The sequence below is a fragment of the Hyaena hyaena genome, unplaced genomic scaffold (genome assembly GCF_003009895.1).
Source record: "Hyaena hyaena isolate Hyena2069 unplaced genomic scaffold, ASM300989v1 scaffold_507, whole genome shotgun sequence".
NCBI lineage: Eukaryota > Metazoa > Chordata > Mammalia > Carnivora > Hyaenidae > Hyaena > Hyaena hyaena.
The window spans coordinates 120,276-264,454 of record NW_024081140.1 but is presented as its reverse complement, the minus strand read 5'-3'; the positions used below and the strand labels follow the sequence as shown (position 1 = coordinate 264,454).

Below are 144,179 nucleotides of genomic sequence, written 5' to 3'. Positions count from 1 at the left end.
AACTGCCTTGAGAAAGTAACCTATGCTAATCATAAGGGTGACTCATTTGTTTCCTTTCTCTCGGGGATCATAGTCCTGTTCTGGCTATTGTCTAGTGTCTGAAACCTGTAGATAGATAGATGATAGATAGATAGATAGATAGATAGATAGATAGATAGATAGATAGAAGCAAGGTCATTCTCATAGCATTGCATTATTGACAGAAGTGAAAATGCCCTTGAAGCTACGAAAAAAAAAATCCTATTTTTTTTGTCACTGAAAGAGTCCAGAAATAATGAGATATCACAGACATAAGGATACCTAGTACCTAGATCTTTCTTTTAAAATATTATTAATCACCCAAATTAGCCAGAACTCCTCAGAGTAATGGCTGATTTTAAATATGAAAGAGGGAAAGTAAAAAAGATAAGCCTGGAAATTCTTGTTAAATGAGAAAGTAAAAAATGCTAAAAAGTTGATGGCAGTATGTCCAATTTTTATGAAGTGGATTAGTTCTGGGTGGTGGGGCAGGCCCTAGGGGTGAGGGAAGGGTGGCCTGAACAGGTCATATGGACATTTGGCAAACACTTTAGGAATTCAAATGAAACACAGATGAGCCAATGTTTTAGGAGTAAGGGTCTTTCTAGAAATAAAGAGCTACATTATTGAAATAATAAAATAAATATAGATTCATTGTAACAAAAAACAAAACAAAGTCTTTATCGGTTAAAAAGGATCCATGAACAATTTAACTGTCATGTAGAAACATTGAACACTCAGTGAAGATAACAAAATCAAGATTTCCTACAACTTTTCAACTATAATGTTTTGCATATACTTAAATATTTATTTTAATGTTTATTTATTTTTGAGAGAGAGAGCACGCATGCAAGTGAGGGAGGTGCAGAGAGAGAGGGAGACAGAGGGTCCAAAGTGGGACCTGTGCTGACAGTAGAGAGCCAAATGCAGGATTTGAACCTACGAACCCTGAGACCATGACCTGAGTGGAAGTTGGATGTTTAACTGACTGAGCCACCCAGGGGCCCCAATAATTAAATCTTAGAGAAAATAAGTGAATAGAAAAAAATACTCAGATGGTGGATTTGCTGGAATTAGCAGACAAGGACTTCAAGATAAGTACTAGAAATATGTTAAATAACTTAAAGTAAATAATGATTAGAATGGTGAATAGATAGGGAATTTCAGGAGAGATATGAAGGGCACCTGGGTAGCTTAGTTGGTTAAGCCTCCAACCTCATTCAGGTCATGATCTCACAGTCTGTGGGTTTGAGCCCTGTGTCGGGTTCTGTGCTGACAGCTCAGGGCGTGGAGCCTGCTTCAGATTCTGTGTGTGTGTCTCTCTCTGCCCTCCCCCGCCCCTTGCTGGTGCTCTGTCTCTGTTTCCCTCTTTCTCTCTCTCTCCAAAAATAAATAAACATTACAAAAAAAAAATTTTAATGCATCCAGAAAAATCTCAGAACTAAAAAGATTCATTATTTAAAGTAAGATTAGTTTTGTATTATATTGTTTAATTTTTAATTAATTAATTAAGTTATTTATTTATTTTAGAGAGAGAGAGAAGGAGAGAAAACACATGCACACAGTTAGGAGCAGATGGAGAGAGACTCTTAAGCAGCCTCCATGCTCAGGGCTGGAGCCCTGACACCAGGGCTCGATCCCACAACATTGGGATCATGACCTGAACTGAAATCAAGAGTCAGATACTCAGGTGCCCCAGAATATAATTATTGAATGGGACTGATGGCAGATAGAACACTTTAGAGAAAAGAATTAGTATACTTGGAGACCAGTAACTAGAAACTAAACGGAAGCACAAATTATCTTATCTAATCTGAAGCACAGAGAAAAGACTGAAAGAAATAAACAGAACTACCATGACCTAAAGGACAATACAAGCAGTGTATAATACGCGTAATTGGTGTCCTAGAAGGCAGAGGAAAAGGGGTAAAAAAAAAAATATGAGCACTGCCCTCCAGAAAAACTCTTTAAAGCATCAACCCACACAGCCAAGAAGAAAGGAAACCCCAAGGTAGATAAACACAGTGTAAACCACCCAAGGTCACAAATAGCCAAACGACTTAGTCTAAGATATAAGAAAACATCTTGAAAGCAACCAGTTAAAAAAAAAAAAGGAAAGAAAGAAAGAAAAAGAGAGAGAGTGATGTATACCGTGGAGAAACTAAGGGCAGGACAACTAGTTTCTCAGCAGAAGTAAGAGAAGACAGAAAGCAATAAAATGACATCTTAAAAGGCTTTAAAAAAATCTACCTAGAATTTTATGGATAATGAATGTATCCTTCACAAAGGAAAGCAAAATAAAGACACTTTCAGATGAACAGAACGCAAGGGAATAGGTTTCTAACTGGGCATCACTGCAAGAGCCCCTATAGGAAGTGAATCAGGCTGAAGAAAATCGAGTGGGAATAATTCTCACATTGTATGTGAACATCTATGATATTAATTCAAGGTAAATGAAGAGTTAAGGAAGCATATTGTACTCCCTAAAATAACCACCATGAAACTAATTGAAAGCGTTAATAATAACATTCCATATAGGGGATAAAATGGAATACTGAAAACAGTGATTTAAAAAGAAAGCTGCAGGGGAATGGAAATGTGGTGGTTCCCAGCTTGGGGCTTTGGTTTTTCTTAAAGGTGAACTGGGCCCTGCTGACCTTGCAGCAGAAAATTACTAAAGAAATAGATGGCTTTTTACAAAAACTGAGGGCGAAGATTAAAATCGAAATGCTAGGCAGGTAGGACTTTGAGAAAGTGAAGGAGCAACTGGGAAATGATGTGTTGAGGAATATGATTATGCTTTTCCAGAAAATGGCTTGGTGGCATACAAAGATGGGAAACTCTGTGTACACAGAATGCTCAAGGTCATCTGGGTGAGGCATTCAACCGCTGTCTGAGCTACATTGCAGAAATTAAACTCCCGAAGAGGTGGTACTTTCACTGCAATTCTAAATGGGATGTTAAATGTGTCTTTTCTGGAAACACTAACTTGGGATGTTGATTTTCACTGAAAGATCCTTCTTCGAATTGGACGTGGTAGGGCTTCCCAAAGGCATTATTCATGTCTAGGTTCTCAGGTAACAGCGTGGATAATTAATAAGAAATGGAGCCGCACATTATTTCTCTGAAGATCGTTTAACAAAAGTGCCCACCCAGGCCCCCACCCAGACTTTAACTTAAGGGCTGTACACAGCTGTTGCGGGGACCCTCACTTCTCCTCTTTCACATTTGGCAAGTTCTTTGTGAAACTGGAAAGAACCTCAAGGTCCTAATCTAGAACATCATAAAAGAGAGCTTTCCAAAAAAAGGGCTCAGGGATCACTTTTCAGCAGATGGAAATATGGGCACCCACAACCCTTCCACAGATTGGTGCTGGGGCTGAGTTCAGTCCACGGGCAGCCTCTGCTAGACGCCCACCTACCTGAATCCCTGGCCTACAGAACCCTGTGCTCTACGTCCCAGTGAACAACTAGGTGCTTTCAATACAGATAAACATAGTTTCTCCCAAACCTTCAGGCCACTCAGGCTTGTCTCATGCAGGATTGGGCTGAGAGAAAGCAAGAAGAAATGCAAGCTTGTGGAATCTTCCCCCCTCACACACTTCCATTTACCTCTCACAGGATGGATGTATCTCAGTGATTTCCCAGGACACAGCATCCAGTGACCCTTTTCCTCACTGAATTTTGCAAATGACACTGAACTGACCTTTCAAAATGAAAAGTAACAAAGTGATTTCATTGTTTCCTAAAAAATTAAATAAATAAATAAAAGTCATTAGGAACAAGGGAACAAAGAACAGATATTGAAACATAAAAGACAAATAGCGAGAACACAAATATATCAACAATTATGTTAAATAAATGTGGACTAAATGCTCCAATTAAGATGAATTTCAGCGGGCCTGGGTAGTTCAGTCAGGTTGTGTGTCACACTCTGGATTTTGGCTGTGGTCATAAACCTAGGGCCAGGGGATCGAGCCCCATGTCAGGCTCAGCATTGAGCATGGGCCCTGCTTAGAATTTTCTCTCTCTCTCTCTCTCTCTGCCTCTCTCTCTGTCTCTGTCCCTCTCCCCCTCTCCCCTACTCATGTGTGCTCTCTTTCTTTGAGAGAGAGAGAGAGAGAGAGATGATTTTTAAACACAGAAAAGTTGAAATTAAAAACAAAAATGGAAAAGCACACTATGTTAACACAGAGTATAGTGAAGATGATATGACTATACTAATATCAGATAAAGATATAGATATGGGGTATTACCAGGTATAAGAAATATTCATAATGGTAAAAGGATCAATTTAAGAAGAGGGTCTGAAATATTAAACCTGTATGTACCTACTAACAGATCTCAACAAAACACAAAGTAATAACTGTCAGAACAAAAGGGAAAGCTAGACAAATCCATTATTATTGTTCAACATGCTGTATGTTCTTATTTACATATATTTCTAGAACATAAAATGCTGATCTCATCTGAGGAAAATGTCAATAATGGTTGCTTTTGGTGAGGGTTTGTTTGTAAAGAGCAAGAAGTATTTTCTCAGTGTGATAAAAAATACTTTTTTTTGTTTGGGATGGGAGTTTTACAAAAGTACACATTTGTTAAACTCCTTCAGCTATCAACTTAAATCTTTGTACTTTATTGCTTTTAAGTTCTATCTCAACAAAACCTCTAAGTACTGTTTAGTATTCTACATAATGCCCTATTGTCACTTACCACATTTAATATCGGATATTTATATGTATTATTTCCCTGTTAGAATTAGAGTCCTGGTTACAATACTTGGCCCAATTTAGATAATCAATCAATATCAATTGAACAAATAAAAATGAACTGTAAATATTGAATCCGACATTTTAAATGAGATTAACCTTATTGTTTATTGTACAATAGGTATTGGTAAACATGCCCCATAGACTAAATTTGGCCCATTTCTTGTTTTGTATGATCCATAAGCTAAGATTGGTTTTCGCATTGTAAGTGGTTAGGGAAAAAATCAAAAGAAGAAAATATTGTGTGACGAGTGAAAAATTCCACTACATAAAATTCCACTTCAGAAAACAAAGTTTTATTATAAAACAGGAAACTAACAGGATGAGAAAAGATCTGTGGTGCCAGGGTAGCTCATTTGGTTAAGTGCTCGACTCCAGGTTTCAGTTCAGGTCATGATCTCATGGTTCATGAGTTCGAGCTCCATGGTGCCAGTGCAGAGCCTGATTGGGATTCTTTCTCTCTTCTTCTCTCTCCCTGCCTTTCTTCCTCTCTGTCTCTATGTCAAAATAATTGAATACACTAAAAAAAAAAAAAAAGGATGAGAAAAGATCTATCATGCAAAACATAACATGATATAGCTGATAGGATTTTCCTGGTATCAGATAAAGGAAGCCTCGGGTTGAGGGCTTTTGTCAGATACAAATAAGGAGAATTCAAAAAGGTAAAAGTTTTTTTAAAAAAATTTTTTTTTAATGTTTTATTTATTTCTAGGAGAGAGATAGAGACAGCATGAGCAGGGGAGGGTCAGAGAGAGAGGGAGACACAGACTCTGAAATAGGCTCCAGGCTCTGAGCTGGCAGTCAGCACAGAGCCCGACGCGGGGCTCGAACCCACGAACCGCGAGATCATGACCCAAGCGAAAGTCGGACGCTTAACCGACTAAGCCACCCAGGCGCCCCCAAAAAGGTAAAAGTTTTAAGAGTTGCAGGCACTGCTGAGATAGAGCCCGGGAATCTGAACTGCAATAAGCCTCCAGGCCCTCTGTAACAAACCTGCTGTAGAGTAATTGCAATAACAAAATATTTCTTAATCATGAGCCATGCAAATAATCAGCCGTTTCACAAGATACAAAGCGGCAGATGGGGTCATGCAGCAGATTTAGTAAGAGGAGTAGAAGTGATTATGTAGGCTACAGGAGTGGATACAATTTGGAAGGCTGGGAGATAAGGAGATGCTGGTTTCTGCCTACACAGTTTCAGCAGCTTTGCAAAGATGAGATTTATAAATACTTTATAAATTAAAGAAATTAACTACAGCATCACTAAACTGAAAGTACCACCTACACCACTTGCACAGTGTTCTATTAATAGCGAGTGAAGCATTAGCTGCCAAGGCCTTGGAATAAATTATTATGGAATTAGACCTCGCAGAGATGAGTTATTGCCTCTCATATGCACATTACTTGTAGCAAGAAAATACCATATTTGGAGTCAATCTCTTGTAGAGTCCAAAAGCTACACACAGTTACAATGACATAAGAGCTTAGACTTACAGCCTTATTAATGTTTTATAGAAATGAGGTGGAGAAGATAAAATGGATAATAATTTAAATGAAGATGAGATGGCTCTTCAGTACTTTTTTGGTCCTTTTTTGGTCTCTCAGCTACTTCTAAGAGTACAAGCAGGCATTCCTTATTTTAAGAAAAACTCATTATTCTATGGCACTACTTATTAAGGAAAGAATAAATTCAGTATTAATTACATGAAAGATTATAGGCAGAAACTGCTGAGGCCCACATTTAATTAACTGTGGTCGATCTCTGCAATGTGAGTGAAAGGAGGTGTCAGATCAGGATCATCTGCCTGTAATTAATACAATGCTTATCACTCTTAGTACAAATAACAAACTTGTACAGAAGTTCTTAGTCAAAAAGGGAAATGTATTACTAGGATGAATATAGGGGTAACTCGCAGGTCAAGGGTCTCACGTGGCCTGGCCCGAGGAGAGAAAGTGGAACCACCACATGATTGCTGTTAGGGATTTCTCTCAATTATCATTCTGGGGCTGTTTTCTCGTTCAGTCTTGCTACTGACCAACCTCTTATAGCTGAAAATGGCTGCCTTTACCTCTCATGTGGAATCTTCCCTTGAAGAAGGGTGCCGTAATAGAGATTAAATGTTTACGTTCCTGGGGTGACTAGACAGCTCAGTAAGTTAAGTGGCCGACGACTCTTGATTTCATCTCAGATCATGATCTCATAATTCGTGGGATCGAGCTCAGTGTTTGGTTGTGTCCTGATAGCACGGAACCTGCTTGGGATTCCCTTCCTCTCACTCTGCCCCTCCCCCAGTCATGTGCTCTCTCTTTCTCCCTCAAAACAAATAAACATTTTTTAAAAAATGTCTAGATTCCTAGCTAAGGAACTCTTGGGCCCAGTTGGTGTCAATAAAGTAACACTCCTAGTAGGTCCTGTGGTCCTACTACTGTGTTCAGAGAAAGAGGTCTCACTGGTCTCATTTATTTGTTTGTTTGTTTGTTTGTTTTTGAGAGAGACAGAGACACTGTAAGGGGGGAGAGGCAGAAAAAGAGGGAGATGCCCAAGTAGGCTTCATGCTGTCAGCACAGAGCACAAGGGGCTCAAACTCATGAACTGTGGGATCATACCTCAAATCAAGAGTCAGGCTCTCTTTTTTTTTTAATGTTGTTTATTTGTTTGTTTGTTTGTTTTGAGGGGGAGAGAGAAAGAGAGAGAGAGAGAGGCAGGCAAAAGCCAAGGATGGTAAGAGAAAGAGATGGGAGAAATTCCAAGCAGGCTCCGTGCTTGCAGCACAGAACCCAAGGTGGGGCTCAAACTCAGACTGTGAGATCATGACCTGAGCCGAAACCACGAGTCAGATACTTAACTGACTGAGCCACCCTGGTGCCCCATTTGGTTTCGTTTTTCTTCCTTTTTTTTTTTTTTTTTTTTACCTTTTTTGTTTTTTGAGTTCTTAGTTTTCTAATCTAGCCAGTACTCACTAGTCAAACTAGAGACTACACTAATAAGGCTGAACTAATAACATATCAGTTGTCTCAAAAATGGTCTGTCATACAACAAGAATGCTTTGCTTGCCATGGTTATGACTTTATAGAATTGATGAGCAGAAAAATGAAATTATGTATGTTAATTATATTTGCAATATTTTGGCACCAATCATATAAATTTCTTCACTATATTTAAATAAATTCCTTCCTTGTGGTTCTTGTTGGAAAGCTAAGCTCCCTGCACACACTATAGAAGCTAAAAATGCTAGATTCTCACAATCCAAGTCTCCCTAACACCTCAAGCCTGAACATTTGACCTATGGGGGCTACTCAGGAGCATTCATAAGGGACTGCATGTGGTATGACATAGAGTTGCCATGAGCAGGATTTTGTATTGGGCCACGGCAACAATACTGTCCAGGTCTGATGACCCTACTTATTACCTTGATCCATGTTTCCTTTAGTTTCAAAGCCTGGCTCTGGCAGCCTGCTAGTGTTTTTTCTATGCTCTTAAATAATATAAATAAACTCAATAGTTTTTCAATAAATAGTTTTTCAATAAACTTTCTTTTCTACTTAGGCATAGAAGATCTAGATCTCCTTGAGTTGGTTTCTGTTGCTTGCAACTTACAACTCTAATAAATAGTGAAAGTACTCATAAAATACAATTCACTAATACTCTATATCTGATTTCCATTTGTAGCCCTCGATCCACCAACCTGGAAAGTTGTTGAGAAAATAACAAGAAGATAAACTTACCATGAGTCAATGCCCTTTAAAAATGACATTTAAATGCATTTTTCAGATTTTATTGAAAGGGCATTAAGGACCTATGCATTTAATCATCAATAAATTTCACCTCAAAAATAACAGAAAACACTAGAAACAAATATTGAGCTTTGGTTAGTAATACACACATTGAAGTTTTTTTGGGAATATACTAATTCTATAACTTTAAAATGCATCAAGAAATAAGATAGATGAATCAATGGTCAGAGGGATGTGTAGATGAATATGAATGAATAGATATGAGATAAAGCAAATATAATAAAATGTTGATTTGAACCCTGACATACCGTATAAGTGAATTTTTACTCTGAAATTCCTTCTGCTTTTCTGTGTATTTAAAATTATCATATGAAACGTTGGAAAAAATAAACATCTAGTGATTTGACAACACATAATATAAAAACTTCATTCTCAATTATTACTTGTATGCATTTGAGAATCTAGAAAAATCTCTATTCCTACTACTTCTACGATACTCTTTTACAGTGCTTTAAACCCACTTACCTTTGAAGTTTCTAAGTTCAGTGTGTACCATACTTGCTGTTTACAATGGATCATCTTAATTATTCCTTTCAAGTCTATAATTTCACAATGAATAATTATGTCTTTCAGAAATCCAGAAGAGCAAAATCTGAAAATATAAATTATCTGTTTCCTCACTACTCAGAGATATTTGGTGTGCATTCTTCTAGAATTTGCTTTAATAAATGCCTTTTAAACAGTTGCAGAGACTAAAGCAAATATATGGGAAGTATGTATTATCTTTGTCATTTAATAGATTGGGCCAGAAACCCAACCTCCTAAAATCCAAATTTATCATTTCCCACCTGCACCTTATCATGACAAATATTTGTTTTTATCCTTCAGATTTCTCATTGACCTATTCCATGAGTATTTTATGTTCTATTGATTTTCTCAGCCACTGTAATATTGTACATGTATTTCATAATACAATATTATTGGATTGTACTGTCTGAATAGTTTAGGGACTGAGATGTTTATCAAGTACTGCCTAATAGGCACCACCATGGATAGTGCCACAAAAATAACATAAAGGAAATAAAACTCATCTTAAGAAATATTAAGCAGGTCATTTTGTTGAATGGTTAAGATAGGCAACTTCTCTGAGCCTTAGTTCTTAAGCCTTAACAGCTTTAAAAGAAGTAATATAACAAATTCATAGCACCTTATCCAGTGTATGCTGTATGCCCAGTCAGCGTAAGAGATAATTTCTATTAATATACTACTTTTTTATTTGCACACTGTCGGCATATTGATGGAGCAAAATGTGCAAAATTCATTTATACTCAAAAGAAGTTTCACCATTTTCCCACAAATATTTTTCACATTATTGATATTTTTATTATGCCCTTTTTCATTGATAATGCATTCCTATCTTTACTTAGACAAGTTCTAACACCACAAAGTTTGGATTTTTTGAGCCTCAGTAAATGAGATTTTGTTATTTAGAATCTAAGATAATGAATCTCACCTGGTGCTTTACAGTCTTTGATAAGACATCATTCTTTTACCTCTATTCTGGACTGGTGCTCTTCTACTCCATTGTGTGCACCGAGTCATTAAAGAAAGTAAAAGATTTGCTCCTCAAATTATATATTTTTTTTCCTTTTGAATTAAAGATTTCCCATTTGTCATATAATAGCCATTACTAATCTGTTCAAATCATTTATAAAATTCTCACTTTCCATCATACTTGCTATATTTTTTCAGTCATAAAGAAGAACAAATGATATATTACTTTTGCTGTCTTCTTTATCTAATGGCATTTCTCTTCCAACCCACCTTGTGTGAGTCAACCGACGTGTGGCAAGTACCAGCCTCACAGATGATCAGTAATGACAATCACACAGCTGCTACATTTTGCAACATGGGTGCTTGGATTGGCTTTGCCTGGTGGCCAGCAGTTTACAGATTTTTGGCAGACCCCCATGGTTGTAAAAAGAAGCAAAGAGAGAGCACATACTTATTCAACTGCTACTCATCCTTCTCTGCAATGGGTCTTACGGTGAGCCAGACTCACCGCTATCATTGCTTTTTACTCCCTGAATCACTGTCAGGTTCTTGACCCCTATCTGCAACTTGTAAGGAAATCATTTTGGTTTAATTACAAATGTGCATATTTAGTATGGGAATAATGTGTTCCTTCATGCAATATTTACTACCAAAAAAAAAAAAAAAAGTAAAAACTGAGACACTTGAAGACTGTTTTTTCTTCTGAATCCAAAACGAATTGTTTTTACAGCAAATATAAAAATACTCTTGAAAGAGATTGTTTTTAATAAAAGGTCATATATTTTCTACTAATTTTAAAGTTTAACCTTTGATTTTCCAAGTTACCTTTGTCCTTCAAACTTGAAGATGTATCTAGAGAGAGTGATTGCTATTTATATGTATGTGGGTGAGTATGAAAATACTGCTTATGAGCCATTTTTCAGCATGAGTGCATATGAAAATTTGTCTTTAGTGAGAATTTACGCACTGGGCTGGTTTCCAGGAATCTTAATATGAATTGGAGATAGACTCACACTTGAGGAACTCATGGTAGAGCTGATGAGAATGTCAGTGTGACACCTTCCACTAAAAAGTATGAATAAAGTAGTACCGCTGGGGGGGAGAGGCAATTGTGCTTGAAAAGGGTCAAGGAAAGCAATAGAAAGAAACTGACATATATACTTAGGGCTCACAGGATGTGTACTACTTCATTAAGAAAGTATGCAGATATTGTTAGTTTGATCAAAGGGAAATGGTCTGTTCGGGAAAATGGGATTTACTGTGTTTGTTGGGAATAACTAGAGATATGGTTGGAGAGATAGTCTTGGATCAGACATGAAGATCTAGTCAGTTATCCTAAGGAGTATGGGGTTTATTTAAATATAGTGCATGCAAATTGTAAGCTTGTCCAGAACAGAATGTTCCACTAATTAATTTGTTCCACTTCCTGAGTGTCCCATATCCCTGCACCACAGTAACCCGAGTGAATCTCACCAATATCTTAGTCATTCTCAAGTCTTTCTTTTCCTTCACACCACGTATCAAAACATTAAAAAACCTTAATTTCATCTTCAAAGCATATTCCATCGTCTTATCTGGACTGTCACCAATACTATTCACTTTGAAGCCACAGTCATTTCCTGTCTGGACTATTATAATAGCCTTGTTATGGGCCTTCCTGCTTTTGTTTGGACTACTGTTCAATGGAATCATTTGTCACACAACAGAATGATCTTTTAAAATGTAAATAAAATCACATCATTCTGCCTATTTCCCTCCTAAAAAACTCTCCATTGAATATTTTAGAATAAAATGCAAAGAGGGTCTCTCTCTTAGGAGACCCTGCGTGGTTCAACTTCATTTCTCGTGGCTTGTGCTATCTTTTCTAAACTCCAGTCTTTCCCTCAAACACAATTAGCTTATTTTTGCCCTAGGGTCTTTGCACTAGCCTAGAACACTAGAATGTTCTTTCTCAGATATTGCCATGACAGTCCCATTCTTGTTATTTAATCTCAAGTGTAGATATCACTGACTGGGGGGCATTGGTGGGGAATTCTGACCATGTACCTAAGTCATACTCCAGAAGCACATTATCACTGCTCTATTAGGTAAAACTTCTGAGTGGTTGGAAATGGGAATAAGAAAATTGTAACAGAATGTGAAACAATGTACTGATTTCTTTATCAAGAAAGTTTTGTAACAAAAAAAAAAGTTAACTGTAATACCTTATGTGTAAGGTTCAGCAACTACATAAGCCAGTATGATGGAAATTCTAGGAAGAAGTAGCTTTATCTCAATCAGAAAACAGACCTGATGGTCTGACAAAGAACCTGTCCGAGTATGTATTCTGACTGTTTCCCTTTGTTACCTTCCTTTTATTTATCAACAGAAAGGGGAGGAAGGGAATATGTATGTGTAACATGAATATCAAAGGATTTCTGCCTGGTTATTATACCAAAATGTTAGTGCTACTTTTCCTCTATCTTATGGGAGAAGGAAACGGCTTGGGGTAGGCAAGTCCTCACAACTGTTTTATCTATTCCAACAACATAGGATATAGACACATTCTGATATTGATTGAAGCAAACTATAAGTGCCCATTTAAACATTCCATTATGGAAATTAAAAACTATAAATTGTATTCTTATTTAAGGAATTTTTGGGCTTTTTTTCCTCTAAAAGAATCAGTGCCTTGATTGAAATCCCAGAGTTCTGTGCCACAGGGCATGGAAGAGTCATTTTGGCATGGAAATGTTAAAGGCAATTGTTACCAGTTATTCGTAGTTGTTGAGGCACTTTAGTAAATCTTTTGCCCAGTGTAGAATTTTGAATAGCACTGCCTTCATGGGTCCTCCAAGATTAGTCCACAGCAAAATGATGCTCTAGAAGGTATTAACAGGTTGGAAGGAATTATTTAACATCATTCTCTTATATTGCTGAGCAATGTCTGCCCAATGGAACTATATGGGTATTTAATTGTGGTTGCATTTTTCCCCCCTGACAATAATTAAACAACAGACTGGCTACCTTTTTAAAAGTACATGCTATTCTTTGTTTTGAATAGGTAATCTATGCATATGTTGCAAGGTATAAAAAGTACTCAAAGAACATACAAAATAATTCTCAGTCCCACATTTTAAAATTTTTATTTATTTGGGGGGGGGGGTGGGCATAAGGGACAGAGAGAGAGAGAAGAGAATCCCAAGAAGACTCTGTCCTGTCAGCACAGAGCCAGACGTGGGACTCGAACTCACCAACCGTGAGGTCATGAGTCAGATGCTTAACCATCTGAGCCACCCAGGTGCCCCTCTCAGTCCCATATTTTTATCACAGCCATCTAGTTCCTTTGAGCCATTCACTGTTAGACTTCCTAGATGTGCTTCCAGAGATAATCTATGTACATTCAAGCAGATATCCCATGCATATTGTCTTTAAATAGAAATAATAATCCATCTATAATATTATGCACATTGACTTCTTCCAATTAAAAAAATCTTGGAGGTTTTTCCATATTTGCACATAAAAAAATTACCTAACTACTACATGGTATTCCATTTTATGGATAAACCAAATTACTTTCAATACTTTCCTGTTATTGGACATTTACATTGCACTCTTAACTCTCTAATAAGAAAGAACTTTTTTAAAGTCTTGCAGAATTCCTAGGATATGTGTAGTACTCTTTATCCCACCTGAGAAACAGTGTCCTTTCTCAGTTTACAGACAAAAAGTTGTACTTTAAAAACTTTTTGGATTGTATGAATTCTCTTTTTCCTCCTATTTCAGTTCTCAAGCTTAGCAAGCTGATTGTATTAGATCTCCTTTGTTATTTTTTTCTATTAACCTTTGTCTCTTTTTTTCTCCTTCATTACTTTTTTTTCCCACTTACTTTTCAATCCTATCATATTTTCTTTGTGTTTTCAGCGGGGATGTTTCTTTTCTTTTTTGTGTTGCTCCTAACGTGGGCTTTATACCTTAGATTTTATTTTTGCCTCTTACTTCTTTCCTGTGCTCTGCTAACTCGTGTGCTGACTTTATCTGTTTTCTACCACATCTTCATTATGATTTTTTAAATCTAATGGCATTATATTTGATCACGATTGTTATCTAGTGCATGAAATCCTTTTTTTCCTGATTTTTTTTTTTGTCCTTCTTCCCATTTTCTTCCCTTTTATTCTAGCATTTTCTTGTAGATGCTGTTCTTGTTCCTTTAACTTCAGTGAGTTCAGTTCTGGTTCCAATAATTTGCAGAAATTTGATGTGACTCAAGAATTTTTCTGAGGACATTATTATGTTATTTATTTATTTATTTAACATTTACTTATTTTTGAAAGGCAGAGAGAGACAGAATGTGAGCAGGGGCAGGAGGCAGAGAGAGAGGGAGACACAGAATCTGAAGCAGGCTCCAGGCTCAGAGCCATCAGCATAGAGCCCGACTTGGAGCTTGAACCCACAAACCGTGAGATCATAGCCTGAGTTGAAGTCAGACTCAACCAACTGAGCCTTCCAGGCACCCCAGGACATTACTAAATTAAAGTGATATTTCCTTAGTTTATCAATGAAATAAAATATTATATTCAAAACAAATTTTGCTATTTAATGTTGGCATTTAATCTTTTGGCTTAACGGTTCCCACATGTTCATCTTGGCTTTTATCAACAAAGGCTATCTCAAAATATTGAAAAGAAGAACTGGGTGTATTTAATATGTTTGGGCAATAAAAGTTGATTTATTCCAACTCAAGGTTAGCAGCATCAGGCCACCTGACTCTTACTTGAAAATGGCACCTCAATGAAAAATAATGAAGTCCTCAAATGCTACCGAACATAAAAGCATATTATATAATATATTCTGAGAGATATGGAGCCTATTGCAAAGAAATAAAATCGTTAGTAGAAGTGCTACTGAAAATGGCAATGCTGTGTTTTGGTAAAAATAATTTTATATTCCTGTCTGATGGTGTTGACATACATTTTTGTTTTGTTTTGTTTTTTACAGAACAATTAATATCAATATTGTGATCACCAGCTGATATCACGTTACCTAAGTTACCTACTTTTCTTGGGCTGTGTACCTTGAGATTCTGATGAATGATTTTGACACACTAATCTACCTACAGTTTTTGAGGATGTAGTTTGTTTTCTTTTTCCAGCATAGGAATTTCTGCACTGGTGTCATATAATTTCAACCTATTGCTTTACATTTTCAGGATTTCTTAAATCTTTACCTCTACAGGTCAGCAGCCTGACTGTATCCTGGACTCTATCATGTAAACAATCATATTTCAAGTTCTGTAAACTGAGCCCGGCAAAGAGTAAACAGACCTCTGAAGGAAAATGTTCGTGCAATCCCAGGGCCATAGAAGGCTGAAATAATGGAAAATAAAACAAATAAGCCAAATAAAAAATACACTGGAGTAGGACATTGCTGAGACAATTTTCTGTCTACCACATCTATTTTGGAGAAGAAACTCTCTGGAACCTAGATTAAGTATCCCTTTTGTGCCAGAGCTCCCCAAAATTTCTCCATAGACTCTACCAAATGTCAGATTTCCGCATTGATAAATTAAAATTCTATTAAAGATAATTTGTTCTTGGGTAATCCAGTCAGTTAAGTGTCTGTCTGACTTTGGCCCAGTTCATGATCTCACCATTCGTGAGTTCCAGCCCCGCGTCAGACTGTGCTAACAGGTCAGAGCCTGGAGCTGCTTTAGATTCTGTGTCTCCCTCTCTCTCTGCCCCTTCCCCCATCTCTATTTCTCTCAAAAATAAATAAACATCGGGGCGCCCGGGTGGCTTAGTCGGTTAAGTGTCCGACATTCGCTCAGGTCATGATCTCGCGGTTCGTGGGTTCGAGCCCCGCGTCGGGCTCTGTGCTGACTGCCAGCTCAGAGCCTGGAGCCTGTTTCGGAGTCTGTCACTCCCTCTCTCTGACCCTCCCCTGCTCATGCTGTCTCTCTCTCTCCTAGAAATAAATAAAACATTTAAATAAATAAATAAATAAATAAATAAATAAATAAACATTAAATTTTTTAAAAAAGACAATTTGTTTCCTCTTCTTTTGTTTGTGTCTGAAGGAGTAGACCAGAAATACCTACCTATCTCTGCCCAAATCTCAACATTTGCATCACATAATACTGTGTTGGCATAGACTTATGGAAAACTAATTCATCTGAAAATGACTGTATCCAAAAACAATCTGCTTTTGAGATTCTGTTAGTAAAGAAATAAGGAATTTTTAGAGTATTTATGAATATAAAAGAATCTGTTTTTAAATGACTAATGGGAGTTTTTGCATTTATAAAATTATAACAATGAATCATGAAGAAAAAGGTGAAATAAGAAAAACTATATGGCGTGCAAAGCACATGTTATAAAATTTAATGAAAATAATGGTGGTGATAAAAAGAATGGATTCGCTAGAGAAGACAAAACTAGGAGAAAATGTTCAAATCAGAGTATTTCTGACCAGAGTACTAAAGTAAAATGAAAGCTGGTCTGAAATGGGACAGATCCAGGTAATCAGACCCACGTATCACATACCATGGGGGTGAAGACAGAGTGGACAAGAGCAAAAATAACAAAGACATATGTCTGAAAACTTCCACCGGATAAAGACATATTTCAACTGGCAGGTTGAAAATACTTTTGAAACCCTACGGAAAGTTATGTAAGATAAATAATATTTAGATATATCATGTTGAAAATTGATGGATATATGAACACGTATTTGTGTCTTGTAGCTGCTGTAATCCATTCATACAGACTTGACAGCTTAAACGATGGAAATTTCTTTTGTCACAGTTCAAGAAGTAGGAAGTTTCAGATCACTGTGTTGAAACTAAGGTGACAGCAGGGCTACCTTCCCTCCATGAGGTCTTGAGAGGAACTCATTTTCTGTCTTTCCGGCTGCTGGTGGCTGCTGGCATTCTTTGGCTTGTGGCCAGTGTCTGCCATGTGGTCACACTGCTCTCTCCTCTTTGTAGTGTCAGCTTTCCCTTCTCTTACAAGCATACATACATGTGATTGCATTTAGTGCTCTCCTGGATTATCAAGTATTATCTGTCTTTCTTTCTCTCTCTCTCTCTCTCTCTCTCTCTCGATCTCCAACTTAATGATGTTTACAAAATTTCTTTATGCAATATAAAGTAACATTTATAAGTACTGGAGAATAGGAGGGGGATGTCTTTTGGGGGGTCATTATTTAGCCTGTGAATTATATGTACGTATGCATGTATGCATGTATGTATAAATCTTGCAAGCCTCCAAGCACAAGATACAGATTACATACACGGAAACAAAATTCTAGTTGTTCTTAGACTATGATTTCGTAGAGAATCTTATGGCATTGAGGAAAAATGGTGATATTACAAATTCAACCAAATATTCATTTATTTGCAAAGGCAACCAAAAGATTTTCTCAGCTATAAAAAGGCTCAGTTTAGTTTTCCTGAAGAAAAACTTGTGTTGAATTACAGATGGATGGGAGATGATTCAAGGTTAGAAAGTTAAAAAGAGGAAAGATTTTTGTTTTTATATAACAGTCTGGCAATAAGCACTGTAGCTTAACAGAGACTTAAACATCAAATTAAGTCTCCAGAGTGCCTCTCTGCTCAGGCCAGATTCACACTCAGTCTCTAGGTGCTCTCCTTCAGTCCTCTGGCTCTGCATACCATCTGCATGCTGGAAACAACCTGATTTATGTTCTAATCTAGGCATCTCCTCTCAAGTCGGCTCTCACTTACCAGTGCTTTCTCGTTTTCTTAGGTACATGATAGGCATCTGAAAGTTAACACACCCTGAACCAAACTCTTGTTTCTCTATTTAGACCTGCTGAACCTATAGCTTTCTCTGTCTCAGTATATGACAAATCTATTTCACCAATTATTTAAGGAGAAATCTTGTACCCATTGTTTATTCTTCCCTATCTTCTGGCAAATCCAATTGGCGGTTGCTTAGAGATGTAAGAACTGTAGCACCTCTCACTCTGCAGCTCCTACCTAGCTGGAGCCATTCTCCTCTCTTGCCTAAAATAATTAAGCAGCTTGCTTTGCAGCCACACTTGCCTTTGTGTAGTCTAGCCTCCAAGGAACCAGAGTGACCTCAACTCAAGTATGATCATGACTACATTACTTAGCTGCTCAGAGCCCTGCAATGGCTTGCAATTTGTCCCTCTTCATCTTCCTGACTTCATCTCCTACCACACTCTCTTATTTCCTCCAGGAGATGGGCCTCCTGGTTGTTTTCCTAATGCATGAGTTAGGGGAGGGTCTTCCCAGGGCCTTCTGTTTGTCCCCTCTCACTGAATTGTTCACCCAGATTCTTGCATGCCTTGCTGCCTCACTTCCTTTAGGATTGGCTCGCATATCCCCCGTTGTCCAGGCCCCACTATAAATCTCAATTTCCTTACCCTGCCAAAAATGTGTTCATGGCTCTGACATTACACAACTGTATATTTATAGTCTCATTGTGTGTTTTGCACCGCTAGGATGTGAGTTTCCTGAGAGCAGAGGCTTTTTCTATTTTGATCATTTCTGTATCCCCTGGACTTAAGAGTATATATGACAAGTAGTAACAGCTCTTAATATTTTTGATTAAATACATTAAGTGAAAAATTAGTGAATAAAAATTTATCCTAGCATATCCTGAAACACACTTTGAAATATATATGTTATGTAAGCATATATGTTTTTATATATGTAATATATTAATAAGTCATGATATATGCATATGGAAGTACATCCCCCCAAAAAGATTTATCTTTGATCAGTATGATTATAGGGTTTTTTTACTTTTTCATATTTTCTAAGATTTTTTCAATGAACATATATTTTTATATTTTTAATTTTCTTAAGAAACAGACTTTCTTTTTTTTAGAGACAGAGCATGAAAGGGGAGAGGGGCAAAATTAGAGAGAGAGAATCTTAAGCAGTCTCCACACTCATCATGGAGTCATGAGGGGCTTGATCCCACAACCCTAGGATCATGATTTGAGCTGAAATCAAGGGTCAGGGCTCAACAGACTGAACCATCCAGGCACCTCCAACAAATATTTTTAAAGTTAGGACTTATGCTATTAACATCTTTTCACAGATGAATAGGACAGAAAAAGAGAGAATAATTAATTGGTATATGGATGTGCAATCATCAAATTGTTTTTGAAGATGAAGGTAGCTCCAATTTTATATGGCAAGGAGTCCTCTTTGAAAGCTACCTTTAAACTGTGTTTAGGGGCACCTGGATTGCTTAGTTGGTTAAGCCTCTGACTCTTGGTTTCTGGTCAGTTCATGATCTCACAGCTTTGTGATATCAAGCCCTGCATCAGGCTCTGTGCTGGCAGTGCAGAGCCTGCTTGGGATTCTCTCACTCTCTGTCTCTCTCTGCCCCTCTCTCACTCACACTGTGTCTGTCTCTGTCTCTGTCAAAATATATAAATAAACTTAAAAAAAACAAAATAAAATAAAACAAAATAAAATAAAATTTGTTTAGTAGGAGTACCTTAAATGGGAGAAGGTCCCAAAACATCCCACTACAAAATTTCTTTACATGGATCCAAGCCAGACTCACTTAAATTGACAATGATGAGAGTAATGTGATAAATCAAATATGTTTTGTTAGGACATTAGTATATAATAGTTTAAATTTTGTTCTTCTAAGAGATAGTCACAGTTTAAAAGAGTTAAAGGATAATCAAAAGACATCATTAGAGGGGCGCCTAGGTGGCTTAGCTGGTTGAGCATCTGACTCTTGATTTCCATGCAGGTTATGATCACAGGGTGATGAGATTGCTCCACACTGAATACGGAGCCTCTTTAAGATACTGTTTCTCTCTCCCTCTGCCTGTCCTACCTGTGTTCTATCTGAAAAGAAAAGAAACGAAACAAAACAAAATGAAACAAAAAGAAAAGAAAGAAAAGGAAAAAAAAGGAAAGGAAAGGAAAGGAAAGGAAAGGAAAGGAAAGGAAAGGAAAGGAAAGGAAAGAAAAGGAAAGAAAAGAAAAGAAAAGAAAAAAGAATGTTTTCCAGGTGATGAAAAATTTTATATGGAAGAGCGGAATTCTGTGTAACAATGCCAAGCATTGGTCAATAAGTTTAGGTGCTCTGGAATTTGATGCATTCCTTGGTAGCCTCCGATCTACTCCAAGATAAATAAATAGTTGCCTCTTTAACAGACTGTAATACCAGGTAAACAGAGATGGGACATGGTAGTCACTCTCTGTCTTTGAAAGCTTTAAAAATCTTGAAGAAGGAATGGTGTTCTGTTAGAATTCAAACTTAATAGTTTGCACATGACTTCAAAGGGGCAACTCCAAGGGAGATTATTAACATTTTATCTTTCACAGTTATGTGAAAATGTTAATTCACTTACCAAAGAGAATATTATACACACATTTGGTTTAAAATTGAAATACCACAGCAGATGTTAGCATTTGAGTTTTTCACTTACTGATTACCTTGCACAAATATAGTAACTCCAAAATTAGCATATTACAATGTTGTAAAACAAAGATAACACATTGCAGCTAAAGAAAACCAGGGAAATATCTTTAAGAACAGTGGAGGAAGAAGAGTCCTTTTGGACTAAAAATGTTGTTTTGTGCCTGGAACTATAAACTAAAGACTCACTTCTGTTGATGGTGAAAAACCAAAGCTAAATCAAGTTGTACTCCTCCCAAAAACTCCTATCTTTCTAGTAAACCTCTTTAAAAAAGTAATATGAAATTACAAATACAAAATTACATATAGTGCCTTCAGAGGAGTTCTTGCAAGTGAAGATTCCTGAAGTTTAAGTTATATTAGCTTCATGTTAAATCTTTCTCTATGAGAATGTTATTTTTCTTCTGTTCCCAAAGGCCTAGCAGTATAATGGAAATATGCATTTCAGATGTAAATGTAATCCTTTATATGTCTAGTGGCTTCTAGACAACAGCACAAAGATCTGTAGTTATTCCTTTGCATTAATAAAAAGGAAAAGGAAAGAGTAAAGGAGAGAAGAAAAATATTTAAAAATCCTATATGCAAAATGAGAGAATCCATTTGCTCATGGCCATTCTAGTAGGAAAACAGTATGACCATGAAAACTTAAATTTGATATAGAAAGGAAGAAAAATGTCAGAATATAAGAAATGCTAAAAATAAAAGATAACTAAACTTGAGATTAACACAGAAATACAAATTATTATCTGTTTAAGGTTGAAAAGATATTAGGGGGAAAATCATCAAAAAATAGGTATTCAACACTTTATGAAATCAAGTTCTGTCACCTTTTTTATTAGGTTGTCAGAGGGATCACTCTTTCTGAAGAATATGTGTGACAAGAAAATGTTCATATATTTCTGATGTGGTCATAGAAAATTGTTAGAAATGTGACTGTGTCCCAGGCACTTTAAAGAATTTTAAAGGATTTTAGTTTATAGCATTAAGGTGAAAATTGCACTGGATAAAATACAACAGGTAAGGAAGACTTTATTCAAGACTATTGCAGTAGTGGAGACAGACTGACCTCAACTCTGCTGAAAGAAAAGAAGTAAGGGTTTTAAGTGCTGAGGTGAATTGGCAGAAAAGTACTAGGTGACATTTGGGGGTTGTTGACTGACAGCAGGCATTCAGCACACTGAGTTATTCTTGAGTCTGCACATGTTTTTATCTGTGATTAAGGCATCTGTGTTTGGTATTTACCTCTCACTGAAGTTGGAGAGACTGGAAGATAGAGCCACTATATCTTTTACTGTTTAATTTTGAAGCCCTGGTATATAGGTCCTTCAGAAAGGCATTTCCTGAGTAGTAAAACTCATAAAAGGCTGGGATATTTGCATACATTTCAAAAAGGCAGAGAAAGAATTTACTATTGCAAGATTTTTAATATAAATGCTCTAAGAAACAGGAGATCAGAGGGGTATAGAGAGGAAGAAGTCTGTCTAAATTTTAGACATACCTAGAACATTAAGGCCATCTTTGTCTAAACAAGGACATTGAATTTATATTTCAAGTAGGATGAGATATATTAGTCACATTCTACTGGTCACCACTGTCCACATTTCCTAAAATTGGGAGTGGCAATTTTAGAGAGATGATACACAAATAGATGATACATTGATAGATAGATAGATAGATAGATAATAGATATCATTTTCTATTCATTTTCAAGGATTTTAAAATGCTTAACATTATTAAATACATTATTATTATACATTATTCTCCAGATACATCTTCAATAAGTCCCCCCCCCCCCCGCTTTTTTTTTTTTTACCTAAATTGTTAAGGGAAATCAAAACAATTAGAATGGAAGCCCTTACTTCAGAGAAACAAGGTAATACAGTAACTGCCTCCAGCAAGGAGCTTCTGCTAATTCTTCTGAGATGAAAAACAACTCTTAGTCCTCACCTACTTAGTTAAACAATCATTAAGTAATTAATCCTAACAACATCTCTTTGTGGCTCTGGCAAGAATGAAAACCTGCTTGCATTTTTGAGAATTCACAAGACTCTCAAAATTCTTTTTTCATGAAAAGGACACTAGAAAATGAGAATTAAAATTCTGACTCCTTATTTGAATCTAAATTATTGTTATCAATTATTGTCAATTGAGCCAGTTTTGGTTGCCCCAATGCAAATAAATGATCTTCTATAATAACTGCTATTATATAAACCACCATAAAATATTATATATATTTCAATTACCCATCTTATTTTTCAAACATATCTCTATCCAAATCTTATATTTATTGGTAAAGATGATTTCTTTTAGATGAAGAAAACATGCGCTCCACATATTCAGTAATCTGTTTCATTTCCTTGTTCAGAGAAAAACTATTAGTTTCTCAGATATCAGTAACAAATATACTTCATGTCACATAAAATTGCAAGTTTTATATTATCTGCTTCTGAGTACTAAAACAACATGAATACTCTCCCTGTTCTTAAAATTAACCATCTAGAATGGGCCATTAGTTCCCAGCCTTTGTCGTATATTAGGATCAATCAGGAACCACTAAGAAATGCTGATACCTGGCTCCTACCTCGCATCGTGATTTAATTGGTATTGGTATTGGGTGTGACATAGATATAGGGATTTTTTCAAAATAACTTCTGAGGTGATTCTAATATGTAACAGAGCTTGGGAATTATTGACCTAAGACCTATGATTTTTTGCTCTAGAGAAAGTATCGTCTTTAAACCTGCCAAGACAAAGTGTTATCATAGAAAAAAAGAAATCAGTATGTCTCAGCCTGATAAAATTAGAATAATCTAAGAAACTAAAAAAAACTACATGGATAGCTAGACTCTACTCTCAGAGATTCTGGTTCAGTTGGTCTGGTATGGGCAGGCAACAGTCATAGCCAGGAAATCTAAAATGTAGTTGAGGATGAAGGTTGAAAATCACTGAGGTAAATATCCCTATACCAATGTAAAATTATCTAAAATTTGATCTACTTATCTAACTATCTATCTCCAATTTCTTATTTCATCACTTCTGGCCTGAAAAAGTTCAAGTTATAGATCATTTGGATAAATTTGATTCCAAATGGAGACTCTCTTCTCCTTCACCTCCTGCTCCTCCTCTTCTTCATTTTTTAAATTAATTAATTAATTTTAGTCTTTCTTTTATTTTATTTTTTTATGTTTCTTTATTTCAGAGAGATAGCGATAGAGCATGAGCAGGGGAGTGGCAGAGAGAGAGGGAGACACAGAGTTCGAAGCAGGCTCCAGGCTCTGAGCTGTCAGCACAGACCTGGACTTGGGGCTCTAACTGATAAACTGTGAGATCATGACCTGAGCTGAAGTTGGACGCTCAACCAACTGAGCCACCAAGGCGCCCCTTAGAAATTTTATTTATGCAGTTTGAGGGGGGGTACCTGGGTGGCTCAGTTGGTTAAGTGGCCAACTTCAGCTCAGGTCATGATCTCACAGTTCATGAATTCACCCCCATGTCAGGCTCTGTTGTTCACAGCTCAGAGCCTGGACACTGCTTGAGATTCTGTGTCTCCCTCTCTCTCTCTCTCTCTCTGCCCCTCCCCCACTCATACTCTGTCTTGCTGTCTCCTTCAGAAATAAACATTAAAATTTTTAAAAATTTGTTTTAATATAATTTATTTTCAGAGTGAGAGAGAGAGCATGAATGAGGGACAGACAGAGAGAGGGAGAGAGAGGAAGAGAGAATCTCAAGCAGCCTTCACACTGTCTGCCAGATAATGAGGGGCTTGATCCCATGAATCATGAGATCATGACCCTAACAGAAATCAAGAGTTGGACACTTAACTGTCTGAGCCACTGAGGGACCCATCACCTCCACTGTATCTTGTCCTTTCATTTATCTGCTGAGTCAACAAGCACCATGCAGCATGGCAGTATTGTGCACGCAGTTCCTAGTTGGGAATCCAGTGATGAATCTCATAATATCAAAACATTGACATTTAATTGCCTTGGAAATTCAGGTTTTCTATATTTCAGGGTAATTGTAAAAGATTTAAGTGGACTATGAAAATGGGCAATGCCTAGAGAAGAAACTAGGTTTCTTTGGTGACATAAATAAGCTTTTTGTGTTGTGTGTGTATGGCTATTTGTGTTATAATTCACATCAAAAATCACTATATGACTTCTATTGCTTTATTATTTCACCATTTGGTAACTCTAATAGTGAGATTTTGGACCAAGGATAAGACAGAACAAGGTAAGCTCAATTCATGGAAGCTATTGCCTATTTGAGGAATTTCTCCCTCCTCCTTCCCTCCCTCCCTCCCTCCCTTCCTTCCTTCCTTCCTTCCTTCCTTCCTTCCTTCCTTCCTTCCTTCCTTCTTTCCTTCCTTCCTTCCTTCCCTCTTTCCTTCCTTTTCTTTCTTTTTTTTCAGGAAAATGTTGTTCACATTGGGATATAGTATTAGATTTGTGGCTTGGCTATTTAAAGGTTTTACCTTTTCCGTCCCCTACAACCTGTAATGCCTTCCTTACATTTTGATTGACAATATTCCTCGCAAAGTATTTGACAATATAATCGGTCTATTATGTGTCTCTTTGATCAATTTATAAGTAAAATATTTTCCAGTTATAGTGGCTCTTGTCAATATGTCAAAGTGACTATTGTGTTTTATCACAGTTGGTCCTAATATAATATATATTGTATGTTATGTAATTTTATAATATTTTTATGATTATACATTAATACACAATAAATATATATTAATAAAATATATATTTCACAGTATTGTCTAATGCATAATTAGATGACCATCATATGACCATCATGAACTCTCCTTTTCTGATACTGATCTTCCATGACTTACCATGAATAGGGTTACATCCCACTAAACCCATTGTAAGTTGAAAATATGTCAAAAATATATTTAATACACTTAATCTACTGAACTTGATAGCATAGTCTAGCTTATCTTAAATGTGCTCAGAGCATTTACATTGGTCTACAGTTGGCTATAATTGTCTAACAGAAAGCTTATTTTTTTGTGTTTATTTATTTATTTTGAGTGAGGAAAAGAGAAAGGGAGCAGGTGAGGGATAGAGACAGGAAGAGACAGAATCCCAAGCAGGCCCTGCACCACCAGCCTAAAGCCCAATGTAGGGCTCAAACCTATGAAGCATGAGATCATGACCTGAGCCCAAATCAAGAGTCAGTCACCCACTGAGCCACCCATGCATTTTATAACAAAAAGTGTGGGGCACCTGGATGGCTCAGTCAGTTAAATGTCTGACTTAGGCTCAGGTCATGATCTCATGGTTCATTGGTTCGAGCCTCGTGGCGGACTCTGTGCTGACAGCTAGCTCAGAGCCTGGAGCCTGCTTCAGATTCTGTGTCTCCCTCTCTCTCTGACCCTCCCCTGCTCACGCTGTCTCTCTCTGTCTCTCAGAAATAAATAATTAAAAAAAAGAAAGCATATTTTATAATTAAGTGTTGAATATCTCATGTAACTTATTGAATACTGTACTGCAGGTGAAAAACAGAAACAGCCTGTTTGGGTATTGGTTGCAAATGTTTTCCCTCCTGATTGTGTGCCTGACCAGGACTTGCGGGTGGCTGCCACTGTCCAGCATCACGAGACAGCATCATACCACATATCGCTAGCCTGGGAGAAGACACCAAAATTCAAAATTTGAGGTACAGTTTCTCCTGAATTCCTATTGATTTCACACCATTGCAAAGTCAAAAAATCTTAAGTCAAATCATCGTAAGTTGGGGACTGTCTGTATGTCAAACCTCCTGTTTTTCCCCCATCGTTGGACTGGTCAGTGAATCCTTCAATGTGATCACTTGTCAGACATTAATAAAATAGTCCTGTATGTACCTGTGTGTGTGTATTTTAAAATCCGGTGTTTACTTGGTTCTTTAACAGTCTCAAGTTTCTACTGAGATTCTATTGATAAACAGCATTGCTGGCTTACATTTATATTAAATACATTTAGTTTAAAAATATATGTCTTATTTTTTTACCATCCTCATTTTAAAACAAACTCTTTGTAAAGAGAATACTTTTGCTCAATTCAGTAAGACTACAAACACAACAGAATTTCACTAGCTATGAGTTTGTCATCTTTCTTAAGCAATGTCAGAAAGGTTTCATTTATTTGAATATTCTGCTATAAGTGTCACAGCTGCAGTTACGTTAAGACTTATCCATGAAATTTAATTTCTGATTGGTCAGAAATTAATTACCTTCCCTTCATGCTGATAATATTCTGCAGCCTACTTACTTGAAAAACAAAACCAGTTATAATGGTACTTTTTTTTTTAAGATATGTGACTTGTTGCCTTAAACCTTATATGTATTACATAGGTACCAAACCATAAATGGTGATCCATTTTCAATAAATGTTATAATGCAAACTCTTGTGGAGAGTGCCATACCCCAAGAAATAAAAATGTTTTCACTTAAGTAATTGATCAGGCTGTGTTGGGATACTGGTTGTTCACTTGTGACCTTACACATAACTTTTCCTTATATTTTTGAAAAATGTTCCTTAAAATTTTACCAGATTAGGCAATAATCACCTTGGCTTTGTGAATTTATGCTAATATGTCCCCATACTCTGATTTCTGGGAAGAGTTTATGCCATTCTGAGGTTTTAATACTTCTATACCGTTAGTATCTGAGAAACCCAAAACTTCTTTCATCTATGAGCCTGCTGAAATGCAAATCTCCAAGATGTATTCAGAGGTACTAATTTCCATCATTTCATGCAGAACTTTCTCCTTTCGCTTAGGGTCCCTGGATTAAAATCCTGCACTGAAACTGCCTTTTAAATGGCATTCATAGTAAGAGAAATTGTGTAGCTCTTTTACACAGTGTTTTCTTTGAAAGCCTTAACCTAACTTCCTGCAATGGTGCTGGACACAGTGAATTCATAATATCTGTTTACAGAACAAATACAGAAGGGTTCATGTGCTCATTGACCCTTGTTGTATTTGGGTAAAAGTTTCAGAGTAAGTCAAGTGTTGTCTCAGTAAAATTCAAGAACAAATCCATTGGTTGTCCAAGGTAAGACAAAGTGATCCATGGGATCTTTTCTGATGACTGGAGCATGTCATTTAAGGCAGGTTACAGGTATTCTATAAAGATAATCATGTTTTCCCTAATTATTGGTCTCATCAAGAGTATGTTTAAAGGGTCTTTAATGATGTTGAACAGGCATCATCCCCTTTCATATTTCAGAAGGTTCTATATCAAAAGGAGGCTCAAATGACTCAGAAAGCAAAATGGATCCTGGAAGAATGGATCCATTCCATTGGAAACAAAGATGGTGGTGTGGAATGGAATGCCTGCTCATTGGCCTATCATTTGTGGTGTGTGTGTGTGTGTGTGTGTGTGTTTTTCCTTCATCACAGGATGAAGGAAGAACTAGAAAGCAAAAATTTCTATTTACAGCAGCACTGAAGTGATTATCAAAACTGACTTGACTTGTATAATAATTCCCTCTAACCAGCTGAAGCTGGTAAGATAGCCTGAACTCTGAATGACTTTGAGTGAGGATGGCAGACCCACACTGGATCTAACTATGAACATCCTTATGACCAACGAACAAAGGGACATGCTTTAACCAACAGTCTACAGACCTATGAACTCACTTTGTCCTATCCTGGGTGCCAGTTTTCAATACTTAATTAACAGAATCAATATGTACTCCCCTTTTCTGGAACTTAAAATATCTGACTTCTCTCTTTAGTCAACTACTCAATTAATTTATTCAATAATGTCTTCAGTTGCCATGCCAGTTGGTAAATACAATTTTGTAATTTTTTAAATTATAAAATAATATCATTTGTCTGAAGAAAGTATAACAATTTCTCTCCTGGAATTAAATAATTTCCTTTTGAAAATCCTAATATTTCTGGGTCCAGGTAAGGGTTCCCCTAAACCAATGGTATAGGACTTCTGACTTTAAGCTTCTGCTCACCTGCACTTTTTTATTTCTAAGATACAGGGAGAGAAATTTATAGATGTATATACCTTTGGAGGAGAATCGGGAGTGGGGAAGTGAGGAAGGGCAAGAGTTGAATGAATGAGGAATATAATTTGGGGACTTGAGGCATACATATTAAAAAAAATAGAAACAAATAATTATATTTGATTAAATTTTGTCTCTCCAGAGCAACATTTTGTGTTAGTCATTAGGTATTTCAAAGTGACCAAGACCTTTATTTTACAATTCCCTCTTGCCTTTTTATAAAAAGCAATGGGAACCAATTATCTTTTGTGTTTGTTTTAATATCTCATATTGACATTAAATTAATAAATTATCTAAAGGAAATTGTATTATAAAATAGTGTGCAGTGTTTCAAGACCAATTTATTTTGTTTATTTTTTTTTTTCAATTTTTGAGACAGTGAGAGAGAGAGAGAGAGAGCGCATGCGCATGAGTAGGGAAGGTATAGAGAGGGAGGGAGACACAGAATCCAAAACAGGTTCCAGGCTCTAAGCCAACATGGAGCTCAAACTCAGGAACCTCAAGATCATGACCTGAGCTGTAGTCGGATGCTTAACCGACTGCCCCTCAAGACCTAGTTTATTTTAAAAAGGTACCTTTTTTATGAGTGGTAATAAAAATACATACACAACTAAAAATAGAATACAGGTAATTTTTGAGAGAAAAAATTCTTAAAGTTATCCGAGAAAGAGAGTTTGAAGTTACAAATCATTTTAATATGCATATAATTAATTGTCAAACTTTATATTGTGAAATTTAATTAAACATGTTCTAGCCATTTGGGTTTTGAAATGCTAGGTATAATACTAAGTGAAAGATGTGAGGAATCGATATTATCCTTCTGGCATTTTTGTTTCAGCAGTATAATAGCTTTCTTATTTGGTGTGTAAGAGAGCTACTGATATTTTTACCTTGATCTACAGGAAAATGAACATTCTATAAAGGGTAAATCTATTAATTAGAGACCTGCACAGCTTTCTTTCTTGCTAGTATAATCGTTAAATTGATTTTTCCAGTCCATCATGTAATTGTTCCAGCGATAGAATCCTGCTCTCCATTCTCGTTCTGCTTCATCAATATTTCCTGTAAAACATGGAATAAGTTGTATTAATCTAAAGTTTAATCTGTTTACATTAATTGAAAAATAATTCTGATTACAGATGCTATTTTCTCCAAGTACACTGTGCCATAATTTTTTACTTTTTATTATTTATTATCACCTCTTTCACTACCTGAAAAGCTTTAATAAAACTGTATACATTACATGGAAATACAAATAATACATATGCATAAATTGCACATACCTTGAAAATGTGAACATGAGTTAATATATGATGTCAAATTATATTCCAGAACATATATTTAGTTTCTAAGAATATATATAGATACTATCTTTTCTTGAACCCTTCTGAGTAAAAGAAATCTCATTTAATGCATTTCATTTATATACATAATCATATAGCAAACTATCATTTCTGATGAAAATATTTATATATATTTATTAATGCATAAGTGTAACTTTGACATTCCATAAAGATTTTACACTCACCCTATATATTTTAATTCCAACAATGCCTAGCCATTGAAAGCAGCTTATTGAAACTACTACTACATGAAAGCAGTTTATTAATTGCTTTACAAATTGGAAAAATGACTAAGATGATCTCTGTTTTCCAGTAGTTTGCAAAGTGTATGCATGTGTCAGGAGAAAGGAGTATTTATGTCAGATTTAACGTGAGGCAATGAATCAAAAGCAGTCTATGTGTACTACAAGCATCTGGAAACCTTGAGAATCCATTACATTAAAGAATAGTTTGTGAATAGAGAGAGAGAGGCAGAGGAGGGAAGAGGCAGAGACGGGGAGAGACACAAAATGCAAAGCAGGCTCCAGGCTCCAAGCTGTCAACACAGAGCATGACGCTGGGCTCAATCTCACGAATTGTTGAGATATGACCTGAGCTGAAGTCAGATGCTTAAACTACTGAGCCACCCAGGAGCCCCTTCTAATATTAATCTATATGACAAAGTTAGAAGATGGTTTAAGTTATTTAAATCTATAAGTATTTTACACATTTGTAGTTCTCTTACTTCTTAAACTTTTAGGATGCTGTGCTGTAGTCATCTAATTAAAAACAACATTTTGAGTTATTTCAGCTACCTTGAAAATAAAAACTTGACAGTTTTTTAAATATATACTTTCCAGTTAGGCATTTTTGAAATTAATTATAACTTTGTAAGATATTAATTTGGAGAAGACAGTTCATATGATCTCACTACATTATACATGAAAACGTGTCTGTTTCATTCATACTCTTAACAATGGAGCACATTCAGTGATTCATTTTTAGTTTATATGAAAATCAAAATATTTAAAACATTTGTACAGTTATTAAAATATCCCCTGTAATTTAGAATATATTTGTTTGAAATGTTCATAAGGCTTGGACTTTGGATAAATATTTGAGAATATATACAAAAATTTCCCATTTTAAATTGTCTTTTAAAAGGTCAATTACTGTAATTATTTTGTGAATAATAGAACTTTTCTAAAAAATTAGATGTGAAAGCCACTATTATGCCAAATGATCCACTCCTGTATTTTTTATAATTAATGCTGTTTTAAATGTTATGCAAAATAAGGGCTGTAAAATTCAGAAAGAACAAAATTTTTGTTATATGAAATAAATGATAGGTAATCTAGCACTTACACCATGAATTTTAATATTCAGAGAAAAAGCCTTAGATTTACTTTTTTCTTCTTGTTCATAGAGTGATGCCCAACCCACTGAGTTATATAAATGTAAACTTATTTCCTTATGTATCATAATAGAACAGCATACTTTGCTTTTTAGTGTACAAATGCTTTGTAAAACTGCATAATTTTTTCCTTAATAATACTGCATTGACAATAAAATATAAACATTTGATTTTTTTCTAATACAATCCAGAGGAACTGAGTACACCATAGTAAAAAGATAACAAAAACTTTGAGCCCCATGACATAAATCAAACCAAAATTACTTCTTCCTCTTACTTCTCCTCTTCCTCCAAATTGAAATACTACTTACATGGCTATAGATTTATTATCTGAGAGATGTAGACCTATCATTTTGTAGTTAACACGGTACTACAATGTGAAGTAAAGGACATTATTTGTGGATTTGGAGTGGCATGGGTTAAATTCTAGCTTGACCACTTATTATGTTTGTGATCGAGAAAGAATTCTTAACTTTTCAAATTAGTTTTCCAACTGTAAATGGGATTGGTGATCACTATTGTGCAGTGTTACTGTGAAGGATAAATCAGCTAGTATGTACATTATAAAATCAAGCTCGGTACATCTATTGGGAGCTCCATTAATGAATTTACTGGCCTCTTACAAAAATTTATTCTTAACTTTGCTCTTTATTGAATCCAAATACAACTAGATCAATACCAGTAGTTCATAAATATATTGAGACAAGTTTTTCAGGATTTTCATACCCTTTGATGTGTCTCACTTGGAAAAAGAAAGAGCCAGGCTTTCTTTCCTATAGAAACAGTAATACGAATAAAGCTACTTTTTGTCTTGCCAATTAAAAAAGTGTGAGCAGTACTTCACCAGAGGGCAGTCTGTTTAATCAAGCTGAGGGAGTTAAGAAAGAAAGACTACAGGAGAGGTGAATTGACTCAAAATCATAAATGGAGATAAAGTTAGAAGAAAAGATTAAATTGAATATTGAATTGTGCTGATCATTATAATAGAAAAATAATGCATGTACTTTGAGACTTTGTTGAAAATCTCTCTTGTCCCCATTACTTATTTTCATGTTTGTTAACTAATTTTCCTGTTTGTTAACATTACCAAGGGATGCATAATTCTTTATGAGACAGATCAGAAATGTATTTGTTGTCAGGTTCTGATTCTGACTGTGGAATGAGAGTGAACTATGACTCTCCTGCTACTATGAAATGAATTACTATAAACTCAAACTAGGCTGGTGAAGACATCACATATAGGCATGCCTATTTTATTGCACTTCACTTTATTGTGCTTTGCAGATACTGCGTTTTTACAAATTGAAAGTTTTTGGCAACCTGCATCAAGTTAGTCTGTCCACACAATTTTCCCTACAGTATTTGCTCACTTCATATTTTGGTACTTCTTGCAATATTTCAAACTTTTCATTATTATTATATTTGAATTGCTGCAGTCTCATGATAAAACTTTAAAGGATAAGAAGTTGTTTCTTATGGATGAGGAAAAAAGTAGTTTCCTGAACTGGAATCTACTCCTGATGAAGATGCTGTGAAGATTGTTGAAATGACAACAAAGAATTTAGACTATTGCATAAACTTAGTTGATAAAGCAGCAGCAGGGTTTGATAGGATTGACCCCAATTTTGAAGAAAGTTCTACTGTGGGTCAAATGCTATCAAACAGTATCACATGCTCAGCAAAACCATTCATGCAAGGAAGAGTCATGCCACGTGCAAACTTCATTGTTGTCTTATTTTAAGAAATTGTCACGTCAGCCTTTAGCAACCACCAGCTCTGATCTGTTGGCAGCTATCAATATCAAGGAGGCAAGCCCTTCCCCCCACCAAAAAGAATATGACTCACTGAAAGCTCAGATGATGGTTAGCATTTTTAGCAATAAAGTATTTTTATTTAAAGAATTTTTTTAATGTTTATATTTGAGAGAGAGAGCACACAAGGGAGCACCAGCAGGAGAGGGGCAGAGAGAGAGATGGAAACAGAATCTGAAGCAGGCTCCAGGCTCTGAGCTGTCAACACAGAGCCCAGTGTGGGGCTCAAACTCCTGAGTCCTGAGTTCGTGACCTGAGCTGAAGTCGAATGCTTAACTGACTGAGCCACCCAGGCACCCCAGCAATAAAGTATTTTTAAATTAAGATCTGTTCACTGTTTTCTTTAGACATAATGCTACTACATACTTAGTAGGCTAGTAGACTATGGCATAGTGTAAATATAACTTTTATATGCACTTGGAAACCACAAAGTTCATTGACTTGCTTTATTGTGATATTCACTTTAAGGTGGTAGTCTGAAACCAAGTGGTAATATCTTCTATGTATGTCTGTATTTTTAAAATGAAACAAAGGAAAAAACACTGGATCTAATGTTTTTCTTTACTGAGAGGATTTGAAGGTCAAAGTGGTTTTCCCTTTAGGTAAATTCACTCTTCCACTTTTAGTGAGAAATACTGTTATCTTATTGACATTGAATGGGTCATTTCTCTACTTCCTTTTCTTTCTTTTTCAAACAATTACGAAGTACTGTGCAGTTACACTTTGAGTGAATATTCTTGATAACGTTTGAAACAAATACTGCACGTTTTATTTCTTGCAGGTGCACGCAATAATAGCACAGGCATATGCTGAAGTATAGTCTGAAAGTTAAGTGCTAGAATTCATGTGTTTAAACAAGTCTTAAGGATCATTTTATTTGAGAACATTTATTGCTCAAAAGTAAACTACTGCTCAAGTGGCACTTATAAATCTCATTGGGTTTCCATCTTGAGTAAAGTAAATATTTCCTCTCTTAAGAAATCCAGTTAGTGTTGTCGTCGTGTTTCTTTTTTTAAATTTTCCTTTATGTGTAGACTTGTTTTTTTTGTAAATAATATTTCCATAGAAACTTCAGCACAGGTCATCTGAATAAACCCACTTTTCAAAATATTAGAGACTGAAAACAACTTGAAATACACAAAATATGGTAAGAACATGTTTTCTTAATCTTTTTAATCCCCCTAAATTATTTATTTATCAAACCTAAAAGCATGTAGCTTCAAACTGGTTTTGTTTAAATATAAAAAAATTATTGATTATTAATGGAGACATGGATTTTACAACAATCACATCGTGCATTTACTTTAAATTTTATAAAATATATTGAACATAACTTTTTGCGAAGAATTATCTGAAAAAAAACACTAAAGTATAAAATATGTTTTTTAAAGGTACTTTGGAACTATTCCAAAACACTGTACTAACCCAGAGCAAAGTATGGTATTTCCATGCAGCTCAGCGTTGCTCAAGTAGGAAGTGGTTCTTCACTGGGTAGGAAGGAGTGGCAGCTAGCCAGAAACTTACCAGTTTGTTTATGCAACCTGCTTTATGCCAATTCAGTATTTAGAGATAGAGATTTTGGAGTACGTCTTCAAAAATTGTTGATACTTAGGTTTTATTTTATCAACAAATAAATTACAAGAGGCCACATAAGCTCAAACCAGAACAAGTCCGTCTGGCTTATAATAAGCCTAGTCATTGAAAATCTTCCCCACTCTCTCTCATTGTCCCTCAAGTACAACCTTCTCATTTAAAATATTTTAGGTAAAGATTAAGAACGTGCCATCTGTGATATGTTAAACGTTACCTCTTTTGGTCTCTTGGCAGTTTAAACATGTTACCTCATTGTTATTCACACCCGCAGGACACAAGGGCAGCACTGTAGCTTTGCCAAGGGATGCTGAAATCCATCTCGGGATATATATTATGTCACAGAACATTTGGTAATACACAGAGCACTGGTATATCAGAAACATCTCCCAAACAGATGGAGTACATAATTATAATTTTGGTGAATAATGTCTGATAATTAAAAAGCATATTAAACAATCGAATATAGCTCTGAGATGCCCATATTTGCCTGAAACTAACCCCCAACCTCTCTGAACAATAAACTAAAAACAGCTACTATATTGCGGCATCTAATACAGCCTGAAAACTGCAGAGTCTTATGATGAACAAAGTGGTAACGTCTAAAGGAACTGGGCAGCAATATGTCTGATGGTTGAAAGTCCATCACTTTTACTTGAAAAATAAAGACCTGAGGAGTCACATGGGTTAGAAACAGCTGGGCATTTTGAAACCGACTAGTGAATGAGATACTACATATGTCATTTTCCTCACAGAAGAGGCGATCATTCACGCTGATTCCCCAAATTGATGTAAATATTTTCTTGCTAATGAAATTTGAAATAACATGATAATCTCAACCAATTTTCCTAGCATTCCTTTATATAAGCTTATGAAATCCTTTCTTAAAGATTAGGTAACTAAATTACTGCCTGTTTATTGTATTATGGAATACATGTATCTGTTCAAGATAAATATCTCTAAGCTTAGAATATTTAGAAATATTTGGATTGTGCTTTTAAACACTTAAATTCTAGAGGTTTAGAATTTAAACTTTAGAATTTTCCCCCTTAGAAATCAAGAGTACTATTTATCAATTAATTTGTTTTTACCTCTCTTTGAGTGTAAATTATATCTCATTCTATATTTTACTAATTATATTAGTTCATACATTGTTTATTTTATATATTTATCTGTTCATTTATCTATAATTAGTTCCACACAGATGAGCTGAATAGCAAACAGTTCTCTATTTTAGTTCCACTATTATGTTTATGTTCCTCTAGGGGAGAATTTCTATTTTACTTTACCACCAAAGTGCTACTCATATAGTAGGACCTCAAGACATATCTAAACTTGCTGGCAGAGAGTTGTTAAGATAATGTGTTCACTGGAATCAAGTAGTTGTAAAATCACAGATTAATACCACCACTGTGCCTTAGATAGTCTACCTTTTCTCCCTTTTACATAATCCACAATCAATTATTTGACCACATACTAAAAAGCACAAACCTGTCATTTCCAGGACTTTGGGAAAAAATAGTGTCCAGAATCGGCATTGTTGAGCACGTAGTTTAGTGTATACTTTTGGTGACTCTGCATTCAAGGTTAAATATTTTTGATCAGTGTATTTGAAGGCAGGCCATCGTGTGCTGTTGTCCTGGGTTCCATTTGGATTTCTAAAAAATTAAAGAGAGACAGTATAGTTCTACTGAAGTCATTGTTACATAGAAAGAATATTGTTCTCCAAAGCCAACAAGAGCTTTAAAAAGTCAGACAAAAATGTGGATTTGTTTTGATAAGGTCAAGTAAAAATGAACTGGTGGAATGTTTCCAGTAACTTGAAGCGTTAAATTAGTTAAAAGTGTAGGAATTAAAATTTGAAGAAAAACCTTTTACATGCATTTGCGCTTAACATTCAGGGAGGAAAAAAAATTTCTGTATCAAGAATGCTAATGTTTTCTTCACACTTAAACATGCTAGAGGGGGCAGTGTTCTTTTTGTTTCCTTTTCTTTCTTTACCTCAGACGCAATCTTTTCACAATGAACATAACTACCATCTGCTCAATATCTTGCATCTATGTCGTTCTATTTGTTCTTGTCATTACTGCCTGAGTTTGTGACTGACTACACATCTTATTATGCAATAACTTCATTACTTTAGGAAACTGCCTTCAGTCTCACTTTTAAAGAAAAATGTTAACTTATTTCTTTTGAGAGAGAGAGAGGCAAGGAGAGAGGGAGAGAGAGATTCCAACCTGGCTTCACACTGTCCACGCAGAGCCCCCGATGTGGTATTCAAACCCACAAACCCTGAGATCATGACCTGAGCCGAGATCAAGAGTCAAATGCTTAACTGATTGAGCCACCCAGATGCCCCAGTCTCACTGTTAAGTTGCTCTTACATTCTTATAGATCTGCTCACTGATGAAAAATTGTTTCAATAATTTACCCATGGGTTCAGATAAATTTAATCAATATGGTACCACCCATATTTCCAAGCTTATTTTCAGATAGCCTCTGCATGAGGCAACCAACAGGAATTAGGGACAGTTCCTTAGTAATCCTCTCCTCTATTTAACTCCCTTGCCTTTGCCACAGCTATTCTGTTTGGAATCCCTACATTTCCCAGCACCGTGGGACTAGGTCAATTCCAATTCTTTTTTATATTCTCTTTTTGTGCTGATATTTCCTATATCTTTCTTTCATTGTGATTTTTAAATAAATAAACTTGACCCTATTTTTTAGAAATTTAGAGTTTGGGGTTTATTTACACCTCTGTAGCACTCATAATATGTTCTTACCTAGATCACACTAACACAAACTCAAAGAGTAAACATTTTGAAAGTGACTCCAAGTAGCTAGTCACTGGTGAGTCCCTAGATTTCCCTTCAATGAATTTTTATGCTATGATTACGAATTAGACACTGCTCTAAGATCTAGGAATACAAATATGGGAAACATAGTTTCTCCTGGGGAATTTGCAAGGAAGACCATTCGTGAAAACAAAGAACCAATATATGGCAGCCTAACCCAAACATAAACAAAGGGACACAAATTGTCAGAAGAGGAAGCAATCACCACCTGTTTGCAAGAAAATTGCCTGAAGGAAGGAGATTCTAGTGGAGATAAGAAGAGCAAATAAAGAACTGAACCAGAAAGAAAAGTTGGGAATGAATGCTAGAGAGGGGGAACATAATTAACATAGTTATAAATAATGAGTGTTCATCTTAAGTCAAATAACAATGAGAAAAACTAGTTTTCTTGGAATATAGGACAGAGGACACCCTATTCCAGTTACAGCTTCAGGATATTAGTGTTATGACATTAACATCTGACAGCCTAAGAAAATGGTTTAGACTATAACCATAGTAGGCAATTACTATTCTTGAGGGAATTTTGACCAAATGGCTTATTTTGAACATAACATTTAGAAATATTGAGCTGGAGGTTATCCAGAATAATCAAGAAACTTATAGTCACAGGTACTTCTATCATAACTAGATAGAAGACTAAAGTGATAAGGATAAATAATTCATTCCTTTCTCTTAGATTCTACCTTAAGTAAAATCATGTAAGAAAAACTCCAGTGACACTTTTCTAAAAGTTCAATGCACAAATTTCTTCATCATTCTAATGGTTCTGTAGATTGGTAATGGATAGAAAGTTCAGAGTCGTGACAGCAGAGACAAGAGGTTTTTTTTGCCAAAAGCCTGTGAACCCAGTAGATTTTGGAAAGAGAAGAAGGCATTCACTGAACATGGTTATCTAGAGGCAGATTTTGCTATCAAGAATTTGTCGAATAAGCACCATAAATTCATATTTTATCATAAAAGTAGACATATTCAACCATGAATTCAGGAGCTTTGGAGATAAATTGCTTCTTGATGGACTAGTTGATTTTATGTAGGGATTGGATGATTAAAAAGAATTATTAATAACCAGAGCTATTCAAGCTAGAGCAATATCATAACAGGATTGAAACCTCCTGCTTTAGGGTATTATTTGAGAGAGGTCATGAAGAAAATGTCTCCGGATCACAGATGGCACACTTGTCTAGGTGAATTATGTAGTCTTTTCCCTTTCTTTTAAAGCTTTAGAAACTGACAAGTACAGCTGCTGGAGGCTGGATATTAAACCAGGAGAACCATTGGTCTGATTCGGTACAGCAATTCTTATGTTCCTAAATTGCCCACTTTTCTTCTAATTCCACGCTAATTAACTTATGGCACCATTTTAACTGCTCATTCATTTCTCGCTGCTGCAAATGGTGACTTAAACAGAGCTGACTCGTACTTGAGTTCAAGAGCAAAACACTATTGACACTGCCCGTGTTCATTTGACAAACTTTGTTCTATGAAATAGCTCATGACATTCCAAAATGCAATCCAGAGATACTAAAATTCCTTTGCCTATGGACGCAGATATAGTTTGCAAAAAGTGATTGAAATAGCTATTGAAGTGATGGAGAATTTTATTGTATAATTTGAAGAAATCTTCAAAGAATTTAAAACTTAACAAGAGATATAATTAGCTTTCTATCTGCATCAATTAAAGACTTTGTGAAATACAACATATTTTCCAGATACACAATTCTGAAAGATTATATAATTTTAATCTCAAAACTATAAGATATATTCAAACATTTTGGCTTTGGTGTTTTTCAAAACTATTTCCTGTTCTTGCCACAAAATAAAGACTTTGTAGTGATAATACCTAAAATTTTTTGTGAAACAGAGAAATCTCTGCTGTAATTTTACTACAAGATTTTTTTTCTACTTTGTGGTATACAAAAATGGTTGAAGAATCAGCCATTACACTATTCCTGTTTATGTAGGCTTGAAAAGTTTTAAGACATAGCTTGTCTAAGCAAAAAGGCAGAGTACTTTCCTAACATCTGTATTTCAGGAAGTTACCTGTTTCTCACTGATATTTGAGCACGGATTTGATGTCTCATTTTATGAATAGTTTTATTAAAAATACATTAATTGATTCAGGGTGGCTGATATGAAAAAGAAGCATGCATTCAGTTCTGTGCATCAAATTTCTTCGGATTATAAATCCCGGGATTGCTTATCAATCTTAACATAGTAATTAAGATTCTTTTTGATTAAGAATTTCAAAACAATGATATCTAAGAAAGCTGTCCAGTGATTTTAAAGTGAATATATTTCAGTGTGTCTTACACTTTAGTAAAATAAAGTCATTATTAGTAGTTGTAAACTGAAAGCTGTCTGAAATATTCCACTTCTGTGAGAGGGCTACAAATTACACTGGATAATTTCTTAAGTATGAAAATATTTATATATTATATTCTATGTCAAATCATTCTTGAATAAAATTGTATTTTGATTTAAAGAATAAAAGGGCTGTTAGAGAACCTGAATTTAGTGAAATAATCATCTATTCATTCAACAAAGCATACGATTTTAAGCTTATTTAAGTCACAGAAAAGCAACAAAAACAAAAATAAAAATTCTTGCCTATTGGAGTATTCATTCTTTGAGGAAGATAGACAATAAACAAGATACATGAGGAAAATACAATATGTTGGATAGTAATAGCTTCTAGAGAGGGGGCAGTCATAAAGGAGTATGTAATAATGAATTTGATTAGTCTTTGTCCATAGTCCCTATGAGGTAACCTCTAAATCTTTGGAATTTTGCACCATATTGAATTGTTAATGCTAACAAAGGTGACTCACAATGGGCATCTGATGCCTTTTGCTAAAGGCATGACTCAGGGTGGGGCTGCTCACACTGATATCTTATGGAAGGAACTGGACATTCCAGAAAGACCAATCATGTTATTAGAGGGTTGGGACTTTGAGCCAGGTATTATCAACCTGACCTCCAGGAAGGGGGGAGGGCTGAACACTGAGTTCAACCATAATAAATTATGCCTCTTTAATGAAACTACAATAACATTCTGGACCTTAAGCTCAGGTGAGCTTCCTGGGCTAGCAATACTCCATGTACACATTGCCACAATTAATGCCATGAAGGTAATGCATTTCTGAGGTTCCAGAAGCTTTGCCTTTGGAATCCTGTTAGTACCAGATCCTGTTTATGTATCTCCTCTTCTGACAGGTTCTGACATATATCCTTTTATTATATAAAAAGTGTAATTCTGAGGCATCTTGGTGGCTCAGTTGGTTAAGTTTTCCACTCTTGATTTCAGCTCAGGTCATGATCTCACAATTGGTGAGATCAAGCCACACATCTGGCTCTGCACTGACAGCACAAAGCCTGCTTGTGATTCTCTTTCTTCCCCTCTCTCTGCTCCTCCCCTGCTCTCTCTCTCTCTCAAAATAAATAAGCTTAAAACTTCTTTTAAAAAAGATTGCTCTCTCTCTCTCTGCCTCTCTCTCTCTCAAAATAAATAAAGAAAAAAAAACTTATTGTAATTATAGCACTTTCCTGAGTTCTGTGAGTCATTCTGGGGCATAATTAAATCTGAGGAAATTCATGGACACTTCAAATTTAGAGCCCAGTAGTCTGAAGTGAGGGTGGCCCTGGTGGCCTTGAACTTGCAACTGGTGTCAGAAATCTTGGGCCAACTTGTAAGTCTGAATGTCTGAGCCATTAACCTTGATTTGGCTAACTCAGGGTAGGAAAACTGCAATATTTGATAGGAAAGGAACTTTTAAGTAAAGGCGTAAAGAAAGAGAGGATTGAGAGATACAATTTTTTGGAGGAAGAACATTTCAACAGAAGAAATAGAAAGCAAAGGCTATAAGACAGATGAGTATCTGGAGTTTTTCATGAAAAGTGAGAGAGTGTGGCTAGAGTGGGCCAGCCAGGGAGGGAGTAGTGTGAGGGAAAGCTGGAGAGGTGAACAGGAAGCCACATTAATTAGTGACCTATAGGTCCTTGTAAGCTTTTATGTCTACTGTAAGTGGAAGAAGTAATCGGAGAGCTTGCACAAAGAAGGCACAAGATCTCACTTATACTTTTCAAAAGATTATCTGGCTGCAATTCTGGGAATAGACTGCAGAGAATCCAAAGCCAGAAGCAGAAAGATCATCCTGAAGACTATTGGAATAACTGAAGAGAGAAATGATGGTTGCTTGAACCAGGGAGGTAGTAGTAGAAGTTGGGAGAAGTGGTCAGATCTTGAATGCATTGAAGGTAGAGGGCACCCTTACAATTTGCCAATGGAGTAGATAGAGAGAGAAAAAGAGCAGTCAAGGATGACACCAAAGATTCTAGCCTGAGAAATGGAAGAATGAGTGGAGTTGCCATTACTGAGATAGAAATTGCTGCAAGAACATGTTTGGAGGAAAATGTTGAGAATTCAGCTCTTCCCATGTTAAATTTGAGATCCAAATACAGAATGGAAGTAAGCAGTTGGAAGTTAGTGGTTCCTCTTTATTTTGCTGAGAGAATCTCTGCCTTACAAATGGATTCACAAGCTCTTTAATGGACTATTCCTTAGAAATACCAATATTGTGACTCAGTTTTCAAACTTCAATACAGAAATGACATTTAAAAATATACACATTACCATAAATGAATTCGTAGGATACACGGCACCCATTCCTTCCCAGACTGTAGCTCCTTGTTGTAATGATCATTCCTACCATCTCTTCAGACAGGCCTTCCTTGATGACTCCATTAAAATAGCCAGCATTGATTTCCTCACATTTCAAAATTTATTTTTTAAGTTTTTATTTAAATTCTGGTTACTAGAGGGGCTTGGGTGACTCAGTCGGTTGGGAGTCCAACTCCGGCTCAGATCATGATCTCACGGTCCATGAGTTCAAGCCCCGCTTTGGGCTCTGCTGACAGCTGATAGCCTGGGGCCTGCTTCAGATTCTGTGTCTCCTTCTCTTTCTGCCCCTCCCCCGCTCACACTCTGTCTCTCTGTCTCAAAAATGAATAAAAGTTAATTTTTTTAAATTCTGGTTACTTAACATACAATGTAATATTCGTTTCAGGCATACAATATAGTGATTCAACACTTCCATACAAAATCCAGTGCTCATCACAGCAAGCGCATGCCTTAATCCTCATCACCTATTTTACCCATCCCCATACCCACTTCCCTTCTGGTAACCATCAGCTTGTTCTCTATAGTTAAGTGTCTGTTTCTTGTGGCACCTGGGTGGCTCAGTCGGTAAAGCGTCAGACTTCGACTCAGGTCATGATCTCACGGTTTGTGGGTTTGAGCCCTGCATCGATGGCTCTGTGCTGACAGCCAGCTCAGAGCCTGAAACCTGCTTCACATTCTGTGTCTCTCCCTCTCTCTGACCCTCCCTTGCTCACACTGTCTCTCTCTCCCTCAGAAATTTAAAAAACAAAACTATTTTTAAAAAAGTCTTTATTGATTCGCCTCTCTTTTCCCTCCTTTGTTTGCTTGTTTTGTTTCTTAAATTCCACATTTCAGTGAAATCATATGGCATCTGTCTTTCTCTGTCTGATTTATTCCGCTTTGCATAATACTCTCTAGCTCCATCTGAGTCATTGCAAATGGCAAAATTTCATTCTTTTTTATGGCTAAATAATATTCAAAATTTATTTTAACTGTGCATTTTCCTCTTTCCTCATGACAGAGTGCTATGGTCTAAATGTTTGTGTGGTCCCAAAATGAGGTGATAGTATAAGGACCTGGAGCCTTGGGGAAGTGCTTCAGCCATAAAGGCAATCCCTTATGAATACAAAAGGCTTCCTGGGGATCCTTTGCCTCTTCCACATGAGGACACAATGAGAAGGAGCTGGCTATCAATTAAGAAGAAGGTCTTCGCCAGAAGGTGACCATGACAGTGACTTAATCTTTGACTTCTAGTCTCCAAAGCTGTGAGCTATAAATTTCTATTGTTTATAAGCTACCACATCTGTGGTATGTTGGTATCGCAAGAATGGACTAAGACAGATGGTAAGCTCCATGCAAACCATCATTTGGTTGCTTTGTTTACAACCTGGAACTGTGCCTGACTCACAATATTTAGGCAATAAATATGAAGAAAAAAATAAAAAACATCACAACATCACGGTAATTCAAGTTATCTCATTTTTCTTTAGCCAAAGTAAATGCTCACATTTAAAAACCACCACCACATGGGAAATTATATTTCAAAGATGACATTTCCTCCAATTTTAGGAAAGTAAGTATTTGAAGCCAAATAATATGAAATTCTTCTTCAAAGAAGTTTTTATGTCTATAAGAGGCTATGAGATACTTTTAACATCTGCCTTATATGTAAATTATTTTCTACCATGATAGTTTAACATTTAAATAAACATAATTGATAACATACCATAAGCTTGTGCCTAGAAGATCTTATTTAAAAAGAGAGATGTGCATATTCAGTATACTCAGAAAAAAATTAGGAACCAATTGACCAAAATTGATCAAAAAGAAAATAAAAAGGAGACAGTATCATGATTAGTAGTGGTAGCAGAAAATGGAAAATTTCACAAGTTGCTTCTATTATTTTGGCATTTATTTAAAGAACAAACAAAGCAATTTTAATATAGTAGACAAATTTTCTCTTCATATTTAAGTATATGATGATGATACATAATATAATCTGTTATAGAAAAATACAAAGACACGGATAAAACAGTGATGCTAATACATAGCAAGGGATACATAAAATCCTATTTCTCTCAAGATCGTATTCTCTGCCTCATTTTGCGTACAGGAGACTCCTTAAATTAAATATAGACATTAGATACATTTTGAAGTAGTTTTAATTCCTTCTAGAGTAATTTTCTGTGACTATATTTATAAATTTGGCAAAGTGCCATTACTGATTTCATTTCATTAAGTGTGCCAAAAACTGTTCAATCTTTAAACCTGACCAAACAACAGCTTTTTAAATTAAATAAATAAATGAATTGTAACACTTATTCTTAATCATATAACCACTAAATATCCACTGTATTCTATTAAAGCAACAGTATTAATTTATGAATGCATTTCCAATAATTCAAACATACTGGCTCCATTTTAACCTATAAGGCTGTATCCTAGGTTGATTGATTAGTTTTATAAAATGGATATTGAACTTTATGTTCCCCTATAGCTCCCAAGATGAGTCTTTAAAGACAAATGGAACCATTTAAATAATATTTCTTTGCATACAAGCACACAAACATGCATACCTGTATGTAGCTGACTCCTGACGTTGTGTGTGTTTGTGTTTGTGTGTTTGTATTCTGCTGCTTGAATATTAGAGGAACCAAAAACAATTGAACAAATATCACTTATATACAAATGTAATTTGTATCACACTATTGAAACTCACTGTAAAGGTACCAGATTATATAGATAACAACTATATTTTGAGCTTTAGAGTAAATAACATCTTACTTATTTTTGCATACTCAGTGACTATCATAAGCCTGCACAGAAACTATATGCACAATAAATGCTTGCTTAAATGAGAACTAAGTGACTAGCCTTCAGAACTTTGGACATATTTTAGATGAACTTAGTATCAGTTATAAAATATTCATTTTTACATTATTCAAACAGAGGAATTAACTTAGTTCTCATGTGTTAAGATGACAAAAAAGGCTTGTAAATAATACTCTTCTTAGGTTAAAAACTTGAAAACTCACATTAACTCTTCAACTGCCTAAAGTAATAAAGCATTTGACATCCAAGTCCTGCATCAGCTGTTGAGGAGTCACAATATGCATAACTTTCTGAGTTTCTCATAAGCCCTGTTCATAAACTGAAACTCTGCTCATTTCCAAGGTTCCCTTCTGCCCCTCATCTGGATTCACTGTAGTGTTAGGAAGGTTTTTATGATCGTACTGTTCTTCCTTTGTAGGCAATAAGGGCAAAAATATTAGTTACTAAAGCAATATGTTGTGTATAATAATGTAGTTGTGCATAGAGAACTTTTTATAAGTAGGTTATTTGCAATTTAAATTATATTTAATGCAAATCTCTAAATCTAGTTCACTTTTGTTATTTGCATCCTTCCATCTCTTGACATTTCCATTACAAACTGTGGAGATGAGAGAAGTAATTATGGAAGAACAAGTCCCTAGATTCATTGGTTTGTTAAGTTTCCTCCTTACTCCAACAGGTTTGTTATTCTAGGCAGGAGTCTGGGTACCCAGAAGGGCAGGACTGTACTAGTACAACACAGAACATGTCAGTAAGTCAGAAACTCTCTAACAATGACTTCTTGCATCTAAATTGACTGTGTGGATATGGCCTATGGTGGAGTTGGTTATTAAATTTTTATTATTTATCATTCCTAAGTAGTGGATTGGAATACATAACCTTACAGAAAAGTAGGAAAACAGATCTTTATGAGAGAAAGAGAGCTGAGAGGAAGGGGAAAAGAAAGGAAGGGAAGGGAAGAAAAGAGAAGAATCCTAAAGGAAAAGTAAAATATCGTATGATCCTATTACCAAATCTGCTCAAAAGGTAAACCATATCGGGGCACCTGGGTGGCTTAGTTGGTTAAGCGTCCGACTTTCACTTAGGTCATGATCTCGCGGTTCGTGGGTTCGAGCCCCGCGTCGGGCTCTGTGCTGACTGCCAGCTCAGAGCCTGGAGCCTGTTTCAGAGTCTGTCACTCCATTTCTCTCTGACCCTCCCCTGCTCACGCTGTCTCTCTCTCTCTCTCCTAGAAATAAAAAAAACATTTAAAAAATGTAAAAAAAAAAAAAAAAGGCAAACCATATCAATGGGATAAACTGTCCAGGGAACAAAAAAAAGAGAGGAAGAGTTATTTTCACTCACCATTAATAAAAAGGAACAGATTACATTTTAGCTAAATAAATACTATTAGTTAAATGAGAAATATTTAGTTGCAGATCATCTTCTAACTTTGAGAATAATTAGCAACTGTAGTAACTGAAGGTAGGCAGAATATGGGCTGAGGTTTCAGCAGTAGCAATAAGCAAAGGCCAATTATGATATAATATAGCTAGATATGTGCTATGAAAGTGGAGGCCTGGTAAGTAAGAAAGAAACATCTAGTCTAAAGGATGATCATAAAAAGTAAAGCTGTGAATATTGAAGGTAAGGTAAGACTTTTTTTTAAGTTTATTTACTTATTTTGAGAGAGAGAGAGAGAGAGAGAGAGACAGATCCAGCAGGGGAAGGCCAGAGAGAGAGGGAGAGAATCTCAAGTGGGCTCTGGGCTAGTAGCGCAAAGGCCCAGAAGGGACTCAAACCCATTAATCATGAAATCATGACCTGAGCCGAAATCAAGAGTTGGACACTTAACTGATTGAGCCACCCAGGTACCCCATGAGGTGAGACTTCTTCAGGAAACTTGTCTAAACTTCTTCTTCTCCTCCTTCTTCTCCTCTCCTTTCTTCTCCTTCTCCTCTTTCTCCCCCTCCTTCTTCATTTTCAACTAGCACCTAACAAAGGACCTGGTACTGGTTTTCAATCAGTGTTGTTGGATTCAATCATATTTAAGGAAAAAAAAAGGAGGGTAAGAAAATGTCTCAAATACACACAAACATGTTTCTCCTTTTAATCCAAATCTAAATCCTCCTATATATTTTCACCTTTGCTGAGATGTAGTATTTTTTTCTCCAAATTTATAACTAGGAAGCAGATACCCAATTTAAAACATATTTTCTGTTTTGTAAGAACTTTTAAATCTTAATTAGTATTTAAATGGGGTTACTGTACTTAACTGACTCTCCTAAGTACTGCACTAAAGTAGTTGGATAGAGTCACAAACGAGTTGATTTCCAAGACACAGTTCCCATTTAGCAATTGGTTTGCATTGCATATCTTCAGTTGTTTATCAGCTCAAAGAGCAAAGGTCACCAAACAAAAGAACTCTATGATCTTTACTGTCCTGGTAAAGTATGGTAACGATGGATGAACAAAGCTTTCTTCATCTGGTAAATTATTTTTTCTTCTTTCCCTGCATTGTTTGGACAGAAGGATTTGCTTAATTATCTGGAGAGTTAAAGAGGAATACCAGGCAATGTTTAGCCTCTTCCAGCTCTCCAGAAAATGAACTGGGTTGACTACTAGAGTGTTTTATTTATTTATTTATTTATTTATTTATTTATTTAGCACTTTGTAAAATTTTTACTTAAATTCCAATTACTTGACATACAGTGTGCTATTAGTTTCACGATATAGTGATTCAAAATCTGCATACACCTGGTGCTCATCACAAGTGCACTCCTTAATCCCCATCATCTATTTTTTCTCATCCCCCATGTACCACCCCACTGGTAACCTTCAGTTTGTTCTCTATAGTTGGGATGTGTTTTGTCTCTGCCTCCCTCTTTTTTCCCCTTTGTTTTGTTTTTAAAACTCCACATACAAATGAAATTATATGGTATTTGTCTTTCTCTGTCTGACTTCTTTCCCTTAGAATAATATTTTTTAGCTCCATTCATGTCATTGCAAATGGCCAGATTTCATTATTTTTATGACTAATACTCCATTGTGTATATATACCACTTCTTCTTTATCCATTATCAGTTGATGGAGACTTAACTGTTTCCATAATTTGGCTATCATAGATAATGCTCTATAAATATTGAAGTGCAAGTATTCTTTTGAATTAGTATTTTTGTATTCTTTGGGTAAATACCTAGTAGTGCAATTGCTGGATAAGAGGGTAGTTTTGTTTTGTTTTGTTTTGTTTTGTTTTGTGTGTGTGTGTGAGGGGAGGAGCCTCTATATTATTTTCCAGAGTGGCTGGACCTGTGCACATTCCCATCAACAGTGGAAAAGGTTTCCCCTTTTCCCCTTCTCCACATCCTCACCAGCACCTGTTATTTTCTGTATTGTTGATTTTACCCATGCAGACACGTGTGAGGTGATCTCTCACTTTAATTTTGATTTGTATTTTCCTAATGATCAGTGATGTTGAGCATCTTTTCATGTGTCTGTTGGCCACCTGCATGTCTTCTTTGGAGAAATGTCTGTCCCTGTCTTCTGCCCATTTTTTAAATTGGATTATTTGTGCTTTGGGTGTTGAGTTTTAGAAGTTCTTTGTATATTTTGTATAGTAAGCCTTCATCAGATAAATGATTTGCAAATATCTTCTTCCATTCCATAAGTTGTTTTTTAGTTTTATTGGTCACTGCCTCTGCTGTGCAGAAGCTTGGAGAGATGCAGAAACTTATTCTCCCTCTCTTCCTCCTTTTCTTCCTTCCTTCTTTCCTCTTTTCTTTCTTCTTTTCTCTTTTGTTAGCTTGGCAAGTGCATCAATATATCTTGCCTGATTTCCAAGTGTCTAAATGCATTATATTTTTGTTTCTAGTGACAGTAGAGTAACCACTGTCATTTGGATATGATCACATGAATTCCCAGAGACACTGCAGTCCAAGGGTCTATAGAAATTCCAGATGTACTTTTACGTAACACTAGAGCTCTTATTTTAATAAAAGGCAGACTTAACATTAATTATGGATCAGAAAATAATACCAAACTTGAAACAAATTGGTTTCTCTTTTGAGTCTCCCAAATTCTATCAGTTTTGTTCTTCTTCATGTCGGTTTGCTGTAGTTTCTGCCATAAAGCTAATGGCAGCAAGCCCACAGTTTCGGGAATAAGCCTAGAAAATGCCAAGAAAAAGTCCTGGAAACTTAGTTTTCTAGTAGCATATACAAGTCTTAAAATAGCTTGATTTTAAGGGAACACTTGAACATTAGAAGGAACTTGGGAAATCAAATGCTCTAAGAAAATTATACAAAATTGTAATTATTGCCATTTTTTTCCTTAATGGGTAGTTTGAGCATATCAAATAATTCTTCTTGAATTCAAGGTTATTTTCTTTGTATCACTATTCACTGGAGGTCCCTATATTTGAGTAATCACCTCCATTAGACTGAAAAGCTCCATGAGAGCAGAGAACATGATTGTTTGCTCATTCCCATAGCCTAGAATAGTCAGTGCTCAGTAAAGGGTACTTGGTAAAGGTTTTACCTACTAGACCTTACTGAAGTAAGTAAACCATTAAATTGATTATATTTCAACTTATTGTAATTTTATGTATATATATATGTATGTATTTTTCATTGTGCAAAGGAAGATTCAGCTAATACAATGAATATATTATAAAAAACAATTTTCCGATTATCTATGTATATGTGATTTTCTTTGTATATTTAGCTGGCATTGTTTTTAGGGAAAGTAAAGGAAACAAGTGAGCCACATTAAGGTACTTGGATAACAATGATGTCATTTTTGGAGAAAACTGTCAGCACAACAAATAATTTAAGTAGGTTTTATGGCAATACACATACATACAGAGTTTCAGGTTATACTTAATGAATTTTCCAAAATAAGCACACAAGCGTATTGAATTTCTAATCCTTAAAATAGTCATATGTATAAAATAAACTTGTTTCATTTTAATGAGGTGAAAACCTTTGATTGAAGTGATATTAAATCTATATGAACATTGGAGAGATAATAGTAAATTATATGTCTGCTATCTACAATATAAAAAGGGATGCTGTTTTCCAATAATTATATTACATTAATTATTTGAACAATAATTAGTAAATTAAAAATTATCCTACATAAATTTTCTACTATTTAAAACATTTATGATCCCAGCTTTCTATCATTTCTCATTGAGGCATTATATTTAGTTACTTATTAACATGGAGTTGGAAATGTTTTATAATCAATGACTTTCTGTTCTTAACTCTTTTCTGGATATTTTTCTAGCTTTTCTATTACTGAAATTTTTTAAATATTTTTACTCAAAGATAAATAAAGATTTCTTGAAGTAATATCTAATCTCTTATGCAGTATTTTATTCCGTCTAAAATATCTACGTAAAGCTATTCCAGCTTCTGTTCACTCACTTTCCATAATGGGATGAGGGTCACATTCTGGACAAGGTCATTCCAATCCCTGACAACTTTCTTCATTACTAATTCTACTTGATAAAACAGACCTGTATTCAGGCCCTACTAGAATTCCAGGCACTGTGGCCATTTTTTATTCATTCTCAAAGAGAAATATGTGCTTTTTCTTTCTTTATACTGTTAAAAATTGTCTATGTATGAATTTTACCCAAAGGTTCTCTGCTTTGTGCCCACAAAGAATAACTCTCTTTTATGACACAATTTTTGTTTTTCTTGCCAGATACACTCACCCCCACAAGAAACAGGGGGTTTTTTTGTTTTGTTTTGTTTTTTGGTCCTCCAGACTAAACTTAACCTCTTCCTTGTGAGACAATGAGATTATTCTTAATGGGAGATGTATCACATAAGAGATGGTATTCTGTTGAATTTTTACATCCACAATAAAATACCAAACTAATTTTTTTCAGGAAGTTGTTTGCTAGTTAATTCATTGAACTTTATTGCCTAGTGTGTGCCAGGAACTTCTCTCTGGACAATGGATATAGCAGTGAGTAGGACTGATAAGGTCCCTGATCACAGAGATCCAAAGTAATAGATATTAAAAATTCAAATGCTAATATTTTCAATGAAGAAAGACAAGTAGTAGTAAAGCCAAACATCTTTAACAAGCATTTACTAATTCAGAACAGGCTATTGATTCATAGAAAAGAGTTTGAGATGGGTTGAAGGATGTTGAAAGCAAACTTTACTTTTCGTGCTGCTTCTTGGCTACAGTTTTCTGGCTTTTCCTTAGAAAAGGAAATGTAAGAAGGATGAACAGAGTAGACTTTGCAGTTCTCATAGATGCTAAATACAGCTCAAGCAATCCTTTCCAGACTCTTCCTTAGAGACCATGATGAATGTAATTTCTGAATGACTTGCAAATTGCAGCTAAGCCAGTCATAGGATTTTACTTCTTATATCCAAAGCAGATGTACCATAATAAAAACTAAAAAGATAATTATTTTACACTGGCTAGTATGATTTAATAACCTGTGAATTTAAAGGCAGTGTTCCTTGGACACTTTTTCATGAATTTTACATAAAAATACCTGAGGTAATGCTAAAGAATTAAAAATATCTTTTTCTGGGGTGTCTGGGTGGCTCAGTCAGTTAATAGTCTGACTCTCAGTTTTGGCTCCGGTCATGATCTCATGGTTACTCGTATGAGCTCTGCATTGAGCCCTGTGCTGACAGTGTGGACCCTGCTTGAGATTCTATCTATCTCCCTCTCTCTCACCCTCCCCAGCTAACGCTGTCTCTTTTTCAAAATAAATAAATTTTTAAAAATACATTGTTTTCTGTTAATTTGTATGTTGTTTTATGATTACAGTTATAGAAATAATTATCTTTCTATGATCAGATATATTTTTGACATTTTATATGATATATGATTATGAAGTAAATATAAATTATGAAATATAATATATAAAATTAATAAATATATATTTGAAATTAGAAATTTTAAAACGTTCTTATACTGAGAGGGTGGGATAAAAATTTATTTTCTACATAGAAATAGTAGCTACATAAAGAAGCTAAGGAATAAATATCCCTGGCAACAGTATATTTATCTCATAGTGTAAAGTTTTTGAAACTATTACTTCAGGTACCATAATTTAGAAACAACTTTAATATCAAGAAACAAGGTAGAAAGTCACTTATTGAAAATACCACTGTGGGGGGCACCTAGGTGACTCAGTCAGGTAAACATCCAACTCTCCATTTCAGCTCAGGTCATGATCTCATGGTGTGAGATCGAACCCTTCATGGGACTCCATGGTGGGCGTGGTGGAACTTACTTAAGATTCTCTCTCCCCTGCTCCCCCTCCAAAAAAAAGATTCTCTCTTTCCCTCTTCCTCTGACCCTCCCCCTACTCACATTCTTGCACACAATTTCTTTCTCTCTCTCAGAAAAACAACGTTATTGGCTCAGTGATCTTGGACAATTTTCCTACATTCCCCAGTCATCAATTTATTTGTAAAATTGGAATATTAACACATTGTACACAGATTCATTGTAAAGAATGCATGAAATATCTATACAGAATGTTTAGAATCATAACAAAATGTTTAATAGTAAACATTAATAAGATATTTACTAAATGGGTTTTAGTCTTAATAGAACATTTAATAAGTGTTAAGCGTGATGAGGAAATAGATGACAACAGCAATGGTAAAGGTAATAACAACTCTGTCCTATAACCACCACTCTGGCTGCTGCCTGTGGGCTTTCCAGAGTAGGATACATATTACTTACTGGACAAGTTTTCCCAATAAAGATGTGAGGTAGGTTTTATGAGGGCAATTGGGACACAGTGGAATTAATCCCCTTGGAAATGATATGGCAGATACGGATTTCAGTATCAAGTGTATCTTCCTGTAATGGACATGTTCTTTCTGATCCATTATAGCTAGGAATTCAACAAAAAAAGTAAAACTATTTTTGTTGGATGAAAGAAAAACCAAGAGACCCAGAATTCCGTGTGTGTTTAGATTTTGAACTTTTAATGTAATTTATTTCAATATTTTTAGAATTAAAAAGTGTTGAAAATGAAATGGTGTTTTATCTTTGAAACATACTTGTGATTAAGAAAACTCTTCATCCCAATTCTTTTTTTAGAAAACCTAGTCCTTCAGACATGAATTTACTAGCAATTTATCTTATTTGCACATTGATGAGAATATTAGCCATGAAATTGCTTTTAATTTAAATACACATTTTTATGCAATGTCTCTTTTGCTACTACCATTATTTTCTCTTATATTAACCTGCTTTTTGTCTGTGTAGCTTGAAAAAAGTATTTTAGGTGTGTTTCTATTTCTTATGCTATATAGCAGTGACTCTCAATGGAAAGAGAAATAAGAGAGGAGAAAATGGTGGTGATAAGGAGACATGTCTATTTAGGGGTTATTCAGAATTATTTGCAGGATCTTTTAAAATTGCACATGGTCACTAAGAGATTTTGATAAAGGTGTTAAGTCCTTTCCCTTATCTTTACAATCACTGTCATTGTGACCCTATATTCCAGAGGCAAGTAAAGACCTTGTTATTCAAATGTCTGTAATAAATTAAAAACCAAACAACTATTCAGATTCTGGGTTCACGGGTGTTAATTTCACTCAGATTTCTTCCTGCCCCATCCACTCTCCTGACAAATGTATCCATTCTCAGTTTTAACTATTCTTGTACATGATAAACTCACATGTCTCTATCCACATTCTTTCATCCACAGCACCTTGCTGGGCTCTAGTCATAAAATCCCAGCCACTGCATATACACCCACACTTATCATTCTGCCCTTCCTTCAACTCTATGAGACCACACTGTATTTAACCTCCACAGAAGCACCCTCAGTGTTCTCAGATTCAATTAATGACTTCAGCTTGCTCCGGGTATCACATTACACCCTGAGGGGCAGCATAAAACGTGGCTTGGAATCGCAAGCTTTGAAACCAGACTCTACTACTAAAAACTGGCTGAACTTGCATGACGTTATTCAACTTCTCAGAGCCTGTTTACCCATACATTTTTAATAGGTGATCTCAAGAGGACCACAAGGTTGGCTGCAGCATGGTAAGCAGGGAGAGAATCTTAATAGAGGTAGACAAAGAACATCTCATACAGGCCCTTTTAGATAATGATAAGAAATTTAGATTTTATTCTAGATAAAATAAGAAATCACCAGAGAGCTATTATCCAGGCAGTGACAAGATCTGGCTAACATTTTGAAAAGATAACTGCAGCTATAAAGAATGAGAATAAACTATAAAGCGACAATGGAGGGACCAGGGAGATTGGCTTTTGTAGTGAACCAGAACAGGTATGTTGGTGGCATAGAAGAGGCTTGTATCTGAAAACAGCGAGACCTAAGTTATTTTTGGATCTATTTTAAAGGTTGAGCTGATAGAATTGGCTGCTGTAGAATGGAGAAAGTAAGGATTTAAAGATAGGGAGGTTTGGGGTGCCTAGGTGGCTCAGTTAAGCATCCGACTCTGGCTCAGGTCATGATTTCACAGTTTGTGGGTTCGAGCCCCGGGTCCGGCTCTATGCTGACAGCTAGTTCAGAGCCTGTAGCCTGCTTCGGCTCTGTGTCTCATTCTCTCTCTCCCCTCCTCCTCCACTTGTGCTCTGTCTCTGTCTCTCAAAAATAAATAAACATTAAAAAAAATAATAAAGATGGGGAGGTTTAGGATTTGAGCAACTTGAAATGTTGGAGGCATTTACAGATGGAATTAATGAATATATATATATAAAGCATATATATATATGCTTTTCTATAAACTCAGCAATTCTATTATGTTAAGCTCTGTAACAGAATTGCTGAGTTTACTTAGGGAAGAGTATAGAAAAAGAAAAAGGGGAAGATGTCTAAGAACTAAGCTCTGGAGAGCTTTCAGATAGAAAAGTTGAGAAGAATCCATTCAATTACTCACTTACTGAACAATTATTCATTTACTGTCTATAATGTGCCCAACAATGATACACATACTGGATATACAGTTCTAAATATAATCCTTATTTTTCTGGATCTTATATTTTGGTGGGAGAGCAAGATGGTGAATAAGACTAATCTGCTAAAATAATACATGTTAAGGGGACAAAAAGAGGAAGAGAAGGAAAATGTTAAATGCATAGAATGTTGGGCACCCAGGAAAGGCTCTGGTGAAAAGATGACTTTTGGGGGACCTGAAGAAAATGAAGGCTATATTCATGCAAATATCTGAAGAAGGAGGCAAAGAGATTAGTGAGGAAAACTCTGCAAAAGTTCTGAGTATAAAGAGTATCGAATGTGTCCAATAAATTCAAGAAACATTAAGCAAATAGCATGGTGCAGAACAGAGATGCTGTGTTGACAACAGATGAATTTTGAGCAAACACAAGAAAAAAAACACCAGGCACAAAGCTAGTGAAAAAATGTATGTGAGTCATGTTGGTAGTTTGAACCTAAGTAGTAGCAGTGGAAGTAGTCAAGTTGTTAAACTCCTTTTATTTATTCATTTGTTTTATGCTGTAGTACAGATCCTACATTCTTCACCTAAGCAATCTCCCCGTCCCTAAAATGGATATATTCCCACTTAGCCAAAACAAGACTGTCATACCTAATAAATTTAACAATAATTTCTTAATATCACTGAATGTCCAGACTATATTTATGACTATTTTAGATGAAAAGATATGTAATGGACATTAATAATTAAAAGCAATGTATAACCTTAAAGAGAATTCTTGCTTGCTTACTTTCTTAAAGGCCAGGTTGGCAGAATTTACTGATAAACTGGATGGGGGGAATGATAAAACAAAAGGAGGCAGCAACATTGATCCTGAGATTTTGGCCATATGCAAGTGGAAGGATAGCGTTGTTTTTAACTGAGATGAGACTGCCTAAGAGGAGAATATTAGAAGAAAATTATAGCTATTTAGTTTATGATACTAAGTATCTAAAGAAATACATGCATAAGATCCAGGGGGATCAGGGAGAGGGCTGGGCTGCTTTCACAACTTTGGAAGTCATTATTATATTGATGGTAGTTAAAGGGATGACACTGGATGGGATCACTCATGGGATGAAAATGTACAGAAAAGGGAACGTGTCCAAGGACTAGGCTTGGGAACACTTGCAGAGGTGAGATGAAGAGGAGAAATGCCAAAGGAGACTACAATAGTTTTGGAAAGGTCAGACAAAACCTGGTGATGGCTGGGTTTGCAGGACCCAGCTGAAGGAGATGCTTCAAGAAGGAGAGAATGCACCAATTTCAAACACTGCAAAACAGGTTAAGTAAGAAGATTGAGGAAGGATTATATAATTTGGTAACGTAGAAGCAATTGCTGACCATTACAAGACTAGTCGATTTGAGGAGACTGGGGAAACAGAGTAGTCTAAATAGAGAATGAGAGAAGAAAAGTAGGCAATTGGTAAAGATAATTTAGTTAGAGAGTTTTGCTCTCAAAGAGAATAGGAAAATGAGAAAGTTGCTATTGAACAATGTGAAGTCTTTTTTAAGATTAGAGATACCATACATTAAAAAATAATAGGAATGATATATAAAGAAAAATGATGAAAGAGAGAAGGAAAATAAATTTTAATGTTTATTTATTTATTTATTTATTTATTTATTTTTGGGACAGAGAGAGAGAATGCAAGCAGGGGAAGGGCAGAGAGAGGGAGACAGAGAATCCCAGGCAGGCTCCCAGCTATCAGCCCAGAGCTCCACGCAGGGCTCAATCTCACAAACCATGAGATTATGACCAAAGCCGAGATCAAGAGTTGGATGCTCAACTGACTGAGTTATCCAGGTGCCCCTAAAGAGAAGGAAAATAATTTTAAAAGCTCAGTTCTTACATAGTCCTGAGTGGATGGGCTCTATGCATCACACTTATGGTGGGGGGCTGGGAGACATTAACTACAAAAGGAGAAAGGTTGGGTACTTAGGCATGAATTCTGAAAGGTTGATTGATTTGGTGAGCTGATAGAGTCAAGGTTTGGGTATGTGTGTACGTGTGTGTGTGTGTGTGTGTGTGTAAAATACAAGTTTATAACTGAAAGTGTGTGACTGGTGGAGGAATTTTTAGGCTTTGAAGAGTGAGTAAATAAAAGCATTCTCTAGAGAAGTTGGAGAAATAAATTGGATAGCAACATTTAATACCAAGCAACAGTAAAGGTTTTGAATGTAAGGTCTTGAATTTATTAGCACAATGTGTGTGTGTGTGTGTGTGTGTGTGTGTGTTTAAAACCACATTAAAGTGTTTGGTTGCAATTGTATATTTAGACATAAAGAAGGCTGTGATTCCTGCAGGTGAGAAAGATTGAAAGGAGTCATTGGATGGATTATTGTTATGAACACTGAAATAATTAAAAATGCTTACATGCTGTATGGTAGAGAGAGAACAGGGAAGCTAGATGCTCAAAATTGGTGGATGAGTAGGATTCACTAAGATTTAAGCAGATTCCTACAGCAAGAATGGGGAGTGTGTAGTGCTGTCTGACATTGTTCGATAGAATTTGCCTCAGAGTGGAATGAGGGAGGTGGGTGGAATGATGTTTAGGAAATGGTGATGAGCACTCAGGTAGATAGTTATACAACTCTGTGGTACATGAATACTGAAATAAAACCAGTCACCCCTTGAATGGGCTGAAGGTAAAATAGAATCTTCAGGATAACACCAAAGAATGAAGGAAATGTTTAAAAACTGAAACTGCAATGAATTTTGTTGCCAGACTGGAAATCCCAGAAGGGACAGTGGAAGCTTGGCAAAAGTGGAAATTTGATTATTGTGTCTTTCAGGATAGCTTACTAATGACACACAAATACATCTCCAAAGGGATTTTTAAACACAAGATTATGTTTCATAGTGGTATAAGATGCTTTGTTACATACTTTGAATATTTAAATTGATGTGTGCATGCTCATATGTATAGAAGGAGAAGAGACTCTCTCTCTCTTCATATGATTCTGGAAGATCTAAGATACAGCACAGGGGAGCCTGGGTGGCTCAGTCAGTTAAGTGTCCAACTGAACTCATCAATTATTATTTCTGTTGTTCACAAGTATCTCACGCAGTAAGAGATCCTGACCAGTTGGGTCACCTGTGTGGCTCAGTTGGTTAAGTGTCTGACTTCAGAGTTCAAGGGGGGGTGGGGGGGGGGGAGTTCAAACACATCTCTAAATCAATCATACCCTGTCACCTTTCTTGCTCACCTCTAGGCCATCTGTCCCCTGAAGACAAGATGACCTTACTGAAATGCAAATTTAATAGCATTCTACCCAGACTGAAACAAAGAAGCAACAAAGCAAAATGTTTCCACATGGTGCCCTCGGATAGAATCCTAAACTAGTTGAGGTGACACATTTATGAACTGGTTTTTACATATCTCTTTAGACTCTTGTCTCCCCACTCTTGCCTTATTTTCTCTTGGTCTTTTTATCAGGTTTGGGTTTTGCAAATACTATTTTATCTTCCCAAGAGACTCTCTCCTTGAAAAAGGTTTCCATAGACTCTAGGACTGACTTGAGGTTCTTCTCTGCTTTATTCTGTAGAAGTCTGTTTTTACTCATCGTGTAGCCCTTATCACGTGCATAGTAGATTGTTATTTGCTGCTGTCTTTCAGCAGTAGGTGCTACCTCTTAGATGGTAGGTCTGCATTTTATCCTGAAGTATATTTCTACTGACTTTACAGCATTTAGCACAATAATTGGTAATTGGTGTTCAATTTTTTTCAATGAAAAAAATTATAAAATATCATAGAGATGTGGGGTAAAATTTAATATAAAATATTTGATTTTTATAATCAAGATTTTTTTGTTCATAATATTGGATAAAGCAGAAGGAGACTAGAACCAGATGCTCAAATAATGGTATAATCATATCTTTACAATAATGATATGTAGTTTATTTTAATCTGTCTGAATAATAGAAAAATAAATCAAATATCGTTCTGATTCTGGGTTCTTTCCCATGGCTGTGTTGATTGAGTATACAAAATTTTGTTAAATTACAGAAGAATAGCATGACTAGAACACTGTAATCTTCTAGAAACAACTATTATTTTATGTGAATTACTTGGGGATTTGGAAGGACAGCATTAAGCCCATATAACTGAAAATACTGAAGTTTAGGTATAAAATATAGCTAGACCCAATTTCCATGTGGTTTCAATTAAAAAACTGAATTTTTTTCAACTTTTCGGTCAAGACTACACTCTTGCTAAATTGGAATATTCATGGAACTCTTGTGTAAAAAATACTAAATGCAACTTAAGTAGAGGACACTTTTCAAGTTTTTTAAATTGTTATATAATAAGAACATAGGAGGAATGAGTAGATTTTAAAATTGTTTCAAGATGCTTTAAAACATGTTACTTCCCATTCTATATAGTCACACATGCATAACTATTTGGATCCACTGTTCATATTTAGCACACATTTAGCAGGGGTACATAAGGCAAGTATTTGTTAGGTATATTTCCTTCTAACTGTCTCATCCATTTTAGCATGCATTTTTATAATCCAAGCACAGCATAGTTTCATATTACATTATCTTCGAAAGTAAGTACATAATATGATAATGTTACACGGATTCTCTAAGAAAAGTTACATGGTTGTTATATTTATTAAACTTAAAATATTAAAAATTGACTTTAAGCATGGCTAGTGGAGTAAGGCCCTTACTTAAATTTCTGTTACTGTTAAGCTTTAAAAACAAAAGGTGTTATCTAGCTAAGTATTCTTTCATTATCATAATTTATTGGAAAATACCCCTATTTCTCTTTTTTTTTTTTTTTAGAGAGATCAGCAGAGTTTTACACATTCCTATGATGGTATCTATATTTATGATCACTAATAATATTAAAATTACTATTTTTAATCATGCTTACTCTATGGTAGACATTGTATTAGGTGATTAGATTTTTTAAAAATCTCATTTTCACAACAGTTACAGAAAATGATATTTATTTTGGAGACAAAAATAGTAAGCTTCAGGGGCGCCTGAGTGGCTTAGTCGGTTAAGCGTCCGACTTTCGCTTGGGTCATGATCTCGCGGTTCGTTGGTTTGAGCCCCGCGTCGGGCTCTGTGCTGACTGCCAGCTCAGAGCCTGGAGCCTGTTTCAGTCTGTGACTCCCTCTCTCTCTTACCCTCCCCTGCTCACGCTGTCTCTCTCTCTCTCTCTCTCTCTCCTAGCAATAAATAAAAAAAAAATTTTTTTAAAATAGTAAGCTTCAAGCAGGCTATATTCTTGCATGCTGAATTGTTTAAAACAGGTCTTTGATAAAAACAGCTTTATTATCTATAGTTATATACAGTCTGAGTTAAGGATAATATTTTTCTGTTCAACTTGTGATTTTTCTAGCAGCAGACTCCAATTCACAAAGAAAAGTTTATGAAGGTTTTCCGTATTGTTCCTACCAGGAAGATTATGCCCTCTCAAAATATCTTAATATACACTATATTTAGGGTCTTGGAAGTGTATAGATTCTCAGTACTTAACACTTCCTTCATTTGCATGCAAAAGTTGTATTTTGGGGGATTCTCTGTATACTTGTTACAGATTTATCACTTTTAACATTTGTTTCCATTTTGTCCTTAGGTGTGTTATTTTGTTGCCAAATTTTAGGCAAGGCTATGGTTTTCGGACAAACACCACTAGCCCCTGGGAGGGAGTGAGGATGCATTGTCACCATCTCTGCCCTCTGGCCATTGGGAGAATCAAGTTCTTCCACTTGAAATTAAGAGCAAGTTGTTAGACACTGGTTTCCTTGGCAGTATTTGGGTTTTTGCTGTTTTTTAATGTTTGTTTGTTTGTTTGTTGAGAGAGAAGGACAGAGAACGAGCCCGGGAGGGGCAGAGAGGAAAACACAAAATATGAAGCAAGCTCCAAGCTCTGAGCTGTCAGCATAAAGCCGGATGCAGGGCTCCAGTTCACAAATCAAGAGATCTTGACCTGAGCTGAAGTTGGACATTAACCTGACTGAATCATTAGCAGTATTTGAAGCAAGCAGTTATTCCCTTTATCTCTTTTGAAAAGTTTTGTTTTTTAGTATACGATTAAATGAAGAACTAACTTGTGTGGAACTTTTATCTTAAAGCATGGACTGTGTGGCCAGATCAGATGATAAAACTAAGGGTAACTTTTGGAAGAACAGAAACATCTAACTCAGTGTTAATACATTAAAACACACAGTTAGTGAATTCTCCCTTTAAAAGCAAAACCAAAATCATTTACTTAAGAGTTAAAAATTGAATTGACCGAAATTTATTTCATAGTGATGGTAAAAATAAAGCTGCACAATTGATAAGTAAAATAGATAAAATAAATCACTAATTTAAAGAATCAGTCATTATAACACAGCAGCAATGTTAAATGTTAATTAGCAGAATATGATAACCCAAGAAATGAAACGATCTTGCTCAAAAGTGGAAGACCCAAATGCAAATGAATCTAAACTTGAGAGATTTAAATCTCCAATTCCTATGGAGTAATAATACCTACAGAAAAGGTGAAATTAGAAATGACTCTGCATGTGTAAGTGGACGGCTAATTCTTCTTTTATCTAAATTTTCATTGGACAAAATTCGGACAATAGTCCGAAATTAAAGTGAAGGCATATATACCTGTGTATTCATTTACAAATGCCCCCACATTGTGCAAACATTCTTAACAGAGTGGTGTAAGTGTGTGGAGGAGACGCAAAAATGTGGGAGAGATGAAAAAGCATTATAATCATTTTACTGGCATGAGAGAAGTCTTGCATGAACAGACAATGGTAATGTTTTAGGAATAACTGAATTTTCTGCATCTATCAAAAACAAACAAATAAAAAACAGAAAAATCAAACCTCAACTGACTAAAAATTAATTTGATTTTCTCTTCAAAAATTCCTTTTTTGGATTTCTTTTTTTAGCATTAAAATTCTAATTTGTAAATTTGAAACAAAGACAATTTAGCTTGATAATTTATACATTATTTCTTCAGCAAGAGGGGAGGGTACACGGATAACCATTGTTTGACCTTCCTACTGTCTGGAGTGTCAGTCTAAGCCCAGAACTCTAAGTACTGAGCAGAATGGGTATTCGAGAATAATAATTAAAATGGTAAAATCTAGATTCACAAGATGGTTAGGTGGAGAGAAATGGGGTATGGTGTGAGAATAACTTTCCTAGGTATCTCATTTCAAATCATGTCCAGCCATTTGATTCATTCAACTTAACTCACCCTACCTCTTCATTTAATGATCAGAGAAAATAATTTCTTAGCAAATTTGTTATGCAAATTAAGTGAGCTAATATTGTGAAAGCACTTATAAAGTCCAAAGCTAAAAACTTCCAAAAACTTTCCTCTTTTCCTTTTTTTCCTCCTTCTCATGCATTCTCTATTGACTCTTTAATGTAGATTGGTTCAAGAGTTCAGAGTATTTTCAGGCCAGATACTGAAGATTCTGTGAATACTGACTTATCAAGAACTTATCTAGAACAGATAAGTAATTGCATCAATTCTATCAGAAACTAACAGAAGTTTATATAAATAAATACTTGGTCTTTATCCATTCTCAACATTTTGATACCACATCTGATATATATAATTTTATAATAGTTAGACAGTTTGAAAAGAAAAATAATCCTCTAATATATTTATCCAAAGATTTCTTAGATATGAATCCATAACTGGATAAAAGATGGGTCTCTTAAGTTTTTTACCTTTTTGCACTTCTATGATAAGATTAAAATACAAACGTATTTAACACTATTTATGCTCTATGTTTAAGTTTTAGTTATTAATTTGCTTTTCTTGGCATGATAATCTAGCCACGCTTACTTCACATGCTAGACATAAAAACAATAAACCTATTATAGTTTCAAATAAATAGCATGCTCAAACTTTAAACTGTGTTTAGATAGGCATTTTTAATTTTTTGGATTATAATATCTTTATTTTTTAATTCATCTCTTGCATTATGTTCATAACTCAACTGATCTAGAGCACCGGAGAAATAAAAAGAAAATTAAATATTTTACATAAATATTTCCATATGTATTTATTTACCAATTATTGGTAATATAATTGCTATTTGTTTGCACTTACTTTAATGTGGTATTTTCCCATGATGAAAAATATTTAACTAATATTCCATAGAAAAAACCATAATAGGCAAGCACTCTAATAGTGTGTGGTGGGGGAGGGTGTTCCTTTGAAATATGAAGTATAGTCTAGTCGTTAACAGATTGTGCTCCAAAACATTGAACATTGGCATTAGTTACTTCAGATTTTATCTAGAGGCTTTTCTCTGTTGGCTATCATTTCTAATTACTAAAAATGTTCAGATGTCCTTCATAAGGTCATAAGATTTCCACAATTCTCTAATTGCTAGACCATCTTTACTTTCATTGACAACTATTCCATGAGGGTCCTCTGCATACATGTTGTCAGGGTTTTGATTCAAAACTTTTTTTTTTACCAGAAAAAAAGATGATAAAAAGAGAAGCTGCCATGAATTAAACAATGCAAACTGCAAAATTGTAATAAATCACTGCTCTGGGCCATATTGATAAGCAAGAAGTAAGTTCACTTTGATGATTTACCAATACAATTTAAAACATACTTTGTAGGTAGAATCTTTTGATGTTGAAGTATTTTTTATATTCTTTTAGTTTTTGAATTATTAAATATTATTGTTGGTCATTTTACTACAATCGTCTTTTATCTCTGCTGGTTTTTTTCCTTATGAAGTAAATAATTTTCAGTTCCTAATCACTAAAGATTGAACATCAATTCTGATTTTTCATTTTATTTTCCATTTGTAGATATCTGATCATGCTTATATCAAGAGTGGGTTTCAATGAGACACCTTACATGTCTACACCAGTACTTTTTAAAGTCAATACTGTTTTACAAAACAAAGATAATTGATCTTTAACTTAATCCCACTGGAAAGTTTGTTGAGAGTATATTCTGTTTAAACCATAATTGACCCACCATTTAGATTTACTTATTTACACCAAAATCTTTTCCTAGTCCAAAAAATGAACAAGAAAAGAAACTTAAAAACAAGGTCAAAATAAATTCCCAGGCCCAAAATGGAAGTTGTTTCTGCTTGGGGTGATAGGTCAGCAAACCAAACTTAGATAAGTTTTATATGCCTGTAAATTCTCCACTTGATCAGACACACCCAGTCAGTTGATCCCCAAATGCCATATCAACTCGCGGCTCTCAACTTATTTGTTTCTTGATATTTGTAAATTAAGTCAGATATGTAAACCCAGCTAGTAAAGCCCAGTCTTCTCAGCTGCTGCTAAAGCTCTAGAAAATTTGCTCTCATGCAAACATCCCCGGGGTAGAAGTCTTCACTACTTGATAAGCACTGTATACTCCCTCAATCCATGGATTGCTTTCCCTTAAACAAAGGACATCAAATTTATTACTAAATTGTTTCATTTTTGTCATTTGACAACAATAAATATAAATCTGTAGGTTTTAAGCCAATTTTCTGTAAATGTTTTAACAAAAGAAAGTCCAATTATAAAGATGATGCTCAATTCAATGTTTAAAAGTTAATAATTTTTCTCACTGTAATATTATTTATTCATTACATATAAATGATCTCCACTGCACTAACAGTAGAAAAAGAATGTGATGAGGTTTTGGGTGATGGTGGGGTTCGTGGGGTTCGGAGCTGACAGCCAAGAAAGAATTCTTGAAGACATCTTTGGTGCAAAAAGATGATTTTATTAGAGCCTGGGGACAGGACCAGTGGGCAGAAAGAGCTGCACTGGGATTGTGAAGAATGGCTCCTTGTATAGATGGGACTGGGGGGTGGTAAAGTCAAAAAGGAAGTTTCCAAAGTGATTTTCCTATGCTAAAGACACAGATTACTATAGGCCTAGCTATTATCTAGCTAAAGTTTTTCCCTCTAGCAAAATATTAACATTAAGACAGTAGGGAGTTCCTGGACTTTAGGCCCTTAATGGGATTGCCTTTTTCTTGTAAACTGGTGGACATTCTTATCAGTTTAACCTTTTTTTTTTTTTTTGTCCTTTCCTGTTTTTGGGTAACCAGGAGTGTCCAAGGAATATCATATATATCCCACCTGGAGCAGAGGTGGGTGGGGGAAGGGGGAGAGAGATGTGCTAGTTTGTACTTTGTCCTCAGACTGTCTTATGCTCCCTCATCAGAATGTAATTAAATATAGAAGATATAAAGCGATCAATGTGGTTCTGTGTAATAATTTAGGTAGAGATCAGAAGGCCAATCTTAATTTACACACAGTCAATTATAGGCCTAAGTAACAGAAAATTTGAATCCAAAGTTGATTGAGAAGACAAGATTAGGATTTGTACTTCCTTGAATTTTAATCATTTTTATAACAGTTAGGTTTCTTTGACTTCCACAATGTTTACTTTGTAATAATACCCTTGATATAATTACAAGCTCTGAGTAATTTATTTTCTAATAATTCAAATTTGTAAGTAGATAGAGCATTGCAAATAGTTATTTTTAGTAATAATTTGAAAATTAAATTTGAGATTGAAAAGTCTAGTGTTATAAATAGAATTAGTTTGAAAAACCTGAAAAATAATGTTTTGGGTTTATCTTATTTTTCCCTCATTCTTTATTTCAGGGTTCATTATTAGGAGTCAAAAGTCTTCATAAATACATTTTATGAAACATCATGTCCCAGAGGTTATCTTTCCTTAGGTGGAAAAGGAAAGAAAAAGATTCAAAAATAAACAATAAAATAAGCTCAAATGCATATTCAGAGCTTTAGAGAGAGATTCAGGCTGAGGGAGAAGGAAACCTTATTTCTGTTATAATGTTAATATTTAGACCAACTTTTCATGTAAAGTTTTAGTTAATTAATTAATAATTAATTTTCAAATTTATGTCCAAGTTAACTAGCATATATTGCAACGATGATTTCAGGAGTAGATTCCTTAATGCCCCTTCCCCATTTAGCCCATCCCCCCTCCCACCACCCCTCCAGTAACCTTCTGTTTGTTCTCCATATTTGAGTCTCTTATATTTTGTCTCCTTCCCTGTTTTTGTATTATTTTTGCTTCCCTTCCCTTATGTTCATCTGTTTTGTATCTTAAATTCCTCATATGAGTGAAGTCATATGATATTTGTCTTTCTCTGACTGACTAATTTCACTTAGCATGATACCATCTAGTTCCATCCATGTAATTGTAAATGGCAGGATTTCATTCTTTTTCATTGCTGAGTAACAAAACCACCTCCTCTTTATCCGTTCTTCAGTCGACGGACATTTGGACTTTTTCCATACTTTGGCTATTGCTTATAGTACTGCTATAAACACTGGGGTGCATATACCCTTCGAAACAGCACACCTGTGTCCCTTGGAAAAATACCTAGTGCAATTGTTGGGTTATAGGGTAGTTCTGATTTCAATATTTTGAGGACCCTCCAAACTGTTTTCCAGAGTGGCTGCACCAGCTGAATTCCCACCAGCAGTGCAAAATAGATCCTTTTCCCACATCCTTGCTAATACCTGTTGTTTCCTGAGTTGTTCATTTTAGCCATTCTGACAGGTGTGAGGTGATATCTCCTTGTGGTTTTGATTTTTATTTCCCTGGTGATGAGTGATGTTCAGCATTTTTTCATGTCTGTTAGCCATCTGAATGTCTTCCTTGGAGAAGTGTCTATTCATGTCTTTTGCCCATCTGTCACTGGATTATTTGTTTTTTGGGTATTGTGTTTGATAATTTCTTTATAGATTTTGGATCCTAACCCTTTATCTGATGTCATTTGCAAATATCTTCTCCCATTTCGTTTGTTTCCTTTTAGTTTTGTTGATTGATTCCTTCACTGTGCAGAAGGTTTTTATTTTGATGAGGTCTCAATAGTTCATTTTTGCTTTTGTTTCTTTTGCCTCTGGAGACATGTTGAGTAAGAAGTTGCTGCGGCTGAGGCCAAAGAGGTTTTCGCCTGCTCTCTTCTCCAGGATTTTGATGGCTTTCTGTCTTATGCTTAGGTCTTTCATCCATTTTGGGTTTGTTTTTGTGTATGGTGTAAGAAAGTGGTCCAGGTTCACTTTTCTGCATGTTGCTGTCCAGTTTTCCCAGCACCATTTGCTGAAGAGACTGTCTTTTTTCCATTGGATATTCTTTCCTGCTTTGTCACAGATTAGTTGGCCATACGTTTGTGAGTCTGTTTCTGGCTTCTCTATTCTGTTCCATTTATCTGAGCGTCTGTTTTTGTGTCAGTACCATACTGTCTTGATGATAACAGCTTTGTAATACATCTTGAAGTCCAGGATTGTGATGCCTCCTGCTTTGGTTTTCTTTTTCAAGATTGCTTTGACTATTTGGGGTCTTTTGTGGTTTCATACAAATTTTAGCATTGTTTGTTTTAGCTCTCTGAAGAACGCTGGTGTTATTTTGATAAGGATTGCGATTTAGATCAACTTTTGCCCTCCTGATAATCTTTACTTACTTAAACTCACAATACTTAATGTATTGTAATGTAAACTTGCAAACTGAGCTCTGCCTAGCCCTAGAGCTAATCCTGAGACACGTAGCCAGGGCTTTAGAAATGCAGGGTGTTCCTTGAAAGCCCCATTCTCCAGTCCCTGCTGGCTTCATACTGGTGTGAGAGCTGACTCCTCACTACAATGTCCTGTATTTCCTTCTATTTCTCTTACCTATTCAATGGGCCCTTTGCCAAACTTCCCTCTGGCACCTTTCTCAGCTTTTGCCAAACTCTGCTCCAACTCAGAATATTTTCTGTAGGCCATCTGACTTGTAGTTACCAGATTTGGCAAAAACAAAACAACACAACAACAGAACTCTCAGTTACATATGAATTTTAGCTAAATAGCAAGTAATTCTCTTTATTTTTTAGTATAATATGCTTCATGCAGATTTATGGGACATACTAAAACACTAAGGAAAATTACTTGCTATTTAGCTAAAATTCACATTTAACTAGACATCCTGTACTTTATCTGGCAATGCTACCTGTAGTAGATGTCTGCAACTATCTCAGCTATTTTGCATAAAGTTTTTTTTTTTTTAATTTCAATGCCAATCCAGGAGATAAGTATTAGTATGATAGGGAAAGATAGAATTAAATAGGCAGAGAGGGGACTTTTAGGACCTGAGGTCTCTGGGTAGGGAAAAACCACATATTTTAAAACAATGCTGGAATTATCTTACCTGAGCAAACTCCTTCGGGCATAAGATTCCTCTTAAGAATGTACAACACCACCTACTCTCTCTCAGGTTTCCCTTAGGAATTTGACAAACAAAAGGCCTCACTAAAAATAAATAAACCTTAAAAATTGTATTATAGTGGAACAATGTGACCATAGTCTGACTCTTTCCACAATGGAATTGAGCCAATCAGGAATGAACAACCCAGCAGGTAGAGTTATCCAGACAATAAGGGTAAACCTGAGAAGGGATGAGAGGGAAGGGCGGTGTTGGAGGAAGGGTGATGTTATTTACCTCAAATCCTGGGGTTCCTTCTCTCAACGTTTTGAAGAATGAAAAAGTGGACACAAAATGAGGAGCAGGGAAAAGTCTATTTGAGTATAAGATCAGAAAGGAAGAATAGTATGAAAGCTCTCTTTACAGAGAAAGAGCATTTGAATGTGAATGCCTGGGACTATCACGAAGGGTCCTTGTGTTATAAGGTTCTGGTCAGCCATCCCTACCCTTTCCTTCCCCCTCCCTGTTTCTTCTTAGGTTCTGCCCTTATTGGCTATGTCACTCTAAATGCCTAGTCATTCCTTTTTGATTGGCTTGTTTCTATTGTATGAAGAGTGATCTATGGCCATGTCACTCCTTGTGAGTCATACATTTTATGGATAGTTTACTACTTATTTTAGTTAGGTGTTTTGTCAAATTCCTGAGGGAAACCTGAGGGGGAGTAGGTGGTGTCTGTTACATTCTTAAGAGAAACCTTAAGACTGAGGGGGTTTGCTGTGGTCAGACACTCCCAGCATTGTTCCAAAACAAATGTTTTTCCATACCCAGGGACCTCAGGTGCTAACCTTTTCCTCTAAGCCTACTGAATCCTATCATTTCCTATCATAGTGAGACCCCTGCACTCCACGTATTGAGGTAAAAATCCTGCAACATTAGCACTCCCATATTAAAGATGAGAAAACTAAGGGTAAATGGGATTCAAGTATTGGCTCTTTCACTTTCCCAATGGCACACAAAAATTCTAATGTTAATTTTCCTAACAGGATTGCATGATATTTCCCTGAATGTTAAAGGACACCTAGAAGGCACTACATAACATGTTATGTGATCTGAGGCCAACATTTTATTATCACTTACAGTAGCTGGCATATCAGAGGTTATTTCCCCCTCCAGCTCCCTGTCTTGCTGTTCCTATGACCTTTCAGACTGTTGTAAAGTTGCTTACTTCCTGCTTTAGTTCTCAGAAAACTGCTGCTTCCGATTTTCCTCTCATCTTAAAAATTAAAGGGATAGTTCCTTTAGAATTTAGGGTATGTTAGATACCAAAAGACTCCAAGTGATGAAATACCACCTTTTCTGTGGAATAAATATCAAAGAAATATTTCCTGATAGCTTTTTTTGATGTTCAGAATATTTGGGTGGTGGTTTTATTTATTTTCCTTTTGATTTCCATCTCTCGATTCCCTTAGCGTGTGCGCTGCAAAATCCGAGTTACTGACAGCCTGACTTCTAACCAAGTGGTTTGCATTATATTGAGATACATTGTTTTCCAAAATAGAAAATAAATGAATGAATAAAATTAGGTAGATGATTATGATACTGACACAAAACCAAATTAGTCACATTAATCACTGTACTAGTCCCATCAGCATACGAACATGTCGTGATAGTGCTCATAAAAATGCAGAAACAATTGTGAAAAAAATTGACATGATTGGAGCCATTTTATAATAGAGTCCAGGCAGCCACTACAGAGAGAAACTGCTTTACCTGCCTTTGTTTGCACTGGGTCAAAACCTTTGTACTGGGCAAAGAGCAAGTCTTTTAAGCAATGTTTTAGCAATTGTTGGGAGAACAGATACCCAATCACAAGACGGACCGCTCTGAACTCTCAGTCCACAGTGGATAACTGAAGATAAAACCAGCGGTCCATTAATATATAAACCAGAGTGGTTTGTGACTCAACACCCATAGAAAGCATGTTAACACCCATAGAAAAGACTTTGTTTTCCTTCAACTCATGTAATTGCCTCATGCCTTTTCCTCAAAAATCTGTCCTGGTTTCACCTACGAGTGAAACACTATTTGGGTCTCTATCTGAATCTGTGCTCCCCAAATTGCAATTGTTTTATCCCAAATAAACACTCTTGCACACATCATGGCTCTTTATTTTAAGCTGACATGATCAAAATGGTTCTTGCTCTCTCTCGTCCCCACATCTCCTGATTCGGCTTCCCTGCCACACTTCAGAGTAAGCTTTCTTGGAAAAACAGATTCAAATAGAAATTTCTAATTCCTCTTCCCCCTTTCTCATTGGCATCTCCATTAAGGTTGTACTTCTCACCATTCCATCAAAACATTACGTCTTTGCCACCAATAACCCATAGACTTTTGTATAAGTTTCATATAGTTTTCATTATACCCGTTCTATATTTGATACTCGTATCACTCCCTCTTTGCAATGTTTTCTTCATTTGCTCTGGGGGAGATACTTTGTTCTTACAGTTGCGTTTCTAACTTGTTGACTAGTCATTCTCTCTGCTGGTTGTTCTTCCCGACCTCTAGCCTAGGAACACTCAGACATCTGCTCTGCCTACAACCTCTTTGAGTGAGACAGTCCTGTCTCATGGCTTTAAATACCATCCTCATGCTGTTAGATACCAAATTTTATCTCTAACCCCTACCTTTCCCTGGAGTTCTAGACTTCAGTATCCAAATTGTTATTTTATTGCTACGAGTGTCTGCAAAATAGGCACCTTTAACTTAAACATATTCAAAATAGCACTTTTGGCTCCAACCACCTCCTCCCATAGGTATTCTTATCTCAGAAAATGGCACCTCTGGTGGCTTCGGTCAAAAATCTTGGGGCATCCTTGCCACCACCATTCTCACATATGCCACATCCAATTTGTCAGTAAATCCTGTCAGATCTTCCTTCATACTACAGGCATATCCTGTTTCATTGTGCTTGCCTTTAGTGCATTTCACAGATAATTGCAATTTTATAAATTGAGGGTGTGTCGCAACCCTGCCTCCAACAAGGCTATTGGCACCATTTTTCCAACAGCATCTGCTCATTATCTGTTGCCATGTCACATTTTGGTAATTCTTGCAATATGCAAACTTTTTCATTATTATTGTATTCGTTGTGGTGAACTGAGATCAGTGATCTTTGATATTATTCTAAATGTGTTGGGCTACCACAAACCTTGCCTTTATGGGACAGAGAACTTAACTGACAAATGTATGTGTTCTGACTGCTCTTCCCATCTACTATTCCTCAACTCTCTCCCTCTATTCAGGCCTACACAACATATGACACAACCATACAAAAATTTTTAACTTGTGACTAATAAAAAGGAGCTGTATAAAAATGTAGATTTTTATATCAAGGAGTTTTACAAAACGTCTAATTTTCATACTTCTAGAAGTATTATGAAGCCAGTAAAACATGATTGGAATTATGGCTTTTCAGCAAAACATGGAATTCTAACATTTTTGACCTCTTTGGATTATTATGGTGATTTGCAACAGTTTATCAGATAAAATACAGGTTTGTAGTTAATATTTTAACTCTTGTCTTAAAATAAATATTATTTTGATATCAACCGTTAGAGACAGATACACCAAAAATAATGTAATTTGTATAAGCTACTCAATTGCTTTTATATAACAGAGGTCTGTGAACACATGAATATTAACATTTCATTCACAATAAATCTACAGATCATCTTTTCAGGTTAATAGTACCTATCATGCTAATAGGAAGGAATCTAGGTAAAGTATTAACATATAAAAACTAAAAGTAGGGTGCATTTATGCTTTTTAGGGCTCAGAATGTTACTGACTGAAAAGGAAAATTAGAGCAAGAATAAAATCTGACCAAATACATTTTAGTTGTACCTGATCGTGCAACAGTCAGAAGAGTAGTATTTTATACAGTAAAATATTTAAAATCACATTTTGGTTACTGTATTTTGTTACATAGTGAAATATTATGTGTTATTTTGTATGTGACAAGTCTTTTGAGGTATTTCATTTATATATTACTGAAATTATGACTTTGATTTTTTTTAAATAATTGATTAACTCTAATTTCAGACTGAGTGTAAGATTTCCAAGTTAAAAAAACTTAATTTTTCCAAATACAGAAAACATGTAGAAAAACACATAATGAATCACATTGTTATTTTCAAGTAAATGGGTCCTATCAATGTGATTTTCCATGCTTTAATGAGCCCTTTTATACTATAAAAGCATTAATTTTCCTCTACTTCACTGTGATATAGTATTCCAAAACATTTAGTCAAACATATTTTAGTTTTACAGCTATCTTCATAGATGTAGCCCTTTGGGGGATCTAATTTCTCCTCAATCCACTGTCACTGATGGTAAAATATTGCTGCACTATGAAATGGTTTTGCAGGTGATCTTATGTTACTTTAAACTGTCCCATAATGTAATTCCTCCTTTTCAAATAAGTTACACTAATGGATGTATGTTTTTTTTTTTTAACATACATTTATATTCTGACTGCTAAATTTAAGATACTTTATAGGAACACTGCAGCTAACATTCACTGTTTTATTACTTACTGAGTAATTCCTCACCTAATTCCTAAAGTCGGGGCGCAGAACTTGAAGTTCTAGAACATTGATGCTGTCATGATAGCAATAAAATAAATCCAAGGGGATTGGAACCGTGACCCTTTTCAAAGTAATCAAAATGTTTCAGTTAGGTTAATTATGATAATGTACCACAAATAATTATAGAATCAAAGGGTAAGGACTTTTTTCTTCACTCTGGAAACCACATGAACTATTATCTGTCAGAAAACCTAATTATAAGCCTGATAATAATTGCAGTAGATGACCAGATGACAGTCTTTCACAAACTTAAACTTCTCTCTGTATCTCATGATGTCTAATTTTAGTCTGTTCTCTGCTCTTACCCTTGTAATGTTAACCAGGTAGGTATCAGCATGCTAACACATTAAAATTATTAGTTTGCAACTAAATGCATTTCCTAAGAATGTTTAATGACTGCTTTCAATAATTCATGGTGACGGCAGCCTGGTGAATGGATAGTACAAGGAAATGAAAGTTAATAGTCTTGAGTCATAGTTAATCTTTGTTCTGTCACCTATTAGCTCTAATTCACTTTTCTTCTGTGGACCACACTTTTCCCATCTGAAATGTTAGATAGTGTCATCATTTCATCATTTTTCATTCCTAATAATAGAATCCCTATACTTCATACCTTGTCAGTACAGTGGTATCACTCACATTAAAACAATCTTTAACAGCTCTCTTTTTGCTACTTAAGGCAATTCTTATGAAGAAATGGGCTGTAATGAAGTCCTAGAATGTTTATTTTGTTAAGTTAAAACATATAATAAAAATAATTTCGGGGCGCCTGAGTGGCTCAGTCGGTTAAGCGTTCGACTTCGACTAGGTCATGATCTCTCGGTTTGTGGGTTCAACCCCCATGTCCCGCTCTGTGCTGACAGCTAGCACAGAACTTGGAGCCTGCTTCAGATTCTGTGTCTCCCTCTCTTTCTGACCTTCTCCTGCTCATGCTGTCTCTCTCAGAAATAAATAAAAACATTAAAAATTAAAAAAAATAATTTCAGGGGCGCCCGGGTGGCTTAGTCGGTTAAGCGTCCGGCTTTCACTCAGGTCATGATCTGGCGGTTCGTGGGTTCGAGCCCCGCGTCGGGCTCGGTGCTGACTGCCAGCTCAGAGCCTGGAGCCTCTTTCAGAGTCTGTGACTCCCTCTCTCTCTGACCCTCCCCTGCTCATGCTGTCTCTCTCTCTCTCTCCTAGGAAAAAAAAAACATTAAAAAAAAATAAAAAGTCTAAAGGCATATGCCAAAATATTAAAAAAANCCTGGAGCCTCTTTCAGAGTCTGTGACTCCCTCTCTCTCTGACCCTCCCCTGCTCATGCTGTCTCTCTCTCTCTCTCTCCTAGAAATAAATAAAAAACATTAAAAAAAAAATTTTTAAAAAAATAATTTCAAGTGTAATTTAAAAATTAATTTCTTGGTGAAGGGATTTATATAAATTTTACAAAATGAATAGAAGGACATACTAAATTCCTCTGGAAAGATTTAGAATGAGGAAGCACTGTTTCTTTACTCACACTTGCTTTGGTTTTCCTCAGTGTTTCTATTTTCTTTTGAAAACACCTAATGATTGCAGGAGAGGAAAAAAACACACACACAAAGAAAATATCTTCATTGGAAAAAATAAGTGTGGTTGAAATATTCTTTCAATCACTTTATTTCCTGTGCTGTATATAAGTAAACAAGATACAAACATCCCTATTAAATACTAATATTAAATCCGCTTCACATTATAAATATTAGAAAAAACATTATTATAGAGTATGTTCCTAGTAGTATGGTGAAGTTATAACTATGGTATGTGAAACACCCATCCTTTAGTGCATGTGTGAATGTGTGTGTGTGGGGGGGGGGGTGTATGTTTATATAAATGAACTTTGTTTCTGATTTGGAATATTTAGGATATATCTATATACTTATATACACCTGGAATATTTGGGATATGTATACATATATCTCTACATCCCAAATATTCTATTCTAACTGTATATATGTATCCCAAATATTCAAAATATGTATGTATATGTGTGTATATATATGTGTGTGTGTGAGTGTGTATGTATGTATATATCTGTGTGTGTGTGTATCCATTCCAAATATCCCATATCAGAATCAAAGGTCACTGCTTTAGAAACTGCCAAATCTGTAATTGTAAACATTATACTACAATTTAGTACATGGAGGCATACTTATTTTTAAATTGTCTCAATTATTTAAAAAAATGCTTGTGCACTAAAAAATTATGGCTTAGCATTTGATTTAATCACACCTACTTCCCAGTAGAGAAATCAAGAGCTGTTCTTATTTATTTTTAATAGATCAGTGAATCATCAGATTAAAAGTTTATCAGTATATTTTTGTTCCTATATAATTAATTGTCCCATCTGTGATCAAGTTTCTTATAGTATACGGACTAAATAATAAATAAAATACAGGAGAGTAGCAATGGATAAGATGATGTGAGGTTACAAATATTTTGTTAGGTAATTTTTTTGTTTCGTGGTATGAAAATAGTACAAAAGAAAAGTGATTTGTGCTATAACATTTATTTCTGGCAAAAATGTGTTAGGAAGCATTAACCACTTTTGAAGGATTCTGAAGAAATGAGTTATCACCAAAAAGACAGAAGCAAGTTAACTGCCTCGATTTTTCAGTTTGTCTTTATTTGTTTGAAAACTTAACTGATTAATTAATATGGACCTGGGGTGTCAAACAATTGTACATTTTATTGGGGGGAGGCAGGTTTGATTTTTAGATAAGAATAGATTGGAGTAGTTTATGCCTGGTGGGGAATGAGGGGTTAAATTTTTTAGTGGGAAGGAGGAATGCAATTCCCTGTAAATGAGAAGATAATATTTAAATATGTCAATAAGGGAGGTATATTTATATGCCCATTTTATAGATAAGAAGAAGTAGGGAATTTTAAGCAATTTGCTTAGGGTATGTGAACACAAGATCTGTAGAAAGATTACCACTGGACACGTCAGAGAAGTCACTTACAATTGGGAAGACTGTGTAACTACACTGGGAATGGCTCCCCTCGAAGTTGCATCCTGGAGGAGCTCTGGATACAGCCCCTTGGAGCCTACAGTAAACAAAAGATGCTTTCAAACAGTAAGAAATGACTGGAAGGATCTTCGAATAATGATCCTCCTCTATCCTACATTATACTACTAATTATGTTTTGGCTATTTACTTTCTTTAGCTGTTCTGGCCTCTCTGATAAATTAAGTTTGATTTCACCAGTTTCCTGTATAATTGGGATAGTGCTGAATGGATGTCATTAAGTGCTGCTTAATTTAATTCCTTGGCCATCAAGTTATTATGTGGATGAATGATTGATGGATAAATATGTGAATTGATATTTCAACATATATTAGTACAGAGTATTGGATGTAATGCACATATGGACCTGTGTACTATTTGGGTACAGTTTTAAATTCATTTTCAGAGATCAGATTGAGGCAAAAGCAGAAGCAAGCAAAGTGCATGTAAGTGGTAATTAACAAAGGCTCACGTGATATTGTAGCTTCTGTTTTATAAGGAATTTCAAGCACTACAACTAAAGATACCAAATTTGAATACAATTTAGTGCTACCAAAGAATGTTTTCTTATTTTTGCCAAAAAATCAAATGAAAAAGGCTTTTATATGTCTTGGAAATTGATGAATTTTCTAAAGTGACTATCAAAAATACGTTTCATATAACTGAATGAAAAATATAAAGGTTAAAATTCCCTTAAAATACAAATGGGAGTAGTTTGGGCTTTCATCTTCATCCATGATGGAGTGACTTAAACTGGATTAGCCTTCCCATCATAAGTTTAATACTGTATAGCAAACAAACGAAAACAAAAACCAAGGCAATGACTTTCAGGAACAGACCACAGGCAGTAGAAGTCTGTGTTATACGAGAGAAGGGAATGCCAAGGTGAGCCTGTGTTTACCATGGTTACTTACATAAGGATAATTCCTTAGCCAAGATGCAGGGAGCTTAAGCCTAAGCAGTACAGTAGCTTCATTAAGGTCAAGAGACAGAAATAAGAGTTCCTGATATAGATGGAGCTAGAATCTGTGGAGCAGGACTCCAGAAAGAGGGAAGTGAGGCTCACATTTTCTTCAAGGGCTCACTACAGATCTGTCTAAGGCCTGGGCTAACTACATAGAGGATGAGATTATAAAAGGACTGATCAGAGAGAAGATGCTGTAGAGCTGAGAACAGAAAAGAGATGGAACAGTTAGAGAGTAAATAACTATTGTAAAGTTGTCAGCACTTAAAAATATGTCATTATGGGGCCTCTGGGTGGCTTAGTCGGTTAAGCGTCCGACTTTCGCTTAGGTCATGATTTCGCGGTTGGTGGGTTCGAGCCCCGTGTGGGGCTCTGTGCTGACTGCCAGCTCAGAGCCTGGAGCCTATTTCAGAGTCTGTATCTCTCTCTCTCTCTCTCTGACCCTCCCCTGCTCACGCCGTCTCTCTCTCTCTCTCCTAGAAATAAATAAAAAATATTTTTAAAAAATATGTCATTAATACCTCTTTAATGTTCTGTGTCCAGTTGGATGGATGGTCATGCCTTAGAAGTAAGGAATACAATAAGACCTAGTCTATCCCACCCTGACAAACTATTAAACCAAGTGCTCACAAAGCCCTCAGTGAATACAGACTTTTGAGTTTAAGTCCTGCCAGGTTGGACGATCTATAAAATATATTGGACCTTCCTTGGATCCACTCGAACAAAGTATAAAACCATGCTGGTTACACATTTGAGACAAATTCAAGTCTACATACATCCTTTAATTAAATGGCCTGGTAAAATAGAAACATACTCTTCAGTGGAAGCATATATTCTTCAGAGAAGGATAAAACAATATAGAGTTTTTGCTTCATATAATCCACAAAGTCTAGTATAAATTTGAAAATTACTAAGCATGGAAAGACATAGAAAAATAGAAAATGAACCCAGAAATTAGATGAGTAAAGAAAACCTGAAGTTATTTTAGGTATGTATAAGAACTTTAAAAAATAATATATTTTATATAGGACACTGGGAGGGACTCTTGGCAAAGAAATGAAACAATTTTTAAAAAAGGAAATTTTTATCTGAAAACTAAAATAAAAAAAAATTCATGAGATACATTCAGCTACAAATTGGAGAAGGTAGAAGGGTCAGTGAGCTTGCAGAAATCAATAAAAAGTATTTGATTTGAAAAACAGAGGCGAAATTGAAGAAAGGAAACAGAAATTTAGTCACCTGTGGAATAATATTAAACCATTTAGTATATGTATGATTGGAGTTTTAGAAGGAGATGAGAATGAGGGGGCATAAAGAATATTTGATGAAATGCTGACCCAAATATCTCGAATATGACATTAAAAGTCAACAAGAAGAATCTTAGTGAACCTGAGACCAAAAAAAAAAAAATCATACTTGGAAACGTCATGAATGAACTATTGAAAACCAAAGATCAAGAGAAAATTTTGAAATCAACCAGAGGGGTGAAAAAGAAGGTACTGCATACACGGGGAAAATCATATGAATAAAAGCTCACTTCATATCAGAACTAGAGAGACAAAAAGACAATGGAACACATCTTTAAACTGATGAAAGAGAAAGAAAAATAGGTCAATGCAGAATCTTATATTCTTACCAAAAAAAATCCTTCAATTCAAGTAAAATAAAGACACTTTCCAGGGCGCCTGGATGTCTCAGTCGGTTAAGCATCTGACTTCGGCTCAGGTCATGATCTCACAGTTAGTGGGTCGGAGCCCCGCGTCAGGCTCTGTGCTGACAGCTAGCTCAGAGCCTAGAGCCTGTTTCAGATTCTGTGTCTCCCTCTCTCTCTGACCCTCCCCTGCTCATGCTGTCTGTCTGTCTCTCTCTCAGAAACAAATAAAACATTTAAAAATTTTAAAAAAGACACTTTCATATAAAAGAAAACAGACAAAATTTGTACCTAGCCAAAGTACACAATGAGAAATTCTAAAGAATGTTCTTTACCATGAGAGGAAATGATACCGAATGAAAACTAGAATCCACAGGTAAGAAAAAAGAACATTGGAAATGGCAAGTCTGTGGGTAAATATAAAAGATCATTTTTCTTTTTTTCATAAATTTACATAAATATAACTGATAGTTAAAGTGAATAAGATTTTAATAGAGGTTTTATATTACACATTGCCTAAACATGTGACAGCAATATTAAAAATCATTGAGAATGCATGAAATGATGTTGTCAGTTGCCTGACTCTGTGAAGTAGTAAGGGTGAAATAGAAAATGGGGAGCATGAATTGTGAAGAAAGTGGCAAAATGCCAGTTGCAAAATGAAAAATGTTTCAGTACTAACTCTAAGTTGACTTTCATAAATTAAAGAAACAATTGTTACCCCTAAAGCAACCACTGGAAAACATATTAAAGGTAAATTAAGACGTCTATGTAAAAACAAAATGGGGGAAAAAAACCCTTTCAGTTAGGGGGAAAAAAAACTACAAAGGAGCAACAGGAAGAACGAATTAAAAAACTGTAAGATGGTATACTTAAAATCATATTGAGAATTACATTAAATGTCAAATGGATTAATCATACCAATTGTAAGGAAGATTTCTTTAAAAATATAAGTGGAAGAAAAGGATAGAACAAAACATGTAAACATAAGTATGGGAACCTTGACACGTCTATCTTAATATAAGGCAAAGCCAACTTCAGGATGAAGAGACATTTCATGATGATAAAACAGTCAATCAACCAGGACTATATAATCCTAACTATGCATAGAAATTAATGGCATAGATTTGAAATACTAAAAGAAACTAGGAGAGCTAAATAGAAAAATGAGTAACACCACAGTTACAACTGAAGATGTTAATACCTCTCTCTCAGCATTTGGAACAAGTAGACAAAATTATTGGCAACAATATTAGAAGACCCGACAAACTGTGAGCTAATTAATTAATGGAATGAATTATAACAAGCAGCTAGAGAGCATGTAAAATAATCACCCATATAGATCATATGCTGGGTCATAAAATAGTTCTTAATATATTTCACAGGAGAAAATTTTACTGAGAATTATCTCTCACTAGAATGGAATTAAATTAGAAATAAACAACAAAGTATCTAGAAATTATCCAAATACTTGGAAGTTAAATAACAGTGTAATAAATCACCCATTGGCAACATAAAAAATCATGTAGAAAAAAGATTATTTTGAATTTAATTATAACAAAAAGTGCAATATGTACTAGACATTATTTAAGAAGGACAATTTGTTAAAAACATTTTATGGGCCATGAACTTGATAACTTGTGTTTCTAAAGAATTATTACAACTCCTACTTCTACCTTTTTTTTACTTTCTTAATGTGTTGTTTTGGAACTATAAAGAAGTAGAAACCTGTAGTTTCTCAATCTTGGTATTATTCGCATTGGGAATGAATAATTCTTTGTTGTGGAGGCTGTTCTGTGCTTTCTTGGAAGTGTAGGAGCATCCCTGGCTTTCACCCCCACTCCCTGTTGTGACACTCAAATACAGTTCCAGACACTATTGAATGTTCCCAGGGGTGGGAGTGCGAAAGGGTAGGGGATTAATCTCCTTGCATTGAAAACCACAGTTAGAACATCATGTTTGTGGTCAGATAGATGTGAATGGATTTATAAACTGTATATTTACGAACTTTGTTTCCTTTGGAGTTTACTTAACTATTTTAAACTTGTATATTTATTCATAGATATACTTTGAAAAAAGATAATGTATACCAAGAGATTAACATTATGTTTTTGCCATCAAGTCAACTCTCAACACTCATGAAGTATTATTATTTTTGCTCAACTGTGCACATATGAACTGTAAAGACACCCCCAAATGAAATGACAACATGTGATAGCTAAACTACATTGAAAGTTTACCTTAATCTTTATGGTTTACAATCTTATTTATATGAATTTGTCTTTACGGTTGAAATGTGTCAACCTTCATATATTTCTCAGTAAAATATATCAATAATAGAAGTAGATTGGGATTAAACAATCTATTCTATTAAGCGTCAAAGATTCTCTTCTTGGAACTGTTGCTATCTGTGTGTCAAGATATTTGCCACATCTGATTCTCTATGTCCTGCATGTGACATGAGAAAATATAAATTCCTTGATGATTTCATCATGCAAAATATAAAGTCCTTTAAAAATTATAGGCATCAAAATTTTAAGAAATATATCTCCTTAAATTCTTTATGATCTCTAGTTATAAGAAAGAATTTAAAAGATATTAAAATGATTTAATATGGGCATAGCCTTTAGGGAGGGATCAAAATGATATACAAATAATTCCAACATTGCTCCAGTAATGATGATCTTTCTTCAGCAGAAATTGAAGTTGATGTTGAGAAGGCATAAGATATTGCACCACTACAGATAAATTTATAGCCCACAAATCTTGAAAATATATACATTAAAAAAAAACTATTTTAATGTTTTTATTTGTGTGTGTGAGAGAGAGACAGCATGAGCTGGGGAGGATCTGAGAGAGAGGGAGACACAGAATCTGAAACAGGCTTCAGGCTCTGAGCTAGCTGTCAGTGCAAAGCCTGATGCGGGGCTCGAACCCACAAACTGTGAGATCATGACATAAGCCGAAGTCAGATGCTTAACCGACTGAGCCACCCAGGTGCCCCTATATACATTTGTTTTACTCATTCTATCCTTTACCTATTTTTGTTCAATCACTGGATAACATTGGATAACCATATATTTGGTAAATATGTTATATACCCATGGTAGTACTCTAATGAGTGTGTATCCAGTAAAACCAGTTTCTCTTTTCAGAAACCTCTTTAGTCTAGGTTAGGAGGCTCAGCTTAGGATAAAAAATAGCACAGAGACAAGTCACAGTCAATCACTTCTGTGGAGAGTGAAAAAGAGGTCTGAAGCAATTACAACTCTAAGAATTAAAGATATGCTTGGTGAAACATGTAGGTTCTCAGGATCTTAAAAAGAGTGGGAGTGTGTCCTTAAAAAGGAGAGAGGTGGATATTCTAAACAGGGCTCAGAGCAAGAACAAGACTCCATGGTGTATTAAGCTTGAAATCTTTGGCATTCATGAGATAACTGGCCTGCCAAGAAGCCAGATATTGTTACAGAATATGGGTTGCAGTAAGATTATAGAAACCTCTTAATGAAAGATAGAATTTTAGCCTTAGACACAGTGGATAAGCATTAAACATTTTTGAGAATAATTATATTATACAAATCATTTGTAGAAAGATATATATAGTGACATGAAGTACAATGGATCTCAAATGGAGGTTGGAAAAGAAAACCAGAATGCGATAATACTAGTATCAACATTTTTTCAATTAAAAAAGATAGTATGACAGATTAGATTAATACATCCATCAATTTGTGTGTCTGTAAGTACTCCATTTAAAAATAGGTGCCAAAATTTCTATATTTTTTCTTCTTCCAATTGATATAAAGTATCCCAGTATATAAAATTCTTTTTGGGATTACAAAAACAAAACAAAACAAAACAAAACCCTTATTTTCTATACACATTCATTTGTACGTTTGAGAAATACACAAATTAGAAAATACATTTCAACAGATTATTTTCTTCTGATTCTTGAGGATATAATATCACAATGTTTATAACACATAAGGAAAAATGGGTTCTTTTGTCATGTTTCTGATTGTCTAATGTTAGCTATATGACTACTCAAGCTCAACTCAGCTTAGCTAAACATGGGGACCCTTGTAGCTGCCCTTTTCTAATACAGGTCACCTGAAAGCTCTGAACAAATCTATTAGGGGGAAAACTTGATAAAATATCAAACTCTGCATGTGTTTTTGGAGTAATCTGAGGGCCAACTCCATCACCATCTTGCCCTTTCATTTTCTTGATCAGGAATGTGTTTTTTCACCTACCAGTTACCACTACCTCTATGTAAAAACACGAGGAGAAGATATATTCTTATCCTTCCCTAAACCTGTAAACACTATAAATATCAGTTTCAAGAGTATGGTCACAATTACTGTAGTTTTCAAGGTAATCATCCACTTGCATACAAACTTTGGCTAATATTACTAAAGTACTTCACAGTATTTTGGAAATGAAATCAGAAAATATATTTTGTAAAAAAATTTGAGGATCTATTTTAAGTACCCTGATGTAAGAAAGTGAGATCCATTATACAATAAAAACCCAAACTAGCTTATGGTACAAAAAGAATAAATAACTAAAACATGCCTGTGCCTTTAATGAAGTCTACACCAGAAAGCAAGCAAATCTAAGCAAAAGCAATCACAATCAAACAAAAATAATTCAAAAAATGAGCACTTACCCATATTTTGCAAAATTTGCCCAGTATTTCATGATGGATCTACTCAAAATTTCCTCAGCTTTTGTATAATTAACTCTTCTTTCCAGAGGCAAACCAAAGACAAATTCAATTTCATAACCATGCATCACTCCCATCCATTCTGGCCAAGGAAGTTGGGAAGATCGGTGTTCAAAATAGTAGAAAAATGCATTATTTCCCAATTCTGAGAACTTTGCGGTGAACGCCAAGGCAGGGCATATGATGTTGTAATCTCCAAGCACATCATCCAAGGCCTCACGGTAGTTTTCAGCTCTCTGATCATCCACCAAGTCCACGTAATGAAAAAGGATCGACTCCCTTCCAAATTCACTCACTCCTGGAAAATACATTTTTAAACCTTCTTGAAATTCTTTTCTAGTTATGATACTGTCGTTATCTTTGCTGAACCCAGGAGCACCATATACTAAAAATGCTGTTCCTTCATCTTTATTAACACCCACCAAGATCTGGGTTTTTTTGAACTGTCCAAGTTGGAGTAGTGTTTCTGGCATGTCAGTGAGAAAATCACCATCCACAATTGGACCAAAGTTTACAGATAAAAGAGTATCAGAGGGGACAACCAATACTTCATTCCATAGAATTTCCTGGGGATCTTTGTTTTGAAGGCATTTGATTATCTCTGTATCATTTTCTTTAGAGCAACCAATAAATTTAGCTAAGGTCAGTGTTCTGTTCTTGGCTTCATCCAGAGACATTACTGCCCAAGGAGCATTAGAGGATCCACTTTGCAGAATGGCTCTGGTAAACAATGGCTGGCTTCTAGGAGAAAGTAAATGAAGGCTAACTGAACCCGCACCTGCACTTTCTCCAAAGAGGGTTACACTTTTAGGATTTCCACCGAAGGCTGCTATATTTTTTTGGACCCACTGAAGTGCCAACTGTTGATCAAATAAGCCCATGTTCCCTGGTACCTCAGGATTTCCTGGTAAAGCTAAGAATCCTAGGGCACCCACCCTATAATTCATTGAAACTACAATAACTCTTTCAACCTGAGCCAGAAACTTGCCATCATAAACAGGTAAAGATGATGTTCCGGTTTGAAAACCACCACCATAGATCCATACCATTACAGTAGCATTTTTTGGTTTAGGTGTTGGAATCCACACATTCAGATATAAACAGTCTTCACTTAGATCAGTGTTTGGGTTCCACATCTCTGATCCAGGGAAGCCTGGGAAACTTTGATCTGTGTTTTGATAGCAAGAATTTGCATATTTTGTGGCATTCCAAATATCAGACCACTTGGTCAAGAATTGCGGCTTTTTGAATCGGAGTCTCCCCAGAGGAGGCTGTGCATAGGGAATTCCCAGAAAGGCTGTCACTGTGCCACCGAGAACGGGCAAGTTGATCCCTCTGACTTTTCCATTCTTGGTTGTAATTATGAGGTCTTCTTCGGTGCGTGACTTCTCAATGAGCACCCAGAGCAGAAGAAACCGCAAGAGAAATTGGATGTTTATGATTGTACCCTTGCTCTGCATATTGATTTCTGAAAGAGAGGTGATTAGGAAGTTTTAAAAGCCTCATGCATCAAGTATTATATCTTATTTATGATCATTAACTAAAATACAGTAGTTCTTATTAATCCTACCAATTATAAAAACTAATAAATCTGCTACCACTATAAAGGCTTTGTAAAAAAGAAAAAAAACAGAAAATGCTTGGCGATATTTCACTTTTCAATTTAGAACAGAAATTAATGGAATGGAAAAGTAGAAATTATTTTACTTTGGAAAAATTCATTATCAAGTGTCTATAAAAATTACTTAGTATTTTTTTAATGTTTGTTTAGTTTTGAGAAAGAGAGAGACAGACATGAGTGGAGGAGGGACAGAGAGGGAGGGAGACACAGAATCCAAAGCAGGCTCCAGGCTCTGAGCTGTCAGCACAGAGCCCGAGGGAGGCTCGAACCCAGGAACTGTAAGAACATGACCTTAGGTGAAGTCGGAGGCTTAACTGACTGAGCCACCCAGGAACCCTAGAAAATTTAGTATTTTAAAGAGGAAGTTTGTCCCAGGCACATATTTATATATATATATTTCTCCACCATACACAGACCCATCGAAAGTGGAATTAAGTAGGAGTCAACTTATGACAGATATAATTTCTACCTTGGTTACAGGAGGAAATACAAGCTCATGTGTTCTCTGAAATATGCACTGTTCTATTCATGACCAGCTGGCTCTTGACAGAACTGTGAAGTAGACCAAGAACCTTTAAGGATCCTTAGACTTCTGTTACTGTATTTTCCTGTTTCCACGGTCCCTACTGTGGTCCTTTTTGCCTTGTGGTTTCTTCCTCTACACAATTCAGAAGAAAATTTGGACAATCTGTTCATAGAATACTAAATAACAAAAATACAGCAGTTGCCATTTATCCTAAAAATTGTGAAAACGAACACATCTGTTACCCCTATAAAGAACTATTGGAAAAACTGGAAGAGAGGGCTGCAGATATATACCAGACAATTTCACGAAAGTGAATAACAAAGAAATTCCTTCTTTGTACCTGAATTACAATGTCAATAGAGAGAACCAGCTGATAATATATCATGTGGGAGAAGATATTTTGAAGGAATTTAACATTCAGGTATTACTCAAAGCACATCTATTATTTGTTAATTGATTAAGTATATGCAACTTGTGATTTAAATATGTGAACATGGTCAGATTATTTGCATTTTGATAGTGGACAAAATTAGTGAAATTAAGAGGCTAATGTTGAGAAATTACTGGAAAAGATAGAAGAAAAAGCAATATTTGACATTGTAAAAAACATTTATTGAAGAAATTGCCTGTAGAAATCAATGTTTTATTAAAAATTCATAATGTACATTTGAATTTCTTTGAAATTAATAAAATTTAAAAATCAGAATCTGAAACTCCACATCACAAAGAGGGACACAAAAATGTAATGCTCATATCATTTAAAAGAACAACCATCTTTATATATTTGAAAGGAACCCTGATTAAAACAGTCAAATACAAACACTGACTCTTGTCCACACAATAATAACAAAGGTCCATAAATGTACAAAATTTTTCTTTATTAATTTTGATATTGTAATTGTAAAACTATCTGTCTAAGAATCTAATTGTGTGAGCAGTGAGAAATTGTATTTGTGTGTGTGTGTGTGTGTGTGTGTGTGTGCGCGCGCATGTGTTTAGGAGTTTAATTTAGATTATCTCAGAAGGCAGAGAATAAAGCATCATCCTGAAACCTGTGCTATTAGAATTAGGATTCTTACATTTTACATCCACCTCACTCACCACTGCTAATAGTGCAGCTAGTGATCAAGAAATATTCCTTGAGCTCCCAAAAAGATCTGGATAAACTGATCACTTATATACAATTGTATACAGTATTTTGTTTAGGGTAATTATGGATCTCTGCCTTTCTATATATCTGTATATCTATACATGTAAATTTAATTCTATCTATGTCCATATGTACATGCATATTTTTACATATATGTCTATATATAATGATTATTATGATGGTGAGGTTTTAAAAACTCAAATTATGAAATTATTTTATGTTCTCAAATTTGATACAATTCAATCTGTGTTAAGACCAACGAAACATATTATTGAAGTATATAATATTTTAATATTTGTATATTATATTATTTCTATACTATTATGATATACTATTTACATTATATTATTTATGATATTATATTATGATATTACATTATGATCTCATACTAATATGATAATGTAATAATACTGTAATGTTTCTTATAGACTTGACACTAACGATATTTTATATTTCTGACAGTTTAGAGTTTTAGAGGCACGGCTACCACAGTCTTAATTTTTTTTCCTTTTGATAATTTCTAAGCCTTTTCTTTTAAATAAATGTCAGTGACATTTGGAGAAGAACAAAGTGCTGCGATGGATTTTTTTTTCTTTTTTAAAAACCTGCTTGGGAAAGAAAAAAGGACTTAAGACACCAAGTGGGTTTACTTGAAACTGCATTTCAACAGATTAATTGCAGCATCCCTGCTTGGCCTCATTCCCCCCTGTGGCCAGGCTCAAGCAAAGTTCTTCTTAGTCTAAAGCAGACATTGTCTGGGCTTTCTTCTTGGTTTTATATAAATATTATTTTGCCTTTATAAACAAAACACCTAATGCTAATAACTTTTGGTCTCTGATACTTTTCAAACATTTCATGTACAGTTTACAAATTTTATTGCACAGCAAGTATACTACTACTGAAATGTTTCATTTTTGCATGTAATTAATATATGTAACAATTTTCCTTGAATATTTAAGAAATATCTATTCTAACAGCTAAAAGATTGTAATATCATTCCCGTGTTATTTAGCTTGATTTACATAACTGTTTCTTGTATGTTTTATTTATATTTGTGCTGAACAGATGTTAATGTTTTACAGTATGATTCATACGAATAATGACTAAGCTTGCTTTTTCAACAATGATCTATGAGCCATCATCTTATAAACAACGTAATTAGTAACATTCAAAAAAAACCCATAGTAAGTATGTGTTCCCTGCAAGAATGGCAATGTAATTCCAACTCACGATCACTCTACCTGTTGGAGTGTTTATATAACATATTCTGAAATCTAGACTTTAATACGAAAATACTCATGTGCTCATATACTCATTGTTAGGGTAGGATGATATTTTTATATTTAGCTACAGCATTTATTTAAATAAATTTTATGTTGTCCTTTTCATAAACTGGTATTCTCTAGTCTAACAGGTGGCTGTGTAGTTTTACTATTAAGAGATATTTGCGTTTTTAGTATATGCTATCACATGATTAAATAACCAAAAGATAAATAAAGGAGACTAAGAAAATTTTGTTAGCCTATACGTCTAAATCATTATTTTTTTAAAAAAATTAATGTTTATTCATTTTTGATAGAGAGAGAGAGAGAGAGAGAAAGAGAGTGGGGGAGGGGTAGAGAGAGACAGAGACACAGAATCTGAAGCAGGTTCCAGGCTCTGAGCTGTCAGCACAGAGCCCGACGTGGGGCTCAAACCCAGACTGCGTGATCATGATCTGAGCCAAAGTTGGTAACTTAACCAACTGAGCCACCCAGGTGCCCCCATATATATCTAAATCTTTATTAACAATTAAAGCATTTTCTTCAATAAATTCTGGTGTGAATTGGCTAATGTCACATTAAATAAACAATTTAAACCCGGAGAATACATAACACATTTACTATAAAGAATGGGGAAAATTTTCACCAAGTACAATTGAGTATCTAAATTTAGATCACTTAAATTACTGTCATAGTTTTTGAAAGAAGGACAGAAGTTTTGTTTGGAATTGCAAAAGAAAATGAATGATGGAAGTGGGAGGAGGAAAAAGCTGAAAGATATTTAAGACTATAGAAATCTAAGGATAGAATATATATATGTGTGTATATATGTATGTGTGTGTGTGTGTGTGTATTCTATATTGAATATTCTATATTCAAAGGAAATCAAGGGCTCCAGGATATCAAAATCTACTGGCCATATTTGGAAAATATTTGAAACTTTTAATAATAAAACTTTGAAAATTAAAAAAGGCAATGCAATATATTCTTTGGACTTTTGATTTAATTTTGAAAGTAGCATCAATTTTAAGAAATATGTTATGCTATAAGATATAGGTGTAATACGATGATTAATAGAAAGAGCTATTTATTTGCCATATATTTGCCATAGTTGATTATCAACCACATTTTCAAAATAACTGGCCACCTATGGTCAAGCGAATATTGATAACAGCTTTCTCTGAGTGTAATTTCCCTGTTTCTTAAAACATTATAACACGTATTTCTGTATAAAAATAAAGCTTCTGAAAATAGTGGGGCAAGAGCCATCTAGATAATATGATCTAGAACAAGCGTCTCTAAAATGTATTTGGTCAAAGTAAGACTGCTAAGCCTTTATACCAAACCTAAAAAGCTTGTTTTGTTGCAGGCTATCTGAAGTGGCCAATTGAGGAAGTCTGTTTATAAATAGACTAAACCACTGCCTTTCAGAGATCCTTCAAATATCTATTAGGCAATAAAAGAATGTGTACAGATAGAAGACACAATGTTAGGTATTAAAAATGGAAGATCTGTATCTGTCCTCAATCAGGAAGAATATTCACAAACTTTTCACTGTGTGAATAAATCAAACATTTAATATTAGAGAGATAATTTGGGTCTTCTTTGAAAGTTGAGTCTGGTCTTAAGTTGACACCTATTCAACTATAATTCTCTAGTATCCTGTACAGTTTAGTCAATTTAAATGTTATTATTAATTGTTACCGAAAAACAACTCAAAGCAGAAACTAAATTTATAAACAAGATGTGACCTGCTAAGATATTATTAGCTTATATTTTAAAAACCGAAATGTGGAATAGATCTCAAACATTTTCTTAAGGTTAAAGAAGCAGGGCTTTAAAAACAAACAAACAAACAAAAAACCATGAAACAACAACAAATCTAGGAGAATAAAGCAACTTTGTAGATCCAGTTAGAAATTTTATTTGTCATTCAAAGGTGATGTTATTTCAAAACCACAGAGAGTTTCTGAAGATCTTCATTGAAAGTATAAAGCCATTCTTTAAAAACTCATGCTCATCTTTAAATAAGTTCCTACTTACATAAATAAAATATAATTATGTTTACCATAAGTATGAGATAGTTTATATTATGAAAGATATTATGCAAACTAGTGATAGAAACTCCTGGTTGAGTTTATTACTACCTAATACATTCATAAATATTGGGAAGGCCCATTCTTGAAATATAAAGGAAATTATAAATGTAAATCATAAACAATGAAGTAATGTTGCTTACATTTCAGTTCACTTTAATCATTCATACATATTACACTCAATGTTCAGTCCTCTGATTAAATAAGAACTGATATCATCAAAATAAAGGTAGATTGACCAGACTCCAGGATGAGCAGAAAAATCTATATTTGCTAATTGTTTCTATACAATAGCAATAATAGCAAATTTACAATATTTTGCTATACTTTAAATGCACATATTTCAAAAAAAGAGGACAAACAGGACAAAGGGGGGAAAGTTTGTAAATCAAATTAGAAAACAGAATTTTCTTGTAGATATAAGAAACTTACACCTTATTCTTTGCCAATTGATACTGGTAAAGTTTCAGATGACAAAATGTTGATTAAGAAAAGTACCCTGTCAAGCCAGACCATAAGAGGACTATTCATTTCAAGCCATTTAGAAAAGAAAAAAAGAAGAGAAAATAAAGTAAGACGGGTCAAAGATCCCTTTTGTTACCCTTTTCAGGAGAGATCCACTAAATTGTGCATCTAAGGGCAAAATAGAGCATCAAAATGTTTCCCTTAGGGGCTGCACTGAGAAAGTACATCACAGTGATTCCACAAGTGCTGCGGTCCTTCACACAAAGTTGAATAAATTCATTATTTCCTCAGCAGTTAAATGGACTCAGTTTGCGTTCCTTCAATAATAGGCAGATTTGATGCATGTGCCTGCTGGCTCGCTTCATCTGTCCCATATGCAATAACTGTCCTCCACAGAGCACCAAAGGGGCACAGCAGACAAGTGAAGGGAGAACAATCCTCCTACAGAATGAGCTTCATCGCAAGTTGCATCTCTACACGAACATGTAAATTCCGAGCAGCTTACCTGACTCACTGCAACAAAGATGATAAAGTTTGCAAGGAGTGGAAGTCATGGAATACTTCAGGGAAATGCAGTGTGCAGCTGCTGCTCCTGCCTGTAAATTGGACTGCACTGACATTACAATCAACTGTTACTGACAAAGCTCGCGAGAGTTGGCAGCAGCAACTTGATCGAGAGGCAGCCAATCTTTACACTCTGACATCTGTTCAGAAGCTAATGGTATGAATGCAATAGTGATTCATTTACAAAAGTATTACCGGATTCATGCTTTATGATTGCAGGCGCTAGTTTCAGAGAGAGGGGAAAAAAAAAAAAAGATAGAGAAGCCTCTTTAACAGAAGCTGATAATTGAACAGAAAATGTACGTGTTTTCCTTTTTAAACACTCCCAGAACTTTTAACTTGTTTTCTTCTTTTATAGAATATGATTTTTTGTGTGCTTATTTTAAGATCTAAAGACTTACATATTGTCCTAAAGAAATGTGCTATTGAAATTCTTTGTACCTTCAATTTGTGCTTTGCATGTAGTTATAAAGGAGTGCAAAAGAGGAAAAAGGCAACAAAATAATTACTCTGCAGATAAGGCTATGCAAATCAAAAGATTACTTATCCTAACTGAATGAATGTCTCCCGTCAGGTATGTCCTTACAAGCCCTGCGCCCCAATACTTTCTTTAAATTATACAAATCTCAGCGTTGGTAATTTCCTATTCAGAGGTCCTGCAGGCAGTCAAGTGTGATGAGAAGCTGCAATTTTCTGGTCAACACAAAAATACAATGAACAGTCTTCACCAAACTCTTAAAAAGACACATTTGTCAGCTGGAAGAGTATGAATTCTCAGGGATGTATTTATAACTTTCAGACTTTTATTTTCCTTGAAATATATATTTAGGAAAATGAAAAAAATAAGCTTTTAATGTCGTTTCCCAAAGCAGTTACATTCTTTATCTCTTGCAAATGAGAGCTTTCACTTTTAAATCTCTCACTTTGGGGCTGAGGACTAATCAGTAGGCATGCACTTGTAGATAAACCCATTTTTGTTTTTAATATTATGCTCAAATTTCAAACACGCAAACGTGAGAGCTGTCATTTGTTATTGATACTATCTTGTGCCAGTCATTATGATTGGCAGTGACATAAATTATTTTATTTTACTCAAATAAAATAGATGAGTTAAATATCATTAACCATCTTTCTCAGTGAAAAAGCTAAGGCTTACAAAGATAAGAAACTTGTTATATATTGTACCACTAGCAGTTGTGGGAATCAAAAATCTAACTTTGATTTGTCTGATATCATGTCACGGTAACTGTTTCTAAGATAATAGCAATTTTGGTCTTAAAAATGATCTTTTATGCAAAAATTGCTACCTAGGAAGTATTTGTGGCATAAAAAGCTTCCAATCACAATGATTTGTAATGCATTTAGAATGTAGTTTATATAATGACTACCTAGTCACATAAAAGTTACAAAATACAGGGTCTTTCTAAAAGGAGGGGGGGGGCTTTTTAAAAGGGAGTACAATGACAAGTAAGCAATGCTTTGTAAAGTGATGGCATTTGTATTTAAAATGCAGTCATTCTGGCAAAAGGGAGTTCATCGGTTTAATAAATGTGATTTGGTATGCAAATGTCAAAACTCTCTCCAACACAGCTCGGCTGCACTGTTTTCTGGACCAGCATGTCTTATTCTCAAACCCTGCAATTGTCAAGGGATGTTTTTGATATTAGCAAATTCAGCAGTGCATTTTACATGCTCCTACTACCCATTTGCCACCAGGTAACATACATCACATGTATACACATATTTCATTTTCATCTGATAAACAAAAAGCTAAACAATAAAATAATCTGTTACAAGCATATTTTTATTTTGAACACATATTTGAATTGGCTGACTAGCAGCATCAGCTGACTACAAAACCTGGCAATTTTTCCTCAGCTCAGTATTTTCCCTTCAGGGAAACATCTTTAGCTACTGCCCCTTTAGTTTGCTTTCTTTGATTTCTCAGCTATGCTACATTATCTGATGCATTATTTCGGTGTGTTTCTCCCCCCCCCCCCCGCCCCCGTTTTATCTGAAGGTTTCCTCCATTGTGGCTCCACATACAGTGCAGCAGAATCCCCTCGCAGAGTCCTGACACTGGGGCTTCTCTTTCCAGGAAGTAACTTTATTCCTGCTCAACACCCTCAGTTGGATTTGCACACCAAGAACTGAGCCCTGAATGTCCAGTGGCATAGTATTTTTTATACATTTTCTCTTTCTTTGTCTCCCATATATTGTAACACATTCAAAACTAAGTAATCTCAGTTTACAAGGTCACGAGGGATGCTGTCACATAGGCGCATAGCCAGGTTACCTGGAAGGTTTTTTTGTTTTGTTTTTCTCTCTCTTTTTTTCTCTCCATAGGGAAGGCACCCTACCACATCCCCTCCTTTGATGCTCAGGCCCCTGTATTCTGGGTCAAAGAGCATCATCTTGGTTTAGAGATTTATGTTTTTATAACAAATATGACTTGAGGGGCTGTCCTTTTTAAATCATGGCCTCAATGAGATTGGAGACAGACCGTGCAACCAAGGGAGTTAAGCAGGGTAAGAGTAAGCACCCTCCCCAAAATAAGAGGGTAATTCCCATGAGGGTTTTGAATCCCCTGAGAGTTGAAAACCATCTTCCAAATATTCCCCAGGGTTCCAACCATTCCAGGTCTGGATTGGGACATGAGCAACCTTTTCTCATTCCATCTGTGATCTCCTCTATGACTTTTCCCTCATCATCTATCTGTAGGCAGCAGTTGCGCAGGTTAAGTTTTCCACTAACACCTCTCTCAGGAGCAAGCAGGTAATCTAAGGCCAAGCGATTTTGATAGACGGCATTGCACATTTTGGTTTGCTGTTTGGCTAGTAAGCTACGAGCTCTGGCGATTTCATTGGTTATAATTTCTAGAACTGCTTGCAGTCTAATTATGCAGTTTAGCATGTAAATGGGAGTGCAATAGCCCCAGAACCCATCCTCTGCCCAGGTAGCAGGGCCATAATATTGGATTATATGCTCAGGAGGCCATTCATCTTTGTAATAGCCAATTTGTAAGGCACACTGCTTCCTTTGAGTCTCCCTTCCTGTCCCTACACACTTGGACTCCCAATGTTTCCCTCTGGCAAGTGGGAGCAAGAAAGATGAAGGAATAGTTTCCAGCACACATGACCCTGACCAGACAGAGGGAAGTACCAAATAGGCTGTCCTTTCACTTATCTAGTATAGTCCACACAGGCCCGCCATTTAATGGCTGCATTGACATTGTCTCAGTCCTCTCAGAGATGACAAGGGGGGGGGACCTGGCTTAAGGTGATCTGGGGTCCTCCACCATTGGGTTTTTCGGGCAGATGAGTTCTAAAATCTCTGGCCTAGGCATGTTAAGTTTTTAACAGAGACAATGATGAACTTTTTCCCCACTAGGCAAGGCAGTTTTTCCCAATAATTGAGCTTTTGAGAAGCCAAACCCCTGTAGGAGGCTGAAGATATTTTGTTTTCCTATAAGGTTTGTGGGGATCTAATTCTTTAGTCTCTTATGGCCATCATTGCCCCATGTTGGTGCCAATGAAGCATCCTATCCACAAAAGGAAGATACGTGTTAACAGAAACCTCTCACCACATTTCCAGCCAGCCGGGGGGCCTCAACCAATCTTATGGCAAAGGGTAGAGCAAGAATCACAATCATAGTGAGAAAAAAGGCATGCCAGTGCGTCACTGTAAGGAAACAGAGAAAATAAGGACAGTCTTGTTTCACCTGACTGTGGATTCCTGAAGCTTCTGCCATGCTTAGATTAGCAGGACTGCAGTCTCCTGGAGCCTCTGGAGGTGCAGACTGCTTCTTCCATATGGTCAGCTCGCACAGCATTAGGAATGCACTCCCAGTTCTGAGACGCTGGCTTCAGTCTGCTGTAGTGAATCCTGGGACCCACTTTGGCCACCTTTACTGCAGTAGGGGTGGACAAAATGACGGTGAATGGGCCCCTCCAGAGGGGTTTTGGGGATTGGACATTTCACTCCTTTATCCATATTGCATCTTCTGGTTTAAAGGGGTGAGCGTCTGTGGTCAGATTCACAGGGAACCACTCTCTGACCCAATAGTGTAAGGTGGTTAGGGTAAAGCCAAGAGCCTGCATCTGTTGTCTTAGGGTTAGATTGTCAATCTCATTTAGTTCCTCCCCTATGCCCTTGATAATGCAGGGAGGGTGCCCATAAAGGATTTTATAAGGGGAGAGCCCCATCTGTTTCTTTAGCCTCCCACTTGCAGCTGTAGTCTGCCTCCCTGAAGGTCCCTATCTTCCTGCCTAATGTTTACCCTTTCCCTATTTATTACTTCCCTAGAATAGGGCCTGTAACTGCTGTTAGGGAACAGGGACGCTGACCAGTCTGGCTTCCTCAAGCTGATGAGGGATGGTGTAAGGGTACAGCAGTTAGAGTCTACCCAAGGGTTGGTCGAGCGGCCCACAGTAAGGTTTTACAGGAAGGCAGGCAGGTATGAGGTGGCATAAACATTAGCAGACACAAAGAGAAAAACACAAAGTACAGATTATATTGACTGACAAGATGGCATCTTAAGATAATGTCTAGTTTCCAAACCTGTCAAACAATCTAGGAGAGATCCTGACTTTGTAAACAACACATGTCGGGGAGTCTCTCATAGCGCACGTGATGGAGGCCAGGAGCAGTAAGTGATTAATGGTGACTCTATAAGAGTTTGGCCCTAACTTAATTAAAAAAAATTTTAAGCATCTAATGCTTGTGAGGTGTTATTTAGGGTTTGCTGAGTCTAAGTAGACAGTTTATTTTGAGGCGTAAAATTTTTCCAAGAGCCAGGAGTTCTACAAGAGAGTCAAGGCAGCCATTTACTATTATTAATTTGTAAATTTTTAGGTAAGCCAAACCTGGATATTATTTTATAAAGCAGAATTTGTATTACTTTTTGTGTCTTTTCTGTCTTGTAGAGGAAGGCCTTTACTCAGTAAAAGTATTGAAACCTAATTGTCAGTCTTTTCTGGATGGCCTCCAGTTTCCGGATTGCCTGGAAAAGCAAAATGTGGTTGAGCTCACAGGCTGATACTGTTTGCAAAACTGTCCTTGACAAAATTTTTTTCCAGTAAACATCCTTTGGGCCATTTGATCAGTTTTGTCCCTCCCCAAATGAAAGGCCTGATCCTGTGTCTGAATGATCTTTTAGCTCTGTGAGCTTGGTAACAGTAACAGCCCAGCTACATTTACAACCATTCCAAGGGCTGAAGACAGTGTTGAGCAGTCAGACCCAGTTAAGTTCTTTTTGGGAGTGTAGGTGAGATTGAGTCTCCTTTAATAATTGATATAGCAGGTAAACTATTTTCCTGAACCCTGGTATCTACAGCCTACAATATCTAGTAATTTCTAAAAACTCACATAATTGTTTATCTGTCCTGGAGTTAGTGGCAATGTCCCTTTCTAGCAAGAGAGTAAGGCTCTCTGGCATTATCAGGAAAGAATGAGAAAACTTAGGTTTTCTCATACACATTCCAGGAGCTGAGAGAAAAATTTAGGTAGAAGTTTTGTGGCGATGCCTCTAATCATTATGCTGGGTTTGGTTAATTGGCTTGGAGTGGAAGAAAGGACAAAAAAGGTAGCTCTGGTGTTAAGAAGGAAATCAACCAGTTTTCCTTCTATATTTAGAGTTACCTGAGGATCTGGGCTTCTGATAGACAGTTGGTTTAGATGAGCCACTGTGAAGAGCCCCAGGCCCCGGCTTGTCCCTTTCAGGGACATCGGTTATCTGAGCCCTCACAGATAGAAGTCTCTGAGGGCATTCAGATCTCCAGTGATTGTCTTCACGTAAGGGGCATGGCTTATGGGGTTTTCATTTTGGCTGTCCCTTCTGAGGATGTTCTCATTTTAGTACTCTTATTTAGTACTCTTTAGTACTCTCATTTAGTACTCTTTAGTAGTCCAGTCTGACATAGTACATAAGGCCACAACTAAGTCCTCAGATTTTTTTTCTCTCCTCTTGATCTTCGTTGTAATCTACCCAATTGGCAGCTCGTAAATCTCCTCCAGAGTCCCTTCAAGGACAACAGCCAATTTTTGCATTTTCTCTGAATATCTAGGGCTGATGGAATGACAAATTTGTCCTTTAAAATCATCTCAGCCTTAGGGGTGTCAGAGGAGCCATATATTTAATGAGAGCCTCCCTCAACTTCTCCAGGAAGGCCGTTGGGCTCTCATATTGCTTTTGCAAAATAGTGGCTAATTTAGCATAATTTGAGGGCTAAATCTTAGATTTCCTTTTTTTTTTTTTTTTTTCAAAACATCTGTCTCATTAAGAGTCTGATTTAACAAAAGCATTATATCTTTCCAGGTCAACTCAAAAACATACGTAATATTCTGAAAAGCCTTTATATACTTTATATATTAGAAAATTTACCTAGATCTTCTTTTATCCATCTTAAACCTTGTAATGTAAAAGTTTCTTCTGGCATTTTAGCATCTTATAAGGCAAACATGCCTGTTACATTACAGGGAGGATCTGGATAAGTTGGGTAGCAGGGAGCAGAACTGTGTTTTTTTTTTTAATATAGCTTGAGGACCCAAGGAGGGAGGATGTTGAGGTGGAAGACTTCCTTTCATCATTCTCTAGATCTGTTTTGCATACAGGTAAGGGGCCCTTAATTGTTTTCCCTCCTAATTGCTGGATTTTAGAAGGAGTTGACATTAAATTGGGATCCACCTTACATTCGATTTTTTTGTTAAGGCCCAAAAACAATGAACATAGGGGAATTCTCCCCATTTCCCCTCGCATTTGCAAAACAAATCCAATTGTAGGATAGTATTGTCATTGATATTTTCCCTCTGGTAGCCAGGTTCCTTCTTCCAATTTGTATTGGGGCCAAGACTTTGTGCAAAAGAAAATGAATCATGATGCATTCCAAAGGAGTTATGGCCTCGTTTGAGAAATTACCCATCTTTTGGAAAAAGGAAGAAAATTGTCCCTTATCTGAATTTCTTATAGCTGGCCAGGAGATGAGGTTTCTGGCTGGCTATGCATGCGCCTGGCAGCCAAAAGTCCTGTTAGTCTTGTGAGGTGCTCAGAGTAGTCGTTCTTACCCAGGCTTGACTCTATCTCCCAGAGCTGACCTGGTCTTTCCTTTTTCTTTTATCCCTCCATTTCCTGCCTGCAGGATCTTGGGGGGGTATTGGCTGTGTCCAAACAAGCCTTTCCTGGTTGTCATAGGATGCACTGATTTCATTGTTACCCAACAGTAACTTACATATTGATCATTAGCCATTGAGGGAGAGAGTTAAGGGGCCAAAGTCAAGGTCTATTCCTCTGCCTTTTTCAACAATGCCCACATGAGTAAGTTTCAGCCATGTGGATATCCATTTTCCACATACAATAGGCTACATTTACATAAAATGGCTCTCATGTATCTTAGTAAAAGTCCTTCGTATATCAACCATCCCTCATATGGCATAGGCATCCATTCCTCTGCTAAATAGGATCATCACAAATATGGAGGATTTAGAGGCTACACCAAGGATATTGCCATCATTTTCCTAGCTTTGGATCAAAGGAGGAAGAATTTTAATCTTAACTCAGTATACTTTTAAAATCCATTTATTTTAACCTTAGTCTGTCCTGACCACACATAAAATTTCTTTTTAAGGATTTTCCTTCACAAACCTTCTACAACTTTTCTTTGTATTTAGATTTTGTCCCAAGTCATTTCTCTCCAAATAACCAGTCTCATATAGGGAAAAATTACTTTCTTTTACCTTCAACAAAAATATATTTCCATTTTTTATATCTTTCTTTCATATCTCCTACTTTTCGACATACAGTTATTTCTTTAAATTTATCAGTTTTAACTACATTTAGGAGGATTTTAACTCTTCGAAACCTTGGTCTCCAGTGAAAACTAAGTAGCAGCCAATTGTGAACTCTGTGTTACATTAGAATTTTTTTAGATGGCTAACTTAAATCCATTAGGCATAAAGCATGTTTTCCCACAGATCTAAATATCCTTAGTTTCTCTGCAACAAGTCAGAAACACAAACCTATACCTAGTAATTAGTGCTTTAGCCTCTTATCTCATCAGATATCCAATAAATTCAATCTTAATTTATCATGCAAGCAAAACTAATGTTTTAGGTTACAAAAGACTTTGGAAGCTATTTAGACAATTATCCATGAAAACTTTGACACAGACAAAATTAACCACCATTTTAAGTCACCTTTTTGCTGACAAATTGCAACAGAGATAATATGTATTTGACCTTTAGAAAAACTTAGGTAGAAAAAGTTTTATAGATTCAATGCTGATAACTCTAAACACATATAAAGACCAACTAACTTAAATCCATTTAAATACCAAATATGTTCCATCTGTGTCCATTGAAAAGTTAATCAATTTGTTCCCCATTATATTTTTACCTGGGGCACCAGTGGTGAAATATGAAGTGTGCGGTCTTTGCGCCATGAACTCTAGGGTGGGAGGGGAGCTGATGGTGCCTGGGGCATTAAGGAGCCAGTTATGAGGGTGCCTCCCATGTGGTGCAGTAAAAGAGGTGAGGGAAGGGAAGGCAGCAGAGACAAGGTGCCAATAGAAGGCAGAGATAAAGAATTTCCTGTTTTAAATTGTTAGACCACCTTTTGCAAAGGAGAATCACCGAGGACAAAGCCCACAAACACAAAAGGAGTTGGTTATTCAGGTTTATTTTAGTCCAGCCGGACGGCCCCTCCCGAGCACCCAAAGAGTCCTCGGAAGAGCGCATCATTGAGCCATAGCTCAGGGTTTATATAGGGAGAGGGGGCGAAGCCGGTGTAGAGAAGCGAGAATTTTGCGGTTAGAGGTGGGGGGTGTGTGGCTTAACAGTTGCTTGAAGAACATGTTTGACCGTTCTAATCACAATGTCAATTAAAGATTTACATCTCAGGGGCTTGCTGCAGCCAGGAGGAGCTAGGTTGCTCAACCCCTGACCTTTCACCCGAATAGAGTTTGAGATCAAACAATGCTTGGTATGTCCTCATTTGCAAGCCCCTCACCTTTTGGCTCAAGGGAGTTTTACAAAATCTTGTCAGCTCAGACAGAGGAGTAGATTCCAGGTTTCTTTAGTTTAGTTTTGTTTTGTTTTCCACTAGTGGAAATGGAATTAGACAGTCCATGTCAGTCCAGAATGCCAGGAGCCGCACCGGCCTCTCTGGATGGCAGTCACAGCAAGGATATGGTAGCGTTTGTACAGCTCCTGCCATGAGAAATGAAAACTGGTATCTCCTGCTACTACTGGCTCACATTGGAAATGAGGCTGCTGGTATTGACCAGGCCTCACAATATTCTAGATCAGACCGACATTCCCCACACAGATTGCTCATAAGGAAAGGCATGTCCCTGCCTTTTCAAAAGAGATTTCAGATAAAAACATTGTGGATGATTGTTAAAAGGTTCTTCCCAAGGGCCTTGCAGATCCAAGACTTAACATAACAAAAGGGGCTTGAGTCTGGCCCTGAGACAAAGAGCCTAATTTAGAGTTAATGGCAAATATCTACCCCCACCCATTTGTTTCTGCCTGGAGCATTTTCTGGCCTTGTATATGCTGATTACTCCCTGTGAAGGAACCTATTGAGGAACTTCTTCTTTTGTGATTATGAGAGCAAAGGTATCTCCTGAAAGACCTGTTTGACCCCTGCTCACCGAGAAGTAACTTCACCCTCTTATGCTAAAAACTTTGTCTGGTATGCTAAAGATGCCTTCCTTCCCCATATGATAAGCATCTAAATCCCCTACCTCAATCTCTATTGTTAAAGGTTATGCATGAGTCTTCTACAAATCTATGTTCTGGGAAATTCTTACATATCAAAGAAGTTTGTTGTCAGAAATCATTGTCTAAGGCAAATGCCACTTCTGTGCCATCTCCAAAACACTTAAAATAAAGTTGAGCCCCAGTCAGAGCAGAGATGCCTGCCTGGTGAGCCCCAGTCAGAGCAGAGATGCCTGCCTGGTGATCAGAAAGAATCTCCGGGGCTCGCTCTCTCTCTCTCTCTCTCTCTCTCTCTCTCTCTCTCTCGACGACACAGTCCATCCTTCAGGGACCCCTGGACCTGCCGGAACCGGCCTCTGACACCAGAAAATACAGGAAATTTCCTTAAAACAAAGGGAGTTTCAGCAGCTGCCTAGGAATATTCCTTAAAGTCCCCATTCTGAGGTAGAATAACCAGAGACAGTTGGCTCTGATTATCATAGTCATTGACCCAGGAAAGGAATGAGAGACAAATCCCCACACACAGTCACAAGGCAACTCCAACCTGCCACCCAGTGCCCAGTGCCTCAGAGTTGCAGCTTCATTCTTTGTCCCTTGTGGAACTACTGAGGCAGCTCTTGGAGGTGAACAAGCTCCCCTCTGTCTTTTAGGGGCAGGTCTGCCAACACAAACCCGGGTTCTTACCAGTCTGATGGGCGGCGCTCCTTAAGCTGGTTCCTGGGCCCCATGGGTTCTGTCGGTACACATGGGGTCCTCACCCTGGCGTGCCAGGAGGGCTGGTCTCCTGTAGATCAAGCTGTCCCCTGGCACCAGGTAAGGCTGTCTTTCCCGGCGCCCCCAGGTTCGTATGCCTTGTGGCAAAGGAGGTGGAAACACACCATCTCTGAATCCTGGACACGAGCCCCCAGGTAATGTAGCTGGATTCTCGCACAGGAAGTCATGACACTGAGGCTTTTCTTTCCAGGAAGCAGCTTTATTCCTACTGCCACTGCTCAGTTGGATTCAAACTTGAACTAAGCCCCAAACATCCTGTGGCATACTTTTCAAAATACATTTTCTATTGCTTTGTCTCCCATATATGGTAACACACACAAATATGTAGTCTGATTAAGCAGTCTCAGTTTACAAGGTCATGAGGGATGTTGTCATGAACGTGCATAGTCAGGTTACTTTGAAGTTTTGGGGTGTTTTTTGGTTTTTTCTTTTCTCTCTCTTGTTTCCCTCCTTAGGGAGAGGGCCCTACACAACAGCTCAACAGCTGTTTTACTTCTTTGATATCACTATTTTTTTTTCTTTTACATATATCCAGCTGACCGTGTAGGTCAAAGGCAGTGAGTTGTGTTTTGTTTTTGTTTTGTATTGTTTTGTTTTGAGAGAGAGAGAGGGCACAATTGAGGGAGGGAGAGAGAGAAAGAAAGAGAGAGAGAGAGAGAATCCTAGGAGAAGCAGAGAGAGAGAGAGGAGGGAGTGGGTCTCACCTGAAGCAGGGCTTGAGCTCATCCTAAGGGGCTCATGCTGTTATCTTTTGAGTATGCTTTGTAAGTGACACTGCTGAAATATTATAGGATGCTTGACACATTAACACTGCTCAGATTTTCAACCACATACGTTGAAGCTTAGGCAAGACAACCATTGTGGTCTTGACTCTACGCTCATTTTTGAGTCAGCCTGTCATGGTGGCTTTTGCGTTTAAGCTTTCATTGTAACTTAGCCACCATTGAGCTGGTTGTTTTCTAGAGAATAGCATTCAAAGAGATTTCAGAGTGGGAATACTAATCCCATATTACACATTGGTCTTCCTTAGGCATACTGATGCCACAAAATGCTCTAATATTTTATTAAAACTTTGTTTTTTGACAAGAATAATACCTTCTCTAAAGAAAATATGGATTACAAAAAAGTATAGTTTTATATTTTACATATCACAGAGGGAAAAAAATCATGTGATGTATTTCATTCTAGCCATCTAAAATATGTATGTACATAATTATAGAGTTACAAATAGCAATAGTCAAATAGATTACCATAATTTTGCTTCCTTTTTAAAATTTATTTCATGATATTAATTTTTATTAAAATATTTTAATGACTGAGTGATATAGTGAGTGGGACATAATTTATTGCACTGTTTGTTATTTTTATTATAATAATTTTAGCTAATAAGTATTGTTTGCAAACATTGTTCCCTCTAGGAATTTTAAATATATCAACTCATTTAAAACTTAAAAACACCTTTTAAATAAAAATAGTTATTATCCCTATTTTACAATTGGGGAAATTTAGCCATGAAAGTTTTAAGAAACTTGCCAAAAATCATGCAGGTAATAAAAGTATTTTCTAGTATTTTTTATGTAAACACTATTACAATTGACTTTTTCATACATGTATATTTAGATATAACTTTTGTTTATTTTCTTAATTTATTTTCCCAGAATTGGAACAACTGAATATGACTAATACAAAATAAATTATTTTTTTTGCAATCTTCTGAGAGCCTCTTATAGACTTTTGAATAAGAATAGGTTTCCAGGGGCGCCTGGGTGGCTCAGTCCCTTAAGCGTCTGACTCTTGATTTCAGCTCAGGGTCATGATCTCACAGTGGTGAGATGGAGTTCACTCTGGGCATGAAGCCTGCTTAAGATTTCTTCTGTCCCTTGCCCACTGGTGCTCTCTCTCTCTCTGTCTCTCTCTCTGTCTCTCTCTCTCTCTCTCAAGAAAAAAAGAGGGTTGCCACAATTCTGGCAAAAAAAGGAAATCTTAATTAGAATAAAGCTGAGGAAGTCTCTGGAGCCAAGAGACTATCCATATAAATACCTGGTGTGGAGGGTATTTAAAAGTGGATTTTTGGACAAATTTTAGAAGTGGGCCTAGCCCGCAAACAATGAAATTATTTAAGAGTTTGTAGGCAGCTAATGGGGAAGTGGCTGCAGGCAGTGACAACAGTTAGAGCTACAACAGAGATCTTGTGGAGTTAAGGATGACTGAATGAAGGAAAACCTGAAGTAACCCTGTGCTATTTATATGGGTATACAGGTAGTTTGTATAAAGGAGTTCTGGAAAGAGGTTTGTAGGCACCAACAATTTGGTTAGAGTCTAGAACACTAGACTCCAAGAAAACAATTAGAATCAAGAAAAAGCCATGGATTCTGAGGCCATGTGGTACCAAACTGATTTTCATGGTACTTGTAAAGGCAGGAGAATCAAAGTAAGTGTAAGGCCACAAGTCTAAACGTCTAAACCAAACTGACTCCATGACAGGCTTTAAGTTTCCCCTCTGAACTAGAAGGCCTGAGTTTCAGCTTCCCTGAAACTACCAGGTAGTTACACATTGCCCAAGGCAGGAGTAACCATCCTTGCAACACCCAATCAGGAAAGGCCAGCTACCACACTCCATCCACATTGTTAAGGGAGAGGCCTGGAGATAGAAACTATAGATAGGACCCTGTTACCTAATGTTAAAGTTAACCTGTTAGTCGCCGAACAAGACCCTAGGCTCGCTCTGTGATTGGTTAAATTTAAAGGTACTCTAAACGTTGTAATTGGATCCCGCCAAAAGTAACGAATACTCTAGACAATGTGTATGGTCAAACCCGCTGTCAATGATGTTGTATAATTATGATTGGATCACTGTTCCCATGTCATAACTTCTGTAACTCCCCCTTCTCAAACCCCATAAAAACCCTACTCTGCCCTTGTTCGGGGCTCTCAGCATGGATCCATTGCGTTGGTGAGGTCTGGGAGCCCAAGCTTAAGCCCGTAATAAAGCCCTTTGCCTTTGCATACGTAACTCGGACTCCTTGGTGGTCTTGGGATTTTGGGGAGATCGCTATCTGGGCATAACATTAGGAAACGTACTTTGAAACTAATCACACAGGGTTTGAGCAAAGAAAGAGAAACTTATTGTTTTAAACATGAAAAAGAGGGAAAAGAAGCAGCACATTTTCTCGTTTATCATCTAATTTATTGAATTGGCTTCAATTTACTCTTGCCAAACAATTGATTCATCAGAGTTATGCTTTCAGAAAAACTGTACTTTAACATGCCACAGAATCAATCCAAGTGCTCTTTGAAGATCCAGTTTCCTGGACCATATCCTTGGGCTTCGGCTTCAGAAGATCAGCGACGATATCTTTTAAACTAGCCTCCTCTGTGAAGTTGATTAGAGAAGCTCACAGACCACACTCTAGGAGGTAGAGTCCCAAGGCTGGGCTCCTCAGGAAATTGTTACTCTATCATATGTATGGCTTATCTGTTTTCTGCTATCTACTTATGTGCAATTATATCTTTAACTTTAAGCTAATTTGGAAATGTGTCAAATATAATATTTTGTAGTAGGTTTTTATATAACTGATGCTATCAAATATTCCTTTTTAGCTTAATTTTATTGCCTGTATTTTAATTTTTTCTATGGTTGTGCTATAATGTTGCTCACTCATTTTTACTGGGAGCCGCACAGTCACAGCAAGGAAATGGCGGTGTTTGCACAGCTCCTGCCATGAGAGATGAAAACTGGTCTCTCCTTCTGCTACTACTGGCTCATGTTGGAAATGAGGCTGCTGGTATTGACCCGACCTCACAATAATCCAGATTAGACCAATATTCCCCAAACAGATGGCTCATAAGGAAAAGCATATTCCTGCCTTTTCAAAAGAGACTTCAGACGAAAGCATTGTGGATGATTGTCAAAAGGCTCTTCCTATGGGCCTTGCAGATCCAAGACTTACATAGTAAAGGGGGCTAAGAACACAAGAGTTACAATTGAGTCTGGCCCTGAGACAAAGAGCCTAATTTGGAGTTAAGGACAGATATCCACCCCCACCCAATTGTTTCTGCTTGGAGCACTCCCCCCCCCACCAAAGGCATTTGTGAGTGACTTATTCTGGTCTTGAATATGTTGATTGCTCCCTGTGAAAGGGCCTATTGAGGAACTTCTTTTGTGATTATGGGAGCAAAAGTGTTTCCTGAAAGACCTGTTTTTCTTAATACTCCTTAAACAAGCTATTGACCCCTGCTCACAAAGAAGTAACTTCACCCTTTTTATGCTAAAAACATTGTCTGGTATGCTAAAGATGCCTTCCTTCCCCATAGGATAAGCATCTACATCACCTACCTCAATCACTATTGAGAAAGGTTATGCAGGAGTCTTCTACGAATCTATGTTCCAGGAAATTCTTACATATCAAAGAAGTTTGTTATCAGAAATCATTGTCTAAGGCAAATGCCACTTGTGTGCCATCCCCCAAACACTTAATTATAAAATAAAGTTGAAAGTCAGAGCAGAGATGCCTGCCTGGTGACCAGAAAGACTCTCGGGGCCTCTCTCATCCCTCCCTTGCCAACACTGTCCATCCTTCAGGGACCCTGGCTGGATCTGGACTCTGACAACTTTCATTGTAAAGGCAGATTGCTTTAAATTTATCTGGAAATTGTAATATAAAAATGGATGTAACAGCTGCAAATATCTTTACACATTTATTATTTTTCATAGAATAATTACCTAAATCCGAACTGTTCAAAAGTAATGTACAGTTTATGTACAACTTTACGAAGTATTAATTAAATTTCCAATGCAAATTAAGAAAATGTTTCTTTTCTAAAGCTCAAAAAAATGGACTGAATTATGTTTAATTCATTTGCTTATTGCTATGATTTTCTTGTGTTTATTAGTTTTCTGAAATGTAACTTCTTAGATATATATTCAAATGAATAGAAAAGTTTCAGAACTATTTTAAAGAACCCTCAGATACCTTTACCCTGTTCACATGTTAATATTTTGACCCATTTCAATATCATTCTTTCTTCACATATGTGTATATGATAATATATATGCATGTACACATATGTGTCTATTATTTTTTTCTGAATTATTTCACTATTATTTGTAACTGTTATACCCAGATCGCAGTATCCTCACCGACCAGAGACCACCAGGGAGACCGAGTCATGCATGCAAAGGCAAAGGGCTTTATTACAGGCTTAAGCTCGGGCTCACAGACTTCACCAGCATATGGGTCCATGCTGAGAGCCTCGAACAAGGGCAGAGTAGGGTTTTTATGGGGTTTGAGGTGGGGGAGTTACAGAAGTTGTGACATGGGAACAGTGATCCAATCATAATTATTCAACATCATTGACAGCGGGTTTGACCATACACATTGTCTAGAGTATTCGTTACTTTTGGCAGGATCCAATTACAACATTTAGAGTACCTTTAAATTCAACCAATCACAGAGCGAGCCTAGGGTCTTGTTCGGCCACTAACAGGTTAACTTTAACATTAGGTAACAGGGTCCTATCTATAGTTTCTATCTCCAGGCCTCTCCCTTAACAATGTGGAGGGTGGTCGCTGGCCTTTCCTGATTGGGTGTTGCAAGGGTGGTTACTCCTGCTTTGGGCAATGTGTAACTACCTGATAGTTTTGGGGGAAGCCGAAACTCAGGCCTTCTAGTTTAGAGGAGAAACTTAAAGCCTGTCATGGAGTCAGTTTGGTTTAGATGTTTAGACTTGTGGCCTTACATAACTAGCAAACAAATAAAAGGATATCCTTTAATCCTACACAGTCCTGTAAGATCTATGAAAATCCACCTGCTCTCCAGCTGTAGATATAAATGAATTCAGTCAGCAGTCTGATAAACAACACAAACTGAATAGCTCTGTCACTGAGGGACAAGTGCAACTTAAAACATGACAACTAATGAACATTGAAGGGATAATATGCTAGAAACAAAAATTTGACAAATCCTGATGAAAATATTGAGTCAAGCAAGAATTAAAAATTGATATTAAAATCATTAGGTGTATGATTGATGGAGAACTGGATATTTGATATTCCTGAGAAATCTAAATTATGTTCAGAATTACATTATTTAAGCAGGGGGTCAAAGTTAGCATCATGGATGGTGGGATCAATGGAATACTTGGCATAGAACAGCAGCTAGTCTACCTAAAAAATTTTAAATTGGATGTTTTATCATCAAGCTTGAAGATATACTTTATAAAAAGACTTACACTTTATATGAAATAAAGAAAACAAAGAAAAAAAAATTTATCACAATGAAATACCCAAACAATTCCAGAATGTGAGATATTTCATTTCAGCTAAACAGTGAAGTAAGGTTCTGTTATGTAACACTGGACAACACGTAAGGGACATAATCAGATGCAGTCTAAGACACAGAATAGAAATGGGCTTGAATATGAGAAAGGTTCTTTTGGGGGTCATTTTAAAAATCTGAATAGTTATTGGAAGTGACATTAGATGAGAAAAACTGATGAAAATTCTTGGTTAAAAGAAGTGGGTCACAGAACATTATGAAATACATCCCATTGTGGTAGTGCACATACACACATATACAGAGAACTATTTCAAAGGATGTGAGCTAAGGTGCTAATGGTGGTTGTGGCTGTATAGTGAAATAAACAGTATTTGCTTCTAAATGTTTGCTTCTCTATGTTTTCCAGTTTTCTGTAATGCAAACTTATTGTCCCTATAATCCTATAATCATTATGTATATATATACCCAGATAGAGAGTCAAATTTAAATAAATAGTGGTTAAACAATCCCACCATGGACCTCACGCTCAAGTGATCTAATGAGATCTTAGCTTGTGTCAACTGGCTTAGGGAATTGGAGAGAGGAAAAGCTACCCATTAGATATTTTTTAAATGATACAAACCTTATGGCAAAATAAATGAAGGACAAAAAGGAAAAAAATGAAGAAGTTGCAGTTCAAAGATGCTGGAGCAAGGAGATTTTAGGATGGGCGAGGTGAACAAGCTAAAGAGAGGGAAGTGATTTGGGGAGCCGCCCTAAAAAGTGCAACTGTTGGGGAGTTACATGCATAAGACTTTTAGGAAGGGAAGATATTTGTGGTGAAGTGTTAATCCTTCCTGAGTATCCCTGAATTTGGGGGTATAGACAAACATTGTTTTTCAATGATTCTGGAGCAAATGTGTGTGTGAGTGTGTGTGTGCATGTGTGTGTATGGAAGTTCTCAGAGACACTGGCTACAAAAGTATGCAGAGAGAGGCCTAAGATGGAAAAAGGAGAGAGATTTATGTGATATAAAATAAAATAGTTATGCTACTATATTTTTGAGGTGGGGAATTGTAACCTTTTGCTTTCTTCACTTCCATAACTGAAAACATTCCTAATTTACACATAAAATGATTAACTAAAAAATAAGCTTCTTGAAATAATTTTCATCCTTACAGGAGCACATTTTGGAGTCATACAGCTCCTTCTGAGAAAACGGTTAAAAAAAAGAGCAACTCGTAGGCCTTCCCCCGCAGGATCCTGCGCTCATTCCCAGGGTAATCTCTTCTCGGTTTCCCCCCCGCCCACCCCCTCCCCCCTCCCCCCCCACTAACTTGTCTCCTATATCTTCTTTCCCTTCATCCTCGCTGCAATATTTCATATATCTCTTTCTGATTTTTTTAAAAAGAGAAACTAGTTTTATCACCTCACGATGACTTTTCCAATGCCGTATTTAAATCTTATTTTTGGAGAGTGTAAGGAGAAATAGAGTCAAAGCCACAATGCAGAAATTGTAACCTGCTGAGACTCACCTTTGCTGAGCAATTGGAGTATGCACGTGCCGCCGAAAGAGTCTGACATTTAGCGGAGCGCTAGATTGCTGGGGCATTACTGCAGTTACTAAATATAATCAGGCAACTAATAATTAATCTGACCATGTCTGAGTACCGTCTGCATCTTAATATTATTTTTCAGGCTGTTCATATTTGGTGATTACAATCATAGAATCGTTTAACCCTATAAAGGAAATTTATTCAAAATACAGTCTTAAATATGGAGAAGCTTATTTTGCTGGCTGCGAGAAAATTTAAGATAATTTACTGCCTCCAAGCAATGGTTCTACCTTTGTTTCTTCCTTAAACCCATCAGATGGTACTTTACTTCTTCCCTGTGTAATCAGCCATTCCTCTGATGTCAAATTTCTGGCTGTTTAAATAAGCAACAGGACATAAAGCATGAATTACTGCTACAAATTCCAAGAAATATAATATGAAAGGGCGACCTATTTGTAGACCTTGCAAAGTATTCTTCTACAAATAGACCATACATATCTAGCTTATTGTTATGCAGTAGGTATGAAGCTTAAGGATGTATACTCTTATCAATAGACGTAGAAAAGGCATGAAGAGCCCTCAGCAGAGAATATGTACCTCTGGTTTGTCTATTTTATTCAATTTTCCGAAAACAATCACATGAGGTAATGTAAGGAAAGAATGTGGTGAATTATCATTCTCTATTTTATAGTTTATACATAGAAATGATCAGAAAATATTTTTATTTCTGTTGCTAAGCATACTCTGTCTCCAGAAGCACAATAACATTGCAGCGCCAATAATGGTCCGTGCCACTCTTCGCACTTGGCCTTAGAAAAGTGAGAAATGCCCCTGCTTCTGTTTGACACTAGTCAGTGGAGGATTTCCAGAAGTAGCAACATCAAAGTGCAAGAGCAAACATAAGCACCTTCATGGACAGTCACAATGATCCTGAGGAAGGATGGTCGTATCACAAGAATATATAAGTTTTGAAGCAAGGATGTGAAAATAGGAGGTGTTTAGTCCTGTTTCTATTTCTTCTTTGATATCACTCAAATAAATAGTCATTCTGAGGTGAATATTGTACTCACTGATTTCTTCAATTAAAACATCTGAACAGGCCAGGGTGAGTGAGGGCATCAGAGAGAAAAAAAAAAAAAAGAAAGAGAGAAAGAGTGGGCATGCTTTTAGAGTAAATACTTTACTGTAGTTTCTTAAGTCAATTTTCTTGTGTCACCCTTTGCATTTGAGTTTATAAAATGGACATAATTTTGTTTATCTTTGTATTCTCAGCACCCTGCAAATTCCTTGGCATATATAATAAGTACCATACAAAAGCTTGGTAGTTGTTTGAATGTATAAAGGAATGTGTGAAACATGTAGAACAATTGACTCAAAACTTTTTAAATGTACAGTGTGCCTATTTCTCTAAGAGTTACACTGTTAGAAAGAGAAACTGCATTTTTTTAAAACAAGAAATGTTTCCTGTCACTGGGAATATCTTTAAAACCATTCAACTATTATGGGTGGTTATCTACTACAGGAATTTCTCAGTATCCTTCCCAAAGGTGTTTTCTGAACACCTTCTATTCCAGCTGGATGCACTCAATGAAGCGATTTATCTGAAGGTTAGTCTTGTGTCTTTTGTCTAAAGAATGCAGTAGGAGATTCAGAATATCAAATTCAAGATGTTCTTGATCTAGTCACACATATTCCTAAGGTGGTAGGAATGCTGACTGTGGTATCATGAAACATAATTGCAGAGAGAGGCTTCATGGAGTGTACAGGCACACCATAACTATTGATGTTATGCATTAGTAATTATTACCGAAATCAACACCTTATCCTTATTGCTTTGAGGAAGACTTGTGTAAAATTTTGCCACCCCAAGCTTAATGATAGCCAATTATTTATGATGTTTTGGAAGCAAACCATTGCTATTTTGAAAACATCTTATTAAGAAATTAAGTTTTTACTTGAATGTTACGATATTTAATGGGTTCCGTTTTCTCAAATTGTCTGGGTCACTCCTGGTATATGCCTGTTTTCTCTGCAGGCTTCCTTCTGCTCTCTGAAGTTTAAAAACAATTTATAAGGGCCCCGACTGATAGTTAAAAATGAGTCACTGAGGAATATTAGACATATAGCTAAGTGGTAAAGAGCAAATATGAACTCAGAGTGTTTAGTAATATCTTTTTATGCCGTGATTTAGATGTTAATAAGTAAAGAACAGTATCCTTTCTTAGAGGTCACTCTATAAACAAAGCAAAAGATCTTCAGAATCTCACTGGAGCGATTACTTTTCATCATATTTTCTTCAATACATCACCAAGGCATTTCTTCACTTGGTAGGATAAGCCTGGCATACCAAGGATTTATTGACTGTGTAGTCTGGACTGTGACATCGTGATGAACATAAACCTTGCTTCTTGCCACTCACACTTCACCGTACAGTGTTGCAGCTGTGCTTAGCAACAAAATGCCAGATGGCACGGAGACATCAATTGATTAGTACTCAAGAACAATGTCACCTAGAATGGACTACAGACAAATTGACAAAGACAATGCTATGTTTGCAGGTCTGAATGAAGAAGCCCTTTAAATAGATTTATGGCTGCATTTTTAAATGTGTGCTGTTCGGAAAGTTTTGTTGTAGGATAAGGGTACAGTCTTAATTATATAACCATGCGTGCTTTGCTGGAATCCAGTTTTTAGTGCTTAATCCTCTTGTCTACACATCTAGAAGGATACTATAACATGTTAAAGCTCTCTGTTGTCTGCAACTGCAAATCCGAAATTATCCAACTCTCTTTTTAAAATGCATTCTTAATCACCTTTTTGTGATAATCAGTTAACATTGTAAACTTGGGCCAGAGAGAGTAGCCTGTAGAGGCGTTGTCTGACGAATTCTGGAATTCAAAAGCTGTCAGCATGAGTTATCTGTCCACAAAGAATGTCTTTTATGAGTAAGTCTTGCTTTTATAGAAGGCCTTTATTATTGCATTTGGCATCATTTTACATAGCATATCTTGAACTGTTTGCACTCAAACTTTGGCTATAAGCTATATCTGATGGCCTTAGAATGGATGCCAATATTTGAAAAACACGCATGTCAGATTACTCAGCTTAGCTTTGGTAAATAAATCATTCTGATTTTTCAGAAATATTCCTGGGAAATGTGTCAATTGTTGTGGCTTCTCAAATTTATTTTAAGAGATACTGGTATGTTAGTGAAAATTCTTTCAACAATTTATCGCTATTATTTAAAATGCATGGGGAGCCTGGGTGGCTCAGTCAGTTAAGTGTCTGACTTCAGCTCAGGTCATGATCTCACAGTTCATGAGTTCAAGCCCCACATTGGGCTCTGTGCTGACAGCTAGCTCAGAGCCTGGAGCCTGTTTCAGATTCTGTATCTCCCTCTCTTTCTGACCCTCCCATGCTCACGCTGTCTGTTTCTCTCTCTCAGAAATAAATAAAACATTAAAAAATAAAATAAAATAAAATGCATGGATTGCCTGTAACTGTTTTTTGTTTGTTTATTTGTTTTTCAGATAAAGAGTGTGCATTTACTTAGGTGCAAATATAATAACACTCTGGACACGAACTGATCTCTTTATCTGAGATGTTACCAAAATGCCTTACTTGCTGCAAGGGCAGGCTTTACTTGGAAGATCTGAGAAGATTATTGGAGAAAATAAGTTCACGAATTCTACTGCTTCTGGTTTTGTTATAGATTTTAACTCTGAAGATATGACTTTATTATCAGTAATTGACCTCATTGTTTCTTGGAGCAGATATTCCTGCTGATGATGTTGACAGAAGAGTGTCAACCTTTCATTTGCTTATTAAGTATAATTTGGTCTCTTCTGGTTTAAAATAGTTGTTTTCCTTAAATATTTAGTCCATATGAAGTTTAAGCATACTCTCAGGGATATTTTCTGTTTCAAAAGGTCTCTTTTCACCATGACTCTCCATTTTGATACTTTGGTTCAAGGTGAAACTTTTTAATCTCCATGTAAGGCATTATCTATGTACATCTTCCCGCCCTCCCTGATCTCTGACCTGACAGTCACTTTTGAACTGATGTCTGTCCCTGTGTAGCAGGCCTAGTCTGGTTTTAGATCATCAGGCTGACACTCGCTGATGAGACTGGGTAGCTCTATTGCCTCCCATCACAAGGTTGCCAGATTCTGCTGCTCCCTTATTTCAACTTGAGGCAACTTGCAGGTCACAGGTTCTCAGAGTTACCTCATGTTCGCATGCTCAGAGAGTAGCTGAAGAGCTCTCTGTAGCTCTTGCATGCTTTAAGCAAGCTGTGAGATAGATCCCTGTGGTACCATCTCCAGTTCCCCTTCTGCTTATGAATGTCAAGCTGCTATTTCTATTCTTCTGTGGTTACAATGTGCCGCAGCTTCCAGATCTTCTCTTTCAGCTTGCTCCGTGCTTTATCTAGTGTCTATTTTATTTTTTCCTCATCCCCAAGTGGGGCCTTTGATCCCATATCAGAGACCTACTCAGTAACTTAACAAGCCTTCTATTGGGTATATTTATATTCCTGTCACTGTTACATACATTTATTTCCTTTCTAAGTCGCAGTAAAGCTGTCCTGATATCATTTATATACTATCTTCTCTCTACACTTTGGTTTTGGCAAAATGCTATGCTCAGACCTCTAAATTTCATATTCATATTTGAAAATAAGCTTTTAAAAAGCACCAAAAAATGACAAAGTTTATTATCTTCTGGTAGATTAAAAAATATCTAATTTGAAATTCAAAATCCATCAATAAATACTTTATTTAGGCTGAATTTGAACTTCCTCTGAAACTAATGCATAATCAATGAGTATGGAAGCCCAGGTACAACTGAGATTATTGGGAATAGAATTCTATTATATTATCTAAATTTCACTCTACCTCAGTAAAACACTGTTTTTTTTGTAAAAGGCCCTTAATCTTATATAAGGCATAAAACACTTAGTTGTATGCCATTTTGTACTAGACATTGAGGGCTAAGTATTGCCAAACCTGATTTTTCTATCACTTGCCATTTCTCCAACATCTGAACACAAAGGACATTAGTTTTACCCTAGAACAGTGATTTTTCAAATTGCATCAGAATCACTTGCAGGCCTTAGTGAAGCAAATCCCTAGGAATTAGTCTCAGAGTTTCTAATTCAGTAGGTCTGCAGTGGGCCTAACAATGCTTGTTTCCTTCACTAGCAGCTATACCACCAGCAGAGGCAAAACTTTCTTTGAGTAGTTTTGCACCATTTTTTTCAGTTGTGAGTCACAATTGCATCTGATTCAAGAGGAATGCAGGTGACCTTACATCCTAAATAATGACAAGACCCTTCAGCGACTTCTCAAGACATCCCCAGAGGGATTTAGTGTCTGCTTTACCAATAGCTAGTTTTCTTTCTAGCCTGTTTATGGAGAGCTATATTTTCCTATGTATTCTAAACTCTTTAAATATTCTTTAGGCCAAAACACTAAGGGATTGAGCTGTGGAAACCTGTATTCTGTATCTGAAAAGAGGTACCATATTTTGAAAGTTCTAATCTCAAGAACCAAGTTTAAAGGTTGTTTTCTATGTCCTTTCTTTTTCTTTTCTCTTTTTTTTTCTTTCTCCCCCAACTCCCGCTCTCTCACAAATAACCTGATTTTTCATTGGCATAATACTTTTTTTCCCCTAAAGGGACATGACCTTGGGTTCAAATGACTAGTCTTCTACTAATCCTTCCCAGGGATTAGTAATACCTCTGTGGTACCAACATAAATCCCCATGAGTAACAAGTCTGGGATATTTACACCTTTATAGGCCAGTAGCTAAGGTCTTTCCCTTCATATCATTCTAACTTCATAAATTCTCTGAGTTATTCAAAAGGTTTACAAAAAGTTCAAAGGTAAATATCGGAGCACCGTTTTGGTCATTTTTGGATGGGGCTCTGAAAAATCTTAAAGCATAAGTGAGACTCACTTTCCTGAGATGATTTATAAGTAACTTGTAGGAAATTGTTGAGGAAGGCTGTTAGCAGGCAATAATGAGAAGTATAACCTACATGACTCTTCAGTCCAGCACACATGAAGCACATGCTCATGTGGGAATATATATACTTCAAACATTGGTGAGTACTCCATGTAGCTCTGTGATGGTGGTGTGACCCATGCTGACCAGGCTTATGATGCTCTATTTGCTTCTCCGTACATGGCCTCCATTAAATCTCATCTCTTATGGCAGTGTCTTCTTCTAAACCCCATTCCATGTCACATGAGGTACATTTTCCATAGGCCAAGTAATCTGATTTCCTTTATCATCTCTTCAATTTTTATTGTGACATAAGCTATGTTCTTCTGTTAAGTGCCTTCAGTTTTTCTTTTCAAGAATGTTGTATTCTCTTAACAAGGCCCAGCCTTTATAAATCAAAAGCTTTGAGTATTTTATATTACATTATATTATATTATTTTGTTTATTATTATATATATAGAAAGAGAGAGATCATGAGTGGATGAGAGGGGCAGAGGGAGAGAGAGAAAATACCAAGCAGTCTCCACACTCAACACAGATCATGACCTGAGCCTAAATCAAGAGCCAACTGTCTGAGTCACCCAAACTCCCCAAAAGCTTTGACTTTAAAATAGACCCTCAAAAGCGTATACTGTAAGGATATTTTCCTCTCTTTCTTTTTCTATTTTTGCCATAATAACAGTTCTCAAGGCAGTGTGCATAGCCCCAGGTGGTGTGGACCTTCTGTAACTAAGACAACATGACATTAGGTGTAGGAAGGCAGTCACCTTGTTTCATTGCTATAATTTCAGATAAATAATAGCTAAGGCAGAATAATTAATATAAAAATGCAAAAAGCAAGATTCAGTGAACAATGCTTCATATCAGATACATGCTACAATTTCACAAGAGGATATCTCTTAGTTGTAAGAACATGATAATGCAGGACACAGTTTCCTTCCGTGATAGACATAAGGTCTTACTGATCATTCTACAACCAGTAATTAGCACAGTGATTTTAATATTATAAATTTCATGTTTTAAATTAAATTTACAGAAGAGGTAGACATGTATACTAGGCCGTTCTGGCCACTTTAGTTTTTATGGAAAATGGCAACAATCTCAGGTGCTTAAGATTAATTTATGGTAGTGTTTCTTAAAGTTTAGGAATTTTAGATTCCTCTATATACTTAAAAATCATTGAGAATTTCAAATAGCTTTTTTATGTGAGTTGTATCGATAATATTCACATTGTTAGAATCTAAAATAGAGAAATGTTTAAAGTATATTAATTCATTTAAAATAGTAAAAAACCCATCACATGTTCACTTAAATCCATTTTTAAACAAAATAACTTGGCTTTCTAGATCATAAAACAATTCAGTCAAAAAAGTAGTATTAACATTTTTGAAAATCTTTGTAATGTCTGTCTTAACAGACAGTAAGTTTCTCACATCTGTTTCAACATTCAGTGTGCTGTGACATCACATGCCATGTAGTTCTGGAAAACTCCACTGTACAGTCATGGGGTAAAGAGTATGAAAAGGCAAATAAAGTCTCCATGTTATGAAAATAGTTTTGACTTTATGGAACTCTTGAACAAGTCTAGAAAACCAGGGATCTCCAGACCATATTTTGAAAATGCTTGGTTATTTCTTGACAGTTTTCTTGTTTTGTTGTAGCAACTAAACACAATACCTCCACATAAGAAAAATCAATGAAAGTAAAAAGCAAAGAGAGGAAAATTAAGAAAAAGACAATAAACTCAAGGAATTAAAAATAGCTCCTATATTTTTCTATTTTCTCAGTAAAGGATTATTATATTTCTCTTAATCAGAAAATGATAACTTATGACCCACATAAATTAAATCAAAATATTATAGAGTTTAAGTTCTTGATTTTAAATACAATCACAGTTTGTCTCCATGAAAGTCACTGATAATATTATTTATTTTATTATAATATAAATATATAATATAAATATAAAATATAAATATTATTATATTTATTAATATAATAAATATAAAAAAAGTTTTTATAATAAAGGCATAGAAGTTATTGTATGGCAATCAAGTTTATACCTTGTTCAAGCAACTCTCAAGTATGCCAAGGTAAAAAGTGTTCATAATTCAGTCTAGGAATATAAAACTGAAAGACAGGTGGCACATAATTTAGCTTACAATTCACCACCAATGGTTTGCAGACGTAAAGTTCAATAATGACTGCCAACATGATATATATGTGGGCAGATGAGAATTTCTCATATATAATTTAGAAATATCAAGTTTAAAATGAAGTTAAAATAGTTAGCATGTTCCTTATGGTCCCGTATCTGCTCCACTGAATTTTTAGCAAGCATGTTTGTATTTACATGTGGTATTTGTATGAGAGACAATAAAAGACAGAAAGATACAGAGGCATATAGTAAATATAAGTAAATTAGGGTCTAGGATATGCTAGGATTCATGTGTTTTTCTCCATATATACAACAACAGAGAAGCTAAGAATTTTGTTTGGAGCTGAGATTCAAATACTAGAATGTTAGAGACTTGAATATTTCAATAGCAAGGACCCAATAAATAGATTGTTATGATCCATATTTCTGCCAGTTATTTGTATTCATATTATGTCAAGTGATTTATCTGCCTTTCTTGGGAATCATCACTCAACATTCGAAGTTACTAGCTAGCTCCTTATTAATATCATCTTAAAGTCCTTTACAACTCATGTTGAGTGCCTCTGTGCTTTTGGAATAAAATGTTTTTTCCATAGCGGTCCAGTTAACCTGCTACTGTGTGACTTGTATTTCAAGAAGAATTAACATAGCACCATAATTCATATATCTTGATATCAACATTTTATTTTTCACTTGAAACAATATTTTCCGTATATAACAAATTGCAGTTTTTCTCCTGACAGCCTGGAGAGCACCATGGTTGAAAATGAAAAGCTTATTGAGATCTGGAAAGCTAGTTTTGTAAATTCTTTGAAGCCTGAGTATTTTCATCTCCTTTTATTAAGATGGATAAACTCTCAATTGATCTTTTCCATCAAAAACTTATCTTAGAAATATTTCACCTGAAAGATTGAGACCACTAAATATATTTACTTCCTAGGGAATGCATCACCCTTAAAGCAAAGCGGCATCTCTGAACATGACTAAAAGAAATCTCACTATATAAATGTCTTGCACAACAGAAGGCTCTGTCATTCTCTGAATGTGCAAGTGGTATGTGATCATGAACATCTCATTATAAGCATCTGTGCAAAGTTTCCAGATTCATGCCATGATTTCTACATATTGGATAATTTATCATAGTGCCATCTGTTTAAAAACATGGCTGCCAACATGGATGGATTATCAAGAAAATAAATTATTTTGTGTCTTTATGTAAATGCTCTTGATGATATATGCATGTGAAGTCTGCATAGATCATTAGCTTTTAAAGGCCAAATAGCATCGCAAAGATCGAGTAATCTTTGAGAATAAATATAATTCCAATCAAAGCAATAACTCTCAACTAAAATGATTACCACGTATTAGTTGTTCTGGTCAGTTTATGAAGATAAACAGTATGAAAAAAGATAACAAAGTGGCAATATTTGGGGAAAAATCCATTTATCTAGTTTTTTTTCTCTCTTGCCACTTGTACTGGTATCATGTGGACATCACTTATTTCCTTAGAAACAGAGTATGTATGTATAATTACTTAATTTGTATGTAATGACAACCTGTACTTCTAAGCACCTTGTGATCAGCACTGAAAATAGAATGCAAGTCATGCAAGATCTCATATCTCATAATTCTTTGACATGACCTTAAATTGTGGCTCATAGAAATTCTGGCTATAAGGAATTTGGAAGTCATCTAGTCTGGTTCTTTCATATTATGGATGGGGAAGTTATTATTCAGAGTAATTAAGTATTCATGTGACAGAGATAGTTGTATTAGTCTGGGTTTTCCAAAGAAACAGAGACAAGCAGAGAAACAGATATAACATTTATTTTGAGATTTTTAAGGAATTGGCTCACCTAACTGGAAGTGCAAGTCTAAAACCTGCAGGCCAGGCCAGCATGGCAGAGACCCAGTGAAGAACTACAGCCTGACCAAAGACAATACACTGACAGAATTTCTTCTTGCTCAGGAAAGGTCAGTCTTTGCTCCTTTAAGGCCTTCAGCTGATTGGATGAGGCTTACCAATATTATAAAGTAATCTGCTGTGGTCTAATTTAATTATTTAAATGTTAACCTCATCAAAAACACCACCTTCACTGAAACCTACAGAATAATGAGCTTACCAAATCTCTAGACATCACCACTGAACCAACTTGACACATAAAAATTAACCATCACATCAATGTATATGCTGCACCTTCAATGTTTTATTAACAATGATTGGAGAACTGTTTGGGTTTCTATAGGTTTTTCTCTCACAAGTATTTGTTATGCAACACCCCCCCCCTCCCTTTAAGGAATTCAGTATAAAATTGCCATTACAAAGTGTGTTTTTAAAAAAATGTCCTAAGTATATGACTTCCCTATCAACTGAAATAAGATGCCTACTTATGTTAAATAATGTTTTAGGATGTTGTAGAAATACTAGATAATACGTTTGTCTAGAAGTTTTTTACACTGTTTATAAAATCTGTATGTGATATTTCTCTAGATCTATTTTAAAAGAAAAAGGTACGTTAGTTTATTAGAGTAAGAATATTACTAAGACATTTGCACCATAAATCATGTATGTTGAAAGGAAACTTCTCAAATATATTTGGTGACAATATATCTTTTAAATTAATTAATTTATTTTTATTTTAGAGAGAGAGAGAGAGAAAGAAAGAGGACACATGTGTGATCAGAGGAGGGGCAGAGGGAAAGAGAGAACGGATCTTAAGTAGGCTCCAGGCTCAGCCTGGAGCCCGACTCAGGGCTCAGTCCCATGACCCTGGGATCATGACCTAACCCAAAATCAAGAGTTGGGCACCCAGACAGACAGCTGAGCCACCCACGTGCCCCAGTGACAACAATTTTAATTAAAGGTCCATTTGAGCCCCTAATATACCATTCTTTTGTGTTTCTGTGTCCATGTCTGCTATCCATTCTCTACTTTTCAAGTGATGCTTATTCTCCAAAACAAAACTTCATCATCTCCTGCTCTTTTATTTTCTTTGGCCCCTCCTCCATGTTCCCAAAGCACCATGTATATATTGTAATACTGCCAATCTCTTATGACGTTGTTTACAAGTTTAAGTGGATCAATATCTTCTCAAATATTCTAACACACTTAGTTCCCTACGAATAGTATTCATATGATCAATGTAATAAGTCAAAAATATCTGGAACTACAAAAGGAAACTTTTCAGTCTTTTAGGACTGATCTTGGGAAATATATTAACTGAAATAGATAATTCAACTTTCTGACGAGCCTAAGTGTAGATTTCACTATAACAGCTGTATTTATTAGTGTTTCTTTTCCTTCTTTATTAAAAAAGTAATGTTTATCCAATGTTGTATTTTAAACTATAATATCAAGTTTTCCTCCTTGATATAATATATCTTTCCTTTAAGATATCATATCAAGCTTTTCGCAATAATAGTTGAAGTATACGGCATTCGATTTTAACAATTTTCTTAAGGACTGAATAAAATATATTTGAAATATATAATGTTTATTCCTCTGGGTGTAAAATATATATTTTTTTAATGTTTTTTATTTATTTCTAGGAGAGAGAGAGAGAGAGAGACAGTGTGAACAGGGGAGGGTCAGAGAGAGAGGGAGTCACAGACTGAAACAGGCTCCAGGCTCTGAGCTGGCAGTCAGCACTGAGCCCGACGCGGGGCTCGAACCCACGAACCGTGAGATCATGACCCAAGCGAAAGTCGGACGCTTAACCGACTAAGCCACCCAGGCGCCCCAAGGGTGTAAAATATTTAATGAAATGTATTGTGTCTCATTCATCTCTCAATCAGTGGCACCTATTATCTTCTATAATTGGTACCACCGAATGATTGTTATTTTAAAAACACTAAATCAGATATACTATGTGATGGTATTAAGAAGGTTTGCCTTTGGCTTTTACCAAAAGGCTAACCATAATAAAACTATTATGGTTAATAAATTTATTAAGGCTAACCATAATAAAATTACAAATTTGTTTTTCTATGCCCTCAGCACTATTTAACACCCATCTTGCCGCTCACACATTGTTATATATCAGTAAATTCAGGGACCTCTTGCTATCTTTATTTTTTCCCATCAAAAAGATTTTGATTTAAATATCTCTTACTAAGATTTAATAATATAAATGGAGTCATTACAAAATATTTTCAAAAAGATATCTAACATAGAAATAGCAACACAAATGGGTAGAGACAAATGTAAATTCATATTGATTGTAAAGGCTATATTTGATATTTAGCTACCTTTATTATGAAAATATAAGAATAAATTATTAATACCTTATGTGCAGATAGAATTGCATAATTTAGTAAATACATTCATTATGCTCTCAAACTTGATCTTCCTCCCCAAAACCTGTGAAACATTTAGGGCACTAGTTAGTGTTCACTGGGTGAAGAAAATCTCATTGGCATAGTTCTGGTTTCAAGCAAGATTACCAAAGCTACATCTTTCAGTTTATGAACTAACAGTTGCCCAATCCTACTTTGGTAAAAGGTGGCCAGGAAAGTAGGGGAAATGGCTTCCTTTGGTAAAAATGACTTTTGACAGGACAGCATCCTTTAAGTGTTTGCAAACTCGGTGTATTAATTAGCTACTGCTGTACGGCAAATTAACACAAACTTAGAGGCTTAAAACAACACAGATTGGTTATCTTAAAGCTTCTGTGGGTCAGGAATCTGGGTCCAGCTAAGCTGCCTTATTTGCTTATAAGGTATAAACTATTTGCTTATAATGATATAATAATTAAATATTATAGTCTCATAAGTCTGCCGTAAAGGTCAGCTGGTGATATATTCTCATCTGGAGGCTTGATTGGGAAAGAATCTGTTTTCAAACACACTCCGGGTTTTTGGCAGAATTCATTTCTTTGCAGCAATAGAGTTGACTTCCTCTCTTAATCTAGCTGGCTAAAGGTTGGAGGTCATTCTCAGCTGCTAGAAGTTGCCCTAGAGATTGCCCAGTTCCTAGCCACAGTGGCTTTCCCAACATGCCATTTAACTTCATCAAGTCAACAAGGAGAGTCCAGAGCAAGTATGCTTAGTGAGAAGTTTTATTTAATGTAACATATCCACAGGAATGATAGCCACCATCTCTCTTTGCCAACTTCTGTTGATTAGAAGTCAGTCACTGGTCCTATCCACACTCAGAGGGAGAGTTTTTCACAAAACCATGGACCTCAGTTGGCTGGAATCACAGTGTGGAGGTAGAGGGATCTTACAGTCAGCTGTGTTCAGTACAGATAGGTTTTATCATCCCCAGAAGAAAACAGCTGAAGTAAAATTTTCTCTCAAGTCTCACACTGCTAGCAAATAATGACACTAAGACTTAAAAATAAATCTTTCTTGTTCCTGGAAGGAAAATCTTCGTATGGCGAAAAGTTTATATCTGGCTCTATTTCTTGGTTCTGTGACTTTTATTCCACCTTTCAGCATCATAGGCCAGTTTCACCCTAGTTCCGCCCCCCATCCCCCCACTGCTTCATCCCTGGCCTCCACTCAGTATTCACCACCGTACCTTGTTGGTAGATGATGTGTTTCAGATGCCTGCACTCCACACCTGCTTCTGAAATTTAACATACAGAGAGGCAACCCATGGGAAATAGGCCCCTAGGATAATGTCTAGGAAGAGAGGCAAGCAGAAAATAAAATAACTCAAGAGAGAGCAGAGGAAAATTGAAGAACAGAGAAAATAACATGGTTAAAGTGAAAAAAAAAAAAGTCTCTCCTCCTTATGTTCTGCATGTTATATCTAGGATTTTTAAAATTGTAGACATGGCTATAGGTACAAAATTGTAGGTGACAAATTACTACATGGAAGGCTGCATATTTTAAAAATGTAAAAACGAAGCAGGTTGCTCTCTATTTCTCCCCCTTTGTGCAGGATGTGAGGTGACCCTGGGTGGAGGTGATCATGGATGCAATATAAAGATCCTGATAAAAGAGCAAGGAGTCCAACTAGGGCCCAAACAAATCATTGACATGAAGAGACCAGAAGCTGGGGTACAGGCCTGAAGTATGAAGCCAGGTACCAAAAAAGACAGGTTCAGAGAGCTAGCTAAGCATGAGGGAGTTTGAAGTGTTATCCTGGGAAAACACCCAACAACTGGGTTGCACCTATGGATGATTTCTCGCTGCTAGATTAGCTCGCTGCATGTGTCAGGGGTATAACAGAGTATGACCGACAGAAGGTATGCATCCTGCAGCACCACGGAATCCTGAACGCCCTTTGATTTTGTCATCTTATGTGTGACTACTCATTCATTCATCAGATAGGGCAGTGAATTAAAGAGACAAGAATACCTTCTCTCCTGGAGTTTTTATTCCACTCAAGCCAATCAAACTCTAACATAATAGATACGTATATTATACGGTGATAGGTGATGAGCTCCATGGGAAACAAGTAAGAGGGCAAGAGGTTCCAGGAGTAGTGAGCTAATTATTAGTCTTCACTGAGGACTAATTAAAATTCTTGAAGGAAGGGAGGTATGAGCTAAACAGATACACTCTGAGGTGGGGTCATACCTGCTGTGTTTGAGGAATCGCAAGATGGCATGTGTGTCTGGGGTGGAGTGAACAAGAGGGTAAGCAGTTGTATATTAGGATAGAAAGCTAATGGGAAGCTTATGGTGGGATCTTGTCAGCCATTAACAGGGTTTGGGCTTTTACCCTGAGTGAAATGAGAAGCCCCTGGAAAGTTTCGACAAGCAACAAGAAGCCCAGAGATTTCATCAGTCCTATGTTACACCTACAAGCAGGCTTCAGTATCCTCCCTTGTCACTGATATCTGTCTCTATTCTTTTCTAACTTCAAGCAATAATAATCCTATCAGACATACAGAAGTCTCCTGACCTTGTATCTGCTTTTAACTTCAGCAGCAGATAGCCACATGCATTCTTTTAATATGGCTTGGAAAATAATACACAGGGATTGACAAATACCCTTTTAAAAATTTATTTATTTATAATTTATTTCTTTTTTAATTTACATCCAAGTTAGATAGCATATAGTTCAACAATGATTTCAGGAGTAGATTCCTTAATGCGCCTTACTGATATAGCCCATCCCTCCCCCCCCACAACCCCTCTAGCAATGCTCTGTTAGTTCTCCATATTTAAAAAGTCTCTGTTTTGTCCCCCTCCCTGTTTTTATATTATTTTTGCTTCCCTTCCCCTATGTTTATCTTTTCCGTATCTTAAAGTCCTTATAGGAGTGAAGTCATATGAGAGACAAATACCCTTTTAACCAAGCATTACTGGACGAATCTCTTTTTACTTTAATTTATTTTTCACATTGATGTTTTGGTATTGTAATAACATTTTAAAAATCTGTCGAAGTCTGCAAAGAACTCTTTTGATGAATTTACATATCACCACAATCCAGTGATAGTGATCTGTGTTACATCAGGTCCAAGACTGAAGCCAGTGATGCCTACAATTCATATCCTGATTTCACATATTTTCTTCATATGCATTTTATCTCTTTCTTAAATAGAGAAGAACCTTCTTTTACACTCCTGATTTCAATGTTCCCTGGACATTTCTTTCTTCTTCTATCACTAACTTCTACTCACACAGGCAAAGCCAGTTATCTGGTTGCTAGATTAAAGGTATTATTATGGATTTTTCAGTTTGACCTATGTACCAAAAAATATAAGCACTAGGAATTTTATCACTTCTGCCATCTTCACATCAAACCAGTATAAGACAGACAACAGAATAAGCATGTTTTCTCTACAGACTTCAACCCTTTCCCAGCCTGGACTGAGGGTCAGTCCATCGGCTCTTGTTTAAACTATATCCACAAAGATAGCCTTGGAAAGCTGACATCTTGCACTTTTTCATCTTTCTCTCAATGCCAGGAATGTTGGGGTGGTCAGAGATGTTTATTAGGTCTCCTGATATCCTATATAGTCTTCATAGATTGAAATCTTACATTGGTCTCAAGATACAAAATATTTGGACCTATGATAACTAAAAGAATATCTTTGGGAGGCCATGATTTGCCATGTTTGCAGTTATATGTGCTTCAGCGTTCCTTATAAGTTTCTTTCTCTCTCTCTTTTTTTTTTTTGCAATGACAATATGCTGCTATTAGATGATAGTATTGCCACCCAGTCTAGACTTCAAGGCTTCAACTCTTTTGGTTGAGCTGGAAGAAGTAAGCATATCATTTATGATACACACAAAAATGATCAGTGTAAACCGCTATCTTAAAATGCAAATAAAAGACATCAGCATAGATCACTCTATTTTTTAACTGATGAATATTTACATATGGAGAATTTACGCATAGATCTCATTTGTGTAATTCAGTGAGTTTTGCCCATGTGTATACCCATAAAGCCAACACCCCAACTGATATAGATAACACTTCCATTACCTTGGGAACTTTCAGGTAACTTTTACATTATATGATTTTGTTTTTACATTCTCTGTACTTTTTAAGGGGGTAGGGTACACATAAAAGGGGGAAAACACCTTATTTAGAAAACATGAGGCTATCCAGGATTAACTATAGTTCAAAAAGCATGTCTCTGCATAAATCACGTAGAGGAGGTGGGAGTATATATCCCAGCTCTGCCTGTAGAGTGTTACTTATGAGTCTGTGTTGTGCAAATGAATACTATGAACAGGAAAAAATGGAAGGGGGAATGTAGAACATTTAATGAAATAATAAGTTTCCAGAAACAATATGACACTTCCTTCAGTGTTTCTAAACCAGTATCTCTTGTCGAAACATTAATCTTAAGCACAAAAATAGACTTCATCTATTTGTTGGTTTGAAGACAAGTCTTCCCCTGGGACCTTTGTTGGTAGACCCAATTGCAAGATAGATGCAGGTTAGCTATGTGACAGAGTGCCTCTGCATCTTATCAGTTATCTCCCATGTGCAGTACAACAAGGGAGTAGCAAGCTATCTTTGTGGGTGGGTCCTCTCTGTAGAAGGGCTTCTACCCCTCTGGGGATATTTATTCCCCCTCCCAACCTTTTTGAGATATAATTACTAAATAATATTGTGTAACTAAAAGATGTGTAAGGTGATGATTTGATACAAGTATATATTGTAAAATGATTATCACAGAATTAGTTAATACATTCTATCATCTCATATCATTACTCTGTGTGTGTGTGTGTGTGTGTGTGTGTGTGTGTGGTCAGAATGTTTAAGTTGTATTTTCTTAGCAACTTTCATGTATATGATATAGTATTGTTAGCTACAATCAGCATACTATACCTTAGATCCCTAGATTTTACTCATCTTCTAATTGGAAGTTTGTATCCTCTGACCAATATCTCCCCATTTCTCACAACCCCCAGCCCCTGGCAACCATTCTGTTCTCCCTTTCTATGCATTTGTCTTATTAGACTCCACATGTAAATGATCTCATACAGTATTTGTCTTTCTCTGTATGAGTTATTTCATTGAGCGTTAAGTGTGCTTTCATCAAAAGGAAGGAAATAAAAATTCACTCCTGAAGATTAACAAGTTATTCACTCTTTCTAGACATTTCAGCTGAAATTTTCCAGCTAGACATATTTTCATATTTTATTTTTTGCTCCCCTAAAATAGCTTAGCAATTTGCAACATTTACAAAAATGCAAATAGCTTTTGTAAAATAGCTCTAAAGATTTCATATGTTAAGAAAATGATCAACTAAGAAACAAAACAAAACTCAAACAACTCAAAGAGATTAAATGACATTTTAAATAATATATTATCAAAAGAAATAGTAAGGATTAAGGGAAGCTGTTTCTAAGTATCTTTAATATAGAGTGTTGTTCAATGCCCATTAGATGATGATGATGATAATTGCAGGACTTAATGGCTCCTTCCTAGTGCCAGACTCTTAGCTAAATACTTTGCGTGAGTCACCTCATTGAATCCTTACCTGGAAATAGGCATAATTATTATCCTCAATTTGCAGTTAAATTAACTGAGACTTCAGGGAGCTGGGTGGCTCAGTTGTTTAAGCATCTGACTCTTGATTTTGGCTCAGGTCATGATCTCAAGGTTTGTGAGATCAAGCCCCACGTTGGTGTCTACGCCTGCAGTGTGGAGCCTGCTTGGAATTCTCTCTCTCCCCCTCTCTTTCTGCCTCCCCTCTGCTCTCTCTGTTGCAAAATAAATAAATAAACTTAAATTAACTGAGACTGTTTTAAATTATAAATACCTGACATGGTCCAACTGAAAAGCAGCGGACCCAGTAATCAAAACTAATTAGTATGATACCAAAGACCTTCAACTCAACTCTCAGGGCAATGTGTACGATCCATGAACATTTGCATCAATGTTCATGAAACACGCAGAATCTTTGGCCTCACACCAGCTTCTCTGTGTGTACATCCAAAGGTTATAATTAAAATTGGCTAAATTTACCGCAATTCTTAAAACAATTCCAGTGCATATGTTCTCGTAACAGCGAAAAACAAGGAATAAATAACATATCTGCAAAGACAAGGAATAAATAACAAGACCATTTTATCTATTAAATCAGTTTTTGGAGTCGTGTATAAACAATTTGTGTCTACATTCATTATCTATGAAAATTGGCTAAATACTATGGCATTAGAAGAAGTGAGTTGTTTTTGCCTAAATATGAAATTATTTTTAATGTATATAATCCAATGGTTCTTAACTATTTGCTGGACCCTCCACACACCCAAGTAGTAGAATGCACTGTCAGTAAGAGTGGCTGACTGGAGCAGTGTCTGAAAAGCAGGATGGAATAAGATGTGTATAAAAAGGACACTCTTGGCAGGGGGCCTGCTTAATTAAAATGATCTCTTTAGATCATTCTGATACAACCGCTGGTTTAGCTGAGAATCCTTGATGTCCTTTGTGACAACCACTATGGCTGCTAATTTCAATAGTGTGCTATTTTGAATCTTGGTAAAAAACTAAAAAATCACAGAATATATTACTGGCAATATTCATGAAAGTATTTATTTGTAAATCAAACATCACCTATATAGTAACTGAACCACAAGACTTCCAGAAACTAGCCAAGAGGAGAGTCCATTTTGTCTTGTTTCATTAACGGAGATTCAAAAATTATTTGCTTTTCAGTGACAGGGAAACTGTATTGTTTCCACACAAAATTAGTTAATAAATTTTACAAATTATAGTACTTATAAATAAAAAGTGATTTATAAATATTATCTTTATTGACATACCATATTCTGTTTGATATGTATATATGATTCATAGTAAAAGTTCGGTTATTTCAGAGAGTAGTTTGTACTTTATCACTTTACATTCTAAATATTTTGATGCTGAAAAATTAATGATCCGTTCAAGGTTAGACTGACAGATATCTTCAGATGACACTGTCAGATACTTAAGTTATTTATTCTGAATGAAGCCACAATGCCAAATGTTGCTACAGAGTGTAGAGGAAAGTGTCATATCAATTAAGATGAAATCAGTAATGATCCATATGTTAAAAAGCCATAGTTGTCAGAGTTGACTCATTACTCAGGAACTGAAGTTTTATATGTTCATGAATGTATTGGTGACATATTAACAATTTTCCTCTTTTTAAATCTATAGAAAGAGGGATGTAAAAGAAAACTTTCTTTTGTCATCAAGTTTCAAGCATTATTTGAATTTAAAAAAAAAAAACAAAAAACTTTTGCAAATGGATGCCCCTTCTACATGTCACTTTCATAGCTCTACCTTTCCACAAGAATATAAGCATCATCACAAGAGAGTGTCAGAAATCATCATTTTTCTCCATAACTTTCACACAGTACATTGCCTCTTGAAATCTGGTCTGTATCGCAGGTCTCTGTGAGCATCTTTTATCAATCCTACGGAAATAGAAGCTCTTTGAAGGTAAAGTCATAGTGTTATCTTTGTTTCCCTGTTTGTAGCATAGAGACTTGACAGTGGTAGATTTTGAGTAAAAATTGTACTTTCCTGTATTTGCTCTTCACATGAATGACCTGAGCAAAGAGGTTATGAAAACAAGCATTCCGCTTTCATGATATAAACCATGGGAGAGCGAAGACCTGTGGTTTCCACAAGCCGTATGACAAAACTAGGCTTTTTATAGTTGTCATAAGCACTTGTCTCAAAAATTTAAAAAGCACTTTCTTATGGGGATGTGATGTGATGTTTCAGGTTTCTTCTCTCTCATATATAATGAGAATTATTTAATATGTTTATTCACCATCTACTCCATGCAAGGTTCTGAAGGAGGAGAGGAAAATGTAAATCTGCTCCCGGACGTTACTGAGCATCTCAGAACTATAGCAATCAGTATTCAGCCATAGGTTACCCCGTGAGGACACTGTAATTTAGGATAGAGGGTGTTAGAGGTAGACTCTAGACACTGCTCTGTGTGCCCCATTAGTGCAGTGCTGAGACACTCCTGAAACATCGTTTCAAAATATGTTTCCAACATCAGATTGTGGGTCATGCATTTAATATGAAGTCAGCTCTCTCTTTCTTGAACATTTTCAAATAGAGTGTGAATGGGCTTTGATTCTTATTAAGGATCTCACAGTGGAGATTTTACAATAGAGCGTTCTTGTTGATATTCAGGGATATGTGGGATGAGAAGGAATTGGAGGCTTAAGTGTAAGTCTTCTGATATCTCACTTGACCATGTTTCTATGTGTCTGGAATCAGGTTGCCAAACCAAAGTCAGGAAATCCGGGCAAGATTTTTTCTAAACCTAGGTCAGAGATAAAGGATATGGAAGCACAAAGATGGATTCCGTAAATTTTTAAGTTAAATAAATATTCTCAAATATTATTACTTACTTCATTTGTCAAACCCAAATTAGAATAATATTTTATATATTAATGATGTAAAATTATAATCGATAACACATACATAATTAATATCTTCCTATATTAATTAGAAATTATGAATCAAAGTATATCATATTTCTGTTAGCATTAATATTTTGATTATTAAACCTCAACAGTTAGACTTTTCAGCTAAATAAAATTTTCTTTCTTTTATTAAAAGAGAGCTGTGAAGGAAAATACAATAAAACTAACTGATTTTTAATTCTAAACTATGGACTATTTTTACATTTAGCCAATCTACTAAACAATACAAAGTGATCTTAACAGCTATTCAAGAATGTGAACCAAAGACACTTATATAACATAAATTCTAAAATACAAATACATTTTATTAACTTTCACCTGCAAAGTTGGAAAAGAGGTCTGATATGATTTACAAATATGTTCACTGAGAGCTGGAACAATAAATAAAAAAACTATTTTAACTATATATTCTGTTTCCAGAGAAAAAAAGAATAAGGATTGTTTTTGTTTATTAAGAGCAAATGAATTCAGAGAATTTGCTAGTCCTAGTCCTTAATCAGGAGCTCACCTCATTTGTACGAGTAGTTTTTTGTATTAGTTATTTCATCTGTTCTCCCTGGATACAAGAAAAGATGAGCAGATTATGAAATTTCTAAATAAAATTATCACTGTTAAAGTTTCCCATATACCTTAATTATAATTCACCTCTCTTTTTGCTACCATGACCTACTTAAGTTATTCGACACTTCAATACTTTGTCTTTTACTGCAGTAAATTGTCCTCAATATTAGTATCTAAATATAATAATTAATATAGCATCTAAGAGTCAGACTAAGAGTCTGTCTTATCCTCCCTTATCTTTCCTACATAACCTATTTGGAGCTCACAAAGGACTTCATGATTGTTAACACTAATTGAGTGATTTTCCAATAGTTGGCCAGTGAAGGAAAAAGTGTGAGAGGTAAAGAAAGAAATGCAAATGAATATTGTCATTATTTGAAATGATCCTCAATTTTCAAAGAATTAAGAATAGAATAGTTTTGAATAAAAAGAAGTGGATGTAATCTTCCCCTTTTTCAGAGGCAGAACCAGAGAATCAACTAACCAGAACCTCCTGATTCTGTTAATCTTGCATTGATCAGGGTTACTTTAAAAAGAAGTTTCTGTGACTCTAATGGTGAATCGGAAAATTTAACCAATAAAGATTTAGTCCTTGTTTGAACTATTTTAAAGTATTTGCATTGTAGCATTATTCATTCCAGAGTCTCACCAATATACACCCATTTGGCTATTGTGAAGAAAATGTCTTCAAGCTTTTAGTCACATCAAAAAAGGCTGACTTAAAATTTAGGTGACTGAGGTGCCTGGGTGGCTCATTCAGTTGACCGTCTGACTCTTGATTTCATCTCGTGATCTCAGGTCATGAACCAGGGTTGCGGAATCAAGCCCCTCATTGGGCCCCTCACTAAGCCAGGAGTCTGCTTAAGATTCTCTCTCTTTGTCCCCTGTCCCTGTCCCCTGCTCTCTCCCTTTCTCTCTCTCTCTGTCTCTCTCAAAATAAATAAATAAATAAATAAATAAATAAATAAATAAATAAGTTAGGTGATGGAACCAGCTAATAACTGCCACAGGTGTTTTCCTAAATCTAGATATTGAAAAAAAAAATTATCTCCTATAGTAAATGGTTGACTATAAATTTACAAAATCAAAGCAGAGTTCTGCTGAGTCATCCTTAAAGGGATGGGGACACCAAGTAATGGTTGACCTGATTAAGCTTTAATAAAGAGTCTACAATAGAAAATAAAGTGAAAGGTGTTTACTAAAGGAAGGATAAGATAACCCCAAAGCAAATAAATTAATTCCACATATTCTATGGTCAAAGAGCTGTGCTAATTTTTGAAGATACAGAAGTAAATCCATTCCTCATGGTCTAAAATTGAATGAATAAACAAAAATTAAATAACTAAATAAATAAACATCTAGTAAACAAAAATATTTGTAAAATTATCAAATATAAATGTATTTACATTTATATTCATATAATAATTTATTTTATGAATTTTACAGTATATATTTGATATTTACATATATTAACATATGTACGTATTTATATTCAGATGTATGAATAAACAGGCATATCTTGGAGATAACTGCAGTTCAGTTACAGACCTCTGCTATAAAGCAAATATTGTAATAATGTAAGTCCAATGAATTTTTGTGGTTTCCCACTGTATATACAAGTGATGTTCACAGTACACTGAAGTCCATTAAATGTTCAATAGCATTATGTTTTAAAAATCAGTGTACATACCAGAGTGTCTGAGTGGCTCAGATGGTTGAGTGCCTGACTTCAGCTCATTATCTCATGGTTCATGAGTTCAAGATTCATGAGTTCAAGACTCACACCAGGCTCATTGCTGTCAGTGCAGAGCCCACTTTAGATCCTCTGTCCCCTCTCTCTCTGCGCCTCCCCAGCTGTCTCTTTCTCTCTCTCAAAAATGATTAAACATATACTTTAAAAAAAAAAACAGTTACATACCTTAATTTAAAAATGCTTTATTGTTTAAAAGTGCTAGCCATCATCTGAACTTCTAGTGAATCATAATATTTTGCTGGTAGAGCATTTTGCTTTGATGTTGATGGCTTCTCACTGATCAGGTGGTTGCTAAAGAGTGGAGTAGCTGTGGCAATTTTGAAAATAAAACAACAATAAAGTTTGTCATAGCCATTAACTCTCTCTTTCATGAATAATTTTGTCTGTACTATGTGATGCTGGTTGATAGCATTTTATCCACAATAGAACCACTTTCAAAATTGGAGTCAATCTTGTCAAACCTGCCAGTACTTTATTAACTAAATTTATTTAATATTCTTAATACTTTGTTTTAATTTCAACAATCTTCACGCCATTTTTATCAAGAGTAAGTCCATCTTAAGAAACTGTATTCTTTGTTCATCCATAGAAGTAACTCTTCATCTGTTAAAATTTAACATGAGATTGTGGCAGTTCAGTCACATCTTCAGGCTTCACTTCTGATGTTAGTTCTTTTTCTGTCTTCACCATAACTGAAGTTTTGGTGAAGTTCATGGTTAACTGAAGTGTTGAACCCCTCAAGTCTTCCATGAAGATTGGAATACACTTCTTCTAAACTCTTGTTTGTGTTGATATTTTAACCTCTTTCATGAATCCTGACTGTTCTTAATGACATCTAGAATGTCGAATTCTTTCAAGAAGTTTTTAAATTTACTTTGCACAAATCCATCAGAGGAATTACTATTTACGGCAGTCATAGCCCTACAAAATGTAGTTCTTAATAACAAGACTTGAAATTCAAAGTTATTCCTTGATCCATGGGCTCCAGATGGATACTGAGTTAGCAGGCAATAAAACTACATTAATCTTATTGTACATCTCCATCAGAACTCTTGGGTGACTAGGTGCATTGTCAATAAGCAGTCATATTTTGAAGGAAGCCTTGTTTTTTGTTTGTTTGTTTGTTTGTTTTTTGAGCAGTAGTTCTCAACAGTGGACTTAAAAATATTTGGGAAACCATACTGTAGATGGATGTGCTGTCATCCAGGCTTTGTTGTTCCATTTATACGACACAGGCAGAGTAGATTTAGCATAATTCTTAAGGACCCTAGGATTTTCAAAATGGCCAAAGAGCATTAGCTTCAGCTTAAAGTTACCGACTCCATTAGCCTCCAGCAAGGTCAGCCTGTCATTTGCAGCTTTGAGGCCAGGAATTGACTTCTCTCTAGGTATGAAAGTCCTAAATGGCATTGTCTTTCAATATAAGGCTGTTTTGTCTACATTGAAAATCTGTTGTTTAGTATAGCCATCCTCATTAATTATCTCAGCTAGATCTTCTTGATAAGTTACTGCAGCTTCTACATCAGGATTTCCTGCTTCACCTTGCATTTTTATTTTATAGAGATGGCTTCTTTCCTTCAACCTAATAAACCAACCTCTGCTAGCTTCCACCTTTTCTTCTGCAGCTTCCTCTCATTCTTCATAGACTGAAGAGTTAGGGCCTTTCTCTAGATCAGGCTTTCGTTTAAGGGAATGCTGTGGCCGGTTGAATCTCCTGTCCAGGTCAGTCAGACTTCCTTCCTCTCAGCCATAAGACTGTTTCTTTTTCTTATCATGTGTGTGTTCACTGGAGTAGCATTTTTAATTTCCTTCAAGAACTTTTCTTTTGGGCTCACTGCTTGACTGTTTGGTACAAGGACCTAGCTTTTGGCCTACCTCGGCTTTTAACATGCCTTCCACACTAAGCTTAGTCTTTTCTAGCTTTTGATTTAAAGTGAGAGGCATATGACTCTTCCTTTCACTTGAACACTTAGAGGCCATTGTAGGGTTGTAGGTTCGTCCAATTTCAATATTGTTGGCTCTCTGGGAATAGGGATGTCTGACCAGAAGCTGGAAGATGGGGAAATAGAACACATACAACGTTTATTGTGTAAGTTTGCCATCTTATATCATCAGCCTTAATTGTGGATCCCACAAACAATTTCAATAGTAACATCAAAGATCGCTGATCACAGATCACCACAACAAATATAATAATAGGAAGAAATTTTGACATATTGTGAGAATTTTGCCAAAATGTGCCAAAAATATATGAAGTGAACAAATTATTTTGGAAAAAGGTGCCAGTGGACTTGCTGAACTCAGTGTTGCCACAAACCTTCAATTTATAAAAAAACACAATATCTGTGAAGTTCAATCTTGCAAAACACAATGAAACAATATGTGCCCGTTATATAAGGGAAAGTAGGTGAGTTAACAGATAAAAGAATGTTCTACTTTAGATTGGGTCATCAGGGATCCTAGCTCTTGGGAGTGAATATTCATGCTAAAACCTGAAAGTTGAGCAAAAGCGAGCTAAAGGAAGGCGGGGATGCATTTCAAGCAATGGAACAAGTTTGAAAGTCCTGAAGGGAGAGAGAGATTTTTCTGTTGGATAAAAAGAAAGCAGGTCAGTGTGACTGGAACCTAACAAGGAAGAGACCACTGAACGATAATTTTGTGATTTTAGTGAAAGCAATTTCATCTTTTCAATTACTTGGGGGCAAAAATAGTGTTATATTTGGCTCTTCTTTCACACTCCATAAAATCTGTCAGTAATTCTTATAGGAGACACCTTCTAAATATTTCCAGTTTCTGTCCACTTTTACCATGTGTCCCAGCTACCAACCTGTTTCATGTGAATGACTGCAAGAGCTTCTCAGTGATCTCTCCATTTCACACTTGTGCTGCTTCAGTCTGTTTTCAATGCAGCGACCACTTCTCCAACCTTCTCTCTCCCTCTGCCAGCTCTTCCCTTTACTCACATGGCTCCAGTCACATTAAAACACCATAAATGTACACAAAGTTGTCTAAGCTTTAGTTTCTGAGATCAATTTTATGAAATTATTCAAATAATTTTATGAAAATATTCATGTAAAATTTTCCTATCAGGATTCCCAAGATGTAATTAAATATTAGCAGCTTAACATTATTATTGCTGATTATAAAATTGACCAGTCAAGAGAAACAAAGCATACCACTCATAGAGACTTTTAACTTTGTTGTTCTATTTTTAGTTGTTGTCACCATTTAATACAATACCACTTGAATTTAAACAATGCATTTTCCTTTATAAGGAACCTAGTCAAAAGAGTTATTACTTTTGTATTAATTTTGCAGTAAATCTGGACCACAATACTTTTTAAAATTGAAATATAGTTGACACCCAATGTTACATTAGTTTCAGGTGTTATGATGTGCTCACCATGAGTATAGTTACCATCTGCCACCATACAATGGCCATTCCAATATCATTGGCTGTGTTCTCTATGTTGTGCTTTTTTATCCCCATGACTTATTCATTCTGTAACCAGAAGTCTGTACCTTCTACCCTTTTTTACTCATTTTGCCCATCCCCTCAGCCCATGCCCTCTGGCTGCCATTAGGCAGACAAATAGTATCATAGAGAATCACTTTTTAGATTTTAGGTGGCTGAAAATGCACAAAACCAGCACCCCTTAAGGAAAGCTGCACTATAAGCTGTGAGCACACAGACTTCACAACAGTGCGTGGCTCCTATATGTTTTGGAGTGAGTGAAAGTGCCACGAAGTCCTTAACCTCTACAAAAAGTTGAAGGGTGTAATCATGAGGATATTGCAACAAATCTATGATCCTCCTTTGTTACTCATTTGCAATTTTTCACTTTCATTTTCTTATCCTTGCATCAGGTATCTGAAAGTAAGTACAAAAGCGACTTGAAGAAAACAACTAACTCCAGATAAGTTATAATCAGACTATCTGTTGCTCTTTAGATTTTTTAATAGTAATTTTATTCTTACTACTTAAAGAATAGATAAAAAGCACTTTATGACAAGGACCAATCATGTTTTAAAAAATAATGTTCTCTGCAATAGTGAGAACACTATCAATTCCACTCTCTGCACTACTTACCACTTACTTGAAAGAAGCATTATGGGACTCATTGCCTCATCTGGTTAATTTTAAAGCTAGTGAACTAGCTAGTCTCTGTGCATAAAAAAATGAGAATATGGTCTATATTCTAATTAATCAATTATTTGTGAAGTGATAGCACAAAAGAGAAATATGTGTAGCAAGGTTCCTAAGCCCTTTTCAGGAAGATTTTCCTACCAAGAGAGTATTTAACTGTATGTATAATATTATAAAATATGCTTTTTTTGTAGTGATATTTGAGCTCCATAAGAGGAAAGGTAGATTCCTGATAAATAATAATAGAGACACATTATTGTTTAAAACTCTCCATAATACTACATTCTTAATGGGTGCTTCATGTGAATTCATGCTTCTTCTCTGGCAAAAATGTAATTTTCTAGACAAATATCTAAGCTTCATTATATATGAATATAAAATATGTCTATTGTAAAGCAGACTATTTTTCTCTAGTGTGTTTCATGAAATTTATCATGACAAAAGTATAATTCTTAGTTTATTCTAGAGTCTGTTTCTCCTTTTTAAATAAAACTTATATTTAAGCATAAAAATTAAATAGCTATATTCATTGCTTAGGAAACTATGATCATTTCTTTTCTAGTGAAATGGGAGACATCATGTAATGGGACCTAATAGCACATGAGTAAAATATGAAACTATAGAGCAAAATTCATAAAAATCTATATTTATATCAATGTTGTCATGTTACATGACTTTCTGTAGTGTTACATATGGTGTCATTAACTTAAAAGAAATATGACCATAAGACAATATGTAAACTTTAATTAGGGATAAAGTTCATATCTTCTAGTACATGGATACTTTTAAGTTAAAATTCTTAATGAATCAGTAACTGATTAGCTGTTTTAACTGGGAAATAAAGAAAATATACATATTTGTTCAAATTGCAACATTATAAATAAACCATAGAACATATTTTCATTGATATACATGTATATGGATATTTCCAGTTATATACCCATATACACGTGTATATGTCTATATTTAAGATGGATACATGTACATGTTTATTATATATGATATATATGTTTATATATATTAAAATGATGACAATATTTAAGAATTAAGTTTGTGGTACTCATCATCTACCTTACAATGAAGAAGGGGAAGTCTTGGAAGAAGAATTTTATCATTTCCTTATTCATTAATAGGATTGATGGCAATACTTTCAATCTTCCTCAATTAACAAAATAATTAATTAAAACCTAGGTACTCTGAGCCCCAAGTTAAGGGATGGTGGGTTGAATACAGTATAATATTTGGTCCTAAACATCAAAGTTCTTGTAATCACGTTCTAAGGCAAAAGTATAAATGTACATGTAGTAACCGAAAGTCACATATATGGAGAGCAAGTCAAACCAGTAACTGAATGGTAGCTGTCACCCATAACGAGGACTGACATGAAAGTTGGATCCAGTCAGTAGAACCAAGTACTATCTGGACTACTTATATGTTCTTCCTCCAGGTATTGACCTAGAGATGTGGAGATAAGAACAGACCTTTGGAAGCAGAACTGAAAGATAAACAGAAACGGCAGAGGATAGACATGCATGTCAAAACTACAGGAAAGAAGGCAAGTCATGTATAAACAGAAGCTAAGATTAAGTAAAAGCCATGAAGCGCAGAATAGACATGCAGACTAAAAGTGAAGAGCTAATAGTAGCCACAGGAAGGGTGTAAGTAGAGACAAAAAGAACTGACCTAATTTTAATGAGAAAGCATAACATTTCCCCACTATTGTGGAGATGCTTGAAATACATTCAAAAGTCCCTGAGACCATTTCAATTTAAGCTGTGGGAGCTGGTCATGTTCCTGGATACCATAGCATGAAATAAAAATGTGTGGCTGACACTCCTGTGCTTTTAATTTCATGTGCATCTTTACAGTGAAGCACCCATCTCATTATTATATGTGGTTACCTCATGCATTATTTTCCTATTGCTGTTGCAACAAATTACCACATGTGGCTTAAAACAACACAAGTTTATGTCATGTAGTCTAGAGGACAAAAGTCCTCGGTGGGTCTTGCTGTGTGAAAATCCATGTGTTGGAAGGCAGCCAGCATTCCTTCAGAAAGGAAAGGCTCTGGGGGAGACTCCATTCCCTTTCCCTTTTCCAGCTTCTTACTTTCTTGACTCTTTCTTTCTTTTTAATTGAAGGATAAATGACATATAATATTCTATTAGTTTCAGGTGTACATCATAGTGATTTAATAGCTTTACACATTACAAAATGATCCCTGTGGTAAGTCTAGTTACCATCTGTGACCATACAAAGTTATTACAATAGTATTGCCTATATTCCATATATTGTACATTACATCCCCATGACTTATTTAATTTATAACTGAAAATTTGACCTCTGAATCCCCTTCATCTATCTTGCCTGCCCCCCAGCCTCTCTGTCCTCTGGTAAATGAGAGTTTGTTTTCTTTGTTCATGAGTCTGTTTCTGTTCTGTTTTGTTTGTCCTGTTTCTTTAGATTCCATGTGTATGTGAAATCAAACAATATTTGTATTTCTCTATAAGGCTTAGCATAATACTTTCTGGATCCATCCATGTTGTCACAAAAGACAAGATTTCTTCTACCTTATGGCTAAATGGTATTCTGATATATTTGTATGTATATATAGGTATCACGTCTTTTGTATTCATTCATCTATCAAAGGGCACATAGGTTGCTTCCACATCTTGGCTACTATAAATAATGCTGCAATTAAATAGGGGTGCATATATCTCTTCAGATTGAGGATTTATTTTTTTCAGAAAAATATCTAAAGTGGAATTGCTGGACCATATATATCTCTATTTCTGACTCAGACTTTCCTGTTTCCCTTTCATAAGCACCCTTGTGATTACAGTAGACTCACCTGAACACCAGTAAAATCTCCCCATCTCAATTAACTTAAACACATCTGCAAGGTCTCTTATGGCATGTAAGGTGACATATCCACAGGTTTTGCGAATTAGGAGGTGAACATTTTTAAAGGATCTTTACTTTTCCAACCATACTTCACGTAATGAACGTTCTAGGCGCTAGTTGACAAACAGTTTTACAGAAGGCTATGTCATGGAACTTTATTAGTAGGAGAAAAACCTTTAGATTTGACTAGCCAGGGAAGTCATTAAAGAAGAGAAGAAAGTTGGATAGAATTGTGAAAGTCAGATGAATTTTTTATTGTTAAAGAGGAGGAATTCAATTCCAAGGTGTGAGTAGAGGAGAAAGGTGGGAAAAGAAACAGGTTCAAAGAGAGGTATATCAATATTCTGGTAGAGGTAGCATATGCATACAAGAGAATAGATGGGAGGCAGTGGCAAAGTTAGATTTGGTAAAAAATGTGGATCTTATGAAAATCTAGCAAAAAGGGTTTCATGGACTTTCCAATATAGTAACAGTATAGGCTGTGGTGAAGACAGTGTCCTAAGGGAAAATTCCAAGTAGCTATTGCAGTGTAAAGTCGCAAAGTGTGCCTACCTGAACTAGGGAGTAACAAATACAATGGAAATTGAAGGGAGAATATAAATAAAAATATTTATTTGAGAAATACAGATATATAAAATATTTACTTGTTGAGTGTAGATAGATGCCATTAAAACATTTTCTTTTTCTTCTTAAATATTTATTTATCAGATAATACTCATTGTCAACTAGGATGAATTAATAATTTTATGAAAAAATCATAGCAACAAATACAAAGTAATATTTATATCTATTATAATTCATACTTAGGCATAATTATACATTTATACTTGTTCTTACATGTGAACATGATTAATATTGCTGATATTCAAGGTAAAAATTAAGTGTCAAAAAAGAAGAGAACTGTGTTGCTTTTACATTTTGACTCTATTCAGGAGGCTTTATGGTTCTTCTTGGTTTGGTCCTGATAGTTTCATTTTCACATATAGCCTAAATTAAAGCTTGCTCTATTGCTACTAGATTGATGTACATATTGTCTCAGGAAAGAAAGGAAGGAAGGTGGTGAGGAGGGAGGAATGAAGAAAGAATCAATTCTGTTTGGTTTATGAAGCCCTGTTTTGGAAACATTCTACTTCTACTAATGCAGAAGTAATATATGTTCATGCCAACCAAAGCTACCTAATCTCTACTATAAGGAAATAACAGTAACTCTGAAAACAAGATCTATCTTGAATAATATTGTCTTTGAAGCTAGACAGTAGATAAGGTACTCACTGTAAAAAAATGATGGTGAGCAGTTCAAAGAATGATTTGCTATGTGCCAGATTCTTGATATGATTTAATTTTGTAACAATACTACAGTTTCATGTGAGGATACTGAAATTCAGAGAGGTTAAATGTTTGTGGTCACATGGCTAGAAATTGGTGATTGGTGTGTGGTATTTCCATCCTTGCTACCCCATTGCTGAAACTCTTTATGTGAAATAGCACTGCCACTCTGAAAATTAGGAGTTTGAATCACACGTTCTTCAATGTCCGTCCCAGTGCTAATATTTTATAAATATTAGTCTAGCTGGGATAGGACTCTGACTCTTAGCTTTCTTGTGATAATACAAAGGATATTTTTATAGCATTTGCTTTTTATTTGACTTAGTTTGATCTAATTAGACCTGATTGAAGACAGGCAAGCATAAGCCAGAGGTAAAGCACAATTCTTAGTAGCTAAATTGTTTAAGTAGTTACATTGATGTATGTCATTTAGTGTCTTTGATTGAATTCATTGTGGTGTAGCTTTTAAATTTAAACACCCAACAAAACTTAATGGTATCCAAAAAAACTAAGAGTCTAAAGGAAACAATGGTTCTCAGCACCCCAATCAGCATTAAAAAAGGAAACAACAAACAAAAACTTAACTGTGTATCAGATTGTTGATCTGTGTGTTTCTCAAACCTGTCTGCACATTTGAATGATCTAGAAATTTTTGAATGACCAATATCTGGACCCCTCTACAATGAAATTCTGATTTAATTGGTCTGTTGTGAGGATGGATGATCTACATTTTTAAATATCACTTTAAATTTACATCTATTATGGATGCTGCTGTAAGAACCTCACTATAAACAGTAAGGAAAGAATGTTTCTTCCTGCTTGGCAGTGATACAATATTTATTGCTGTTACAGTAAGTTATTAAGTTAAGAAAGGATTTTTCAATGGACAATCCACATGCTAGACTTTTCAGAACATGAGGGGTTCTTATTGTATGCCGAAATAAAGCTCTGGAGCCATATGATAAAAACACAAGTATAGGTTATTTTTTATGAGGGCCCAGAAACTACCGCCATTTGAATAATGTGTCTTTTCATTCCATGAGTATCTTTTTTTTTTCTTTGTTTTTCAGTAGTGGCAGTGGATGAAAATATTTTCAGGTTACAAATTTCAAAATGGGCAACACTGAAAACATTGTATCTACTTGGCCATTTGATAAAAGATGAGAGGCCTGAGGGAAGGAAAAGTACAAGGAACTTTTGCCTTTGTTATGAGGATTTACAATTATAGAAGGTCATGTCTGGGTTGCGTTTTCTAGGATGGCTTTGTATTTTTATATGTTCCTTCCAGGCTTCTCAGAATGTTGTTACTCACCCTGTTAAACAGACAAAGGGAAAACCAGAAAGGATATGATTGTTCTTGGACTGGCTTCTTATAAAGAGTACTCACTTGCGTTTTGTATTTATAATTTAATGCTAGCATTATCATTCTAACAAACCTTTATAAAGGCCTGTAGGGAAATAGTTATGATATTACAGCATGGGTGGGTTCTCCCCATAAGCCAGCGTTTCCAAATCTGTGGTTGTATTTGGGAATTTGCTAGCTTTTGTGGTTTAACATACTTAGATGAGTAACGTACGTTTAAACAAATTGTTGTTCCAAGTTCAAAATCCCACCCACTGCCTCAGAAAATAAAGTGGGAAAATGGTTTCTCTAAAACAAAAAGTGAAGTTGGAAAGCAAGTGTTTTACTGGAAATCCTGGGTAAATAAGGGTGGAGGGTTTCAAATCCTCTCCAGAGCAAAAACAACAACAACAACAACAACAACAAACAAACCAAAAAACTACATCTTGTGAGTCATATGTGATGTTAATAGAGATCTGTCTATACTTGTTTGGTTCTAACCATTTTCACATAAGAGAAGAACTAGAAAGCTACTAAAAAATTTTTTTGCTGTTCTGGAGAATGGAAACAGTATTTTAAAGCATCCTTGAGATAAAACATCCAAAGGATGTCCTCTGCCTAAGTTGAACTCTTAGGTGAACTGAATATGTGAGTTCCCTGGCCCCTTGTCCTTCTGTCACACCATTACGGAAAGAGATCAGTCTTCGGGTGGAATTCAACCAACCACAACTGTGTCCTGGCTATTGAACTGATCTCACAGGAGGACAGACTGTAGATAGATCAGTCTGTGTTCTGACTTCCATCTGCACTACTCTCACATAAAAGACCTGCTGATGTATATGTTGACTGGTCCAAGAGCCTCTTTGACAGAGAACACTCTTTTCTTACAGTTAATGGTGGCTCATTACAATTAATTTGAAGAATCGAATTACATTAGGGTTTTGGTAAGAAGTGATGATTTTACCAACCATTTTTATGGGAATTGAAGGGTAGCTTTATGTCGAATGCTGAATAGAACTTCACTCAAAAAACAGATTTAAAAAGTTTATTGTCTATTTCTCAGTATCTTTACATTTTTGCCAGCATTATGTCCCTTTTCATTCCTTTTTAGAAAAAGAACCCATCATTTCTGGTCCTACTTTTCCCACTTCCAAGTACTCCCCATTGGGTCTCAATTTTTCTCTTTTATTTCATGCAATCAAAGTGATCTAAGTCAGATTTCTTTTAAATGCATACTTGCTCCATCTCTTAAAACCTTTTCAGCTATGTGGAAAGCCACAAAAATGACCATAACAACCTGTATTCAATAGATCAAGAATTCTCTACTAAGAATTCTCCACTTGCCAGAAACCACTGTCCTTAGGATGAATGGATAGCTATAAATATCCAAATTTTTTTCAGCTACAAAATTATTCATTTTCAATTCTATACAAAAGTCTTTCTTTCATTTGTTTTATCCCAACCACATTTAAACATGCTTTCGCTGCTTCCACATGAAAGGATAAAACACATAGTCACACATTTGAATCCATGTCAAATGCATGCATTCAAACCACAGGGTCAATTATAAACAGATAGTTTCCTGGGGCACCTGGGTAGCTCAGTCGGTAGGGCGACCAACTTCAGCTCAGATCATGATCTCATAGTTTGTGAGTTTGAGCCCTGCATCAGGCTCTGTCCTGACAGCTCAGAGCCTGGAGCCTGCTTCAGACTCTGTGTGTGTGTGTGTCTCTCTCTCTGTCCCTCCCCCACTCATGCTCTGTCTCTGTCTCTTTCCTCAAAAATAAATAAAGATTTTAAAAAACCCAGATAGTTCCCTAATTCCATTTTCTCTGGCTTAATGGACAGCTCGTTTACCTCAAACTCAGTATGTCCAAAACCAGATTTACCAACTTTTATCACCATTTCAACCATTCTCCAGGTCTCTCTCATTAAATAACCTGCAATTACTCAACTTTGGAAATATTTTCCATTTGTGTGTGTGTGTGTGTGTGTATGTCCCATTGCATTTAAGAATCCCCAGATCCAGCTGATTGATTCTACTTCT

The 144,179-nt window shown here is 35.8% G+C and overlaps 1 protein-coding gene across 4 annotated transcripts; it reads right to left on the bottom strand.

Annotated features, from left to right (window-relative positions):
* Window positions 1–29,114: 29,114 nt before the first annotated feature.
* On the bottom strand, window positions 29,115–101,425 carry BCHE (butyrylcholinesterase). 4 transcript variants are annotated; one of them, XM_039255017.1, is made up of 5 exons: window positions 101,188–101,425; window positions 94,516–94,699; window positions 83,049–84,573; window positions 36,133–36,299; window positions 29,115–29,566 (listed from the first exon to the last, which is right to left on the bottom strand). In XM_039255017.1, exons 2-5 carry the CDS (start codon window positions 94,619–94,621, stop codon window positions 29,442–29,444), a joined length of 1,923 nt encoding a protein of 640 aa, XP_039110948.1. In that variant the 5' UTR covers window positions 94,622–94,699; window positions 101,188–101,425; the 3' UTR covers window positions 29,115–29,441. The 4 variants fall into 4 exon arrangements, with proteins under 4 accessions (XP_039110948.1, XP_039110951.1, XP_039110952.1 ...); XM_039255020.1 differs by lacking the exon at window positions 94,516–94,699; XM_039255021.1 differs by lacking the exon at window positions 101,188–101,425 and having other exon boundaries at window positions 94,511–94,588.
* Between the last annotated feature and the right edge of the window lie 42,754 nt (window positions 101,426–144,179).

Coding starts and splice junctions, on each gene's coding strand:
- BCHE (XM_039255017.1), bottom strand. CDS start 94,621: ATGCTGTGCGAGCTGACCATATGGAAGAAGCAGTCTGCACCTCCAGAG. Junction 84,574..94,515: donor AGAAGCTTCAGGAATCCACA/GTCAGGTGAAAC, acceptor CCTCTCTTTCAG/AAATCAATATGCAGAGCAAG. Junction 29,567..36,132: donor CAAAGTCCTGGAAATGACAG/GTTTGTGCTTTT, acceptor CATGTTTTACAG/GAAATATTGATGAAGCAGAA.